Source organism: Bombina bombina, chromosome 3 (genome assembly GCF_027579735.1).
Source record: "Bombina bombina isolate aBomBom1 chromosome 3, aBomBom1.pri, whole genome shotgun sequence".
NCBI lineage: Eukaryota > Metazoa > Chordata > Amphibia > Anura > Bombinatoridae > Bombina > Bombina bombina.
This window is the reverse complement of record NC_069501.1, coordinates 173,796,287-173,940,465: the sequence shown is the minus strand read 5'-3', so window position 1 is coordinate 173,940,465 and position 144,179 is coordinate 173,796,287. Positions and strand designations below refer to the sequence as shown.

General features: G+C 37.5%; 1 protein-coding gene across 2 annotated transcripts; it reads left to right on the top strand.

Moving 5' to 3' along the window:
* Positions 1 to 43,798: 43,798 nt before the first annotated feature.
* On the top strand, positions 43,799 to 135,781 carry POU1F1 (POU class 1 homeobox 1). 2 transcript variants are annotated; one of them, XM_053704564.1, is made up of 7 exons: positions 43,799 to 43,940; positions 74,900 to 74,905; positions 89,329 to 89,394; positions 117,856 to 118,080; positions 133,024 to 133,188; positions 135,149 to 135,209; positions 135,568 to 135,781. In XM_053704564.1, the coding sequence occupies exons 1-7, from the start codon at positions 43,799 to 43,801 to the stop codon at positions 135,779 to 135,781; spliced, it is 879 nt and encodes a 292-aa protein (XP_053560539.1). The 2 variants fall into 2 exon arrangements, with proteins under 2 accessions (XP_053560539.1, XP_053560538.1); XM_053704563.1 differs by lacking the exon at positions 74,900 to 74,905 and having other exon boundaries at positions 89,257 to 89,394.
* The last annotated feature ends 8,398 nt before the right edge of the window (positions 135,782 to 144,179 follow it).

Below are 144,179 nucleotides of genomic sequence, written 5' to 3'. Positions count from 1 at the left end.
GGAGCCAGGACGGATCGGTGATACCTGGATGGTGAAGACAAGGTAGGAAGATCTTCAGGGGATTAGTGTTAGGTTTATTTAAGGGGGGTTTGGGTTAGATTAGGGGTATGTGGGTGGTGGGTTGTAATGTTGGGGGGGGGGGGTATTGTATGTTTTTTTTTACAGGCAAAAGAGCTGAAATTCTTGGGGCATGCCCCGCAAAGGGCCCTGTTCAGGGCTGGTAAGGTAAAAGAGCTTGTAACTTTTTTAATTTAGAATAGGGTAGGGAATTTTTTATTTTGGGGGGCTTTGTTATTTTATTAGGGGGCTTAGAGTAGGTGTAATTAGTTTAAAATTGTTGTAATATTTTTCTTATGTTTGTAAATATTTTTTTATTTTCTGTAACTTAGTTCTTTTTTATTTTTTGTACTTTAGCTAGTTTATTTAATTGTATTTATTTGTAGGAATTGTGTTTAATTAATTTATTGATAGTGTAGTGTTAGGTTAATTGTAGGTAATTGTAGGTAGTTTATTTAATTATTTTATTGATAGGGTAGTGTTAGGTTTAATTATAACTTAGGTTAGGATTTATTTTACAGGTAAATTTGTTATTATTTTAACTAGGTAACTATTAAATAGTTCTTAACTATTTAATAGCTATTGTACCTGGTTAAAATAATTACAAAGTTGCCTGTAAAATAAATATTAATCCTAAAATAGCTATAATATAATTATAATTTATATTGTAGCTATATTAGGATTTATTTTACAGGTAAGTATTTAGCTTTAAATAGGAATAAGTTATTTAATAAGAGTTAATTTATTTTGTTAGATAAATATTATATTTAACTTAGGGGGGTGTTAGTGTTAGGGTTAGACTTAGCTTTAGGGGTTAATCCATTTATTAGAATAGCGGTGAGCTCCGATCGGAAGATTAGGGGTTAATAATTGAAGTTAGGTGTCGGCGATGTTAGGGAGGGCAGATTAGGGGTTAATACTATTTATGATAGGGTTAGTGAGGCGGATTAGGGGTTAATAACTTTATTATAGTAGCGCTCAGGTCCGCTCGGCAGATTAGGGGTTAATAAGTGTAGGCAGGTGTCGGCGACGTTGTGGGGGGCAGGTTAGGGGTTAATAAATATAATATAGGGGTCGGCGGTGTTAGGGGTAGCAGATTAGGGGTACATAGGGATAACGTAGGTTGCGGCGGTTTACGGAGCGGCAGATTAGGGGTTAAAAAAAATATGCAGGGGTCAGCGATAGCGGGGGCGGCAGATTAGGGGTTAATAAGTGTAAGGTTAGGGGTGTTTAGACTCGGGGTACATGTTAGAGTGTTAGGTGCAGACGTAGGAAGTGTTTCCCCATAGGAAACAATGGGGCTGCGTTAGGAGCTGAACGCTGCTTTTTTGCAGGTGTTAGGTTTTTTTACAGCTCAAACAGCCCCATTGTTTCCGATGGGAGAATCGTGCACGAGCACGTTTTTGAGGCCGGCCGCGTCCGTAAGCAACTCTGGTATCGAGAGTTGCATTTGCGGTAAAAATGCTCTACGCTCCTTTTTTGGAGCCTAACGCAGCATTTGTTTGAACTCTCGATACCAGAGTTAATTTTATGGTGCGGCCAGAAAAAAGCCCGCGGAGCGTTAACAGACCTTTTACCGCCGAACTCCAAATCTAGGCCTTAGGATTTATTTTTATTTTACAGGTACCTTTCAATTTATTTTAACTAGGTACAATAGCTATTAAATAGTTATTAACTATTTAATAGCTTACCTAGCTAAAATAAAGAGAAATTTACCTGTAAAATAAATCCTAACCTAAGTTACAATTCCACCTAACACTACACTATACTTTAATAAATTATTCCTATTTAAAACTAAATACTTACCTGTAAAATAAACCCTAATATAGCTACAATATAAATAATAATTATATTGTAGCTATCTTAGGATTTATATTTATTTTACAGGTAACTTTGTATTTATTTTAGCTAGTTAGAATAGTTATTAAATAGTTATTAACTATTTAATAACTACCTAGCTAAAAGAAATACAAAATTACCTGTAACATAAATCCTAACCTAAGTTACAATTAAACCTAATACTACACTATCATTAAATTAATTAAATAAACTACCTACAAATAACTACAATTAAATACAATTACATAAACTAACTAAAGTACAAAAAATAAAAAAAGCTAAGTTACAGAAAATAAAAAAATAAGTTACAAACATTTTACAAATATTACAACAATTTTAAGCTACTTACACCTAATCTAAGCCCCCTAATAAAATAACAAACCCCCCCAAAATAAAAAAATGCCCTACCCTATTGTAAATTAAATAAAGTTCAACGCTCGTTTACCTTACCAGCCCTTAAAAGGGCTATTTGTGGGGGCATGCCCCCAAAAGTTCAGCTCTTTTGCCTGTAAATGAAAAATACAACCCCCCCCCAACATTAAAACCCACCACCCACATACCCCTAATCTAACCCAAACCCCCCTTACAAAAACCTAACACTAATCCCCTGAAGATCATCCTACCTTGAGTCGTCTTCACTCAGTCGAGCAGCGATGGAACCCAAGTGGACATCCGGACTGGCAGAAGTGATCATCCAAGGGGCGCTGAAGAAATCTTCCATCCGATGAAGTCATCATCCAGGCGGCGCTGAAGAAGTCTTCGATCCGGGCGATGTCATCTTCCAAGCCGGGTCTTGAATCTTCCTTCCGCCGCCGCAGAACATCCTTCTTCACCAACGGACTACGACGAATGAAGGCTCCTTTAAGGGACGTCATCCAAGATGGCGTCCCCTCAATTCCGATAAGGTAGGAAAAATCTGATTGGCTAATTCCATCAGCCAATCAGATTCAAGTTCAATCCGATTGGCTGATCCAATCAGCCAATCAGATTGAGCTCGCATTCTATTGGCTGATCGGATCAGCCAATAGAATGCGAGCTCTATCTGTTTGGCTGATTGGATCAGCCAATCGGATTGAACTTGAATCTGATTGGCTGATGGAATCAGCCAATCAGATTTTTCCTACCTTAATTCCGATTGGCTGATAGAATCCTATCAGCCAATCGGAATTGAGGGGACGCCATCTTGGATGACGTCCCTTAAAGGAGCCTTCATTCGTCGTAGTCCGTCGTTGAAGAAGGATGTTCCGCGGTGGCGGAAGGAAGATTCAAGAACCGGCTTGGAAGATGACATCGCCCGGATCGAAGACTTCTTCAGCGCCGCCTGGATGATGACTTCATCGGATGGAAGATTTCTTCAGCGCCCCTTGGATGATCACTTCTGCCGGTCCGGATGTCCACTTGGGTTCCATCGCTGCTCGGCTGAGTGAAGACGACTCAAGGTAGGATGATCTTCAGGGGATTAGTGTTAGGTTTTTGTAAGGGGGGTTTGGGTTAGATTAGGGGTATGTGGGTGGTGGGTTTTAATGTTGGGGGGGGTTGTATTTTTCATTTACAGGCAAAAGAGCTGAACTTTTGGGGGCATGCCCCCACAAATGGCCCTTTTAAGGGCTGGTAAGGTAAACGAGCGTTGAACTTTATTTAATTTACAATAGGGTAGGGCATTTTTTTATTTTGGGGGGGTTTGTTATTTTATTAGGGGGCTTAGATTAGGTGTAAGTAGCTTAAAATTGTTGTAATATTTGTAAAATGTTTGTAACTTATTTTTTTATTTTCTGTAACTTAGCTTTTTTTATTTTTTGTACTTTAGTTAGTTTATGTAATTGTATTTAATTGTAGTTATTTGTAGGTAGTTTATTTAATTAATTTAATGATAGTGTAGTATTAGGTTTAATTGTAACTTAGGTTAGGATTTATTTTACAGGTAATTTTGTATTTCTTTTAGCTAGGTAGTTATTAAATAGTTAATAACTATTTAATAACTATTCTAACTAGCTAAAATAAATACAAAGTTACCTATAAAATAAATATAAATCTTAAGATAGCTACAATGTAATTATTATTTATATTGTAGCTATATTAGGGTTTATTTTACAGGTAAGTATTTAGTTTTAAATAGGAATAATATATTAAAGTATAGTGTAGTGTTAGGTGTAATTGTAACTTAGGTTAGTTTTTATTTTACAGGTAAATTTCTCTTTATTTTAGCTAGGTAAGCTATTAAATAGTTAATAACTATTTAATAGCTATTGTACCTAGTTAAAATAAATACAAAGTTGCCTGTAAAATAAAAATAAATCCTAAGATAGCTACAATATAATTATTATTTATATTGTAGCTATATTAGGGTTTATTTTACAGGTAAGCATTTAGTTTTAAATAGGATTAATGTAGTTAATAATAGAAATATTATTTAGATTTATTTAATTAATATTTAAGTAAAGGGGGCATTAGGGTTAGTGTTAGACTTAGGTTTAGGGGTTAATAACGTTATTATAGAGGGCGGCGGTATAGGGGGGCAGGATAGGGGTTAATAGGTATAATGTAGGTGGCGGTGGGCTCCGGGAGCGGCGGTTTAGGGGTTAATACATTTATTATAGTTGCGGTGGGCTCCGGGAGCGGCAGTTTAGGGGTTAATACATTTATTATAGTTGCGGTGGGCTCCGGGAGCGGCGGTTTAGGGGGTAATAACTTTATTTAGATGCGGTGGTGTAGGGGGGACAGATTAGGGGTGTTTAGACTCGGGGTACATGTTAGGGTGTTAGGTGCAGACATCTCCCATAGGAATAAATGGGATGTCTGTCAGCAGCGAACTTGTACTTTCGCTATGGTCAGACTCCCATTGATTCCTATGGGATCCGCCGCCTCCAGGCTGGCGCTTTGAAAACCAGGTACGCTGTGCCGTAAAAGTGCCGAGCGTACCTGCTAGTTTTTTGATAACTAGCAAAAGTAGTGAGATTGTGCCGCACTTGTGTGCGGAACATCTGGAGTGACGTAAGAATCGATCTGTGTCGGACTGAGTCCGGCGGATCGAAGCTTACGTTAGACATGTGCGGTTCGTTTCGGATTAATTCGGAAATTCGGTAAATTCGGTAAATTCGGAGATTCGGATCGATTCGGATTTCCGAATTAAAATACTTCCGAATCTACCGAATGAATCCGAAATAGCTGCCGTATCTCCGAATAAATCCGAATTAGCTCGTTAAGATTCGGCATTTCCCCATAGGAAACAATGGGAGTTTCGGCTGAAAAAAAACTAACACCGCAGCCCCATTGTTTCCTAGGGGAAACACTAAGTCTGCACCTAACACCCTAACATGTACCCCGAGTCTCTAAACACCGCTAATCTAACACTTATTAACCCCTAATCTGCTGCCTCCGCTATCGCTGACACCTGCATTATTTTATTAACCCCTAATCTGCCGACCGAATATCGCCGACCCCTACATTATAGTTATTAACCCCTAATCTGCCTCCCCCCAACGTCGCCGCAATCTAACTACAAGTATTAACCCCTAATCTGCCGACCCGATATCGCCGCCGCCTACATTATAACTATTAACCCCTAATCTGCTGTCCCTAACACCGCCGACCCCTACATTATAGTTATTAACCCCTAATCTGCCTCCCCCCAACGTCGCCGCAATCTAACTACAAGTATTAACCCCTAATCTGCCGACCCGATATCGCCGCCGCCTACATTATAGCTATTAACCCCTAATCTGCTGTCCCTAACACCGCCGACCCCTACATTATAGTTATTAACCCCTAATCTGCCTCCCCCAACGTCGCCGCAATCTAACTACAAGTATTAACCCCTAATCTGCCGACCCGATATCGCTGCCGCCTACATTATAGCTATTAACCCCTAACCTGCTGTCCCTAACACCGCCGACCCCTACATTATAGTTATTAACCCCTAATCTGCCTCCCCCCAACGTCGCCACAATCTAACTACAAGTATTAACCCCTAATCTGCCGACCGCAAATCGCCGCCACTATAATAAATGTATTAACCCCTAAACCGCCGCACTCCCGCCTCGCAAACACTATAATACATTTTATTAACCCCTAATCTGCCCTCCCTAACATTGCCGCCACCTACCTACAATTATTAACCCCTAATCTCCCGCCCCCATCGTCGCCGCTACTATAATAAGGTTATTAACCCCTAAACCTAAATCTAACCCTAACACTAACACCCCCTAACTTAAATATAATTTAAATAAAACGAAATAAGTTTACTATAGTTAAATAAATGAATCCTATTTAAAACTAAAGACTTACCTGTAAAATAAACCCTAAGATAGCTGCAATATAACTAATAGTTACATTGTAGCTATTTTAGGATTCATTTTTATTTTACAGGCAACTTTGTATTTATTTTAACTAGGTACAATAGTTATTAAATAGTTAATAACTATTTAATAACTACCTAGCTAAAATAAATACAAATTTACCTGTAAAATAAATCCTAACCTAAGTTACACTAACACCTAACACTACACTATCATTAAATTAACTAAATAAATGAATCATATTTAAAACAAAATACTTACCTGTAAAATAAACCCTAATATAGCTGCAATATAACTAATAGTTACATTGTAGCTATTTTAGCATTTATATTTATTTTACAGACAACTTTGTATTTATTTTAACTAGGTACAATAGCTATTAAATAGTTATTGACTAATTAATAGCTACCTAGTTAAAATAATTACAAAATTACCTGTAAAATAAATCCTAACCTAAGTTACAATTAAACCTAACACTACACTGTCATTAAATAAATTAACTACAAGTACCTACAATTATCTACAATTAAATAAACTAAAGTACAAAACCCCCCCACTAAATTACAAAAAAAAACAAACACTAAATTACAAAAAATAAAAAAATATTACAAGAATTTTAAACTAATTACACCTAATCTAAGCCCCCTAATAAAATAACAATGCCCCCCAAAATAAAAAAAAATGCCCTACCCTATACTAAATTACAAAAGTTAACAGCTCTATTACCTTACCAGCCCTGAACAGGGCCCTTTGCGGGGCATGCCCCAAAGAAAACAGCTCTTTTGCCTGTAAAAAAAAAACACAATCCCCCCCCCCACATTACAACCCACCACCCACATACCCCTACTCTAACCCAAACCCCCCTTAAATAAACCTAACACTACCCCCCTGAAGATCTCCCTACCTTGAGTCGTGTTCACCCAGCCGGGCCGAATTCTTCATCCGATGGGGCAGAAGAGGACATCCAGACCGGCAGAAGTCTTCATCCAAGCGGGGCAAGAAGAGGTCTTCCATCCATCATACAAGTACCAAAATACAAACAAACACTAAATTACCAAAAATAATAAAATATTACAATAATTTTAAACTAATTACACCTAATCTAAGCCCCCTACTAGCTATTAATATAGCTTCAATATAACTAATAGTTACATTGTAGCTATTTTAGGATTTATATGTATTTTACAGACAACTTTGTATTTATTTTAACTAGGTACAATAGTTATTAAATAGTTAATAACTATTTAATAACTACCTAGCTAAAATAAATACAAATTTACCTGTAAAATAAATCATAACCTAAGTTACAATTACACCTAACACTACACTATCATTAAATTAACTAAATAAAAGAATCCTATATAAAACTAAAGACTTACCTGTAAAATAAACCCTAATATAGCTGCAATATAACTAATAGTTACATTGTAGCTATTTTAGCATTTATATTTATTGTACAGGCAACTTTGTATTCATTTTAACTAGGTTCAATAGCTATTAAATAGATATTGACTATTTAATAGCTACCTAGTTAAAATAATTACAAAATTACCTGTAAAATAAATCCTAACCTAAGTTACAATTAAACCTAACACTACACTATCATTAAATAAATTAACTACAAGTACCTACAATTAAATGCAATTAAAAAAACTAAACTAAAGTACAAACCCCCCCCCCACTAAATTACAAAAAATAAAAAAATATTACAAGAATTTTAAACTAATTACACCTAATCTAAGCCCCCTAATAAAATAACAAAGCCCCCCAAAATAAAAAAAATGCCCTAACCTATACTAAATTACAAAAGTTAACAGCTCTATTACCTTACCAGCCCTGAACAGGGCCCTTTGCGGGGCATGCCCCAAAGAAAACAGCTCTTTTGCCTGTAAAAAAAAAACACAATCCCTCCCCCCACATTACAACCCACCACCCACATACCCCTACTCTAACCCAAACCCCCCTTAAATAAACCTAACACTACCCCCCTGAAGATCTCCGTACCTTGAGTCGTGTTCACCCAGCCGGGCCGAAGTCTTCATCCGATGGGGCAGAAGAGGACATCCAGACCGGCAGAAGTCTTCATCCAAGCGGGGCAAGAAGAGGTCTTCCATCCATCAGAAAAGTACAAAAAAACAAACAAACACTAAATTAGCAAAAATAATAAAATATTACAATAATTTTAAACTAATTACACCTAATCTAAGCCCCCTACTAGCTATTAATATAGCTACAATATAACTAATAGTTACATTGTAGCTATTTTAGGATTTATATTTATTTTACAGGCAACTTTGTATTTATTTTAACTAGGTACAATAGCTATTAAATAGTTAATAACTACCTAGCTAAAATAAATACAAATTTACCTGTAAAATAAACCCTAACCTAAGTTACAATTACACCTAACACTACACTGTCATTAAATTAACTAAATAAATTAATCCTATATAAAACTAAATACTTACCTGTAAAATAAACCCTAATATAGCTACAATATAACTAATAGTTACATTGTAGCTATTTTAGCATTTATATTTATTTTACAGGCAACTTTGTATTTATTTTAACTAGGTACAATAGCTATTAAATAGTTATTGACTAATTAATAGCTACCTAGTTAAAATAATTACAAAATTACCTGTAAAATAAATCCTAACCTAAGTTACTATTAAACCTAACACTACACTATCATTAAATAAATTAACTACAAGTACCTACAATTAAATACAATGAAATAAACTAAACTAAAGTACAAAAAAAACAAACACTAAATTACAAAAAATAAAAAAAATTACAAGAATTTTAAACTAATTACACCTAATCTAAGCCCCCTAATAAAATAACAATGCCCCCCAAAATAAAAAAATGCCCTACCCTATACTAAATTACAAAAGTAATCAGCTCTATTACCTTACCAGCCCTGAACAGGGCCTTTTGCGGGGCATGCCCCAAAGAAAACAGCTCTTTTGCCTGTAAAAAAAAAACACAATACCCCCCCCCCCCCACATTACAACCCACCACCCACATACCCCTACTCTAACCCAAACCCCCCTTAAATAAACCTAACACTACCCCCCTGAAGATCTCTCTACCGTGTCTTCACCCAGCGGGCCGAAGTCTTCATCCGATCGGGCAGAAGAGGACATCCAGACCGGCAGAAGTCTTCATCCAAGCGGGGCAAGAAGAGGTCTTCCATCCATCAGAAGTCTTGATCCAGGCGGCATCTTCTCTGTTCATCCATCCGGAGCGGAGCGGCAGCATCCTGAAGACATCCCACGCAGAGCATCCTCTTCTTTCTTGATGGAATCAGCCAATCAGATTGACCTCGCATTCTATTGGCTGTTCCGATCAGCCAATAGAATGCGAGCTCAATCTGATTGGCTGATTGGATCAGCAAATCGGATTGAACTTGAATCTGATTGGCTGATTGAATCAGCCAATCAGATTTTTCCTACCTTAATTCCGATTGGCTGATAGAATCCTATCAGCCAATCGGAATTCAAGGGACGCCATCTTGGATTACGTCACTTAAAGGTACAGTCACCTAGTCGTCGGATCAAGAAAGAAGAGGATGCTCTGCGTGGGATGTCTTCAGGATGCTGCCGCTCCGCTCCGGATGGATGAACAGAGAAGATGCCGCCTGGATCAAGACTTCTGATGGATGGAAGACCTCTTCTTGCCCCGCTTGGATGAAGACTTCTGCCGGTCTGGATGTCCTCTTCTGCCCCATCGGATGAAGACTTCGGCCCGCTGGGTGAAGACACGGTAGAGAGATCTTCAGGGGGGTAGTGTTAGGTTTATTTAAGGGGGGTTTGGGTTAGAGTAGGGGTATGTGGGTGGTGGGTTGTAATGTGGGGGGGGGTATTGTGTTTTTTTTTACAGGCAAAAGAGCTGTTTTCTTTGGGGCATGCCCCGCAAAGGGCCCTGTTCAGGGCTGGTAAGGTAATAGAGCTGATTACTTTTGTAATTTAGTATAGGGTAGGGCATTTTTTTATTTTGGGGGGCTTTGTTATTTTATTAGGGGGCTTAGATTAGGTGTAATTAGTTTAAAATTCTTGTAATTTTTTTTTATTTTTTGTAATTTAGTGGGGGGTTTTTGTACTTTAGTTTAGTTTATTTCATTGTATTTAATTGTAGGTACTTGTAGTTAATTTATTTAATGATAGTGTAGTGTTAGGTTTAATAGTAACTTAGGTTAGGATTTATTTTACAGGTAATTTTGTAATTATTTTAACTAGGTAGCTATTAAACAGTAAATATCTATTTAATAGCTATTGTACCTAGTTAAAATAAATACAAAGTTGCCTGTAAAATAAATATAAATGCTAAAATAGCTACAATGTAACTATTAGTTATATTGTAGCTATATTAGGGTTTATTTTACAGGTAAGTATTTAGTTTTATATAGGATTAATTTATTTATTTAATTTAATGACAGTGTAGTGTTAGGTGTAATTGTAACTTAGGTTATGATTTATTTTACAGGTAAATTTGTATTTATTTTAGCTAGGTAGTTATTAAATAGTTATTAACTATTTAATAGCTATTGTACCTAGTTAAAATAAATACAAAGTTGCCTGTAAAATAAATATAAATCCTAAAATAGCTACAATGTAACTATTAGTTATATTGAAGCTATATTAATAGCTAGTAGGGGGCTTAGATTAGGTGTAATTAGTTTAAAATTATTGTAATATTTTATTATTTTTTGTAATTTAGTGTTTGTTTGTATTTTGGTACTTGTATGATGGATGGAAGACCTCTTCTTGCCCAGCTTGGATGAAGACTTCTGCCGGTCTGGATGTCCTCTTCTGCCCCATCGGATGAAGACTTCGGCCCGGCTGGGTGAACACGACTCAAGGTAGGGAGATCTTCAGGGGGGTAGTGTTAGGTTTATTTAAGGGGGGTTTGGGTTAGAGTAGGGGTATGTGGGTGGTGGGTTGTAATGTGGGGGTGGGGGGATTGTGTTTTTTTTTTTTACAGGCAAAAGAGCTGTTTTCTTTGGGGCATGCCCCGCAAAGGGCCCTGTTCAGGGCTGGTAAGGTAATAGAGCTGTTAACTTTTGTAATTTAGTATAGGGTAGGGCATTTTTTTTATTTTGGGGGGCTTTGTTATTTTATTAGGGGGCTTAGATTAGGTGTAATTAGTTTAAAATTCTTGTAATATTTTTTTATTTTTTGTAATTTAGTGTTTGTTTTTTTTTGTAATTTAGTGGGGGGGTTTTGTACTTTAGTTTATTTAATTGTAGATAATTGTAGGTACTTGTAGTTAATTTATTTAATGACAGTGTAGTGTTAGGTTTAATTGTAACTTAGGTTAGGATTTATTTTACAGGTAATTTTGTAATTATTTTAACTAGGTAGCTATTAATTAGTCAATAACTATTTAATAGCTTTTGTACCTAGTTAAAATAAATACAAAGTTGCCTGTAAAATAAATATAAATGCTAAAATAGCTACAATGTAACTATTAGTTATATTGCAGCTATTTTAGGGTTTATTTTACAGGTAAGTATTTTGTTTTAAATATGATTCATTTATTTAGTTAATTTAATGATAGTGTAGTGTTAGGTGTTAGTGTAACTTAGGTTAGGATTTATTTTACAGGTAAATTTGTATTTATTTTAGCTAGGTAGTTATTAAATAGTTAATAACTATTTAATAACTATTGTACCTAGTTAAAATAAATACAAAGTTGCCTGTAAAATAAAAATAAATCCTAAAATAGCTACAATGTAACTATTAGTTATATTGCAGCTATCTTAGGGTTTATTTTACAGGTAAGTCTTTAGTTTTAAATAGGATTCATTTATTTAACTATAGTAAACTTATTTCGTTTTATTTAAATTATATTTAAGTTAGGGGGTGTTAGTGTTAGGGTTAGATTTAGGTTTAGGGGTTAATAACCTTATTATAGTAGCGGCGACGATGGGGGCGGGAGATTAGGGGTTAATAATTGTAGGTAGGTGGCGGCAATGTTAGGGAGGGCAGATTAGGGGTTAATAAAATGTATTATAGTGTTTGCGAGGCGGGAGTGCGGCGGTTTAGGGGTTAATACATTTATTATAGTGGCGGCGATTTGCGGTCGGCAGATTAGGGGTTAATACTTGTAGTTAGATTGTGGCGACGTTGGGGGGAGGCAGATTAGGGGTTAATAACTATAATGTAGGGGTCGGCGGTGTTAGGGACAGCAGATTAGGGGTTAATAGCTATAATGTAGGTGGCGGCGATATCGGGTCGGCAGATTAGGGGTTAATACTTGTAGTTAGATTGCGGCGACGTTGGGGGGAGGCAGATTAGGGGTTAATAACTATAATGTAGGGGTCGGCGGTGTTAGGGACAGCAGATTAGGGGTTAATAGCTATAATGTAGGCGGCGGCGATATCGGGTCGGCAGATTAGGGGTTAATACTTGTAGTTAGATTGCGGCGACGTTGGGGGAGGCAGATTAGGGGTTAATAACTATAATGTAGGGGTCGGCGGTGTTAGGGACAGCAGATTAGGGGTTAATAGCTATAATGTAGGCGGCAGCGATATCCGATCGGCAGATTAGGGGTTAAATAATGTTATTATAGGGTTTGCGATGTGGGGGGGCCTCGGTTTAGTGGTTCATAGGTAGTTTATGGGTGTTAGTGACTTAGTGTACTAAATGGGTGTTAGTGTACTAAAAACATACCGAATTTCGGAACGGAATAGAACCGAATTCAGCCGAATCCGAATAAATCCGAAACGAATTTATTCGGATCCGAATAAATCCGAAACGAATTTATTCAAATTTTGCCGAATCAGATTCGATCCGAAACGAAATTCGAAAAGTCCGAATCGATCCGAACCGAAAACGAACCGAATTTTTTAGCGGTGCACATGTCTAGCTTACGTCACAAAATTCTACTTTTGCCGGTCTCGAGCCTTTGATAACTAAGGCGTATCAGCTTCGACACAAATACGCTGCGGAATTCCAGCGTATTTGAGGTTGACGGCTTGATAACTAGGCCCCCTAAAGTATTCCTAAAATCAGGATAACAATTTTTTTTTTTTAAATTTGTACCCATTTTTCAGTATTAAATTCCTATTCATTATTATTGTATATACCCATATAAGGTATCACTAGAAAGGCCTGTTTGTCTGTTAAAAAATGGTGTATAATATTTATGGATGCAATTAACAAGAGTGAACAATTAAGGTGAAACCGAGAGTGAGCAAAAATGCCAAGATTGCTTCTGTCTTTTAAGCATGGAAACTGGGACAAAACTTGATCCTTAAGGGGCTAAGAGACTGTATAGCAAGAAGAAAGGGGTTATGTATAGCATATACCCATTTGTTATGCACATTTTACTAATAATATGTTCCTACAGAAATTAACTAAGGTTTAAAAAAACATTTCTAAATGATCATTAGGATCACCATACAATTTTGTATACACTTTATTGTCACACAACTGTCTATCATTCACCTGAAACTTTTTAAATTTTTCTCGAACATGGCTGTGGTAAGTAGGAATAAAAATAACAGAGATATCTACCACTCTTAACTATGCAGCACATTTACTTTTATCCAAATTGTATATAGAAAAAAATAAAACACATTTTCTTCACAAGAGGGGAAAGACACCCGTTGGGTACTTCTTAGAATTGGTTTTGGTCCTAAAATAAAAAATAAACATTATCACAAGCTTCATAAACATAAATCACATTCAGCTAGCTTACGAGTTTTGCGTTATGAGTGAAAAAGCATTGTTATGCTTCATAACAATGCTTTTTCCCTAACGCCGCTATTACAAGTCTTGTCAGAATAGATGTACCGCACACCTTTTTGGCCGTCACGCAACGTCAGTACCGTACTTGTAAAAAGTCCTTTTTTAATGGGACTCCCATAGCGCCGGTATTACGAGTTTTGCGGTGAGGCCAAAAAGTGAGCAGTACGGCCAAAAATGACAAGATCCGTACCGCCATCTAAAGTCAGTAGTTATGAGTTTTATGTTACAAAGCTGTAACATAAAACTCATAACTAAACTGTCACAAAGTACACAAACACCCATAAACTACCTATTAACCCCTAAACTGAGGCCCTCCCACATCGCAAACACTAAAATAAAATTATTAACCCCTAATCTGCCGCTCCGGACATCGCCACCACTATTAAAATGCCGCTCCCCTGACATCGTCGCCACTATAACAAAGCTATTAACCCCTAAACCACCGCCCTCTTGCATCGCAAACACTATTCAAATATTATTAACCCCTTATCTGCCGTCCGCCCACACCGCCGCTATAATAAATCTATTAACCACTAAACCGCAAGCCCCCCACATCGAATTATACTAAATTAAACTATTAACCTCTAAACCTCTGGCCTCCCACATCACTACATAAATATATTAACCCATAAACCTAACCCTAACCCTAACGTAACCCTAACACCCCCTAACTTAAATATAATTAAAATAAATCTAAATAAACCTTACAATTATTACCTTAATAATTCCTATTTAAAACTAAATAAATACTTACCTATAAAAAAAAAATAAGCTAGCTACAATATAACTAATAGTTATATTGTAGCTATCTTAGGTTTTATTTTTATTTCACAGATAAGTTCTTTTCTGTGAAAGGCACATATTGAGCAAAAAGAGGCTGCTTCTAGGGTGGTAACTAGCCATAGAACAAGCTATTATGCTTTTGTTCGTTCCCAGGTTGAGCGCTTCTCTCTTTTTATTTATGCAAATTATGACACTTAGGGAAGTCTCCCTAAGTGTGATGCGGGAATCCAGACGTGGACCCGTTGCTCAGTGTGCCTAGAGGGATATGGCTGCACCTCACTGACGAGGCCCACAATAGGCCGAAACGTACGTCTGGGGTTTTGCTGTTTCTCTTGTTCAGAAAGGGATTGCCTGGTATTTCGGGGCTGGACTGTACTGTGAAGTCAGGATCAGACTGATATGCTACAGGAAAGTTCTTTTCTGTGAAAGGCACATATTGAGCAAAAAGAGGCTGCTTCTAGGGTAGTAACTAGCCATAGAACAAGCTATTATGCTTTTGTTCGTTCCCAGGTTGAGCGCTTCTCTCTTTTTATTTATGCAAGTTTGTATTTATGTTAACTAGGTTGGCTAGTTAGTAAATAGCTATTAACTATTTACTAATTACCTAGTTAAAATAAATACAAATTACCTGTAAAATAAAACCTAACCTGCCTAACACTAAAACCTAACATTACAATAAAATAAAATTCTATTCCAATCAGTAAATAGAATGCGAGCTCAATCCTATTGGCTGATTGGATCAGCCAATAGGATGAACGCTCAATCCAATTGGCTGATTGCAACAGCCGATAGGATTTTTCCCCTTTAATTCCTATTGGCTGATAGATTTCTATCAGCCAACCGCAATGTAAGGGACGTCATTTTGGATGACGTCACATAAAGGGAAACTTCATTCTACAGCGACCATCAGAGGAAGAGGATGCTCCGCGCCGGATGTCTTGAAGATGGACCCGCTCTGCGCCGTCTGGATGAAGACTTCTGCCCGCTTGGATGAAGACTTCTGCCGGCTTCGATGAGGACTTCTGCCCGCTTGAATGAAGACTTCTGCCGGCATCGATGAGGACTTCTGCCAGCTTCGATGAGGACTTCTGCCGGTCTTCGAAAACTGTAAGTGGATCATCAGGGGATAGTGTTATGTTTTTTAAGGGTTTATTGGGTGGGTTTTATTTTTAGCTTAGGGTTTGGGCAATGTAAAAGAGCTAAATGCCCTTTTAAGGGCAATGCCCATCCAAATGCCCTTTTCAGGGCAATGGTTATCTTAGGTTTATTTAAATAGGTTTTTATTTGGGGGGGTTGGGTGGGTGGTTGGTTTAACTGTTGGGGGGTTATTTGTATTTTTTTTTTACAGGTAAAAGGGCTGATTTCTTTGGGACAATGCCCCGCAAAAAGACCCTTCAAGGGCCATTGGCAGTTTAGTGTAGGCTAGGGTTTTTTTTTATTTTGGGGGGCTTTTTAATTTGATAGGGCTATTAGATTAGGAGTAATTTGTTTTTATTTTTGATAATTTCGTTTTTTATTTTGTGTAATTTAGTATTTATTTTTTTTGTAATTTACATAATTGTATTTCAATAATTACATTTTTTTTTTTATTGTAATGTTAGGTTTTAGTGTAAGGCAGGTTAGGTTTTATTTTACAGGTAACTTTGTATTTATTTTAATTAAGTAGCTAATAAATAGTTAATAACTATTTACTAACTAGTCTACCTAGTTTAAATAAATACAAACTTACATGTGAAATAAAAATAAAACCTAACCTAGCTAAAATATAACTATTTGTTATTTTGTAGCTAGCTTAGGTTTCATTTTATAGGTATTTAGTTTTAAATAGGAATTATTTAGGTAATAATTGTAAGTTTTATTTAGATTTATTTTAATTATATTTAAGTTAGGGTGTGTTAGGGTTAGACTTAGGGTTACGTTAGGGTTATGCTTAGGGTTAGGGTTACGTTAGGGTTAGGTTTAGGGGTTAATATATTTATTTTGTGTTAGTGATGTTGGAGGCCAGAGGTTTAGGGGTTAATAATTTTAGTATAGTGGCGGCGACATTGGGGGTTAATAACTGTAATGTAGGTGGTGGCGATGTTAAGGACGGCAGATTAAGGGTTAATAAGTGTATTTAGGTGGCGGTGATGTTAGGGGCAGCAGATTACGGGTTAATAACTTTATTTAGGCGGCAGCGATATCGGGAGTGGCAGATTAGGGGTTAATAGTTTTATTTAGGTGGTGGCGATGTTAAGGGGGGCAGATTAAGGGTCAATAACATTATGTAGGTTGCGACGATGTTGGGGGCAGCAGATTAGCGGTGTTAAGACGTGGTTTTTATGTTAGGGTGTTAGGTTTAAACGTAACTTTTTCTTTCCCCATATACATCAATGGGGCTGCACTTGTATTTTGGTACAGCATTGAGCTCAACGTCACCATATCGCCCGCGCAAGCCAGGTTTTTTCAAATCTGTATTAGCAGCGCTATGAAAGATGAGAGATGAAAATAACGTACATGAAATTAGCAAGCAGCCATAACGCCATTACTTGTAATCTAGCCAATTATGGGCTAGATTACAAGTGGCGCGACCAAGCTAAGTTGTGTGTGTTTTACAAGTTAAAAGTAAATGTGTACCTTCAAGCACAATTTAAAATTGTGCTCGGTGGATTAGTGTAACTGAAGACCTCCCATAAAAGGTTAGTGCTAAAAATAAATGTGCACCAAACACAACATAAATATTTTAAAATAAAGTACATCATATATACACTATATAATAAAAATTATTCCTATAAATATTAATATTTTTATAAGGGTTAACAAGGTATATAGTATACGACAAGGTGAATATATTCCATATATATATATATATATACATATATATATATATATATATAAAAAAATATGTCTAACTATGTGTATTTATATATGTATATGTGTATATACATATATAAATACATATATAAACACACACACACATATATATATATATATATGTATGTATGTATATATATGTATATATATATATATATATATATATATATATATATATATATATATATATATATATATATAATCAACAAAATACCTCGCACTCTGTACTTCAATCCAATATCACAACTTTATTGTGCCACCTCTGTTGTGTACATGTCCTAATGTTTTGGTTCTCTACCTGGGACCTTTGTCTAGGTTCTAGTCACAGAAGCATAAGTTCATTAACATCACACTCACCATTAATACCATTAATCCTAGAACAAGCCCGTCACAAACTTCACATCAGGACCGAAAATGACAGGCATCCACTTCCGGTGATGACATCATCATTATCGATCCAGAAAAAAATCCTTCAAAACATAAACTAATATTTAATGAAAAAACTAAATCCCAAAGCGCCACCCAAAAAAGTGTATAAATACCAATAATAAGAGAATATATAAATAATTAAAAATAAACTGTGAATAAAGCACAATAATATCACATATAAATGATTTCAGAGGAGTATGTAGCAAATAAACTGATCACACTGACCTCTTAAATATAAAATATCTTTCTTACCAAATGCTTTTTCACAGCCTAAGTAACAATGAATCACTGTAGTCCATATAGAAATAAACTGAACAGTCTTATTCCACACTTCCCTGCTGCTCCTTTAAAAATCCACTGGTGTGAATTCCGTGGTGATGCAAGATAAGACAAGTCCCTGTGAAAAAACAAGAGAACAGGAGCACAACTCCATGCACCAAACAGTACACAGATAATCTAAGTGTAGATTAAAAGCAATTTATTTGTACACAAAAAATAACAAACATCCAAACATCAAATGAAACACTCACATCGACGACCTCAAACATATGAGGTATGTGTATGCAATAAATATACGATTTGGTCGGAACTTCTCTCCACTGGTCTCCTCCTCCTTCTCTTTAGTACTGTTCGATAGCCAGCGGGTAAGTCCTTGCATAAATCTTTGGGACCCTCTCTGCTTCTTTCTGACAAGCACCGCCCACTTGATGATACGCTTGGACGTATACTGACGTGTTAGACAGCAGCCGCACTGGAGCCGGCTTTTTCACAGAGCGGTGCTTGTCAGAACGAAGCAGAGAGGGTCCCAAAGATTTATGCAAGGACTTACCCGCTGGCTATCAAACACTACTAAAGAGAAGGAGGAGGAGACCAGTGGAGAGAAGTTCCGACCATACACATACCTCATATGTTTGAGGTCGTCGATGTGAGTGTTTAATTTGATGTTTGGATGTTTGTTATTTTTTGTGTACAAATAAATTGCTTTTAATCTACACTTAGATTATCCGTGTACTGTTTGGTGCACGGAGTTGCACTCCTGTTCTCTTGTTTTTTCACAGGGACTTGTCTAATATTTAATGAAACATCAACTAAACATAACAAATTACTTGTGCATAAAATAGCGCTTCAAATATACCAATATATGGCACTGTATTGTCATAGTTTATTACCACATAATTGTCATGAAAAATTAAGCAATATGACTACGGAAGCCTAAATTGAACCTCCTTGTGACCATGGAAAAAAACAACAAGTCACACAAAAAAAGGTAAAAAATTATTTAAGCATCATTCAATCAAGAAGCGTATGCCTGTATTTCCAGCATGAATTCAATACAAATACAAGGCTATAACCCGCATAAATAAAAGGTACATTTATATCATATGACATTTTATAACATCCTAATGCATAAAGACTACACTTCTCCTATATAAAATTATCTTATAGTTCTATTACCCTCTATACTCACTGACTAAGGTGACCAAGAATAAAAGCAAAAACATATATAATCGTAATACAACCAGAAGCAGAAGTATTCATCTTTCATTTAGGAAACATGATAAACAATCTGTTTATTTAAACCCCATTGTGCCATAGTCTGTAGTTTATAAATCCACTCCATTTCATTCTCTAATAGAAGCTTGTTGGGATCACCCCTCCTAGGGGATTGTATCACCTTATCAATTGTCATACAACATAGATCAGCTACTGTATGTTTCTCAGTAGCAAAGTTCATGGCAACAGGATGCTCACTTGTGCCCTTTTTCAGTGCCTGGCGAATGGTTGATCTGTCCATCCTCTTCTTCAGAGGGTGTTCCATTTTTACCAGCAAAGGTGAGTCCACATGGGCATTTGATGAGATACACAACCATCTGTGAAGAACAAGTCAACCGTTATTTCAAAAATATAATTTTGCCAGTCCTTGGATGACCAAACCAATTTCCAATGATTAGGCTGTTGCAGGTGGTACAACCATCCAAATGATGTCAACCAGGGGTAACCTCCCAACTTCTCATATCATAGCATTCAGCAGGATCAGTCCGTACAAGGAGGTCTTTCAAACTTTTTCTCTCCTGAAGCCCATTTAACAACAACAATTGATAGCATGTCCCAATGTTTATATACTGAATGTTTCAGTTATTGAGTCACTAAATTATACCTAAGTGTAAATACACAAGAGGGTGGTTAATCAGAGCTTACAGCACTCTTGGTCACCTTACTCCTCTCCCTGGCCTTTTGCACACACTTCATAGAGTAGTCTCTATCTAGAAATGTATTCATAATCTCTTTTTCTCTATTCATTAATAACTCTTCCTCAGTGACTATTCTCCTAATTCTATAAAATTGGTTCACCGGTAAACTTTCAAATAGTGGTTTTGGATGAAAGCTTGAAGCTAATAATAAAGAATTCCTGTTCGTATCTGTCAGGGTATTTGTGAGTAACATTAAATAAACTACAGATGTATCATAGATATCTAATATTTCATTTTGTAGCTAAAAATCCAATGTGATATGAGATGGTCTTGGCTGGGTGAAACAACCCCCATTCTTCTTGCCCTGAAACATTTGGTCATTAGTTCAGGCAATTTACTTCAAAGAGATGGTCATCTATATGGCTGTGTATTGCAAACCTTAGATCAAACATAAGATACCTTTTTCCTGATTAACAGATCAGATCACAAGCCAGAAGGTCCCAGTTATCCATTTCAAAGGAGGCCTGGGTAAAGATTTTTTTTTCTTATCTAAAAAAAAACAGTTGCTCCATCTACAAGAATAAGGGAATATACAGGTTTGTTCAAAGGATACAGCTGTCCTCATCTAAATGCAAATTGGTACCTGTGGTGTTAGATAAACATTTGTACTGGCTAACAGAGAGACATGTTTAACCCTATGATTGCTGAAAGCATAGAATGCCTTAAGGACTTAAAATGTCTCAAAATTAATAACAAAATTATTTCTATCATTTCAGGCCTGCATCTGGTGTTTCATGCATTCAAAATTTATTAGAAATATGAAATATACTGCATTCCTATTGAGATACAATACAATGCCAGACATCTAAGGGACAAATTGGGATATATATGCTAATTTAATAAATAGCTATACAGTCAATTTAAAATGTCCAATTTTAATAACCTATTTCTTTATATTTTTCAGGCATCTAATAAGTACATATAGAATTGGTGCTTTAAAAAATATCATATGTTTTATACACTCAAAACGAAATATACAGATATGAAATATTAATCTATATGGGATAGTAATCCAATATAGATATAATTATATGAAAATGACATCTGATTGCTGACCTCAAGGTATGTATGTGATATTAAGATGATAACTGAGAAAGCAATTGAATCCATGATGAAGGTATTATAATCCTTTTAAATGTTTCATAGAAAATATGATTTTTAAACGCATTTTAATATATTATAAGTGGAATATTTTCACGTTTGGTCTTAAAATGATCAGAGAAAATGACACTGTGGGGACCATATACGAAACATATGATTTATTAATACAAGAGATTATAATATGTTGGATAAACATTTTAAAGGTTAAATAATTAGACTGTTTAGCAATATTTGATGGTGGGGCTGCATTCCTGGGTGTCTGCTGCCACCTTTAGATCAGAAGCGTGTTGCAGCCAAAAGGCATTTGGCTGCTCAGGGAGGCGTTTCCCAAAATAACCTATGAGATGTTCAGATCCAAGTGCGAATCAAAGGCAAGCTCCGCAAGGGCGAATCACAGACAAGCTCTGAGGGCCTATCATATCGTTTCACCGATTATTAGAATAATAAAGGGAGGGGATTATCACGTGATATAACCTCAATGCAAGAGGATAGTGGGTGGCTGACTGTTTGCTGAATTTGTGACTGATAACTTGCTGCGTTGGAACACAGTCACTATAAGCAAAATCGTGCTACCTTTTTATTATCCATATTGCAATACCCTTATTCATATGAGGTGAAACAAGAAGTTCTGGAAGCTGAAATATCGATTTGGTTATTTTTGGTGAAGTATACGCGATTGATGAATATATATATATATATTGCTAAATAATTTATTTGCTAAACAAAGGTCCTTTGTATTTCATATTTCTAAGTCAGGCCTATTAGTATTAAGAGTAAATTCTCTCTGTGGTGTATTAAGTTATTTGATATATATATATATATATATATATATATATATATACACATACAGTATATATATACTGTATATTTTAGAATTTGCCTTTTTTGCTGCTAAGTAATTTATTTTAGCTCAGATAAATTGGCATAGGAGTTGGTTGTTTGCACAAATAATATATATCATTTGTGATGTTTTAAATTAGAGTTTTATAGGATAAATTGTAGGCTAAGTAGTTTAGTTGCACTGGTCTGAAAGTTAGTGGCCCATACATTGGTATTTTATTGTGGTGATGTAATGCAATTCAATTGTGAATAAGGTTAATTCTAAAGGTACATTTGGTTTGCTTTGTAAAGAATATTGTAACAACATAAGTGTATATCATTTGATTCATATCTGGTTTTCTATATATATAATTCAATGTGTTTATAAATTTAACTAATATAAAGAATTTAGGAATTTATATTAATTTTAATTGTTTTGTATATGCATTTTATTGGGGGTTTAGTTTAAAGAATAATTATTAAATAAATTGTATTATAACCCGGCCATATACTGACATATCCTTAACATAAAGATCAGTAATCAATCCTCCTCCCTGATTCACTATTGTGACATCAAGGTAATTGATGTGTGAATAATTTGCATTCATTGTGAATCTTATATTGGACTGGATTTAAATAAAAAAATTTGATGAACACAGTCAATAATTCCATTGACCCATTCAATAAAAAGAACAAGTCGCCAATATAGCGGCAATAGCCATGGATATAACCACCAAAGTTGTTAACATCTAAAATATACTTCTGTTCATACTCGTACATGAAAATATTTGCAAATGATGGAGCCACATTTGACCCCATCGCTGTCCCAACACACTCTCTGTAAAAAGTCTACTCAAACTTAAAATAATTTCAACAATTCCATTAAATATTCAACATCTGGTCACTTATATTGACTGTTATTCTCAATAGTTCTAAATACACAATCCATACCTTCTTGTATGGGAATGTTAGTATAAAGGCTTGACAGATCTAGCATTACCCAAAATTGTGTTAGTCATAACAAGTGAAACTTGACTTAATCTTTGCAAAAAAATGAGCAGTATCTCTAATTACTGTATCTAATCCACATACACAAGGTTGTAGATATGTATCAACAAATTGGTTGCATAATAGATCCCCTGGCTGATACAATAGGATGGCCAGACGGAGCTATTGGATCCTTATGAACCTTAGGGATACAGTACAGGATAGATCTAATTGGATACTTCTTTTGTAAGAACTGACCAGTCTCTTCATTAATATACCCTGCTGAAACACTTGTCCCAATCAACAAATTAGCTTCCTTTTTATCTCAAGGAAGGGGTCACATGTTAATTTCTCACATACAACTTCATCTGAGAGTTGTCTCAATACTTCCATTTGCTATGCACTATATTTCTGAAGTACAATCCCCCCACCCTTTTCATCCCCCCTAATCACTATAGTGTTATTTTCCTCAGTGCATTAAGGGAATCCAATTCTGCTTTTGATAAATTTAATATATATATATATATATATATATATATATATAAACAACAAACATCAAAGTAGAGAGTCTGTGTTACTGTAACAAAGGCATAGTATTTAGTCCAAAGACATTTAAATTCTTTCTTTGTGTGCTTACACTACCGTTCTCTCTGAGCGGAGTAAGAAGTAGTAATGAGAGTCCGTCCACCCTTGTGCATTTGTCTGGGGGTCAGGTTATGCGTTTCAGACTGTGGCTATACAACAGATACAATGTGTGTATAAGTGCTGGGGACCGAGCCCCATACAGCCTGTGGCTGCTTGCAACTCACGATTATTGTCGTGGCCTCTCGGTCTGATACAGCAATCCTCCTGCCTCTCTCCTTCGGTCTCCCAACGTGCAGCTCCAGGGCTGTCTGAGACGTCTGTAGCGTAGGAAGTTCTCTGTAACCACGTGGTAAACTGACGTCCAATCCTTGCGCCGGATGTCTAGTACTGGCGCAGAAGTCGTTCCGTAGTGTAAGCACTGTTTCCTGTATCCTCCTAGAAAGAAAGTTGCCGAGCTTGGTGACCTCGGATCCTGGCCATAGATGCACAAAAAGTGAAGAAAATACTCGATCCACAGGTCAGAATGAATAAATTAAAAACGTCTTTATTTGATTTCCATTAAAAGTCCCTGGAGGGGTCCTGTACAGCAAAAGAACATAGAGCACTGTGTACTCAAGCTGACATGTTTCGGCTGAGTGCCGTAATCATAGCTTGATTGAGTGCATCAGTGCTAACCATTTAAAAGACAATGTTGTTTATGATTGGTTAAAACATAATTACACATTTTCAATGTTAGAACTAGAGTGCTGTGTTAACCCCTTCCCTACCTAATTTCTATGTGCTGCTGACCAACTACTATCTATTGTTGAAAGGAGACATTTTTATGTTAAATATAGATATATATATATAAGTTGGAGAAAATTGAGTGGAAGACCTGGACTTATTACACTATATGGCTGTCAGTATTGTAATGAGAAAATATTTGGGTATTTTGTTTTGCATTGTTTATAACCATTCTGTTTAGTACACTTTTATTTTATATTTTACTTCTATTCCTCAATTGTTACATTAACTGATTGAATGCCATACCTACAGTAAGTATATCTCTTCTGTAGCTTTTACCTAGCTACTTAAGTGACCTCTAATAAATTTCACTGGACTGGTGACTATTGTACATTGTGCTTTCTGCATAATATTATTGTATTAGTACATAACAGAGACACTTCTTTTTCTTCTCTAATATAAATTCTATTCACTGGTTGGGCATAGAGGAGTATATACATTTCACATTTATCTAAATGCTCTATCTGACAATCAATACTTGTTCCCAATAGTTTATTATGAAATTTTGAAATACTTAATGCTGGAGTAGAAACAGTATAGAGATATTATTCAAAGATACTATTTATTAATATATTATTATTGCCAATAGTTTATAAGATCATATTCGGAGTTCAAACCCCTTGGCACTCTTGTTTGGAGCCTGAAAATCCAATACATCTCTCTTTTTCCTAAGATGAGATTCCTATCCCCACCTCTTAAAGGGGTTTTGATTTTTTCAATAGCTTGCCATCTCAGGGTAGTGCTGCTTTTATTATGTGAATCTTTAAAATGTCTGATCAAGGGGGTAGTTGCCTCTCCCATTTTGATTGTGGACAGATGGTTGCGTATTCGGACATTTACCTCAGTTGAGGTGAGTCCTACATATTGCAACTTGCATTCCACACATGATAGAACATATATGACATAAGAGGATGTACAGTTTAGGCAGGAAGTTATTTTAAACACTTCACCTGTGACTTCTGAGCGAAATTCATTCGAGATAGTAACTTTGTCACATGGCTTACATCTGGCTCTACCGCACCTGTACATCCCCCTATGTCTTAACCAAGAGCTTTCTTCTGTACCTGTTACCCTAGGCAATTCAGAGGGTGCCAAATAGTTTCCTATGGTTTTGCTTCTCCGATAAGAGCACCTGAGGCCCCTGTCTACACTATCTACAAGCCTGTCATCGGCTTTCAGTAGGTGGAAGTGTTTGTTTATTATACCACAGATATTCTTATATTCTGTGCTATAATCTGTTACAAATGTAACTTTTCCTTCCTGAGTGGATGGATTGAAGGGCCTTGCTGATCCCTGTAAGAGTGCTTTCCTATCCAATCTGTCTACCTGTGACTTTGCTTGCTTGATAGTATATTTCGGGTAGCCCCTTTGCATAAGTCTCTTCTCAAGATCTCTGCTTTGTGCCTGATAAGTGCTCTCATCCGTACAATTCCTTTTTGTTCTGATGAGTTCACCTTTTGCCACTGCCAGTGGAACTTGCTTAGGGTGGCAACTCTTTGCATGAAGCAAAGTGTTTTTTGTCATCGGTTTCCGATAAGTGCTTGTTCTGACTTTACCATTTTCAGCAACTGTAAGGGTAAGGTCTAAAAAATGTATCTGACTGGTATTAGTCTCATGAGTAAACCTTAGGCCTATGCTGTTGTTGTTCAGTTTGGCCATAAAGTCGGACTTTATCTTAGGAAAAAGAGAGATGTATTGGATTTTCAGGCTCCAAACAAGAGTGCCAAGGGGTTTGAACTCTGAATATGATCTTATAAACTATTGGCAATAATAATATATTAATAAATAGTATCTTTGAATAATATCTCTATACTGTTTCTACTCCAGCATTAAGTATTTCAAAATTTCATAATAAACTATTGGGAACAAGTATTGATTGTCAGATAGAGCATTTAGATAAATGTGAAATGTATATACTCCTCTATGCCCAACCAGTGAATAGAATTTATATTAGAGAAGAAAAAGAAGTGTCTCTGTTATGTACTAATACAATAATATTATGCAGAAAGCACAATGTACAATAGTCACCAGTCCAGTGAAATTTATTAGAGGTCACTTAAGTAGCTAGGTAAAAGCTACAGAAGAGATATACTTACTGTAGGTATGGCATTCAATCAGTTAATGTAACAATTGAGGAATAGAAGTAAAATATAAACTAAAAGTGTACTAAACAGAATGGTTATAAACAATGCAAAACAAAATACCCAAATATTTTCTCATTACAATACTGACAGCCATATAGTGTAATAAGTCCAGGTATTCCACTCAATTTTCTCCAACTTATATATATATATCTATATTTAACATAAAAATGTCTCCTTTCAACAATAGATAGTGGTTGGTCAGCAGCACATAGAAATTAGGTAGGGAAGGGGTTAACACAGCACTCTAGTTCAAACATTGAAAATGTGTAATTATGTTTTAACCAATCATAAAAAACATTGTCTTTTAAATGGTTAGCACTGATGCACTCAATCAAGCTATGATTACGGCACTCAGCCGAAACATGTCAGCTTGAGTACACAGTGCTCTATGTTCTTTTGCTGTACAGGACCCCTCCAGGGACTTTTAATGGAAATCAAATAAAGACTGACCTGTGGATCGAGTTTTTTCTTCACTTTTTGTGTATATATATATATATATATATATATATATATATATATATATATATATATATATATATATATATATATATATATATCAGAAATAGAGAGTGAAAAAGCGCTATATGAGCCGCCCCTGCCATTCAGCACTCATTCTCTGCTTGCAAAACTGCAAAATAGCTTATCAGCTGCATGTGGTTCATCTTCTGCAGCAGCTGTTGATCAGACTCATGCTTTTAGCAAGTTTATATGAACATTTTTTGTTTTTATATATTTCTGATGTTTTTATGTGGTTTTATATTTTATGGTCGTTTGTGACTTCCTACTTTGTGAACTTTTAACTGACACTTGTATATAAATACATGTCTGAATAAACTCCTTTGTATATAGTAGTCCCTGGACCTGACCCTCTTTTAATAAAGATATAGGACTTTTGACTAGCTGTACAGGTGGAGGTGTACTCGCCTGCAGTCTGAGTGTGTCCCATGGAGGAGTCTGATCCAGGCAGGAGATTTCCCGGAGGAGGAACATCTGCTACTTTATTGCAAGTGTCTTTACCATACCTCATACGTTTGAGGTGGAATCAGGTGAGTGTGCTTTACATCTTTTTATTTTGAAGACCCCCAGTTTGTTGTTTATTGCACTAGGTGCACCCCCTGTGCGCTTGTCTTTTCTCTATTCCATATATATATATATATATATATATATATATATATATATATATATATATATATATATATATATATATATATATATATATAAATAAGGACCTTGACGTGGTGCCTGAGCTTTCCCATTTGGCCAGATGCGGTAACTAACCTTTCCAGTTGTGATTTTATCTTAGCTGTGAGCTAGCTGGTGAGTGCTGGGTGTTTCTATGTGTTGTATTACTTTTTGTTTGTAATCCCCCTTGTTTCTTGCACCCATTCGGGATTGGGGTTATCTGCCTGTGGCTCTGGTGACATCACAGCTTTTTTAGAGTGCTATTTAGCACCCAGGGCTGGATGTTGCTGAGTCACAGGATGTGTACTTGGTCCGGTCTTGGAGTGCAGTTCCCTTCCATTTTTTGTATTTTCTCTGGGTGATTACATCCACCTGTGCACCCCTTCTTTGTTCTCAGTCTGTTTGGCTTTGTGAGCTCGCATGATGGTGTGACTGTGTTAGGGACTCAGGCAGTGGAAAGGACCTTGACGTGGTGCCTGAGCTTTCCCATTTGGCCAGATGTGGTAACTAACCTTTCCAGTTGTGATTTTATCTTAGCTGTGAGCTAGCTGGTGAGTGCTGGGTGTTTCTATGTGTTGTATTACTTTTTGTTTGTAATCCCCTTTGTTTCTTGCACCCATTCCGGACTGGGGTTAACTGCCTGTGGCTCTGGTGACATCACAGCTTTTTTGGAGTGCTATTTAGCACCCAGGGTTGGATGTTGCTGAGTCACAGGATGTGTACCTGGTACGGTCTTGGAGTGCAGTTCCCTTCCATGTTTTGTATTTTCTCTGGGTGATTACATCCACCTGTGCACCCCTTCTTTGTTCTCAGTCTGTTTGGCTTTGTGAGCTCGCATGATGGTGTGGCTGTGTTAGGGACTCAGGCAGTGGAAAGGACCTTGACGTGGTGCCTGAGCTTTCCATTTGGCCAGATGCGGTAACTAACTTTTCCAGTTGTGATTTTATCTTAGCTGTGAGCTAGCTGGTGAGTGCTGGGTGTTTCTATGTGTTGTATTACTTTTTGTTTGTAATCCCCCTTGTTTCTTGCACCCATTCCGGACTGGGGTTAACTGCCTGTGGCTCTGGTGACATCACAGCTTTTTTGGAGTGCTATTTAGCACCCAGGGCTGGATGTTGCTGAGTCACAGGATGTGCACCTGGTCCGGTCTTGGAGTGCAGTTCCCTTCCATGTTTTATATATATATACATATATCTATACCTATAAATTCATATACATATATAGGTATATATACAGTATATATATATATATATATATATATATATATACTGTATATATATATATATATATATATATATATATATATATATTTATATATAATGTAATTATATATATATGTATATATATATATATATATATATACACACACACACATGAATATATATTTAGAAATAAAAAGACTATTTTCTTCTATGTGAAGAAAATTGGAATGTGAAATATGCATAACTACCTTTGGGTTTAGCACACTTGGTCTAATGCGGTGTTGGGTTTAAACACTTTTCAATTTTGAGTTCATTATAAACATTGGTTTTCTATGTATTTTTGAAGCCAAAATAATCATTATTGGCTCACCAAAAAAAAGACCATATAATTACATGATACAGTGCAGTTCTTGAGATCAGAATCCTTTTCATGGATACCTTTCAATAAATTTTGCCACCATATTTGTGAATATTTGAAGAACATTTTGAACTGAATTATTTTGCACATGTGCAATATACACTGAAATGCCAATGCCCGTGTAACTTTGTGATTTCATGGTTTACAGTGTGAAAATAATTAAAGTATTTCATTAACCTAAGAGATCCTTTATATTGAGTGTCTACCACAGAGAAACAATTGTGAGAGCATATAGGCAAGTGTGTCATTTTGACAAGGATGACAATCAGGCCCACTTTTTTTTAGATTTTTAATATAAAACAATTAACAATTGAATGCATTAGTTTTCAGTAGACTGACAAACAGAAACATTTGTTGGAAGATAACACCAAAAGCAAACAACTTGTCTATCACAGTGAACTGGAGCTTTGAGTACTAATTCAGTTACATAGTGATTCAGGAAAAAAACAAAAAAAAAACAGCTGAAATAAATGAAAAAATAAATTTCTTCAACAAAACATACATAGTTATAGAAACATGGAATATTAAAATAGTGTCACATTATAAATTCTATTTTATCCTTCTTTTAATGATATTTACACAAAATTTAAAATAAATGCATGAGCGTAAGCTAATATAGACATGAAAGTAAACGTAACAATTAATTAACAGAAACAAGGCACAAAAGGTGTTTAAATAAAAAACTAAGGGCCAAATTATGAGTGGTGCGTTAAAAGTTATGAGCGAGCGATAAGGTGTTTATCGGGGGTCTTTGTGCGCATTGAGTTTTCTGCTCGTATTACAAGTTGAAAGTAAACGCAATCGATTGAACATGATTTACGCTAGTATGATTACTGCGTCCTCAGAGCTCTGGTTATATATTTCGCAAATCCAAAAAAATTTAACAAAACACATGAAAAATACATTACAAAGTACAGTTACACTCATGATAACACTATCTAGTAAAAATATTAAAAAAATATTGCACACAAAAGTTATAAATTCTGAAAGATATGAGGTCTAAGGTGTTAAAAAAAACAGACAAAGGGCTTTAACATAGAGATACACACACACACATATACTCTATGTGTATATATATATATATATATATATATACACATATACTCTATGTGTATATATATATATATATATATATATATATATAAATATATATGTATATATATATATATATATATATATATATATATATATACACACATGCCTAAAGATGGATGTGTGTATATATATATATATATATATATGTGTGTGTGTGTGTGTGTGTGTCTGTATATATGTGTGTATATATATGTGTACAGATGTATTTATGTATTTATATGTGTAATATATAACATAATCACATACAGTATGTACATATATATATAGACATATGTAAAAGTGCATTGGAGCCCTTTGCAGTTAAGTAGATAAAAACATAATGCAATATTCATATTTAATAAAGTGTTATACTGTGCATTTGCATACAGAGTGAGAAGCGATCTACCAGGAACAAACAACAGCTCAGCAGCTTGTTCTATGGTGAGTTACCACCTAGGAACAGCCTTTTTTAGCCTTCTTTTTTTGTGCTTTTCACAGAGGAAGACTTTCCTGAACTATATCAGTCTGATCCTGCCGAGTAAGGTCAGTCCAGCTCCGAAATACCAGGAGAATATTCTCTGAAGAAGGAACATGACAACCCCAGACGATCGTTTTGGCCTTCTGTGGGCCTCGTCAGTGAGGTGCAGCCATATTCCTCTAAGCACACTAAGCAAGAAGTCCACACTGGTTTCTCCATCACCCTTACTTGGTCAGATCAAACTGATATACTTCACAAAAGTTTTCCTCTGTGAAAAGCACAATTGGGCTAAAATAGGCTGATCCTAGGTGGTAACTCACCATAGAACAAGCTACTAAGCTGCTGTTCCTTCCTGGTAGAATGCTTCTCTCTTTGTATGCATCTATACTGTGTATTTAACGTAAATATTTCACATTACAATGTTCTGAACATATCAGAATATGTTCTATGTATTTATAAATATATATTCCTATATATTTGTATATATATATATATATATATATATATAATCATGTATAAATATAACACATTCTTCTATGTGAAAAACATTGGAATGTGAAATATTCATATTTCCATGTTGCGTTAGTGCATTTGAGAATTTGCAATCGTGTTTGCTCGAGTAGGGGGGTTCCACTTTTTTTGCTCCATTGACTTCTATGGGGGAATAGGTTTCCGCGCGTGTGATATCTTAAGTTCGGCTTTTTTATGCATGTTGGGTAAGCATGCAAATGAAAACAGTTTACTTTCAATTTGTAATATGAGAGCAAAAAGCTTACTTATAGCACAGTTAACGCTAAAGCGGGAATGTTAAATAGCGTTTCACTTGTAATCTGGCCCTTAATATGTAAAAACAATCATTCTGTACACACCTAGGACTTACAAATTATTTGTTATTAATCATTATAGTCTATACATTTGTAATATTTGTGTTAATAGTAAGAAATAAAAGACCTCATCTCCTCATTCCTCATCTCTGCACTTCTTACTTAGCAGTGGAATACAGGCATTCTGTATCAAAGGGACAGTCTAGTCCAAAATAAACTTTCATGATTCAGATAGGGCATGTCATTTTAAACAATTTTCTAATTTACTTTTATCACCAATTTTGCTTTGTTCTCTTGGTATTCTTGGTTGAAAGCTAAACCTAGGAGGTTCATATGCTAATTTCTAAGCCCTCTTCTCTCAGGGCATTTTGACAGTTTTTCACCACTAGAGGGTGTTAGTTAATGTGTGTCATATAGATAACACTGTACTCATGCACGTGGAGTTCCTATGAGCCAGTACTAATTGGCTAAAATGCATGTCTGTAAAAAGAACTGAAATAAGGGGGCAGTTTCCAGAGGCTTAGATACAAGATAATCACAGAGGTAAAAAGTGTATTTATATAACTGTGTTGGTTATGCAAAACGTGGGAATGAGTAATAAAGGGATTATCTATCTTTTAAAACAATAAAAATTCTGGTGTAGACTGTCCCTTTAAATAAATAGCATTTAAACATTTTTTTATATTGGCTCTGTGAATATAATGGTTTTTTTTGCATTGACAAATACTCAGAGCTGAGAGTTGCATCTTCCATCTAAGCACTGTCGATGAGAACCGTGGGAATCGCCCAAACCAATACTACGTTTTGCCTACAACGTATATTTTTTCTGTAGAAGCAATTGAGAGCACAGACAGGTGGCTTGGTAGAACAAATTGTCTAATTTTTTTGTGCTTTACCTAATATCTCTTTTTCTCTAAATCTGGATTAGGCTATTGTCACCTATAATGCAATTATGTTTGCTTGCATTGAAAACGCAATGAAGCAGGTTTCAGCACTGAGACCTAATAAGCCATCTATATGTTGTTTAAAACCTACCACATTATGTTGCAGCATGGGAAAGTGTCTTCCTTTCAACCCCCTAATTTGCTCTGTATATCTGACCAGAACTTATACACACTTAGGTTATACTAGGGTACCAAAGTGTAAAGACTTGAAGGCCCCATAAATGCATCTACACAAATTAATTTGACAAATAATGTTATTATAATTGTATTGAGTCATTAATTATTCAATGTTTCACAATAATAATGTATCCATGTGCCCACCTTATATCAGTGACAATAACACAAATATTATTCCTAATATATAAAAAATGTATACTCTGGGAATGTATTTATATCAGTAGTGTTACATTTTTTTAACTTATTTATTATATATAAAGGTTAGAATAAAATATCCAAAACTGTCACCTGATAATTCTTTTACCTTATATGATCAATGGCCATAGAACATCTAGTTGATTTGCAATAATTATATTATTAGTTTATATTATTAATAGCCTTTACATATTTATACGTATTTCACTGCTAAAGCTTTCTGTGTTTTTCCATAGACGAACATATATAATTTAAAACAGTGTATTCAATTCTTTAAAAATATTCAAAAACTCATAACACTATCTAATGAAATTATTTTTAAAAATATTGCAATGAAAACTTATAAGGGCTCAAACATATGAGGTCTCAGGTATTAGGAAAAAAAGGATGCAAAGGGCTTTAACATAGCGATACATACATATACATGTCTAAATATGGATATGCATGTGTATATAAATAAATATATATGCTGTATATATATTATATATATATATATATATATATATATATATATATATATATATATATATATATATATATAGGTGTGTACATATGTATTTACAGACATATATACACATATAAATTCATATTTATACACATATATAAGATAATTTGGAGCCTTTTGCAGCCAAGTACCTGGAAATTTTAAAAGCATATTTATGCAATATTCATATTTAACCTCTTAAGGACATATGACGGAATTTTTCCGTCATAAAACAATTGAGCAAACTGAAAGCTGTGTCCTTAAAGGGTTAATAAAGTCTTTAACTATGTATTTACTGTAAATATTTCTCATTCCAATGTTCTTCACATAAGTTTATATATATATATATATATATATATATATCTCTATATCTATCTATATATAGAAATTAGAATACTGGACTTAGGAAATGTCTGGATGTTTTCGGTATATTATGGAGGTTATATCCTGTACATATTAGTACTGAGTTAGTAATGCAGTTTAGTATACAAAGTACTGTAGAATTTGCTGTGCTCGAGACATACTGTATATTATTGTATTTAGTTACCTTATTAGCGCTAATAGGTGTAATATTGCAGCAATTCAATTGTTTTTAAATAAGTTAGTTTTACACGTTCATTATTAGTTGTAGTGAAAGGTGTTCCCTTAAGGTTGTTTGTTGTTGGTTGCTAAGATACGGGCACTGTCTGATGATGCATGCTATGTGTTGCGCAACACCTGCACTAGGTGATTAAGGTGAAGGGGTATTTAAGGCTGTGTATAGCATTGATTCTTGCTGTCATTTTGAAAACGGAGGTAAAACTCTGAAACGTTACTTCATAAGGAATAAAACTTTATCCTTATTAAACCCGGCGAGTGCCTTCCTTTTTGCAATATGTTGGATCTGTGAATTATGCAGAATCTCTTTGATGTGCACCCCGGTGGTTCAAAGGTTACCGTGAGTACTAGGCCATGCTATAAAGACTATTGATTTATTTGCCTACAGTACCCAGCCATTTAGTACACAGTACTGTTTAGCACCTTTTCTGCCTTTTTTGTATTGCTGAAATATTGATAACAGTATGTCACAAGCAGAGCTAGCATTTGATGAAGAATCTAGCGATAAAAGACTAACAATGTTTAATTTTTCTGATGAGGACGCAGCTAATATATTGTTTGAGTCATTTGATACAGATTTACAAGATAAACCTGCTACTTATATTTTACTACACCTACTAAAGTTATTAAAGAAGGATAAATATCTAGAATTGCATGGGAAATATCTTTCTGAATAATACTGTAAACATTACATCCCAAAGGGCTTCAGAGTGAGAAATGTACCGACCATTGGCAAAAATAACCCTCTGTTTTGTGAGAAATGGTGTCATATATTGAATAAGTGCTCCTTAGATCTTATCTTATTGGTGATACAGGAAGTAAGGAGATTACTTACTATTAGCAAGAGTGAAATAAATCAATGTAAGGAGGAGAATGTACCAACACTAGTTGAGAAAGGTGCAAGTGATTGGGAAAACAAAATTAAGGCTCAGCTTGATCAATATCAGAAGGAATTAACTGACTTTAAAAGTAGGAAATTTGAAGCTGTATTAGAAGACTACCGGGAAAAACGTGTCTATAAATGGTTGTTGAAACCTGAGGAAAGACAGAGGTGGAGAGAGTATAGCCCTAGGCAGTATAGAGCTAGAAGACCCCAGAATTTAACTACTGTGGACTCCTCAGGATCGGGTACTGACTCTGATAACACTCATGGCATCCAAACTAACAGTGCTGCATATGAAGAGAGAGGGGTGATAACCCGTTCAAAAAACGGGGGAGGCGCCCGCACCCGCAGAGAAGTCAGTGTAAGAGGCAGACCACCACGCCAGAGGAGAAGATGAAAGGAAACAGCATAGTGATTAACATCAGTAGTAGGGTTTTGACACTGGATGAGGAAAAGCTGTTACAAAAAGGGTTTTCATATGTGCCAACAGATCTTACAGATGAATTTGACTTGGATATATTGCATTTCCAAAGGACACTCAAGCTGTATGAATACTTTGGACCCACTAGTGGGGATTCTTGTCAATTCAAAAGAAAGAGCACATTTGACCCAAATGGCCAGAGCAGCACCATTAAGACTTTCACTGATAAGCTTGAAAAAGACTTTAAGGATTCAATACATACCCAACAACCGGAAGTACGGTTTAATTTAACCAGAAGTGAGAGGGAGGCACTAAAGGGTTTAACTAAAGATGAATCGATTGTCATAAGAAGGGCTGACAAGGGTGGTGCTGTGGTCGTTCCGGACTATGAATATTATCGGAAAGAAATATTACAACAGCTCAATGAAAAAGATACCTATAGGGCACTACCCAGCAAACCTACTACTAAGTTCAAGGAATGGATTGATGACCTATTAAAAGAGGCATTTGCTATGGAGTGGATTGATAAACATACATTTGAATTCCTTACTAAGGATTATCCGAAGGTTCCCGTTTTTTACACACTTCTCAAGATCCATAAGAATCTAAGTGAACCACCGGGACGACCAATAGTTGCTGCAACAGACTCACTCCTTCAACCACTGGCAGTATACATGGATAGTATACTACAACCAATAGTGCAACACATGTCGAGTTACCTGAAGGACTCAAGCGATGTCATTAAATTGCTAAAAAATATAGGACCAGTGAGGGATGAGGATATACTTGTAACATTGGACGTTACAAGTCTTTATACGGTCCATTAAGAGACATCTTCTGAAATACCCCTATGTGGGACCCCCAATTGGGTTCATAATTGAGCTTCTGGAAAGCTGTCTTAAAATGCATTTCTTCCGCTTCGAGCGAACATATTATTTACCTTGTATCTAGGAACCTTCTTCCAGCCCCCTGATTACATGACTGTGACTGTTTATTATCTAGTGTCTTAAATTTAGCATTGTTTTGTGCTAAATCTTAAATAACCCCCTGTGCCTGAACACAGTGTTATCTATATGGCCCACGTGTACTTTCTGTCTCTTTGTGATTTAAAAAGCATGTGATAAGTAGTGATGTCACGAACCTAAAATTTTGGGACGCACACACTTAACAGTGATCTACATAGAACCAAAAATAAGAAAATACGAAGTGTTACAGATTTTGAGCGCTGGTGCCTATTCTTGATTCTAAATATATATATATATATATATATATATATATATATATATATATATATATATATATATATAATATATATACAGTATATATATATATATATATAAATATATATATATATATATTTGAGCTATAATTTTCTTAATTTTCCATTTTATAAAACCATCTTTAACCAAACTTGATGCCTTACAATAAAACTAATTGGGCTGGCTACATTATATTAATGTCAGATTTTAAGTAATTGATACTATCGATTTTGGAAAACTTTTCTCTTGCCATATGTGAAAACTACTAGTAAATGGCAAAAAATGGAAAATAAATATTTTTGTTCTCTTCAAAAAATCTTTTCATGGACTTAGATTGGTTAGTCCATTTAGACTTTAAACATTCTCACACCACATAACTTGTAAGATTTGCAATTATGGCAGTTCACCTGATATTTTATGACTGTGGCAGATCCCTGGGATTTTCACAAATTTCAGAATATCATCCTAGAAATTTTCGGTTTATCAAAAATTCTGAAAAAATCACACCTCTCTTTTCTTTCATTAGATAAAAACTTGAATGTAATAAAATATATTTTATCCAAGTTTCATGACAGAATAGTCATGATTTTTATTAAAGGGACAGTCTACTCCAGAATTGTTTATTGTTTAAATAGATAGATAATCCGTTTATTAACCATTCCCCAGTTTTGCATAAAAAACACGGTTATATTAATACACTTTTTACCTCTGTGATTACCTTGTATCTAAGTCTTTGCAGACTGCTCCCTTATTTCATTTATTTTGTCAGACATGTATTTAGCCAGTTCAGTGCCCTCTCACTTGTAAATCCAGGGTGTGGTCACAGTGTTATCTATATGAAACACATGAAAGTACGCCCTCTAGCTGTGAAAAACTGCCAAATGCATTGAAATAAGGGGTGGCCTTCAAGGTTTTAGAAATTAGCATATGAGCCTACCTAGGTTTAGCTTTCAAAAAAGAATATAAAGAAAAACAAAGCAAATTTGATAATAAAAGTGAATTGGAACGTTGTTTAAAATTGCATTACCTATCTTAATCATGAAAGTTTAATTTTGACTTGGATGTCCATTTAAGGAACCAAAGGCAAACATTTTGTAATATTTCTATTTGCATACCATTAGTGAGTTTACTTTATTCCATCTATTGATTACATACTGTTGGTCTTTCTGTAGGATTCTCTTACTGACCAGAAGTAGAGTACCGGTGGCATGGGTTTTCGATGTGGACTCAAACATTTTTTCTTCAGCACATTGTTTGGTTTTATTCTCTAATAATTGTGCCTAATAAATTATTTTTCATAAAAATCCATGCTATATATCAGCAAGTAACCTTAATTTTTGTACAAATATTATCCATTAAAAATAAATAATAATTTTAATGTTTCTTTAATGTTCCTTTTACTTAAAAAAAAAAAAGTACCATGGGCACAAACTCTCAAAAATGTTTACCACCCCTGTTCTATCATGCCTTTCTTTTAATATCACTCATCTGCCAAAAATCTTAAGTGTAATGGAAGACATTCCAAATCTTGAAATGTTTCAACTCTCTTTGCATCTCAAATTTACCAGTGATTTAATATTTTTTTTTAGAAACTATTGGGCTAGATACATAGATGGTCTATAGGCTACCAAGGGGCTTGGTTTATAAAATGAGAATATCAGCCCCTATTTATTAAGCTGCTGATGCAGCTTCGGGGACTTAGCATTTCAGGCTAATGGGAGCAGGCCTGGAATGCTAGTTAAGTAGCTACTTAGCCTCCGCCACCTCAAGAGTAGTGGAGTTAATTAATCTCAATCCAATCGGAATGTGTTATTGGCGGCGTCTGGGACAGGGGTGTGGTCCTTTCTTTTATATATATATATATATATATATATATATATATATATATATATATATATATATACTATATATATATTATATATAAATATAAATATAGTTATAATTAGTGACCCAATATATGATATTTTGCACTTACAGCTAGCACTGCTAGCATAGTGGGAAAGCAATAATTATAACCCAAAAACACTCCTTAATGAAAATTTTTGTAATTGTTAAATATTTGCTGTAATGTTGCTGGATAGAATGAAAATGGCTCAAAAACCTCAAAGAGAGAGGACTAGTGACTGGCAATGGGTGGGACAGGGTGTTCTTGAGGCTTGATCAATGTTTTTCACCTAAACTTTGCTAAAGCATACAGAATCCCTGTCAAAGGACTCCATGCCAATGTGAAGTACCTAGTCTTGTGGTCAAGTCTTACTATTTCAAAGCTGACATGATTGGCTACTTTTGAATTTCCTTTTATGTCTCTCAATTATGTCTCTCAATCTTTTTGTGCATGTAAGAGTTGAATGTTTTATAAAGGGTGTACTTTTTCTATTTTCAAAAGATTGTTTTTTAGGGTTTTTTTTTGGTTTTTAAAAGCTTTATTGAGTTCAAAGGTATATTAGACATTACAAATGATAATGACAAGAAGTATAGGAAATAATAAAGAAAAGAAAAATGTGCATTGTTTGTACAATAATTGCCTCATATTTATTTTGGGAATGCTATAATAGTAAGTCCACTTGAGCGTCCTGCGTGGTAAATTGTTGTAAACAATAGCTAATTAGTTAGGGGTGCGGTACATTCTACTTGATACTTGGAGATGTTTCTGGGGTCAGGGAACCTGTCATGCTCTTCGAGATCACATTGTATACTGGTCAACATATTTGTGGTGATCTGTATACCGTTATACCCTTAATGTGGGTGTGCTCTGGCTAACTTGTTCTGGTGTGGTGTGTAAGTTTTGGGGTGGTGTTTGTCAGAAGGTAGCTTCTGCACTATATTACCCTGTCCTGTCACATGATTTCTGTTACTGTAAGGTCTAGAGGTTCTCGTGTTTCCTACTTCTAAAGCCTTCTCCCCACACTGGTTAATAATAGTATTCACATGTTATCTATTTGGTTGTGTTTTATTGTTGTCCCAAGCAGCTAACATGAGTTCATGAGTATCAATGGTCCCTTGCTGCATGTGATGGTATCTTTCCAAGTGTATAAGTGCCAGTTCAAATTAATGTCTGGCATATTCTCTCAAATAGTGCCAAATGTTTTGAGTCTGTTCTCTTGAAAATAGGGTGGTGAGTATTCTGTCTCTAATATGCCTGTCTTGTCTGGTCTCTGTGAGGTCCCAAGGTAATGTTGGGTTATTGCAGAAGGGTATTAGTGGGGAAAACACAGTAGATATATTTGTTGAGGTGTTGAGAATCTTATCCCAATTATAGTAAAAGTCTAAAAACAGTGGATATAGAGTGACTGCTTTTGGTCTGTGTTTTGTAATGAGCCAAGCAACCAGTCCGGCATTATTATTATCTAGTATATAGCAGTCCAGCTGGACCCATTCTTTATTGGGATTGTTTTGGCACCAATCGAGAAGTCTGTGTAATGTGATTGCCTGCTTGTATACGGTGATGTTTGGCACTCCCAAACCGCCTCTGTCCCTTGGAAAGTATAATGACCATTTAGCTACTCTAGGCTTGGGGTCCCCCCAGATGTATTGCTCTATAGGTGCTTTTATTCTTTTTAGATGGTCAGTTGGTAGAGGTATGGGAGTAGTCTGGAGTAAGTATAACATCCTAGGCAGAATGTTAATTTTCACTACGTTAATTTGGCACAGCCAGGAAATTGATTTAATTCTCCAGCTAGATAAATCTGCAATAAGAGTCAGCTCTAGGGTTATGTAATTGGCCTGGAAAAATATCTTGGGGTCTGGGGAGAGGTATTATCCAAGATACTTCATTTGTGTTTGTTGCCTTTTCAGAGGGCAGTGCTGGAGCAGCTAGGGTAGTAAGTTATATTTAAGATTTCAGACTTAGTTAGGTTAAGGTGAAAATTTGAGACATTACCATATTCTCTCAAGGTTGTTAGTGCTTTGGGTAGGGAGGTGTCAATTTCTGTAAGTGTGAGCAAAATGTTGTCCACGTATAGGGCCAGTTTGTGTACATGGGTCTTGGTATGTATTCCTGTGATTAGAACTTCTTCCCGGATCTTTTGTGCAAGTGCCTCGATAGATATGGCAAAAAGGATATGGGAGAGTGGGCAGTCCTGCAGGGTTTCATTTTGGTTAAGAAGTTTGTCAGATAGAAGGCCATTCACTTTTACCCAAGCTGTGCGATAACCTTATAGTGAGAAGATGTGGGCTATAAAATTGCCAATGGACCCTATTGAAGGCCTTTTCCGCATCCATTGAAAACAGGACTTGTTTTTAAGGTTTTTAATGCATTTTTGTGATGCCGGTATTCTTGAAAATTGAACTTGTTCTTTGTAGCGAGGTATTAACGGTTGCTCATTAGAAGCAGCACCTTTGATTTCAGTAAAGCTTAATTTGTCACTTACTGATCTGAAAAGAAAAATACTACTGAATCTGAATTGAAGTAATTTTCTGGTTTTCCCGTAACCATTATTGTTTTTTTTTTTTTTTTTTTTTATTGTTTTTTTCTTATGTTGTTACTTTCAATATATTGTAGAATTTACTGATATTTGCTGTTTGTTTTATTATTATTATTATTTATTTAAAATAATATTCACGTTTGCTGCCTCAGAATTTGATAAAATAAAAATTCAGGGGGCATGTCCGGGCAGTGGCCATTATAGGTAAAAATATCTGAGGCTCTTGGTGTGACCTAGTTAATTTGCTGATTAGCATGGGACTCTTACAGTGTCTTTCTATAGACTCTTCAGTTTCAGCTACACTGCAAACTACTGACTTTATTGATACCAAAATTTCAGTGCTTATGATTCCAGAGCTGAGATTCTGAACCGTTGAGGGCTCAGACTTCCTTTATTTGAGGCTTTGGCCTGCTTTATTATCAAATAAATCCACTAACATTGCAAACTAAATCATATATAGAAGAAGTATTGCCATGATGAGTCCTTATTTTACCTGATGTATCTAAGCTCTTGATAGATGGAAGTCTTCTGCAGCCTGGAACAAAGATTGGGTGAGATTCTCGAATGGCTAACTTTGCTTTGCTTTAATGATCAAAAGCAATCTAGAGATCTGCCTAATGCATATATATATAAATAACCTGAGCATACTAAACTCAGTGATAGTGGTGGGGAGACATATAACCCATGTGATGTAAAGTGCCATAAGCTGTTATCTAAGTGTAACTATTTGCAGATCTGTAATGTTTTTCCTTATTGGCCTCTAGGATCTAATTCTGTATTGGGTCTAGTCTGTTGTTCGCAACTATTAGAAGCTCCCTATATTTAGGTTGTAGAGCCATAGAGTTGTGCTGATATAAAGTTTAACTCTTTCCTAACAGTTTGCTTATAGATCACAAATGCTTTATATTATGTTTTAAGGGTTACAGCTTGTTTTTCTCTATATTCACCTCTCCTCTTATGTGTATCACTATGCTTCTCTGTCAATGGCCGGGACTGTGAGATACAATTGTTTTACATCTTTACTTTTGGAGGTACCCTTTTTATATTCAAGTTGTTCTATTGCCCTTACTACATTCTTATATTATTTTTTAAATATAAAGCTATACATTAGATGATCCCCATAATAGCTTTTTTTACATTGCCTATTTTTACCCCAGCTTTATACTCCTAGGTCACAGCATAGTTGTTGTTATTATAATGGGGGCACATTGAAATTAGACTATTTTGCTTGGGAAAGTTACATTTTAGGGAATCTGCTCTATTATCTGATATCTACTAAAATTAATAGTGAGTATGCTCATCGGGTTCCAGGCTTAGCAATTGATAAAACATTTTGGTAAGCAATGTAGTCATCATTTTCTGAACCAATTGTTACCTGCTGGGGAGTTTGTTGGTTGCAATGCACCATACTTCTACTTGAGCCAAATGTCTGACTTTTCTATGAAGCCACATTTGTTTTATTATATCAGACTCACCCATCTATAAGCATACGTGTTCATATTTATAAACCAGTAGTGGGTTCTCTATTTTTATTGCATATTATTTCTTATAATTTGAAAGTTTTTCTTAGAAAGTCATTATTCTTATTCCAAGATCAATAAGTGAGTCTTTAACCTGTAACAAATTGTAACCAATTTATATAGGACTGTCCATAAGCAGCCTTCTTGCTAGTTATACCTGCTAGTTTGTGTTATGGATGTATCAGTGGCCTTGTTTTGTTTTAGTAGGCAACAATTAGGACTCTCTTCTTATCTTGATAAAGACAATTTCCGTTGAGATTGTTTTTTCACTACTCTGTCTAATTTCACAATGTTAAGTCATTGAAACATATTTACTCATTCTAAGATATTTGGTCTTGTATGATGTGATGATAACCCTCAATAAAAATATGATATAAAAATAAATCAAATATAGACTAGTCTGTCATGAAGCCCATTAAAGGGTCATGGAACCTCTTCTTCTTTTTTCTTTCTTTCATGATTTAGAAACAATTTTAAACAACTTTCTAATTTACTTCTATGTTTGGTAAGAACAAATGTACTATTCCTTATGTCAACGGTTTTCTCATTTAACACTGAAATACTCCAAAATCTGGTGGCTTAAATTTTAGTCATGCACTGAAATCTAATTCTTTTAACTAGGGTGGTGTGTATAACAAATTTAATTTAGTACTGTGAATGACTGATAACACAGAAAAAAAATGGTAAAATTGGACTAGTAGAAAACACTAAAATGAGAAGGTTTCAGGTTTCAGTTTTCGCAAACCAATTGGCTGGGTATTGTCCTAAGAGGTGGGAAGAGTGAGTCTTGTGTTTATGTAGCAGTCTCCTGGGAAAAAAAACATTAATATGAATAAGTGGATTTACCAACAGTATAAATACCTGCACACGACTTGTATTTGTCATGCTGCACTATTAATGTTTATTTCTAAGCAAAAGACAAGTATTACATAAAGGCTTGTAATTAATTTAAAAAAAAACAAAAAACTTTCTGACAAGAAAAGAACAAAGGAAGCAATATTCCCATTCTTTCTTTTCATTCTGTCAGGGGGAATGAGTTTCCAAGCATTTGTGACAGCTGATTCTTTTTTGCCTTTAAATTCTGATTCTTCAGCAACTTTTCCCCTCAGGATGCATCATAGTGCCGCTGAATACCTTCCAGTCTCCAACCATACAACTAATGTTGTTTCTACAGGTACTTTTTAAGTCTGATATTGTTTATTAAAGCTCTAATGTATTTTGATTTATGTGTTTCCAACAGAAATGTATGCAGCGTCTATGCTACCAAACTATAGCCAAACTATCTAATTCTGAGTGTGGCTAAGTACTTTTAAGGCCAGATTATGTTAGCAAATTGTCAAAATGTATATGCAAAAGGTCTACAGTGTTAATTTTAAATAAAGTTCTCAAAGTGCATATGCAACAGTTTCTAATTTTTTTTTTATTAATAATAATAATAATAATAATACTAATAATAATAATAATAATAATAATAATACTAATACTAATAATAATAATAATAATAATAATAATAATATGTAATTTCTGTACATAAATTAGGATTATGAATATTACATTGTAGATTTTTTTTTAAACGTATATTTTTCCTGCTGAGAGCTCTCTCCTGAGAGGTCCCAGGAAACGCTACAAATGTAACATTATTTACTTTTATGAAAATGGTTTATATTAAAAGATTGTTAAAAATGCACAAACAAACAAAACAACATATAATTCATTACAGTAGTAAGTTATCTAGTGCAAAATCTATTTATTTATTTAAGTCCAACAATGGTTTTACTTCAAATAACAGTAAATTGTGTGGTAGAGGTTACAGGTATATTTTAGATTATTTAAATCTGTTAGTGTTAGAAAATGTTTTTTGTGCAATATTAAAAATTACTTTATATGTTTAGAGAAGGAAAACATATACTGTAGCTAGTGTTTCAGAAATAGATTGTTTCCTTTGTTGGGGGTTCATACTTTTTTTCCAGTTTTCCAACCAGCATATTTAAATACTACTTATTTTTTTGGAAAATGTGTTTTTATATATTTGCTTCTGTTATCTATAGAAGAACGCTTTTTGAGTTGTGTTAACCTTAGCTTTACATGGTACACTATTCTCTTTCACATTCTGCAATGAGTTTTGGTTAGATAGGTGCATTATTTGCTTTTGTTATGTATTGAACATATTGTATTGATTGTATTGGTTATCATACAAAATGTATTTGAGAGCTAGATGTTCATAGACTGTATATGAATATACTACCGCAATACAACTTTTTTCATGGTTAGTATTTAGCATTACTAATATTTATACATATTTAAACATTTATGATATTGTTCAATTAGTTTCAGTATTTATTAACATTCTGGATTGGAATGACATTTTTTTCCAATTTCAATTTTATATTTGTTCATAGTTTACCATTAACTTTTCATTCTGTGTTTAATGTCACCAAAAATGATCTTAGTATTTTTGTTATACGACTGGCATTTTGACTGCTTTTTTGTAGTCTCTATGGAACAATTTCTTTGTGTGAACTTTCAAGTTTCATTTAGATGAATGCTGTGTGTTTATATCTCTATGCATATATAACTAGATAAATAAACACATTATATACCTGGATAAATGGTACGATAGATAGATAGATAGATAGATAGATAGATAGATAGATAGATAAATAGATGATAAATAGATAGATGATAAATAGAATGATAGCTAGATAGCTAGATGATATCTTATCTCATGGTATAAACCATGAGCTCTCAATAACTAATCATTAAAAATTGTTAGGTGCAGTTTTTCCCCATTATTTAATAGTCTAGTTCAAAACACCAAAGATACACACATTGATTTTAAACAGAATATTCACTTAATTGAAACTATATGTTAAACATAATTAAAAAGTTTTAACATAATCAGCAACAGTACTGAATAAGTTAAAGGGATAGTAACCTATATTTTGTATAGGTACTGCATATGTATAAGCAGTGCATAGATAGTGCATGTAAAAGGAGGTTTTCAAAAACTACCTATAAGTGTTTTTATTTTTCCTAATACCTTCCATGAACCGGATAGCCCCTCTTCATACATGATTTGTTCAATGACGCAGCTGCATTTCCCACACCAACATTTTTCATTCATGATTTAGATAGAGCATATAATTTTACACAAGTTAGCAATTTACTTCTATTATCTAATCGGCTTTGCTATCTTGGTATCCTGAAAAGCATACTTAGGTAGGCTCAGGATCAGCAATGCACTACTGAGCATTAGCTACTGACTGGTGGCTGTACATATGCCTCCTCTCATGTGTTAAGCTAACTATAAGTAGAGCATTGCTGCTCCTTCAACAAAGGATACCATGAGAATGGAGCAACTTAAATAAAATTAAATACAATAAACACATTGGAAAGTTGTTTAAAATTGTATACTCTTTCTGGATCCTGAAATAAAGAATTTGGGTTTCATGTAATTTAACTATGATATCTCTACCCAGCTACTGTCATGCAGAGGTGCAGGGGCTAGCTCACATTATAGTCAATATCAAGTACAGTCATGTTAGTGAAGAAAAAAATGCATTTGTTGAGGGATGATCGGCTACAAAGAAGGAGGTAATTATTAACAGCAGTGATAAAGAAAATATAAGTCTAAAGCAGAATTTAAGGACAGCATGATATTCTCCTTAGAAGTCCTTCTGATTATTACATTTTTATTATGAAACAAAAAGGCAAACTCAAGTGATAAAACGTCCTTAGAAACACAACTTTGTGGCAGTGGCTGTAAGTGAAATAATCTAAGCCAGTAATATTGGATTGTGTGTATTAGGAATATAAAACAACTTCAGATAACTAACATGTTGGATCCAGTAAGCTGGAGCACAGATTGTTAACAGGAACTACTGTATTCATAGAAGGAAGCAAAAACTGATAGGGCCAACTGTAACTTTAAGTTAATGAATAATAATAGTAACATTGCCTTCCATACTGGATTCTTAGTTAACAATGTTCCAGTAATAATGTAATTTGATTAGCAGATCCTTATAGTATGTACAGCTAATTCTTAATTTATCAAAAAGATTAAAAAAAAATTGTGCTTACCTGATAAATTTGTTTATTTCGGATATGAGTCCACGGCTTGAGTAATATCACTCCTGGCCAGCAGGAGGAGGCAAAGAGCACCACAGTTAAACTGTTAAGTATCACTCCCTTACCCACAACCCCACAAGGTGTAGAGGTGCCTGAGGTTATAGTCAAAAGAACAACTGTCTTAAAATAAGGGGTGGGGCCATGGACTCACCATATCCGGAAATAAATAAATTTATCAGGTAAGCATACATTTTCTTTTTTTTCCCTAAGATATGGTGAGTCCTTGGCTTGAGTAATTACTGTTGGGAACCAATACCCAAGTTAGAGGACATGGATAAATAGGGAGGGACAAGACAGGCAGTCCTAAACAGAAGGCACCACCGCTTGAAGAACCTTTCTCCCAAAAGAAGCCCCAGCCGAGGCAAAAGTATCAAATTTGGAAAATTTGGAAAAAGTATGAAGACCAAGTTGCAGCCTTGCAAATTTGTTCCGCAGAAGCTTCATTTCCAAGTCAAAGAAGAGGAAACAGCTCTTGTGGAATGAGCCGTGATTCTCTTAGGAGGCTGCTGTCCAGCAGTCTCATAAGCCAAACGAATTATACTTCATAACCAAAAAGAAAGAGTAGTAGCAGTGGCTTTCTAATCTTTACGTTTCCCAGAGAAACAGACAAAGAGGGCAGAGTACTGGACTGGAGAAAATCCTTAGTCATCTGTAAGTAGAATTTAAGAGCACGTACAACATCCAAATTGTGTAACAAACGTTCTATGGAAGAAGAAGGATTAGGACACAGAGAGGAAACAACAATTTCCTGATTTATATTTCTATTAGAAACAACCTTAGGAAGGAAACCTAACTTAGTACGAAGACCAAAATTATTGGCATGAAAAATAAGATAAGGGGAATCACACTGCAGAGCTGAGAGTTCCGAGACTCTTCAAGCAGAAGAGATAGCAACAAGAAACAAAACCTTCCAAGATCACAACTTAATGTCTATGGAATGCAATGGCTCAAATGGAGCCAGCTAAAAAACTTTAAGAACAAGGTTAAGACTCCAAAGAGGAGGAACAGACTTAAAGACAGGCCTGATTTTGACCAAGGCCTGACAAAAAGATTGCACATCTGGCACATCTGCCAAACGTTTATGTAGTAAAACTGATAAAGCAGAAATCTGACCCTTCAGGGTACTGACAATCCCATCTCCACGCCTTCCTGAAGAAAAGATAAAATTTGAGGAATTCTAATTCTACTCCAAGAGTAGCCCTTGAATTCACACCAATAAAGATATTTACGCCATATCTTATGGTAAATCTTTCTAGTAACAGGCTTAACAGGCTTGCAAGCCTGAATCATAGTTTTAATGAGCAACTCAGAAAAACCATGCTTAGACAGAATTAAGCGTTCAATCTCCAACCAGTCAGCTTCAGAGAAACGAGATTTGGATGAAGAAATGGACTCTGAATCAAAAGGTCCTTCCTCGGGGGGCGGAGCCTGCTTTGAGACTGAACGGTCGCATATTACCATAGTCCCGGCTATACAGCACAAATTAACGCAACTTTGACTGTTCAGCTTAACTTTTTCTGTGTGATTACTTCGTCTGAGGGTACATAGAATTGGAAATTGTAGCTCTGAGACTGAAAAGGACACTGCCAAGCAGTGTGGACTCACATACTCCTCAAGGAGCTTATGATCAGGACTTCTCCAGAGTGGCCATATTGGGGCCCACGTGGAGGATTACTGCTAGACTTGACTTTTCACAAGGGAAGACTCCTGGACACCCTTCTTGAGCGATTACTACAGGTAAGGGAGAGATTGATCCTAGAACTGACATCGTCCGATACTGAGACAAAACTATTATCTGGACGGCATGAAACTCAGCAGTGGGAGATGACCCCCAAGAGGATCGCAGCAATGGAGACCAACGAGACTCAAGCAACTATTGAGGATGTGAGCACAAACATCACATTTAATACGCACAAGGAGATTAAGTAATCTCTTGATACCTCAATCGCCCCACTCGATAACGGAGCAGGCAGACCGAGCAGGGCTTCTCATCTGAACAACCTGACAGCGGAAGCGCCCACCCAGTATGAGTGGTTTCTTGATCCTGATACGATCATGCAGTTTCGGAGTGGCCTGATTATGAGGGTAGCTAACTCACCTGAAGAAAAGGCTTCAGAGAGGGTATGGCCAGATTTAACGGTCCTACTCCTCCCGTCTACTGCCTGCAAAATGACTGAGCTCAGTGCCTACACCAGCTAGGTGTTGAGCAGCCACATTTTAATAGCCATGCAGGGGATGAAGGAAGAGACTACCACACCAGAGATCTTTTATCAGGAGTGTCAAGTGGGCTTGAGTACCGGTGTGGGATAGACCAATGGACCATAATTGGAAGCGGCTTGGGCACTTTATGATTATTTAGAACACTAGCACCTAAGGGCAATATTTATTTCTGTTTACAACTGGGGGGTTTTTCTCTTTGACTCCGGCTCACAAGACCAACCGGTGTGGGGTATGATATCTTGTTTTATTTAGGACAGTTCACTGGGGTACACGCATACAGCTGTATGATTGGAGATCCTAATAGCTCTGCCCTACTAGACATCTATAGGGCTTTTATGAAAGACAATTCAAATATCTTTTGCATAATGCTCAGTCTGTTCTCGCCTCCTTCCGCACTATACGCTAGCTCTGCAGTGCCCTGAACTACAACTCCTTTATTTTGAGTATATTCCTGCTAGTCAGATAGTTTTTCATCATAGCATAATTTGTTGATAATATCTCTCTGATTGCTTTAATCTGGTTGCCCTCTACTAGAATAATAGTTGACTCTTTATGATAATTGTTCTATGTGTGTCCATGAATATGTGAAGATTGCTCTAATTAAAGGGGCAAAAACGTTAGTATAAGACCTATTATTGTAGATGATCTATGCATTGTGGGATCTTACGAAGTTTATTATATAACTAAAGTTATCATATGCTTTTGTTTCGTGTTGCACTATACTTGTTTACAGGATGTCAACGGAAGGGTCCATATATGTTCATACTATATTTAAGGGCACAGATATATATCTGGAAATATCATTTGTAGATGCAAGGTACAGTTTCACAGTAGTTGGTGTTTATTTAACCTGTTGAGAATATATATAACACTATCCTGTACACTGTACTCTAAACATACCTACCAATATAGATAACCTAGGGAGACACCATAGTGGAATCTCATCCCTGTACGTATTGCTTGTTTCTCTTTAAAAAGACATGCGTGATATAATAATATGGTTGCGCTGTCGGCGGCCGAGATGGTGCAGCTTAGTCCTCCTATTACGTCTTACTGAGGAATGTTTTGGTAGTGCCAAATCCTCTTAGGTCTTCACAACTTCACTAGTATACACTAATCACTATTCATGATTCTTGGAGGGCCCCTAGAGTACGGGGATGCCCCCAATTTAAACATTGCCTACACAATTGACATGTGATTGTAAATATATATGGCCACACACTTAGCCAATAATATTAAATATAGAGTAACCAATGTATATCTCCCTGCCCATAGGTTCTCATTTTATGACCCACTGGAATACAGGAACTTCTATAAGATATCAGACCATCTACAGGAGCCAATGACCCTATATGTGTGGTGATCTCTCCTACTATTTAGGATTACTGTCTTCGCTAACCATAGTACCCATTCCCTAGCCCAATGGGATAAGCTAATACATATTTACCTGGGGTCATCATACATAGTTAGCAGCATACCATATTTTGATGGTACTACATGGATGGGGCATTCTCTATACCACAATCTGACAATAGTTTCTTTACCCTATTAATATTTACATACTTTGAACTAGAAGGGATTCTGGCAGAAACAATTTGAAAGATTGTGCTAGTTTCTGCAAGTGTTATAGTACTATTATAGTCCTACTAGCCTCAAATATATTCCTATTACTTAGCTAAGATAATGGTATGGTCTCCAGTGATTTTTTTATAGCGAATAAAAGAAAAGTAAGGTATCTCCCCTCACCCTTTCCCACTCTACGTGATAGAGTGGGTCATATCCAATAACCCTTTTCCGTCTCCGTCCAGTGGTGACAATTACCCCTGTGGGGAAATACCAACCACATTCCTTTACCGTATTGCTCTAATAGTGCCATGATCCCAGAGGGAAGGTACAGTCCACTGAACATCTTATTTGGTCAAAACTTGATGCATAGATCTTATATCTCCTCGCAGTGAGGTATATACTCTTTGCCAACCCAGTCTAAAATTTTATCTTTCTCTTTTTACCCCCTAACTCCTACCTCTTTGGTCTTTGTTGGCTCCCCCCCCCTTCCCTTTTTTTTCTTATACCATTGAGCTTACTTAAGCAAAGGAAATTCTTCTCCTGATCTGAGGGGTAAGTTTTCTCTAAGAGCATTTAAATTGAGCCATTTCACTAAATATTACCTGTAACTCCCTACCCCACTTCTTTACACCTTTGAGCTTACTTCGTAAGCCGCGGAAAATAAATCCTATAGAAATTCACCCTGGTTTTTCATGTATGTCTGTATGTTGTATTAGCCACTGTTATTACAATTTAATGATGTTCTTTTATATATGCTAATGTAATATGCAACTATGCCCAATACAAATAAGGTCAATAATAGGCATTCTACTAGATAGGGGGCACCCTTGAGTGGATATACAATATAAGTATACAAATAGTTAGAACAGTATAAGGTAATATTCGAGTAGAGTGTCTATATATTATCTGGCACAAATGAAAACCAAATTATGGCCAGATATAGTATATAAGATAATATTAGATTAACAGTATTAACAGTATTAGTACATTAATGATCTAAACAGACAATAGATTTCACACTGTAAATAAGGAAAAAAGAGAGTCTCTTGTGATGAAGTAGACGTAATCTAGGCAGCAATCTGTAAAGGACCCGGCCTGGATCCCAGGATAGCAATCTAAAAACAAGAAAAAAGACATATGCGCCACATGGCCCAATATTGTTTGTTCCACATGGTGTGTATAGTGTAGATGTGCAAGATTAAACTCACATGCATAAAAGCACTCCAAATAGTGCCGTGGGAGCAGTCTGGGGTCGGTCTGCTGGGTGACTGTTATAGATCCCAGACTGCTCCCACGGCACTATTTGGAGTGCTTTTATGCATGTGAGTTTAATCTTGCACATCTACACTATACACACCGTCTGGAACAAACAATATTGGGCCATGTGGCGCATCTGTCTTTTTTCTTGTTTTTAGATTACAATAATAGGCATACTCCTATTGGATATATTACTGAATCCCGTTGATAATGTGACATAACATTAGTGTTTGCTAAATGTTTGATGATTATTTGTCTACTTATGCAAAAAAATCTTTCAATAAAAGGTCCTTCCTCAGAGGTAGTCTCCAAGGTGGGAGAAATTACATATCCACTAGGTCTGCAAACCAGATCTTGCAAGGCCACGCAAGGGCTATTAGAATCACCGACACCCCCTCCTGTTTGATACGAGCAATGACAAATGGAAGGAGAGCAAATGGAGGAAACAGGTATGCCAACTTGAAAACCCAAGGAACTGCCAGAGCATCTATCAGAACAACCTGTGGATCTCTTGACCTTGAACCGTACCTTGGAAGCTTGGCATTCTGATGGGATGCCATCAGATCTAACTCTGGCACCCCCAATTTGAGGACTAAGCTGGAAAACACCTCTGGATGGAGTTTCCACTCCCCAGGATGAAAAATCTGTTTGCTCAGAAAACCCGCTTTCCAGTTGTCTACTCCTGGAATGTGGATGTCAGATAGACAGCAATTGTGTGTCTCTGCCCACTGAAGAATCAGAGTAACCTCCTTCATGGCTAAGGAACTCTGAGTTCCTCTCTGGTGATTGATGTAAGCCACAGAGGTTATGTTGCCTGACTGGAACCTGATAAACTGGGCTGAGGACACGTGAGGCCAAGCCAATAGAGCATTGTAAATCACCCTCAACTCCAAGATGTTGATGGGAAGAGCAGACTCCTCCTGAGACCAAAGACCCTGTGTTTTAATGAGTTCCAGACTGCTCCCCAGCCCAACAGGCTGGCGTCCGTGGTCACGATCACCCAGGAAGGTCTCCGAAAGCATGTGCCCTGAGACAGATGTTCCTGAGATATCCACCATGGCAGAGAATCCCTTAACGACTGATCTAACTCTATTCTCTGAGATAGATTTGCATGGTCGCCATTCCATTGTCTGAGCATGCACAACTGGAGAGCTCTCAAATGGAATCGAGTAAAAGGAATGATGTCCATGGAAGCCACCATCAGACCGATTACCTCCATACATTGAGCCACTGAAAGATGAGCAGTAGCAAGAGGAAATTATGTTGTTTTTGCTGACCTCTGTCAGAAAAATCTTCATCAATAGAAAATCTATTATTGTCCCTAAGTACACTACTCATAGCAGGGGAAAGGGAGCTTTTTTCCAGATTCACATGTGATCCGTGGAAATTAAGAAAAGACAACAATATCTCTGTGTGAGATTTTGCTAGTTTAAAAGATGACGCTCAAATCTCAGGAATCTGTGATGATCTCTGTGAATAGGAACAAGAAGATACGCATCCTTTAGATCTATGGTTGTCCTGAACTGACCCTCTTGTACTAAAGGAAGAATTGAGTGTATAGTCTCCATCTAGAAGGATGGAACTTTGAGAAACTTGTTTATACACTTCAAGTCTAGAATGGGAACCACAAATAGCTTGGAGTAGAACCCGAGACCCTGTTCCTGCACTGGAACAATCACTCCCAGGGAGGAAAGATGTTGTATACATTTCAAGAATGCCTCTCTATTTATCTGGTCTGCAGATAATCTTGAGAAAAGGAATCTGCCTCTGGGAGGAAAAGTCTTGAATTCCAATTTGTAACCCTGGGATACTATCGACGAGATTACGAGTTTTGCGGTAACATGGGTGCATTGCTAATGAGCCTTTTTTTCCCACCGCTCACTTAAGACAACGCTGGTATTACAGGTTTTTTTAAACCTGGCGTTAGCCGCAAAAAGGTGAGCGTAGAGCAAAATTTAGCTCCACATCTCACCTCAATACCAGCGCTGCTTAAGTCAGCGGTGAGCTGGCTAAACCTGCTCGTGCACGATTTCCCCGTAGGAAACAATGGGGCTGAGCTGGCTGAAAAAAAAACTAACACCTGCAAAAAAAGCAGTGTTCAGCTCCTAACACAGCCCCATTGTTTCCTATAGGGAAATAAAATTTATGTCTACACCTAACACCCTAACATGAACCCCGAGTCTAAACACCCCTAATCTTACACTTATTAACCCCTAATCTGCCCCCCAATGTCGCTGCAATTATATTAAATTTATTAACCCCTAATCTGCCGCCGCCAACATTATACATTTATTAACCCCTAAACCTAGGTCTAACCCTAACAACCCCCTAACTTAAATATAATTTAAATTAAACAAAATAAATTTTCCATAATTAAATAAATTAATCCTATTTAAAACTAAATACTTACCGATAAAATAAACCCTAAGCTAGCTACAATATAACTAATAGTTACATTGTAGCTAGCTTAGGATTTATATTTATTTTACAGGCAACTTTGTATTTATTTTAACTAGATAGAATAGTTATTAAATAGTTATTAACTATTTAATAACTACCTAGCTAAAATAAGTACAAAAGTACCTGTAAAATAAACCCTAACCTATGTTACAATTACACCTAACACTACACTATAATTAAACTAATTACCTAAACTACCTACAATTAATTACAATTAAATTAAATAAACTAAATTACGGAAAAACCCCCACTAAATTACAGGGAAAAAAAAGAATTACAAGAATTTTAAACTAATTACACCTAATCTAATCCCCTAATAAAATAAAAAAGCCCCCCAAAATAATAAAAATTCCTACCCTATACTAAATTACAAATAGCCCTTAAAAGGGCCTTTTGCGGAGCATTACCCCAAAGTAATCAGCTCTTTCACCTGTAAAAAAAATACAATACCCCCCAACATTAAAACCCACCACCCACACACCCAAACCTACTCTAAAACCCACCCAATCTCCCCTTAAAAAACCTAACACTACCCCCTTGAAGATTACCCTACCTTGAGTCGTCTTCACCCAGCCGGGCACAAGTGGTCCTCCAGAGGGTCCGAAGTCTTTATCCTATCCGGCCAGAAGAGGACATCCAGACCGGCAGAAGGCTTCATCCAGGCGGCATCTTCTATCTTCATTCTTCCGGAGTGGAGAGGGTCCTTCTTTAAGACATCCGATGTTGAGCATCCTCTTCATCCGACGGCCGACGACTGAATGACTGGTCCTTTAAGTGACCAGTCATTAATTGTAGGTAGTTTAGGTAATTAGTTTAATTATAGTGTAGTGTTAGGTGTAATTGTAACTTAGGTTAGGGTTTATTTTACAGGTACTTTTGTAGGTAGTTATTAAATAGTTAATAACTATTTAATAACTATTGTACCTAGTTAAAATAAATACAAAGTTGCCTGTAAAATAAATATAAATCCTAAGCTAGCTACAATGTAACTATTAGTTATATTGTAGCTAGCTTAGGGTTTATTTTATTGTTAAGTATTTAGTTTTAAATAGGATTAATTTATTTAATTATGGAAAATTTATTTTGTTTAATTTAAATTATATTTAAGTTAGGGGGGTGTTCGGGTTAGGTTTAAACTTAGGTTTAGGGGTTAATAAATTTAATATAGTAGCGGCGACATTGGGGTCGGAAGATTAGGGGTTAATAAATGTAGGTAGGTGTTGGCGATGTTAGGGACGGCAGATTAGGCGTTAATAACATTTAACTAGTGGCAGTTTAGGGGCTAATACATTTATTAAAGTGGCAGCGATGTCCGGTCGGCAGATTAGGGGTTAAACATTTTATTTAAGTGTTTCCGATGTGGGGGGGGGGCTCAGTTTAGGGGTTAATAGGTAGTTTATGGGTTTTAGTGTACTTTTTAGCACTTTAGTTAAGAGCTTTATGTTCCGGCGTTAGCCCATAAAACTCTTAACTACTGACTTTTAAAAGCGGTAGGAGTCTTGACAGGAGAGGGTCTACCGCTCACTTCTTCCAAGACTCGTAATACTGGCGTTATGCAAGTCCCTTTGAAAATATAGGATACGCAATTTACGTAAGGGGATTTGCGGTAAGCTCGAGTCGTGGAAGAAAAGTGAGTGGTACACCTGTACCTGCCTGACTCGTAATACCAGTGGCCGTTAAAAAGCAGCGTTGGGACCTCTCAACGCTGCTTTTTAAGGCTAACGCAAGACTCATAATCTAGCCGTATGTACACAGTCCAGGGATCTGGGACATCTCGTATCCAGGCTTGAGAGAACTGAGAAAGTTTGCCCCCCACCTGATCCGATCCCAGATCGAGGGCAAACCCTTCATGGTGATTTGGAAACAGCTGTGGTTTTCATTGAATGTTTCCCCTTGTTCCAATACTGATTGGTTTTCCGAGAAGACTTGGATTGTTTCTGCTTGGAAGAAGAAGGGGAAGGCTTTCCTCTGAAGTTACGAAAGGACAAAAATTACTCTGACATGCTTTAGGCCTATTCTTCTTATCTTGAGGTAGAAAATACCCTTTTCCACCCTTAATATCAGAGATAATTTCTGCCAAACCAGGTCCAAACAAGGTTTTGCCCTTGTAAAGAATCGCCAGAAGCTTGACCTTAGAGGAAATGTCCGCAGACCAGGATTTCAACCATAATGTCCTGCGGGCTATGACAGCGAAACTAGAAGTTTTAGCTCCTAGTCCAACAACCTGTAAAATGGTATCTGCAATAAAGGTATTGGCCAACTTAAGAGCTTTAATCCTATCTTGAATTTCATCCAAGAAAGTCTCTACTTGAATAGAATCAGACAAGGAGTTGAACCAATAAGTCACGGTGGCAATACACACCGTAGGTTGCCATTGGAGACCTTGATGAAAATTTTCTTAAAAATGGGAGACGTGGAAAAAGACACCCCTGCTTTCTCCCATTCCTGTGAGATAATCTCCCTAGCATGGTCCGGCACAGAAAAAACCTCAGAAGTGAAAGGTTCATCAAAGAAACTATTAAAGGGACAGTCAACACCAGAATTTTTGTTGTTTTAAAAGATAGATACTCCCTTTATTACCCATTTCCCAGTTTTGTATAACCAACACATTTATAATAATACACTTTTTTACCTCTGTGATTAACTTGTATCTAAGCATCTTCTGACAGCCCCCTGATCACATGACATTTTATTTATTATCTATTGACTTTTATTTTAGCCAATTAGTGCAGTGTCTGCCACAACTCACGGGCGTGCTCACAATGTTATCTATAGGGTTTACCTGAACTAGCTCTCCCCTGCTGTGAAAAGCAAATACAAAAGCATGTGATTAGAGGCGGCCTTCAAGGGCTTAGCAATTATCATATGAGCCTTCCTAGGTCTAGCTTTCAACTAAGAATACCAAAAGAACAAAGCAAAATTGGTGATAAAAGTAAATTGGAAAGTTGTTTAAAATGACATGCCCTATTTGAAACATGAAAGTTTTTTTTGGACTTGACTGTCCCTTTAAGTTTACTTTATTTCTTAGGAGTGACAACGACAGGGGTATTGGAGTCATCTAAAGTAGCTAAAACTTTAACAATACACAAAGGTTTTCAAGCTTAAATCTGAAGGATACCACCTCAGAATAAGGAATTTTACTGTCCAAATCTGAGATTTCACCCTCAGAAAGTCCCGATGTATCTTCCTCATCAGACTTATGAGAAAGGGCAACTTGGGAAACAAAACTGAGGACAGGCACCTTACCTTCTGAATTTCTAGATTTCCTCTTGCGTTTTCCCTGTAATCTGGGAATGGCAGCTAATGCCACAGATACCTGGGCAGCAATTATCTGCTTTTAAATAAACTCCACTAGGAGTTATAGAGGAACCGCAGGGCACTGCATGTGATGCCATTGAGGCTTTGGACATAGCAGGAGAAAGCTGAGGTATTATTTTAACAGCATCATCGTGAGAGACATTAGGCTCAAAAATGTTACCTTTATTTTGCAAGGTTTTCTTGACACATGAAGAACAAAATTGCATACGAGCTGCAATTTGTGCATCTAAACATAATAAGCATGAATTCATGAGAGCAGGCTCTTGCTCCATATCAGACATGTTGTGAAACAGTAAATAAACTTGCACAGATAAGTTTTAAAGATTTTAATATTCAATTAAAATAAGCCAAGGGAAAAATACACTTTAAATTTTATCACAAATTAGGATCGATCCCCAGCTAAAATAATGTGAGAAAAGTTAAGAAAAAATATTTAATAAACATCAAATAAACTTCTAAAATACCCCTCAGGCAACCCTACACCTCAATTATTGAGGTGCCTTACCAATACCAATTAATCACCCAGAAAATGAGAAAAAACTTTTTCTTCAGAAACGTTATAAAGTAAAGCCGGTCATGTGATGAGGCACTAAAAATAGCTTCCTGGTACACTGAGTGCCAGAAATAACCAGTTTTTCAAACCTGACAGTTTAAAATGTTGCATCGTTTTATTTTAAAGCAAAGGGGAAATGAATAATCTGCTGAAATAGAAATTTCAGCCTTACTTTCAGTTTAAACTTGTATTGTTTTATCAAGTAAATATGTGTCAGAAAATAAAGCCTAAGAAAAACATTTTACCCTTTCTTTTTAACTGAACACATGGGTGAGCCAATGGCAATAGGCATATATGTGCAGCCACCAATCAGCAGCTAGAACCTAGGTTCTTTGCTGCTCCTGATCTTACATAGATAAACTTTTCAGCAAAGGATAACAGGAGAAGGAAGCAAATTAAGTAATAGAAGTAAATTGGAAAGTTGTTTTCAGAGCTTGATATATTCACCTAATAATTCAATATTTAAGTGCAAATCAAAAATGAATATATCCAGCTCCAAAAACAGCTTAACGCTGCTACCCGTGGCGATAATCGGAATTGCAAAATGTGATCATGTCTAGTAGCTATATTGTTTCTGCTAATTAAACTGTTCTCACTTTGGCCCCAATGATCGAAAGTGATATATTAAAAAAGGATCCAATACGATGGTGAGAATGCTGGCGAAATATTCAAAAGTGCCGACATTACTCTAAAGGCAGCATTGCTGAGGGGACTTTTACTATACATGGTAATGAGTGACGATGCTGGTGAAATATTCCAAGCAGCATCGGCACCGACATTGGCAATGTAAAGGATCCCTTTTAAATATATAGCACCGAGCCTAATAACTATACCTATGTACCCCTAAACTGCCATTACTCACCACCACAAACTAACCATACCCTGCTTTAGCCCTAAACCACCTATAGCCCACTGCAATACAATTCCTAACCTATTAACGCCATATCACCAATAGCCCATCGCAATAAACTTTCTAACCTATTAACCCCTAAACCTCCAATAGCTCACCGCAATAAACATCCTAACCTATTAATTCCTATACCAATTATAACCCACTGCAAAGATCGCCTACACTACTTAAACCTTTATTGCCAATACCCCCTAACCTATTAACCCCTACACCACCACAATCCACGAACACAAACTATCCCTACACTATTTAACTACCTAACTCCTAAATCCCCTCCTCTCTAAGCTAACCCCCCCCCAAGTTACCAAAAACTAATATACACGAACAATAAAATCACCTAAACTGACACTAAACTAAACTATAGCCCTTAGAAAGGCTTTTTGTAGGGCATTGCCTTAAAGTGTCACAGCTCTTTTTCTTGAAAAAAAACACAAACCAACCTACAGTACAAGTAACCCCCCTCAAAAAAAGGCTATCTAACAAAACCTACTCCAAGCATTTCCCTGAAAAGGGTATTAGGCTGGACATGGCCCTTAGAAGGGCATTTAGCACATTTGCTGTCTAAAGGTTGACCTGAAAAGGGCATTTGGTTAAGTATTGCTCTAAGAAGGGCATTTAGATATTTTGCTACCCAAGGAAAAGAAAAAAAAACTCTATTCTTAAAAGTAAAAAACACCACCCAAACAAAGCCTAGCACTAAACCCCAAATAAGGTATTCACCAAACTTGAATAAGGCTCCAACATGGTCACCAACTGTGTTGCTCCTCTACTATCCCAGCAGTAATGGTCTATCTTCTTTCTTGACCCAGCAGCGGTGGTCAATCTTCTTTCTTAATCTCGGCAGTGGCAGTCCATCTTCTTTCTTGATCCCGGTTGTGGTGGTCCATCTTCATCCATCTTCTTCCTCTGCTCCACTGGGGAAGTCTTTATCCATCTTTCACCCGATGCATCTTCTTATCTTTTCATCGTCTGATCTTCTGTCCACAAAGTCCTCATCCTTCAGTCATCTGCTGCACACTGAATTTTGAATCTGAGGTACATAAGTGTATCCTTGAATAATTCCTGGTTGATTTTCTTAGCCAAATTCAAATCGGTCAATAGAATAAAAGCTTTTTCTATTGGCTGATTTGAATTTGGTTTAAAAATCAGTCAATAGCAATTCAAGGGTACCCCTATATAAGGTGGTACATCGCATTCAAAATTAAGTGTGCGGCAGGTGACCGCATTAAGAGGACGTCATGGATGGAAGATCAGAAGATGAGAAGAAAAGAAGATAAGAAGAGACATCAGGTGGAAGATGGATGAAGACTTCCCCAATGAAGTGGAGGAAGAAGATGCATGAAGATGAACCACCCTGGCCGGGTTCAAGAAAGAAGATGGCGAGACATTCCAATGTGAGGCAGTTATTTAGGTTTAGGGAAAGTAAGATCACACAGGCATTATTTTAAGTGTTCCAACACAGAAACCGTGTTTGGTTTCAGTGAGTGCACTTTTGGCACTGTGTAGGAACACTTCAATTATGGCCTCCCCGCCCGCTGAAAGTACCAAGAAGTGGCAATGTCAGTGATGTTTAGCTGACATAGACATTATATCCTAAGGGAGATACATTGCAACTTGCCGGCACTTTGTGGGTCTGTCCCCTTTTTTAGAAAATATAGACAATGCTTTGAATATCGGGGTCCTTAAGTGTGATTGTGGTTTTCTATCTGCCAGATATTTTCTCACACACAATTTTGAATATGATCTTCAAAAAAATGTAACAATCTTTGAAAGAAAATGGAAGGTATTAAATTTGGAATCTTAAAGGGACAATAAAGTCAAAATTAAACTCTTGTGATTTAGATACAGCATGACATTTTTTTAAAAATAGTTTTTTTATTAACAGCAATATTTCACATAAAACAAAAAAGAAAAAAATTACAAAGCTTGAAAACACATATATCCAATTCTACTCTTAAGTTAAATAACACAATTCTGTTTTCCAATGTCAGATTGCTGGATTTTCTTGTTGTACACACAGAGTCCAACAACAATCATAATTAATCTAACAAAGAAAAAAAAAAGAGGGGAGGGGAAAAAAGAAGGGGAAGGGGGAGGAGAGGAAGGGTTGTATCCTCTCTCCCCCATCTCTCTCTCCCTACCATGCGTCAAGCAGTACTAATTCTGAATTCCTAAATGGAAAGATCATCAACTCTATTTCAGTTGTTGAGTATCCTTTGATGAAAGCGAAACATTTCAAAAGAATTTTTTTGATATCTTCTTCATTATTAATGTTAGTATCTCTCTGCTCTATCATATATTGTTTCTTTAGATGATTTCTAACTTCTGAGATTGTAGGGAGCTTTTGTTTCTTCCAACCTTTAAATAACAAATATCTAGCTGCTAGAATTGTAAGAATAATTAGTTTTTCCTGAGGGTGCTGTTTTCCACTTTGTGTTATACAAACTATAATCTGTATCAGTGTAAGAGTTAGAGGGGTAGCCTCCAGGTTGCCATTGAGCCAAAATTCTAGTTTGTACCAAAATTGCCTAATTTTAGGGTAATTCCAGATCATATGTATTAAATTTGCCGCTTCAAGGGAGCATTTTGGACATTTACTATAATTCAAATTGTGTATTTTGTAACCTTTCTCTGGAGTAAAATATGCTCTGTGCAGAACCTTAACATGCGCTTCTCTGCAGGTGGCAGATATAGTGGCCTGATTCACTTTGCTAATGGATTTTTGAATAAATTTAGGGTCTAATAAATCAGAGGCAATCAGCCTGTTCCAATCTATCGCCATCTGTTCTAGCAAGGGAGTTCCTTTACTGGTGCTAAGGAGTGAATAACAGGGAGTTATTGACATATGGCCATTTTTAATCAATATCAACCAGTTTTCCAATTTTCCCAAGGTCCAGGACAAGCCTATTTCCCTGGCCAGGTCCGTGACATAGTGTCTAATTTGCAAATATGCATAAAACTCCTTATTGGGAAGCTGAAATTCATTTTTCAGTTCTTCAAATGTTTTAATACTATTTAATTCCATCTTAACAAGTTGCTGGACTCTTTTGAGTCCAAGCTGAGACCAGTTGTCAAAAATGACCAAATTCAAGCCTGGCTGAAATTTTGGGTTCCCCTCAATTGGTAAGTATTGAGAGACATTGCATTTGCTTTTAAGCAGAGCCCCAATTTTCCACCATGCTTTTATGGGGTTTAGCATGGTTTTAAGCTTTTTAATTTCCGAGGGTAGTGGTTTAGGTTCGCAATGAGCCAACCCTATTGGATGAAATGGATGACAGACATTTTCCACTAGCAGTATATTTGACACATCATTTTTAGAATGAAACCAGTCTGTCACTGTTCGGGCTAAAAAGACCAGATTATATTGTCTGATATCCGGGAGGGCTAATCCTCCAAATTCTTTCGCTAGGGACAGTTTATTTAAGGAGATCTTGGATCTCTTCCCTTGCCATATGAACCTTCTGACTGCTCTATTAAGTAGGCGAATATCTCTTTCATAGACAATTATTGGAGTATTTTGTAAAACATATAAAAGTTTTGGAAGAAGGATCATTTTATATAGTGCAATTCTACCAGATAATGATATTGGTAGATTTTGCCAAACTTTCATTTTTTCATACATATTTGTCAGAATTGGCGTTATATTAATTCTGTATAGATCATCAGATTTAATTGGTATTGTAATTCCTAGGTATTTGAAGGACTCAGAAACCACCTTAAACAGACTATTCTGTATTGAATGCATATTTTTTCTGAGCCAATATATCTCAGACTTGGACTCAATTATTCTATACCCAGAGAAAGAACTATATTGAGTAACTATACTTAAAAGTTTAGATATATTTATCTTTGTGTTTGCTATATAAAGAAGTATGTCGTCCACATATAGCGCGATTTTCAATTCGTGTTTACCTATTCTAATACCTTCAAGGCATTGTCTAATCTTTAACGCTAAAGATTCAATGGCTATATCAAAGAGAAGGGGGATAGAGAGCAGCCTTGTCACGTTCCCCTTTCAATTTCGATTTCAGAAGATAAAGAATTTTTGACTATTAATCTCGTTTGAGGACATTTATATAATTTTTTTATAAAATTGAGGAAGTTGTCTTTGAACCCAAATTTAGCTAAAGAAGTGAACCTGTGGCAAAAATAGACTGAGTCAAAGGCTTTCGCCACATCAATTGCGATTAATGCAAGATCCGTACTGCCCTCCATCCCCCCCTCTCGGATTTGAAAGTATTCTGTTGTTAGCAGAACTTCACGTATTTTAGAAGCGGAATTTCGATGTTAAATAAACCCTGCTTGATCGGTGTGGATGATATGTGGAAGGCCACTTTGAAGTCTACGTGCTAGAATTGAAGCAAGGATCTTGTACTCTGAATTCAGAAGAGCTATAGGTCGATAGGATCCCTTATGTATAGGGTCTTTACCTCCCTTAAGGAGTAAGGTTGTATATGAAGCAGAAAAACTAATTGGTATATTTTTACCATTTATATAGAAGTCATTATAAAGATTGCATAAGTGTGAAACTATTTCTTCAATTAGTATCTTGTATATCTCATTAGGGATCCCATCAGGGCCTGCTACTTTGTTCAGAGGTAACTCAGAAATCGTCTTTCTAATTTCCTCTTTTGAAATTGGGCTATTTAAACTAGTATTTATTTCTGTCGGGACTGTGGGGAAGTTTATACTGCTCCAGAATTCCGCAGACTGGTCTTCGTCACCATCTCTTGCAGAATATACATCCTTATAATATTTTGTAAATGCCTCTGAAATGTCTTCTAGGTTTACAAGTGTCTTTCCTTCATGTTCAATTTTATCAATCAGGGGGGACTTTCTTTCTCCTTTGACTAGTTTGGCTAATAGTTTACCACTTTTATTTCCAAACCGGTACATTCTAGCCTGGAACCTCAGTTCTCTCTGTGTTTCTAGAATTAGTGTCAAGGCATCTCTCTCACTTTTGGCTTTGATATATTTAGCCCAATTAAATGATGTTTTCTGCAAGAGATAGCGACTGTATGAGTTGACCACAACGTGAGTAGCCTCTTTCTCCCTTTTTTTTAAGTTTCTTTGATATTGTAGCCGCATATGCTATTATTTCTCCTCTCAAAACTGCTTTAGCTGCTCCCCAAAAAACTTCGGACCTAACCGCATATTCTGAGTTAAAGTGAATATATTCTTTAAATTTGTCAATTAAGTGTTTCTAAAATTTTAGGTCATTGACCAAATGGTATGGAAATGCAAACCAAGCAGAGGTATTTTTAAAGTGGTTTAATTGTATTTCCCAAAAAAATGGGTGAATGTTCAGACAAGACAATAGATGTTATTCCTGCATGAATTTTTGTTGTACCTAGTCGTTCATCAATTAAAAATAGGTCTATTCTAGATAGTGTTTTGTGTGCTTTGGATAAACGTGTGTAGTCCCGTATATCGGGATTCTGAATCCTCCAAATATCTTTTACCATTAAGTTTTGACATATTTTTAAACAGCTTTGTTTCTAAGTTATCCCTTTTATGTTTTATTTGTTTACTATTTTGCCGAAGTCTGTCCAGGGGTGATTGTGGGGCCATATTAAAATCTCCCCCTATTATCAGGTGTCCTTCTGAGTATGCAAGTATATTAGATTGTAATAAATTCCAGAATGCATAATCTAAGACATTGGGTGCATATATATTGCATAAGGTAAACAATTGATTTTGAATTTTGATTTTCAGCATTACAAATCTTCCTTCTGGAATGTATTATTTCAGATTCTATTCTCTTACCAACCAGGATGGCTACCCCTCTCTTCCTCCCCACACTAGGTGAGGCAATTACTTCTCTAATCCAAGAGCCCTTCATTTTTATTATTTCTTCCATATTTAGATGTGTTTCTTGTAAAAATATTAGGTCTGCTTGCATTTTCCTCACATGAGAGATAATAGCAGATAATAGCTTTCCTTTTAATGGGGGACGAAATGCCCCCAATGTTCCATGATACTACCTTGAATTTATCGAGTAGCTTTATCATCTATCTATAGCCAACAACTATGATAGAGTGAGAGGAAAAAAGAGGGGAGGGAGGGAGGAGAGAGAGGGGAAAAAAGGGGGAGGGGGAGGACTCCACAAGTAACAACCATTAACAAAAATAAACAATATTTCAATTTGAAAACTAGAGGAGGGATCACCTCCTCATCTCCTTCAACCCAGGAATAATCATCTTCCAGAGTCTGAATTATTTTATTGAAAAACATTTTTTGCCTATAGGAGGCCATAAAAAAAAAGAAAAAGAAATTAGATTCTGTTATATTCGTAATTCAAGTCCACCCATCAGCAACCTATTTGTACTACGGAGACTATTTCATTAAGGAATTTTTCAGCTTCTTGAGCATTGTCATATAGGTACACATTATCTCTGACAATTACCTTAAGTTTTGATGGGTATAATAATGTTGCCCTGTACCCTTTTTGTATCAATTTAGTACAAATTGGCGCTAGCTCTCTTCTTTTTGTAGAAGTCTCCATTGAAAAATCTTGAAATAGAAGGATTTTAGCTCCCTCAATGCTAATTGGTTGTTTTTTCTTAAATTGTTGAAGTATCTTAATTTTATCCAAGTAGTTTAAGAACCGTGCGATTACCGGTCTGGGTCTATTGTTAATTTTATTATTTATCGGAGGTGGACCTATTCTGTGAGCTCTCTCAATTATTATTTGAGTACTAGGCATCTCAAGGATATGAGCTAGAGTTTCTGTGATAAATAAAGTTAGGTTTTCGTATTTTTTACCCTCGGGTATGCCAATGATTCTAATATTGTTTCTACATGACCGGTTCTCGAGGTCTTCTAATCTTATCTGCATTTTTTTAATCTTTTTGTTTGCTTCCTCTATGCTAGAACTGCAGGAGTTAGTAAGGTCCTCAAGATCTGAGACTCTTTGTTCAACCTCCTGTATTCTGTTCGAAAATTGTCTAACTTCTTGAGTTAACACAGCAATATATTGTCTTAGTTCAGATTTTAAGATGTCAAATTTAGGGGTTAATGCCTCTGAAATATGAGTAACCAAATTTTGAATATTAAAGGCCTCATTTGCAGGGTCTAAGGTTCCTTTCATTTTTTTATCTTTGTGTCTGCCTGCCATATTAGGAGAGGTAGTCTTAAGGGAGGTGTTTAAGAATCTGTCCATATGACAGATATTTGGTGCAAAAGAGAAAAGAAAAAAAAAGAAAAAGGGAGTGAAGAAGTGAATATGTGAATTTGAAAGCAAGTGTAAGAAAAAAAAAAAAGGGAAAGGGAAGGTAAGTTTATGGAGATTCAAGTGAATTGAAAACTCAAGTGAGTTAAAACTTAGCCCACAGGGGGGTCTGTGAAACTAAAAGATTACTTAAGTGTGTGTGATAAGGTGAGTTTTATTAAGACTATTTAGTCCATCAATAGCAAAATGATAGCGACAGATCTACTAATTCCAATACTGTATTTAGAGTTCCCTTAGCAACCAGTTAAGATGGGTTTTAAGTCTCTTAGTGCTGAATGTGTCTTTTTGTGTTTTAAGTATAAAAAAGTACTTATAACAGCAATCCTGTGAGCTGAAACCAAGATATGCTGTCTGCAATGTTTATCTTCCTAAACCTAAGACTCTGTGTCCCTTAGCATATAAGAAACTAAAACATATAGGAAAAGAGAAAAATAATTAATGATTAATTAACAATAGCAAACAGAGCCTAATATTTCCTATTTTTTAAGAAGATTTTAGGTAGGTTAAATTATCTTTTGACAGAGTATATTCTATATGTTAGAAAAAACCTGCTCTAGTACCTGTATATCTATTCAAGCAAGACAATATCTTACATATACAGGGAGTGCAGAATTATTAGGCAAGTTGTATTTTTGAGGATTAATTTTATTATTGAACAACAACCATGTTCTCAATGAACCCAAAAAACTCATTAATATCAAAGCTGAATATATTTGGAAGTAGTTTTTAGTTTGTTTTTAGTTTTAGCTATTTTAGGGGGATATCTGTGTGTGCAGGTGACTATTACTGTGCATAATTATTAGGCAACTTAACAAAAAACAAATATATACCCATTTCAATTATTTATTTTTACCAGTGAAACCAATATAACATCTCAACATTCACAAATATACATTTCTGACATTCAAAAACAAAACAAAAACAAATCAGTGACCAATATAGCCACCTTTCTTTGCAAGGATTCTCAAAAGCCTGCCATCCATGGATTCTGTCAGTGTTTTGATCTGTTCACCATCAACATTGCGTGCAGCAGCAACCACAGCCTCCCAGACACTGTTCAGAGAGGTGTACTGTTTTCCCTCCTTGTAAATCTCACATTTGATGATGGACCACAGGTTCTCAATGGGGTTCAGATCAGGTGAACAAGGAGGCCATGTCATTAGATTTTCTTCTTTTATACCCTTTCTTGCCAGCCACGCTGTGGAGTACTTGGACGCGTGTGATGGAGCATTGTCCTGCATGAAAATCATGTTTTTCTTGAAGGATGCAGACTTCTTCCTGTACCACTGCTTGAAGAAGGTGTCTTTCAGAAACTGGCAGTAGGACTGGGAGTTGAGCTTGACTCCATCCTCAACCCGAAAAGGCCCCACAAGCTCAACTTTGATGATACCAGCCCAAACCAGTACTCCACCTCCACCTTGCTGGCGTCTGAGTCGGACTGGAGCTCTCTGCCCTTTACCAATCCAGCCACGGGCCCATCCATCTGGCCCATCAAGACTCACTCTCATTTCATCAGTCCATAAAACTTTAGAAAAATCAGTCTTGAGATATTTCTTGGCCCAGTCTTGACGTTTCAGCTTGTGTGTCTTGTTCAGTGGTGGTCGTCTTTCAGCCTTTCTTACCTTGGCCATCTCTCTGAGTATTCACACCTTGTGCTTTTGGGCACTCCAGTGATGTTGCAGCTCTGAAATATGGCCAAACTGGTGGCAAGTGGCATCTTGGCAGCTGCACGCTTGACTTTTCTCAGTTCATGGGCAGTTATTTTGCGCCTTGGTTTTTCCACACGCTTCTTGCGACCCTGTTGACTATTTTGAATGAAACGCTTAATTGTTCGATGATCACGCTTCAGAAGCTTTGCAATTTTAAGAGTGCTGCATCCCTCTGCAAGATATCTCACTATTTTTTACTTTTCTGAGCCTGTCAAGTCCTTCTTTTGACCCATTTTGCCAAAGGAAAGGAAGTTGCCTAATAATTATGCACACCTGATATAGGGTGTTGATGTCATTAGACCACACCCCTTCTCATTACAGAGATGCACATCACCTAATATGCTTAATTGGTAGTAGGCTTTCGAGCCTATACAGCTTGTAGTAAGACAACATGCGTAAAGAGGATGATGTGGTCAAAATACTCATTTGCCTAATAATTCTGCACTCCCTGTATAACAGCAACATGTTGGTTAGTTTGCCAATATGAATAAACAGAAATAATTGGTTAGAAAGCATGCAGGGAAATAAAAAGAGAAAGAAAAAAAAAAAAAAAAGATTTTTCCTTAATTACTAACGGCTAGATTTAGAGTTTTGTCGGTAACGACCCGCGTAGCTAACGCATGCTTTTTTTCCCCCGCACCTTTTAAATACCGCTGGTATTTAGAGTTCACAGAATGGCTGCATTAGGCTCCAAAAAGGGAGCGTAGAGCATAATTTACCGCCACTGCAACTCTCAATACCAGCGGTGCTTACGGACGCGGCCAGCTTCAAAAACGTGCTCGTGCACGATATCCCCATAGGAAACAATGGGGCAGTTTGAGCTGAAAAAAAACCTAACACCTGTAAAAAAGCAGCGTTCAGCTCCTAACGCAGCCCCATTGTTTCCTATGCGGAAACACTTCCAAAGTCTGCACCTAACACCCTAACATGTACCCCGAGTCTAAACACCCCTAACCTTACACTTATTAACCCCTAATCTGCCGCCCCCGCTATCGCTGACACCTGCATATTTTTTTAACCCATAATCTGCCGCTCCGTACACCGCTGCAACCTACATTATACCTATGTACCCCTAATCTGCTGCCCCTAACACCCTCAACCCCTATATTATATTTATTAACCCCTAATCTGCCCCCACAACGTCGCCTCCACCTACCTACAATTATTAACCCCTAATCTGCCGACCGGACCTCACCGCTACTATAATAAATGTATTAACCCCTAATCTGCCTCACTAACCCTATAATAAATAGTATTAACCCCTAATCTGCCCTCCCTAACATCGCCGACACCTAACTTCAAGTATTAACCCCTAATCTGCCGACCGGACCTCACCGCTACTCTAATAAATTTTTTAACCCCTAAAGCTAAGTCTAACCCTAACCCTAACACCCCCCTAAATTAAATATAATTTAAATCTAACTAAATAAATTAACTCTTATTAAATAAATTATTCCTATTTAAAGCTAAATACTTACCTGTAAAATAAACACTAATATATCTACAATATAAATTATAATTATATTGTAGCTATTTTAGGATTTATATTTATTTTACAGGCAACTTTGTATTTATTTTAACCAGGTACAATAGCTATTAAATAGTTAAGAACTATTTAATAGCTACCTAGTTAAAATAATTACAAAATTACCTGTAAAATAAATCCTAACCTAAGTTACAATTAAACCTAACACCTAACACTACACTATCAATAAATTAATTAAATAAAATACCTACAATTATCTACAATTAAACCTAACACTACACTATCAATAAATTAATTAAATAAAATACTTACAAATAAATACAATTAAATAAACTAACTAAAGTACAAAAAATAAAAAAAGCTAAGTTACTAAAAATAAAAAAATTAATTACAAACATAATAAAAATATTACAACATTTTTAATCTAATTACACCTACTCTAAGCCCCCTAATAAAATAACAAAGCCCCCCAAAATAAAAAAATGCCCTACCCTATTCTAAAATTAAAATAGAAAAGCTCTTTTACCTTACCAGCCCTTAAAAGGGCCTTTTGCGGGGCATACCCCAAAGAATTCAGCTCTTTTGCCTGTAAAAAAAAACATACAATACCCCCCCCAACATTACAACCCACCACCCACATACCCCTAATCTAACCCAAACCCCCCTTAAATAAACCTAACACTAAGCCCCTGAAGATCTTCCTACCTTGTCTTCACCATGCCAGGTATCACTGATCGCTCCAGTCTTCATCCAAGCCCAAGCGGGGGCTGGAGATCCATCATCCGGCTGAAGTCTTCTATCAAGCGGAGGCTGAAGAGGTCCAGAAGAGGCTCCAAAGTCTTCATCCTATCCGGGCAGAAGAGTAGATCCGGACCGACAACCATCTTCTTCCAAGCGATGACAAGCGGCTCCATCTTGAACACCTCCGAAGCGGATCCATCCTCTTCTTGTTCCGATCAGCCAATAGAATGCAAGCTCAATCTGATTGGCTGATCGGATCAGCCAATCGGATTGAACTTGATTCTGATTGGCTGATTCCATCAGCCAATAAGAATTTTCCTACCTTAATTCCGATTGGCTGATAGAATCCTATCAGCCAATCGGAATTCGAGGGACGCCATCTTGGATGACGTCCCTTAAAGGAACCTTCATTCGTCGTCTAGTCGTCGGAAGAAGAGGATGGATCTGCGCCGGAGGTCTTCAAGATGGAGCCGGTCGTCATCGGATGGAAGAACATAGAAGATGCGGCTTGGATGAAGATGTTTGCCGGTCCGGATCGACTCTTCTGCCCGGATAGGATGAAGACTTCTGCCCGAAGATGGAATTCTTTAGCCGCCGCTTGGATCCAGACTTCAGCCGGAGGATGGACATCACTCTTCAGCCCCCGCTTGAGCTTGGATGAAGATTTTGGAGGCTCTTCTGGACCGATCGGGACCCGGTGTGGTGAAGACAAGGTAGGGAGATCTTCAGGGGCTTAGTGTTAGGTTTATTTAAGGGGGGTTTGGGTTAGATTAGGGGTATGTGGGTGGTGGGTTGTAATGTTGGGGGGGGTATTGTATGGTTTTTTTTACAGGCAAAAGAGCTGAATTCTTTGGGGCATGCCCCGCAAATGGCCCTTTTAAGGGCTGGTAAGGTAAAAGACCTTTTCTATTTTAATTTTAGAATAGGGTAGGGCATTTTTTTATTTTGGGGGGCTTTGTTATTTTATTAGGGGGATTAGAGTAGGTATAATTAGTTTAAAATTCTTGTAATATTTTTCTAATGTTTGTAAATATTTTTTTATTTTTTGTAACTTAGTTCTTTTTTATTTTTTGTACTTTAGTTAGTTTATTTAATTGTATTTAATTGTAGGTATTGTATGTAATTAATTTATTGATAGTGTAGTGTTAGGTTTAATTGTAGATAATTGTAGGTATTTTATTTAAGTAATTTATTGATAGTGTAGTGTTAGGTTTAATTGTAACTTAGGTTAGGATTTATTTTACAGGTAATTTTGTAATTATTTTAACTAGGTAGCTATTAAATAGTTCTTAACTATTTAATAGCTATTGTACCTGGTTAAAATAATTACAAAGTTGCCTGTAAAATAAATATTAATCCTAAAATAGCTACAATATAATTATAATTTATATTGTTTCTATATTAGGGTTTATTTTACAGGTAAGTATTTAGCTTTAAATAGGAATAATTTATTTGATAAGAGTTAATTTATTTCGTTAGATTTAAATTATATTTAACTTAGGGGGGTGTTAGTGTTAGACTTAGCTTTAGGGGTTAATACATTTATTATAGTAGCGGCGTGGTCCGGTCGGCAGATTAGGGGTTAATAAGTGTAGGTAGGTGTCGGCGACGTTGAGGGGGCAGATTAGGGGTTAATAAATATAATATAGGGGTCTGCGGTGTTAGGGGCAGCAGATTAGGGGTACATAAGTATAACGTAAGTGGCGGCGATGTGCGGTCGGCAGATTAGGGGTTAAAAAATTTAATCGAGTGGCGGCGATGTGGGGGGGCCTCGGTTTAGGGGTACATAGGTAGTTTATGGGTGTTAGTGTACTTTAGAGCACAGTAGTTAAGAGCTTTATGAACCGGCGTTAGCCCAAAAAGCTCTTAACTCCTGGTTTTTTTCTGCGGCTGGAGTTTTGTCGTTAGAGTTCTAAAGCTCACTTCAGCCAAGACTCTAAATACCAGCGTTAGAAAGATACCATTGAAAAGATAGGATACGCAATTGTCGTAGGGGGATCTGCGGTATGGAAAAGTCGCGGCTGCAAAGTGAGCGTTAGACCCTTTAATGACTGACTCCAAATACCAGCGGGCAGTAAAAACCAGCGTTAGGAGCCTCTAAAGCTGGTTTTGACGGCTACTCTAAATCTAGGCGTAAGAAATTATCAAGCTTATACTCTATGTATTACTTCCCTTGGGGCCTGTTTTTTTCACCAGATGTCCATTAAAATCTGAAGAAAAAAAACGGACACTTTTTTTTTTATTAAGTATACATTGCAGTTCCAAAAGCTGCCGCTAGGTGTCACTCATAGCAGAAGAGATGCTAGTTAGGTGAATAAGCCGAGTTCTGATTGCACTTTACACTGCCAGCCACTTGCAATCAAACACAGATCAGGTTGTGTAGCAGAGAGGGGCTGTGTGAACAGCATGTAAGGTATGTACATGGAGCAGCAAATTATCACTTTGATTTTTGTTAATTTTTAATGGAAAAAAATAGAATCATATACAGGGAAACCATTCCAACATTACTGTAAAGGATGTTTAACAGTATGTCTAGCTGCATCTATGCTATTTGGTTCTAGTGACAGCTCTTAAGAATCACATTAAGGCCACGTTCGGGCAGCGCTCAGGAGGTAGTGGAGGCGCTTCACTCCCAGCGATGACGTGGCGCTAGGTGATGTCACAAGCAAGGGAGCTTCGAAAAAACGTTTGCATGCGCAATGTGATCTGCTGCACAATAATGGACTGTGCATGCGAACGTTTTTACTAAGCTCCCTTGTAGTGTAGCTGCCTGCCAAGAATGAATTCCCCAGTCTCTTCGCAAACATCGTAACTCTGACCCACCTCCATTCAGCTGCTCTCAGCTCAGCCCCTGTAGCTTATCCTGCACTAAGCACTTAATAAGGGTGGGTCAGAGTTGCGATGTTTGCCAAGAGACTGGGGAAATCATTCTTGGCTCCGGGGATCAAAATCGGCAATTCCCAGAACCCCGCCCACACATCTCTAACCTGCCCACACAACGATCGCCAGCCCACCCCGTGAGGGAAATACACAATGCTTGAACGTCAGGTCTTTGTGTTTATATACATATAATATGATTTTTTTGTGTGCTCTAGATAATGTAGCCCATTTCTTTTCACTTCATACGCTACGTATGAAGTGAAAAGAAATGGGCTACATTCTCTAGAGCACACGAAAAATCATATTATATGTATAAAAACATGGCAGCCTCCACAGCAACACGTGTGGAGGCTGCCATGTTTCCAAGCGTCTGAGCTTGCTCTGAAAAGTCCCAGCTTTTCCAGCACACTGGAAGCGCTGGGACTTACGTTACCAGAGCGCTCAAAAAACGCCAGCCATCTCACTTGCAAGTGTGAGAAAAACGCTCCAAGCGAGTTCCAGTTCGCGTGGAGCGCTGCCCGAACGCAGCCTAAGAAACTGCATCCCAGTACTAGTTTTAATTCTCAGTCCTTTCCTTTACAACTTTTAGAAGAATGCTGGGGAATTACATGAGTGTGAATAAAGTGTATTTAAAGAGACATACTTTCATTTTAGACTTTACAGTTCAAATTAATGGACTGTGAGGTAGCTGCAACTGACTGAACAGTGCAATATGATTTTTAATACTTGGGTTAATAAAGTATTGCAAGACCCTTTAGGAGTACACTGCTATCAATCCAATAAATAATAATCATCTTATATTCTCCAGCCTTCTATTCTCCATCAAACAATATATAAAGATATAAATTAAAGGGACAGTAAAGTAATAATTAGACTTATGATTTAGACAGAACATACAATTTTGCACATCTTTACACTTTACTTTTATTTAATTTTCTTCCTTCTATTGTTATACTTTGCTGAAAGGTTTATCTAGGTAAGCTCAGGCGTAGCAAACAACCTAGGTTCTAGGTGCTGATTGGTGGCTGCATATATATATATATATATATATATATATATATATAATGATTGTCATTGGCTCACCCATGTGTTCAGTCAGCAACCAGTAGTGCATTGCTGCTACTTCAACAAATGATACCAAGAGAATGAAGTAAATTAGATAATAGAAGCAAACTGGAAAGCTATTTAAAATTGTATGTTCTACCTAAATCATGAAAGAAAAATATTGTGTTTCATGTCCCTTTAAAAGCCATGTTCTAAAAAAAAAGTTAGAAGCTGCAAGTCACTGCTTTTTATCCCAGTGTTCTGTACACTTGATCACTCTATATAACAAATCCAAAGCCATAAAGGGAAATGCATGTTGTATTTTTTTTTAAAAAAGGATATTCAGTTAAATGGTTACTCTCCTTGAAATGTGTAAACCTTTGGAATGTTCTTTTTATTATTTAATTTGACAGCTTTCCATGTAATTGAACTATTTTGCTTTCTCAATGACCCAGAGAGGCTGAAGGGTATCCTTCGGAATCTAGAACTCTCACCCCACAACATTCTACACAGTGATTATAATCACTGTAGAAGCTCATTTATGTCTGTCAATAGCTGGTCACAGAAAAATATTTCGTTTAGAAGTGAGGGGCAATGGAGGGGGTCAAATAATTTCTGTTTGCATGTCAGTCACAGGTAAAATTATGTATTTGTTACTGGTAGCCAAGGTGTAGAATGACTGCTCACTTTTGAAGAGCTATAGATGGCGGGATTAATAATAATAAAAAAATTTTTGGGGGGGTGTGCCCAGTCATTGTCAGAGTGTCCTGTATTTTTGTGGAAGACAGCTGGCAACCCTAGCTCTATAAGCAAAAACAACATCCATATAAATCTTTTATAAGTCAATAGAGAAAACACACCATCAGCTATTACTGAAAAGAAGCAACCCTTTATTAATTTAATCGGTGTGAACAAAAACAAAAAGTATTTTCAGTTTCTTAGACTCTTTTGCGCAGAGAGGATAGAGAAAGGCAAAGCAAGCAATTACTTCTGGATCAATAGCACATGCATTTAGAAGCCAAAATATAGTGCTCTATTCCATTTATCATCCACAGAATGTGTAGGAAGTTTAGTGTGTGAGTCTCATCTTTTAAAATTAGCCTTCACTCAAAGCGGATTGCACAGGGTCAAGTTGTCCTCTTTTATCTCTTTTCCCTATTTTTACACATTGTTCCAGTTAAATCGCAACAGTTTAGCAGTTTCTTCTGTTACCAACTAAGGCTTATTCTTTCTTCTCCTCCCCACCCTCCTTCCTTTCACAAAGCAGCCTCCGTGGATTAAATTTATAACTTTGTTTAGATAGCGGTAAAACCTGAATTAGACCACCCGGTCAGGCTGCCATATGTTCCAATTCTCTCCCCTTCTCAATTACTTTTGTGACTTTTTAGAGCTTCCCCTTTTTACGACCATAATAGCTGAAAAACAGGCGTCCAGAGGCACCTCTTTATAACACTCACCTCCTTGGATATAGCGTTTTCCCCGCACTCTGTAGACCTGTAGCGCAGTCCTCAACGAGCCCGCCTCCACCCTTGCAGCAACGGTGGGGGAGGAGGACTACAGCTGTTGACTATCCACCCAAGGCTCTCCAGCAGCAACACCAGGGCCCATTGGCCTGTCCAGTCCTGGGATCAACTCCTCATCGAGCTCACCCCCTCCCTCGCAGCACCGGTGGGGTAGGAGGGAGCCAATCACATGGCCCCACTCAGAGCCACCAGGGAAGCAAGAGCAGGAGAGCAAATATCCGCTCCAATCGCAGTGGACAACGCTGCTCCCTGCAACGGCAGGGTAGGTGAGTGGAATATTTACTGAGATCCAGGGGGTAATCAGGAAAAGAGACGGGCTTTCTCCGTTTGGTGCAGCGCACCTTTGCATACCCTTGTTTCTTTGTTCCTTTTCGCGTAGAGTCACGGAGGAGGGAGGGAGAGATATTAAAAAAAAAAAATTTTTTATAGTTATATACCTGTCTTAAATTAGATGTTTATTTGTAGATGAAATGGAGATTTATTCAGGGTTGAAGGATCCCAGTACAGTGGGAGGGAGTTCCACTGTTCTATGTTCCGGTAGCGTTAAGTCTTGCTAGTCCAAGCAGCTACCCCAATTCCTCAGGGCCAGGCACGTGGATTCACCACCAAAGGCTGTGGGACTGGAGCACAACACTCAGCCACCTGTGCTAAGTTCCTCCTCCGGAACAGGCGTCTACAGCATGAAATTTTAAACAACTTTCCAATTTACTTATATTATCAATTTTGCTTTGTTCTTTTGGTATCCTTTGTTAAAGAGTAATTCAAGGTAATGTCTATGCCTGCTTTTTGTGATTTTTAAATTGTTGATTTTTTCAATGTAAATGTATAAATATACATACTAGATTTATTGAAATACGAGATGTGAGGTACAATGTAAAGAGAGGATTTCCTCACATCGTTTTTTTTATTCAAGGATAGACTGTATAATATGCTGATCTCATCATATGTAAATATTTAAGCCACGAATGGGTGTCACCTCTTAAGTGCATTAGAGCGCACATGTATATATAAAGTGTAGTACCAGATATATATTAAAGGGACACTGTACCCAAAAAAAAATTTGTGATTCAGATTGAGCATGCAATTTTAAGCAACTTTCTAATTTACTCCTATTATCAAATTTTCTTCATTCTCTTGCTATCATTATTTGAAAAAGAAGGCATCTAAGCTTTTTTTTGGTTTCAGTACTCTGGACAGCATTTTTTTATTGGTGGATGAATTTATCCACCAATCAGCAAGGACAATCCAGGTTGTTCACCAAAAATGGGCCGGCATCTAAACTTTCATTCTTGCATTTCAAATAAAGATACCAAGAGAATGAAGAAAATTTGATAATAGGAGAAAATTAGAAAGTTGCTTAAAATGTCATGCTCAATCTGAATCACGAAAGAAAATTTTTGGGTACAGTGTCTCTTTAATGAATGGTGCCATGTCCCTTTAAGACAAAGTGATAAGGGATGCATTACATTGTAACAGTAATGGTATTTAAAAACCACTGGATGTGGTAACATCATACATCTGACGAAGCCCTAAGTCCAACCCAGTAGGGGGAGGGGCAAAACGCGTAATGTGTGGATTGTAATTTGCAGCTTGGAAGGAGACGCCAACATAGTGAAACTGCTCTGATTGTACCTACACATAGGATTAATCTCTACCTATTTTATAACAAGTGAAGACCCACACCGGCATGACAGGATCACGGAGGTAATCTGTAGCCATCTAAGCACCTGCCCCAAGAATCATACAAGTGAAGGTAGATATCCTGACACTGCTGGGTAACAGATTGGTCAAGTCTCAAGTTTACTTCAGTCGCCTCAAGTTTACTTCAGTCCTGTTTGACATATATGGGACCGGACTTACCTGTTCTTACCAGAGTGTGTTTTTACACTTCAGGGCCCAGATCAAAAGAAAGTAAAGGGACGGTAATTGTGTCTTTTTCAACTGGAGCGTGTTTTCACACTGTGTGTCCGGAATAAACATGGACAGTGAGGTTGCCGGCTTAGTAGCATGCTAGCATGTGTGTAGGGGGGTGTATTTGAATCTGTATCATATATATGTGATGTACGATCATCTGGTTCACTTTTTATCTGGTACATTATATTAGCTATTTCGGTGAAGGCAGACTCTGTGTCTTTCCACCTCTTAATAAAACGTTTGGTTTAATGTGAAATCCAGTGCAGCCTTGTCCTTCTTTGGTTCTTATAATTGTTATAGAACTCTATCTTTTTAAGTGATATCTATTGTTTTGGGACTGTTAGCATGGAAGCATTACTTAAGTAATTACACACATCTGTGTGCACCCTTCCCTAGTAGTTCTTTTGAGTAATTCAAGGTAACCTCAGGAGCGTGCACGTATCTTCAGCCATCTAGCAGCAACGTTTGCAACAATGTTTATAGCAATGTTGTCCACATTTGCAAACACTGCTGCCATAGAGCGCTAAAGACACGTGCACGTTTCTAAGCTTCTAACATTGCTATAAAAATTGTTGAAAACACTTCTGCTAAATAGCTAAAGACACATGCATGCTCCTGAGCTCACCTACGATTACTCTTTAACAAAGGATACCAACAAAACTTAGCAAAATTGATAATAGAAGTACATTGGAAAGTTGTTTAAAATTACATGATCTATCCAATACATTTAAGTTTAATTTAGACTTCACGGTCCCTTTAAATTTATAATAATTAAATATTGGGAAAGGGAAAGATATGGGAAAAGAAGGGATTAATTAGCACTCTTTCCTAAAAAGTGTGTGTATGGTATGCTGCTAATTGCAGCTATATATACTGGGATAATTGGTAAATATGCTGTATCTATTCAGCTATATAGAAAATTAATTGTGTAAAAAGTCATCTTTATTATTAATGATTAAAAAGGTTTAGGTGAAATACTTGTGACCAATAGCTACCCCCAATAACAGCAAACTCCAGACTCCAAACAACTTAAAACTAGACTGCTGGAAGCTGCCCCCCTTTGTTCCTGGCCGATAGCTGGAATCGTCAGCTTCAGGTGACAGGGGCAGCTAAGAACAGCGGTCTAGATTAAAATTAAAGATCAACTTAAACAGAATTTATTCTCAAAATAGTGCTTGCACAAAAACGCGTTTCTGCCCTTGTGCCTGGGCCTTTTTCAATGTGAAAAATGCAGAGATTAGTTGACAAGCCGAATGCCTATACTCGCGTCTTTTTAAACCCTGCTATAACCATATTCAACCAATCGTTAGTGGTTTCTAGTAAACACCCTTCAATTAGCCAATCCTGGCTTTTGTTTACTTTTAACTCGGGGTGTTTAGTAGTTGGACCGCTTAGCAATCTTATGTAGCCACTCAGTGCTTTGTTTCATCTGACACACCTCCTTGTAGTATTTGTCATACTCGTCATAGTGTTTATTCTCATGCATGAGTGTGGTGTATGCTGCGTATGTTTAACCATAACAGAAGGGGAAAAGTCTTAGCGAGTACATGAATGAAAATATATAAAACAATGTGCACACCATGAGAAGTCTAATTATGCATTATTACATAGATTTATATAACGGTACTGTGTTTATTACATTCATGTCAAACACATATGGCTAGATTACGAGATTTGTCAGTAAAGCCGTGCGGTGCTAACGAGCCTTTTTTTTTTCCAGCGCTCACTTAAGACAACGCTGTTATTACAAGTTTTTTGAATGACTGCGTTAGCCTCAGAAAAGTGAGCGTTGAGCAAATTTAGCTCCACATCTCACTGGAATACCAGCGTTGCTTAAGTCAGCGGTGAGCTGGCTAAAACGTGCTTGTGCACAATTTCCCCATAGGAAACAATGGGGCTGAGCTGGCTGTAAAAAAACCTAACACCTCCAAAACAGCAGCGTTCAGCTTCTAATGCAGCCCCATTGTTTCCTATGGGGAAATGAAATTTATGTCTGCACCTAACACCCTAACATGAACCCCGAGTCTAAACACCCCTAATCTTACACTTATTAACCCCTAATCCGCCGCCCCCGACATCGTCGCCACCTACATTATATTATTAACCCCTAATCTGATTGGATCAGCCAATAGAATGCGAGGTCAATTCTATTGGCTGATCCAATCAGCCAATCTGATTTTTCCTGCCTTAATTCCGATTGGCTGAATCCGATAGGAATTCGAGGGACGCCATCTTGGATGATGTCATTTAAAGGACCAGCCATTCGTCGGGTAGCCGTCGGCCGAGAAGGATGTTCCGCTCCGGAGGTCTTCAAGATGGAGCCGGTCCTCGTTGGATGGATGAAGATAGAAGATGCCGCTTGGATGAAGATGTCTTCCAGTCCAGATGTCTTCTTCTGCCCCATCGGATGACCAGTGGTGCCCAGCTGGGTGAAGACGGTTCAAGGTAGGGTGATCTTCAATGTGGTAGTGTTAGGTTTATTTAAGGGGGGATCGGTTGGGTTTTAGAGTAGGGGTGTGTGGGTGGTGGGTTGTAATGTTGGGGGGGTATTGTATTCTTTTTTTTACAGGTAAAAGAGCTGATTACTTTGGGGCAATGCCCCGCAAAAAGCCCTTTTAAGGGCTGGTAAAAGAGCTGGTTACTTTGGGGCAATGCCCCGCAAAAGGCCCTTTTAAGGGCTATTTGTAATTTAGTGTAGGGTAGGGAATTTTATTATTTTGGGGGGCTTTTTTATTTTATTAGGGAGATTAGATTAGGTGTAATTAGTTTAAACTTCTTTTATTTTTGTATTTTCTGTAAAAAAAAAAATTCTCGTATTTTAGTGTTTGTTTATTTCGTAATTTAGTTTATTGTATTTAATTGTAATTAATTGTAGGTAGTTTAGGTAATTTATTTAATGATAGTGTAGTGTTAGGTGTAATTGTAACTTAGGTTAGGATTTATTTTACAGGTACTTGTGTATTTATTTTAGCTAGGTAGCTATTAAATAGTTAATAACTATTTAATAACTATTGTGCCTAGTTAAAATAAATACAAAGTTGCCTGTAAAATAAAAATAAATCCTAAAATAGCTACAATGTAACTATTAGTTATATTGTAGCTAGTTTAGGGTTTATTTTATAGGTAAGTATTTAGTTTTAAATAGGAATAATATTTTTAATTATAGTAATTTTATTTCGATTTCTTAAAAATAGATTTAAGTTAGGGGGGTGTTAGAGGTAGACTTAGGTTTCGGGGTTAATACATTTAATATAGTAGTGGCGACGTTGGGGATGGCAGATTAGGGGTTAATAATTGTAGGTAGGTGGCGGCGATGTTAGGGACGGCAGATTAGGGGTTAATAACACATTTTATAGTGTTTGCGAGGTGGGAGTGCGGCGGTTTAGGGGTCAATGTATTTATTATAGTGGCGGCGATGTCCGGTCGGCAGATTAGGGGTTAATAATTGTAGTTAGGTGGCGGTGACGTTGGGGGCGGCAGATTAAGGATTAATAAATATAATGTAGGTGTCGGCGATGTTCGGGGCAGCAGATTAGGGGTTCATAGGTATAATGTAGGTGGCGGCGATGTCCAGTCGGCAGATTAGGGGTTAATAATTTTTATTATAGTGTTTGCGATGTGGGGGGGCCTCGGTTTAGGGGTTAATAGATAGTTTATGGGTGTTAGTGTACTTTGTAGCACTTTAGTTAAGAGCTTTATGTTCCGGCGTTAGCCCATAAAACTCTTAAATACTTACTTTTATATGCGGTAGGAGTCTGGACAGGAGAGGGTCTACCGCTCACTTCTTCCAAGACTCGTAATACCGGCGTTAGGCAAATCCCATAGAAAAGATAGGATACGCAATTGACGTAAGGGGATTTGCGGTAGCCTCGAGTCGCGGAAGAAAAGTGAGCGATGAGCCTCTACCTGCCAAACTTGTAATACCAGCGTTAGAAAAAAAGCAGGATTGGGACCTCTCAACGCTGCGATTTAAGGCTAACACAAAACTCATAATCTGGCAGATAGTTATCAATCTCCCAGTGTGACAGGTCAACATAATGAATAAAAAGTGAAACAAATTATTGAAGTACGTTGGTTATATTGTGGGGTCCAATGCAATGCTTCCATTTTATAACCCTTTATTGATATAAAGTATATCCACTAAACATCGATCTTGAACTATACAGAAGGATCAGATGTATATATTAATTACTGGTAAGCGTATCATGATTATTATTTCACTAACTCAGGGTGCACATCTTAATACTGGGTTGAACTCATATATGATGTGTGGAACTACAGATCTTTAAATTTAGCAACAGAGCAAGTATTGCCACCCTTTTCCATTCTCAAAATAAGTTTCAATGAGAACATAACTTTTCAACAACATATCTTAAACTGGCAGTAAACACCTTTTAAATACAAAATCTTTCTGCAGTCTTTACAATAAATCAACATACCGTTTGACTTTGAAGATTTTTGAAATGTATTATCACCTTGTTTGCAGCAATTGTTTTTGAATAGTTAAACTCCACCCATGACTTGCCTTGTTTGGAAAAACCAGTCAGGGCTTGTGACTACAATAGACACAACTAGCCATTGTCATTATGTTGGCAAAATCTCTGTTGTTTTGTAGATCCTTATCTAATAACCTCTTCGGAAGCCAATTAGGGAAATATATGTGACAGTGTTAGGCTTTTGAAGTCTGCAGTGTGAGTTTCCAGTTTTCAGCAAATGCATATTTCAATTACAAAAAGGGTCAAAATAAATAATAAAAGTAAAGTATTAACATTGTTTTAATACACATTGCTAAACATTTTATATTGATGTCTCAGTGTTTACTGTCCCCTTTAAAACTAGGTTGATTCCTATGTACAAATTGATTTTTACCCTTTTTAATGGAGAGGGACAATGTTGCTTTGAAGCACTAAAATCATATAAGTGGCAATTCAAATGCTATAAGATATTGTTAGTTCAAAAGGTTATGGTTAGCCCCACACTGGTCATGGATAACAAATATTCATTAGTAGCACCACTCATAGACGGTCCATGCTCTGACTTGGGACCACAATGCTATCTGGATGAGAGGATCTAGTCTTGTATTTGTGCTGTTTAATAAATAAAATGGTTGCTAGACAAATGATTGGTTGGACAAAATAAAATCATGAAGGAAGGAATGAATGAGCTATTGATCACATTCCAACATAAACATAAGGTTCTTGAAAAAACAAAAAATAGTGGACCAAAAGTCAATCAGGTGGGTGCTGGGAGCTATAAACAGGGTCGTTACCTTTGCAACCAGCAGCTAGCAAATAGAGACCAAATTCAATCAGTTCCACACTCAAATACATAAAGCGATGCAGACAGACATCAAGCGGTATATAATGAACATAATTTATCAGGTTTGAGCAGTTCAACAATAGCTGGCAGTATGTAATAGGAGCTTAAATGTCTGCCCTGTCAAGACACTTTTTGGAGGTTCACAATGGCGAAGTAGGCTCCTTCAGGTGGCAGGCTATTGAATTGATCCAAAAAACCCCTAGTGGGGGTGATAAATTCCAGATTTTGGCATGCCAGGAAATCTACTGGATACACAAATTGGGTAGCCTGCTGCCTGTTGGATTCAACTCCGAGTTTGACATCATAAACTATTGGAATAGGTGAAATCATTGGTTCCAATGTCCAATGTATTATGTGGCTAGTTATAACACTATAATCTTTCAAAGTAATTCTAAGACTTGAACACCTGAATTATTTTCCCCTAGATTGCTTCCCTAAAGTAGTTCAATATTAAGTAGTTTATTACACTTTTTATCTTTGTCTGGTACTTAACCTTAGGTGAATATTTAATCAATGTTGGGATATAAATAGGTAGACAAGCTAATTGGTATAGTTTATTAACTTCCAATTTCAGGTATACTTTAATAGATATAAATAGCCATTTCTTTAATTAGTGTTGGGTTTAATATTTTTGGTACATTTCTTATAAAAGTACATTTATGTGTATACATGGTAATAATTATTTATATGCAAGATGAATGCTACAAAATAACAGACCATAGTTTGTATTAGGTCTGCACAAGAAATATGTGATGTGATGCATTGCTTTAATTTGATGTGTCTTTCAGATTGCACTGAGTAACAAATAGTTAAAGAAAATGGGTGGTTTGGATCCTCCAATAGGAGGATACCATTCCATTTAAATGTCCTGCACAGCAGGTAGCTTTTAAGTTTATGACTACGGTCCCAGAGACCGAAACCGGTCAAACTTTTATTCCCATTTTTTAACTTTTATAAGGAGCACTCGTCTATCTTATGGATTCACAATAAAGTTTTCTTTTTTACTCAGCTCTGGTGTCATTTTTAAGCTAAACACCAAGGAATATACTTTTTTCTTTTTTGATTATAAGGTTCTTGAATTTCAGATTACTTATTTTTCATGCAAAGGAATTCTGTAAAGTAAAATACAGGGACAGTCTACACCAGAATGTTAATGTTTTAAAAGATACAGTAGATAATCCCTTTATTACCCATTCCCCAGTTTGCATAACCAACACAGTTATATTAATGTACTTTTTACCTCTGTGATTACCTTGTATCTAAGCCTTATCTGACAACCCCCTGATCACATGACTTTTTATTTATTATCTATTGACTTGCATTTTAGCCAATTAGTGCTGTGTTGTGCTGACTCTTAAATAACTCAATGGACGTGAGCACAATGTTATCTATATGGCACACATGAACTAGCAGTCCCCTGCTATGAAAAGCAAATAAAAAAGCATGTGATAAGAGGCTCTCTGTAGTTACTTAGAAACAGGCAGAAATTTAGAGGTTTAAATGTTATAAAGTATATTAATATAACAATGTTGGTTGTGCAAAGCTGGCAAATGGGTAGTAAAGGCTTTGTCTATCTTTTTAAACAATAACAATTTTAGAGTTGACTGTCCCTTTAAAGGGACAGTCTACTTGAAATGTTTTATTGTTTAAAACGATAGATGATCCCTTTATTAACCATCCCCCAGTTTTGCATAACCAACACTGTTATATTAGTACACATTTTACCTCTGTGATTACCTTGAACCAAAGCCTCTGCAGACTGCCCCCTTATCTCAGTTCTTTTGACAGACTTGCATTTTAGCCCATAAGTGCTGACTCATAAATAACTCCACAGGAGTGAGCACAATGTTATCTGTATGGCACACATGAACTAGCAGTGTCTAACTGTGAAAAATGCAATGAGATAAGAGACAACCTTCAATGACTTAGAACCCAGTTTGAGCCTACCTAGGTTGATATTTCAATAAAGAATACCAAAAGAACAAAGCAAATTTGATGATAAAACTAAACTAGAAAGTTGTTTAAAATTGCATGTTCTATCTGAATCATGAAAGATTAATTGTGGCTTGACTGTCCCTTTATTTACGGTTCCTTATACACAACAAAGAGCAAATTAAATGTGTTGAAAACTAACAGGAAATGCATTGTTGTATTCATTGCTGAAGAAAGGACAATCCTTCATATGATTTCACATATGTGTTAAGCACAAGAATATCCCTAAGAAAATTGCAGTTTATGGAACAAAGAACAAATAAATAAATATATATTGCATGTATATTTCACATATGTTACAGATAGTTGTGGTAGGTGGCGCAAACCAAGTTGCTATTCCCAGTGGGTCTTACTGTAAATAAGTGTGAAATTAGTGGACTCTGTGTATTATAAATGTTTTAATAAGTCCTAGTTTTATATTCTCTTTTGGAAAAATGGATGTCGAAACTTGTTTAGGTAATAAATATGATCCTTTATTTAAATATGGTAAGTTTACCCAATATAGGTGATGCTAAAAGTACACATTAAACAGAGATTTATACAAATTCCTTTAAATTTTAAAATGACACCGGTGTCTATATGTATAAAATTGTACAAAATATGTAAAAAATATTAAAAATATGCAATTTACACAGTCTTTTGTTTCTCACAAGTTATGTTTTCTAACAAAATATTTGATACCTTGGTAAATACAATTTTATAACTGATAAAACAATAGTTGATGTATAGTTCATATAGGATACTTTGTTTCTAGTTCAGATTTGCAATTGAGATCTTATCTTAGGCATCAATATATTTCATATATAGAGGTATGGTTTGTGCGATTTTTATCACACTGTGATATACAGGGAGTGCAGAATTATTAGAAAATGAGTATTTTGACCACATCATCCTCTTTATGCATGTTGTCTTACTCCAAGCTGTATAGGCTCGAAAGCCTACTACCAATTAAGCATATTAGGTGATGTGCATCTCTGTAATGAGAAGGGGTGTGGTCTAATGACATCAACACCCTATATCAGGTGTGCATAATTATTAGGCAACTTCCTTTCCTTTGGCAAAATGGGTCAAAAGAAGGACTTGACAGGCTCAGAAAAGTCAAAAATAGTGAGATATCTTGCAGAGGGATGCAGCACTCTTAAAATTGCAAAGCTTCTGAAGCGTGATCATCGAGCAATCAAGCGTTTCATTCAAAATAGTCAACAGGGTCACAAGAAGCGTGTGGAAAAACCAAGGCGCAAAATAACTGCCCATGAACTGAGAAAAGTCAAGCGTGCAGCTGCCAAGATGCCACTTGCCACCAGTTTGGCCATATTTCAGAGCTGCAACATCACTAGAGTGCCCAAAAGCACAAGGTGTGCAATACTCAGAGACATGGCCAAGGTAAGAAAGGCTGAAAGACGACCACCACTGAACAAGACACACAAGCTGAAACGTCAAGACTGGTCCAAGAAATATCTCAAGACTGATTTTTCTAAGGTTTTATGAACTGATGAAATGAGAGTGAGTCTTGATGGGCCAGATGGATGGGCCCGTGGCTGGATTGGTAAAGGGCAGAGAGCTCCAGTCCGACTCAGACGCCAGCAAGGTGGAGGTGGAGTACTGGTTTGGGCTGGTATCATCAAAGATGAGCTTGTGGGGCCTTTTCGAGTTGAGGATGGAGTCAAGCTCAACTCCCAGTCCTACTGCCAGTTTCTGGAAGACACCACCTTCAAGCAGTGGTACAGGAAGAAGTTTGCATCCTTCAAGAAAAACATGATTTTCATGCAGGACAATGCTCCATCACACACGTCCAAGTACTCCACAGCGTGGCTGGCAAGAAAGGGTATAAAAGAAGAAAATTTAATATCATGGCCTCTTTGTTCACCTGATCTGAACCCCATTGAGAACCTGTGGTCCATCATCAAATGTGAGATTTACAAGTAGGGAAAACAGTACACCTCTCTGAACAGTGTCTGGGAGGCTGTGGTTGCTGCTGCACGCAATGTTGATGGTGAACAGATCAAAACACTGACAGAATCCATGGATGGCAGGCTTTTGAGTGTCCTTGCAAAGAAAGGTGGCTATATTGGTCACTGATTTGTTTTTGTTTTGTTTTTGAATGTCAGAAATGTATATTTGTGAATGTTGAGATGTTATATTGGTTTCACTGGTAAAAATAAATAATTGAAATGGGTATATATTTGTTTTTTGTTAAGTTGCCTAATAATTATGCACAGTAATAGTCACCTGCACACACAGATATCCCCCTAAAATAGCTATAACTAAAAACAAACTAAAAACTACTTCCAAAACTATTCAGCTTTGATATTAATGAGTTTTTTGGGTTCATTGAGAACATGGTTGTTGTTCAATAATAAAATTAATCCTCAAAAATACAACTTGCCTAATAATTCTGCACTCCCTGTATGTATACGAATTAGTACCTTGAAGTGTATCTGTTTGATACCACTTATATGAGAAAATTGCGGTTAAGTAAACGCCGCTATGCCAATGATTTTTCTTTCCTTGCTTGGGTTTCAAGAACAAGCAGGCGGTAATCTTATATGAACCGCTGGCGGTTAAATAAATGCCACTTTGGTTTCCTCTTTTTAGGTGAGCTTATCTGTTTGCTGTTAAGATATTCGGGTTTCGCTTGTATATAGGTGCGTGTGTGGTTCCCGTGGCCGCTCTGTTACCTTTTCCTTTGTCGGTCAGTGACCGATCGAGCTCCTTAAAGTTTCCTGGTATGATCTTTGGTGCGGTTGTGTGCTAACCGTTTGCTGGTGATTCTTAAGCTGCTCCGGTTTTTCTAATCGGTGTCTTGTAAGTCGGTCAGTGACGATCACGATGTTGTGGTTGTGGGATAACCGTCTGATGTTGAATTTTTGTGTGCCTCTCCGGTCTGCTGTTCCCAGGTTTTTGGATGTCGGTCAGTGACCGATCGGAATGCTGTAGTGTAGTTTTGAGGATAAGTAGAAAGTTACTTCTAGTTATCGATGTAGTTATTGATGATCAGTGCGGTTAAATATACGCCGCTGGGTAGGAACTTAAATTTTTCAAATGGGTATAGCTGGTAATCAGACGGTTATCCCACAACCACAACATCGTGATCGGTCACTGACCGACTTACAAGACACAGATTAGAAAAACCGGAGCAGCTTAAGAATCACCAGCAAACGGTTAGCACACAACCGCACCAAAGGTCATACCAGGAAACCCTAAGGAGCTCGATCGGTCACTGACCGACAAAGGAAAAGGCAACAGAGCGGCCACGGGAATCACACAAGCACCTATATACAAGCAAAACCCGAATATCTTCCCAGCAAACAGATAAGCTCACCTAAAAAGAGGAAACCAAAGTGGCATTTATTTAACCGCCAGCGGCTCATATAAGATTACCGCCTGCTTGTTCTTGAAACCCAAGCAAGGAAAGAAAAATCATTGGCATAGCGGCGTTTACTTAACCGCAATTTTCTCATATAAGTGGTATCAAACAGATACACTTCAAGGTACTAATTTGTATACATATATCACAGTGTGATAAAAATCGCACAAACCATACCTCTATATATGAAATATATTGATGCCTAAGATAAGATCTCAATTGCAAATCTGAACTAGAAACAAAGTATCCTATATGAACTATACATCAACTATTGTTTTATCAGTTATAAAATTGTATTTACCAAGGTATCAAATATTTTGTTAGAAAACATAACTTGTGAGAAACAAAAGACTGTGTAAATTGCATATTTTTAATATTTTTTACATATTTTGTACAATTTTATACATATAGACACCGGTGTCATTTTAAAATTTAAAGGAATTTGTATAAATCTCTGTTTAATGTGTACTTTTAGCATCACCTATATTGGGTAAACTTACCATATTTAAATAAAGGATCATATTTATTACCTAAACAAGTTTCGACATCCATTTTTCCAAAAGAGAATATAAAACTAGGACTTATTAAAACATTTATAATACACAGAGTCCACTAATTTTACACTTATTTACAGTAAGACCCACTGGGAATAGCAACTTGGTTTGCGCCACCTACCACAACTATCTGTAACTCTTTAAACTTTGGGATAAAGTTTACTTCAGGTGTGCCCGATTCCCTACCAGCTAGACAGTCTAACCCCACCAAATATTTCACATATGTTGATATGTTGTAGAGGAGCATTTATAGAAGTGTGAAGAAAAATGACATATTATTAAGAATGTATCTTGAATCCACGTACATTTTCTTACCAGTCCCGTCTGTTTTGTCTTTGGTCCAAATGCCTAAATTATTCTCTCTGCCTAATGGGAAATATGAACCTGAAGGGCTCCATTACCCAAACCCATCTTGTCACTATGGAAACCAGCAATCAGCCTATGGCGTAATGACAGGTAAGTCACATTATATAATAATTATTTTTGATTATTTAAATGGGTTTATATATATATATATATATATATATATATATATATATATATATATATATGTGTGTGTGTGTGTGTGTATGTGTGTACATATATGTATACACTGTACATGTGTATGTATGTGTTTATATATGTATTTAAGTATATACATACATTTATGCACATGTATATACATATATGTACATATATATGCTAATTTGGAGCCCTTTACACTCAAATACCTTAAAACTTGTAAAATCATTTTGAATAATTTTCAATATTTAATAATGTATTTTACTATGTATTTAAAGTGATGGTGAGCCTTACATGTTTTACAATCAGGTCCAGAATATGAAGAGGTGCTGTAACTTACTTTTTAATGTAGCCGTGCCATTCTATTACCCCGCGCTCTGGCTGCCCACTTCTAAACTATTAATTTCTTTTTGTGAAGTAACAGTTTGAACTGTCACCAATCACCACTCTAGTCGTACGACACTTTTTTTGTAGCTAGAATGCCGACTCTAGTTGTATGGCACTATTTTTGTAGCTAGAATGCCGATTGAAGAACAGTTGAAACTGTTAGCTCACAAAAACAATGAGTTTTGAAGTGGTTGGTCGGAGCGCTGGGTATTAGAATGGCATGAGTGTTCAATTAAAGTCCCTGTAAAATATTGCTTAGATTCTGAACTTGATTTCAAAACATGCAAAGTTTACCATCACTTTAATGTAAATATTTTACGTTATAATTTTCTTCAATTGTTCTATACATCTATCTATATCAAATAGATATATATTTTACAAAAAAAAAATAAACATTTTATATATATATATATATATACACATAGATATAATCCAAAGTAAAGAGCTCACTCCAAAGGACTTATTGTTATACCCACTTTAATGTGAACGTTTTCGAGTTGTAAAAACTCGTCCTCAGACAGGCAGAATATACACCATTGCACTTACCAGCACCGGACATTTATACACAATCGTGCAGGGACGTCGCGTTCTACACAGTATATATATATATATATATATATATATATATTTATATATACATACACACATTTATATTCATATAGAATATATGTACAGATTATATATATGTATATATTTTTTAAATATATAATTAAAAAGTAAAAGAACCATATCTTCTAAATCAAAAATATTGGTATTTGAAGTATTTTTAACACATCTTCAGCTTTAGCTCGGTTGGCCTAGCTCACCTTCAGTTTAGTGCTTGAGCAAAAGAAAGAAATGGCTTTTTTGCATGCCCCATAGAAGTCTATTGGGAAAGGAAGTTGCACAGCAACAACCTTCAGATGTTAGCGTGCCTAAGTCTTTCTCTAAAGCGATTACTTTTTACTTTCAATTTATAATACCAGTGCAAAAATAGGGGCGTTATTGATTTACATGGAGCTGTGTTAGCTTTCAACAGTGCTAAAATGTTTGTGCTCCATTTGTAATCTAGCACAATATTAGTTGTAATAAAATAATTTGTTAAATGAAACATTTCTATGAGATCTACAGTATGAATAATGTATTCAGATTGTAGTGATTTCATTTTATATTTTTTTATAAGAGTATGGAATATTGAGAAAAGAGATACCTGTTACTATTTATGCACACGACTTTATATTTGTGGTTTTAAAAGTTGTGGAATGTTAATATATGTTTTATGCATATTATTTTTTCCTAGGGATTAAACCAACAACCCCAGAAATGCTGACTGCAAGCATTTCACAAACAAGGATTTTACAGACATGTAGCATGCCTCTTTCCAACGTTGTAAATGGAGTAAGCACTTTACAAGGCAAGTTATTTTGTGAATTTATGTATATTTGAGCAGTGGGTAGAAATATTTTTGAGTGTTGACCTATTTAATACTTTTTTTTCAAGCATCAAGATTTGAAATGTACAAATATATTTATCCTCAGTTGTAAATATTTGTTTTTTTGAATAGTAGACAGTGGCGTAAAAATGATCTATTCCAAGTCTAAATTATTAGGGAACACACAAGGTATTTATAAAAGTCACCTACGGATTAGTATCACAGGCATAACATCTCATATCCTTGAAGATCCATAGTCTATGAGATCAATTTCTGTGATATACAGTTTCTTTATTTTGGTTATGAAAAATGTATTTTGAGTAACTATTCTCCTTTATTTTACGTTGGTTATTAAAGTCTGTATCCAAGTAATCCGCTTCTACAATGTTAATGACTTACTGTATATGTCTTGAAAATAACCTTCTTGCCGTCCTAAAATTGGAGCTAAATTAATTAGAACATATCAGTCATTTAAGCTTTTAGAATCAGAAACAAATGTGTATCATCCTTTGTTTGGAATAATTAACATTTTACAGCACAAATCATAATTTTGGGGGAATGGAAAAATAACCTGATTTAGAGGCAATTAAAAAAAAGGTTTCTTTGAGTTTCTCATTAGGAATTCTGAAAAAAAATAATGTTTATCTTGTAGTTGTTGCTTAAGATATCTCATGCCCAAGAATCCTAAATAAATGTTAGGCCTAAGCCTAAATTACGTTCCTGTTGAATGTATATATTGCCAGTTGAAGTTGAGTGTTTATTAGAACTTTTTCTTGAAATTTTGCTTCTTCAACTTCAAGAATTCTATTGATTTTCACTGGCTTTTGGTTATTATATATACACTATGGTTCTTTAGCTACATACAAATGATCCTATTTTTATTTATGTTAAAATTTCTACCTACATTTTTACCTTTCTGTATTCTATATAAAGCTGTCAAATGTCTGCATCAACAAATAGAAAATAGAGATACAAACAATGTTCAAACAATGTGTTCCTTAATGTAAAAGTTTTAGGGTGACAACAATATTCAGAATCTTTTCCATTCTCTAAAAAATAAATACTACTTTAAAAAGTAAACGTTTATCTCAAATTACATTATAATAATTTGCATTAGTATTGATATTATGATATATAAATGTCATATGATACATGGTGCTGCTCTTTTCAGCAGGGGCAGTTCTACACAGGCTCCTGCAGGGGCCGGTGCCCCTGTAAAAATGTCCCTGGCCCCCCCCTGAGCTGACTGAAAATATTAATATACATTAATAATATACATGGCCTCCCACTGCTGCCCAAATATGTAGCTTTAAAAATATATATATATTTTGACAGGCGGCTTACCGCCGAGCAGTCACGTGATCGGCTTTCCTGTCTGTTTTAGGGGTTAGGGCACATGGCTTGAGAGAGTCACGCACGTGATCTCCCAGCGCCAGGCGGTTAGGTGAGACCGTGAGAAGTTAAAGTAAGAGTGACAGCCGGGCTTGGAGACTCAATGATCGATGCGGTCTGACTGCGGTGGGGAGCCTAACTCAGGTAGGACTAACTGTCTGTGTCAAAGAAAGTATAGCAAGCCAAGCAGGAAAACAAAAACATAGATCGTTAAGTTATTAACACTTAACAGCTAGAACACAGAGGCAGGAGAGGGCAGACATCTACACTTTATTATTTGCAAAACACAGTGACTTCCAAAGTTCCCATTAGTGTGTAAGTTTCTGGTATCGGTTAAGTTTTACTCCCAGTGGGAGTAAAACTTAACCAACACGACACCAGAAAGTTAACTTACACTAATGTGAACTTTGGAAGTGTCACTGTGTTTTCTCCCACTGAGTCACTGTGTTTTCTCCCACTGACTGAGTCCCACATAACGTTTCCTGTGTCAGCAGAGCTGGCTTAACCATGGGACAAAGTGCGTCCAATGGACCCATGCGGCACTTGACACGGGGCGACACTTACCTGGCCAGACCACTCGCACACATGGCAGCTACTATAGTAAGTAGCTGCCATGATAGCAGCATGCCACTAACACATACTAGCTGTTCCCCTCATACCCCGGTTCAGTGTCCTCTTTTAAATAGTGAGCAGCGCAGCTTACATACTGAATGCAACTGCTTTAACTCAGTGCTGTACAGGGAAGAGACTATTCTTTATGTTATGTCCTGCAGGCTGCAGCAACAGCATACTGCCCCATCCCCCATAAAGAGCTGTTTTCTCCAGTGAGCTGTAGCTAAAGCAGAGCAGCTAAGATAAGGTTATTAAGGGGGTGTGTGTCTGAGATCAGAGTCATCATTCACTAAAACTGTGAAGGAAACGTCACTGTGAGGGAGTGGCTTGATGACTTGCTGGTGCGACAGTGATTCATTTACAGAGAGGTCAACCCATGCGGCATGTTTCTGTTGAGTTCTCTTCTACTCGGTGGAAAGTAAAATAATTTGTCAGGTCCTGAACCTTCTTGTCAGTTCCAACAACAGAGTGTAAGAATTAAACTCTGTTACTCCTGTCACTGTAATTGAGAGTCTGTGCAATTAGTTTTTGGGGAGAAGACAGAAGGGGGGAAAGGATTAGGAAGCTGTGACAAACTTTAATGCAAGATTATATGTCAAACTGTTGATATATATGATTACTAAATTGTAATGTAATATTTAGTAAAGTGTGTGTCTGAGTTTATGTGTCTGTATAGTATCTGTGTATGATTGTGTGTGTATGTATGTTGGTGTATGCCTGTGTGTGTATGTGTATAGTTTGTGTGTGTGTATGTATAGTTGGTGTATGCCTGTGTGTGTATGTGTATGCCAAATGACTTTAAACTAAGTGCAGCTCGCTCCTGCTCTGTCTGACAGCAGGAGCGAGCTTCACTTAATGCTATGGCGCGGTCGGGCCGGGCTGTGACTATACAGCTGGCCCGATGCGCTGTGTGATAAAAACAGACCCGCTCAGAAGAGAACAGAGAGCGGGTCTGAAAAACTGTCATATTTTAAAAAAATTCAAAGGGAATATAAGGTTTTATAACAATAACACTAATATAATGTCATATAATTCTGCACCATGTGCAGAATTATATAACATTATTTTTTAGGTTTACTGTCCCTTTAAGTTTTCTATTGTATCCATTGATCTGCCTACCAATAGAGGACCTATTCAACAGAGGTCCCTGCTGCAAAAAAATGTTGGGGCCCCCCAAAGTTAACAGTAGTAAGCAATATTAATAATATACATGCTGCTCTTTAGAATTATTTGGAGGATTGATAGATAGACCTGCAACCTGCACTAATAAAAGACTCCCCTGCCTTATGATTGTAATGGTTCAGCACACATCTATGTATAGACTGGCTGCTTAGGGGCTATCAGCACTTGGGCCCTCGTACCACTACACCTGCTGCACCAATGGTAGTTCTGCCCCTGCTGTCTACTCTTAGTAGTTTTTGTGTCCTTTATTCTAGTCTCCATACAACTAAATGGACAGTAAACACCTTGACATTTTTGATGTGTTGCTATAAAATCACAAATTAGCCAAGTCTTACATTTTTTAAACAAATTAACATTTGTTTTCCAATCACCTCAAAAATAGTTAATAAAAAAACATTTCACCAAGTGCTTGTTTCTTTCTAATGCCATGTTGGCATAGTAGCTAGACAGTTGGTTACTTGTTTAATCAACCCAGCCTGTCTGAGTGTCAAATCCTTGAGTGTGCCACTTACAATGTGATTTCTCAGTGCCTGTTTACAGTAAACCCTGGGGTTGTCAGCTCACTGCATGCCTTGGGAATATCACAGATAGGTTTCTATGTTAGTATGTGTTTGGAGGTCTGTGTTATTAGGCATGTTTATATATCCATGTTCTATTTTGCATTTATAATAATTTGATGTAGTGTTATGGTTGGAGTTAAACAGTTAGAAGTGTGTTTGGGAAGAGGGGGGTAATTTTGTTCTCGGACCCAGGCAGAACAATATAATTTGTTTCGTTTTTTTTTTGTGCCCCTCTGATTAAACACTGGCCCCACCTTGGCCCCCCCAGTAAAATTTGTCTAGAACCGCCACTGCTTTTCAGATTAGTACACTCTTACAAGCTTAATTTCTAGAATTTGACTTTGAAGCCTTATATCTCCTATTTTACTTAACTAAATTACTTAACAGCTAGGCTATAACTACCCATTTGGTAAAAAAAAAAAAAAAAAATCAGATTGCAAAATAGTATATGTTTCTAAAGCTACACAATAAAACAGCTTAAAGTGACATATGACCCCCCCCCCCCACAAATTAAATTTAATTCAATTACTAATATATGTACATTCATGTATTGTTTTGCTTATTATTGCTATGGAAATAAACCCTAAAACTGTGCTTGCTACAAGCTCCAGGGACAAACTAGAGCTCAAAGTCTGTAACCTAAGTATGCTTCAAAATGCTGCAGATTGTCTAACCTAGCTACATCCTACAAAGTACTTACTTAGAGCAGACAAGGAACATACGGCGAGATTACGAGTCTTGCGTTAGCCTTAAAAAGCACCTTAAAATAAATCCTAACCTAAATTACAATTACACCTAACACTACACTATCATTAAAATAATTACCTAAATCAAAATAAATTAACTACAATTAACTACAATAAAATAAAATAAACTAAAGTACGGGAAAAAAAACACACTAAATTACAGAAAAAAATAAAATAATTACAAGAATTTTAAACTAATTACACCTAATCTAATCCCCCTAATAAAATAAAAAAGCCCCCCAAAATAATAAAAATCCCTACCCTACACTAAATTACAAATAGCCCTTAAAAGGGCCTTTTGCGGGGCATTGCCCCAAAGTAATCAGCTCTATTACCTGTAAAAAAAATACAATACCCCCCAACATTAAAACCCACCACCCACACACCAAACTATACTCTAAAACCCATCCAATCCCCCCTTAATAAAACCTAACACTACCCCCTTGAAGATCACCCTACCGTGAGACAACTTCACCCAGCCGGGCACAAGTGGTCCTCCAGAGGGGCAGAAGTCTTCATCCGATCCGGGCAGAAGAGGTCCTCCAGACGGCCAGAAGTCTTCATCCAGGCGGCATCTTCTATCTTCATCCATCCGGAGCAGAGCTGGTCCATCTTGAAGCCAGCTAACGTGGAGCATCCATCCAGACCGACGACTACACGACGAATGACGGTTCATTTAAATGACGTCATCCAAGATGGCGTCCCTTACATTCTGATTGGCTGATAGGATTCTATCAGCCAATCGGCATTAAGGTAGGAAAAATCCTATTGGCTGATCCAATCAGCCAATAGGATTGAGCTCGCATTCTATTGGCTGATTGGAAGAGCCAATAGAATGCGAGCTCAATCCTATTGGCTGATTGGATCAGCCAATAGGATTGAACTTCAATCCTATTGGCTGATTGGATCAGCCAATAGGATTTTTCCTACCTTAATTCCGATTGGCTGATAGAATCCTATCAGCCAATTGGAATTCAAGGGACGCCATCTTGGATGACGTCATTTAAAGGAACCGTCATTCGTCGTGTAGTCGTCGGTCTGGATGGATTCTCCGCGTCGGCAGGTTTCAAGATGGACCCGCTCCGGATGGATGAAGATAGAAAATGCCGCCTGGATGAAGACTGCTGGCTGTCTGGAGGACCTCTTCTGCCCGGATTGGATGAAGACTTCTGCCCCTCTGGAGGAACACTTGTGCCCGGCTGGGTGAAGACATCTCACGGTAGGGTGATCTTCAAGGGGGAAGTGTTAGGTTTTATTAAGGGGGGATTGGGTGGGTTTCAGAGTAGGGTTGGGTGTGTGGTTGGTGGGTTTTAATGTTGGGGGGTATTGTATTTTCTTTTACAGGTAATAGAGCTGATTACTTTGGGGCAATGCCCCGCAAAAGGCCCTTTTAAGGGCTATTTGTAATTTAGTGTAGGGTAGGGATTTTTATTATTTTGGGGGGCTTTTTTATTTTATTAGGGGGATTAGATTAGGTGTAATTAGTTTAAAATTCTTGTAATTATTTTATTTTTTTCTGTAATTTAGTGTGTGTTTTTTTCCGTACTTTAGTTTATTTTATTTAATTGTAGTTAATTGTAGTTAATTTATTTTAAGTTAGGTAATTAATTTAATGATAGTGTAGTGTTAGGTGTAATTGTAACTTAGGTTAGGGTTTATTTTACAGGTAAATTTGTCTTTATTTTAACTAGGTAGTTATTAAATAGTTAATAACTATTTAATAACTATTCTAACTAGTTAAAATAAAAACAAAGTTGCCTGTAAAATAAATATAAATCCTAAAATAGATACAATGTAACTATTAGTTATATTGTAGCTATCTTAGGGTTTATTTTATAGGTAAGTATTTAGTTTTAAATAGGAATAATTTATTTAATTGTAGTTATTTTATTTGTTTTATTTAAAATATATTTAAGTTGGGGGGAGTTAGACTTAGGGTTAGACTTAGATTTAGGGGTTAATAACGTTATTATAGTGGCGGCGACGTTGGGGGCGGCAGATTAGGGGTTAATAAATTTAGTTAGTTTGCGGCGACATTGGGGGTGGCAGATTAGGGGTTAATAAATATAATGTAGGTGTTGGCGATGTTGGGGGCAGCAGATTAGGGGTTCATAAGTATAATGTAGGTGGTGGCGGGACGGAGCGGCAGATTAGGGGTTAATAATATAATGCAGGTGGCGGCGATGTAGGGGGCGGCAGATTAGGGGTTAATAAGTGTAAGATTAGGGGTATTTAGACTTGGGGTTCATGTTAGGGTGTTAGGTGTAGACATAACTTTTATTTCCCCATAGGAATCAATGGGGCTGCGTTAGAAGCTGAACGCTGCTTTTTTGCAGGTGTTATTTTTTTTTTTAGCCAAATCAGCCGCATTGATTCCTATGGGGAAATCGTGCAGGAGTACGTTTAGCCAGCTTACCACTACTGTAAGCAGTGCTGGTATTGAGGTGAGATGTGGAGATAAATTCTGCTCTACGCTCACCTTTTTGGGCCTAACGCCGGGGTTAAAAAACCTGTAATACCAGCGTTACGTTAGGTGAGCGGTGAGCTGAAACAAAGCGTTAGCAACACACCCCTGTGTAATCTCGGTGATAGTAAATTACTTACCAGAGTTTTCAAGTGATTTGTATGTAGCTAAATGGCTGATATATAGTATGCATAGAATACAAATACAAATGCTTAATTGTATTTCAGATTGTGTGTGTGTAATTTTTTTTTTTTTGTTTCTGTTCTGCAGAAACGTGTTTTAAATAATGGCTGTGGGTAAATTGCTAAAAATATTGAAAATTATGTTTGGAAATTGTGTTTCAGAACTTAAACCGTCAGCCCAAGGTCAGTTCAGGGAGGCAAAGGAGAAGCGTGCTTAAAAATAACACTGTGACTTAGAAGCAAAAGCAGTGATGCTAACAAGCTATATGAGTTTACAGGCCCAGAAATCAAATTCAAGTAAAGGTTTCCTCAAGAAATGTATTATAGGCCATTTTTGTTCTTTTGTTATTCTAGGTGTGCATTTTGTGAGAACATTTATTCCTAACAAAAACATAATTTTCTACCAAAAACAGCTTCAGAAGAAGAAAACACATCAAAATGGTAGAATTTAGTAAAAGTATGCAAAGAAGACCAAGTTGCTGCTTTGCAAATCTGATCAACCGAAGCTTCATTCCTAAACGCCCAGGAAGTAGATACTGACCTAGTAGAATGAGCTGTAATCCTTTGAGGTGGAGTTTTACCCGACTCGACATAAGCATGATGAATTAAAGATTTCAACCAAGATGCCATAAAAATGGCAGAGGCCTTCTGACCTTTCCTAGAACCGGAAAAGATAACAAATAGACTAGAAGTCTTTCGGAAATTCTTAGTAGCTTCAACATAATATTTCAAAGCTCTAACTACATCCAAAGAATGCAATGATCTCTCCTTAGAATACTTAGGATTAGGACACAATGAAGGAACCACAATTTCTCTACTAATGTTGTTAGAATTCACAACCTTAGGTAAAAATTGAAAAGAAGTTCGCAACACCACCTTATCCTGATGAAAAATCAGAAAAGGAGACTCACAAGAAAGAGCAGATAATTCAGAAACTCTTCTAGCAGAAGAGATGGCCAAAAGAAACAAAACTTTCCAAGAAAGTAATTTAATGTCCAATGAATGCATAGGTTCAAACGGAGGAGCTTGAAGAGCCCCCAGAACCAAATTCAAACTCCAAGGAGGAGAAATTGACTTAATGACAGGCTTTATACGAACCAAAGCTTGCACAAAACAATGAATATCAGGAAGATTAGCAATCTTTCTGTGAAAAAGAACAGAAAGAGCAGAGATTTGTCCTTTCAAGGAACTTGCAGACAAACCTTTATCCAAACCATCCTGAAGAATCTGTAGAATTCTCAGAATTCTAAAAGAATGCCAGGAAAAATGATGAGAAAGACACCAAGAAATGTAAGTGTTCCAAACTCGATAATATATCTTTCTAGATACAGATTTACGAGCCTGTAACATAGTACTAATCACAGAGTCAGAGAAACCTCTTTGACTAAGAATCAAGCGTTCAATCTCCATACCTTTAAATTTAAGGATTTGAGATCCTGATGGAAAAAAGGACCTTGTGACAGAAGGTCTGGTCTTAACGGAAGAGTCCATGGTTGGCAAGAGGCCATCCGGACAAGATCCGCATACCAAAACCTGTGAGGCCATGCTGGAGCCACCAGCAGAACAAACGAGCATTCCTTCAGAATCTTGGAGATTACTCTTGGAAGAAGAACTAGAGGCGGAAAGATATAGGCAGGATGATACTTCCAAGGAAGTGACAATGCATCCACTGCTTCCACCTGAGGATCCCTGGATCTGGACAGATACCTGGGAAGTTTCTTGTTTAGATGAGAAGCCATCAGATCTATTTCTGGAAGTCCCCACATTTGAACAATCTGAAGAAATACCTCTGGGTGAAGAGACCATTCGCCCGGATGTAACGTTTGGCGACTGAGATAATCCGCTTCCCAATTGTCTATACCTGGGATATGAACCGCAGAAATTAGACAGGAGCTGGATTCCACCCATACTAGTATTCGAGATACTTCTTTCATAGCCAGAGGACTGTGAGTCCCTCCTTGATGATTGATGTATGCCACAGTTGTGACATTGTCTGTCTGAAAACAAATGAACGATTCTCTCTTTAGAAGAGGCCATGACTGAAGAGCTCTGAAAATTGCACGGAGTTCCAAAATATTGATCGATAATCTCACCTCCTGAGATTCCTAAACCCCTTGTGCTGTCAGAGACCCCCAAACAGCTCCCCAACCTGTCAGACTTGCATCTGTTGAAATTACAGTCCAGGTCGGAAGAACAAAAGAAGCCCCCTGAACTAAACGATGGTGATCTGTCCACCACGTCAGAGAGTGTCGTACAATCGGTTTTAAAGATATTAATTGAGATATCTTTGTGTAATCCCTGCACCACTGGTTCAGCATACAGAGCTGAAGAGGTCGCATGTGAAAACGAGCAAAGGGGATCGTGTCCGATGCAGCAGTCAGAAGACCTAGAATTTCCATGCATAAGGCTACCGAAGGGAATGATTGTGACTGAAGGTTTCGACAAGCTGAGATCAATTTCAGACGTCTCTTGTCTGTCAGAGTCATGGACACTGAATCTATCTGGAAACCTAAAAAGGTTACCTTTGTCTGAGGAATCAATGAACTTTTTGGTAAATTGATCCTCCAACCATGATCTTGAAGAAACAACACAAGTCGATTCGTATGAGATTCTGCTAAATGTGAAGACTGAGCAAGTACCAAGATATCGTCCAAATAAGGAAATACCACAATACCCTGTTCTCTGATTACAGACAGAAGGGCACCGAGAACCTTTGTAAAAATTCTTGGAGCTGTTGCTAGGCCAAACGGTAGAGCCACAAACTGGTAATGCTTGTCTAGGAAAGAGAATCTCAGAAACTGATAGTGATCTGGATGAATCGGAATATGCAGATATGCATCCTGTAAATCTATTGTGGACATATAATGCCCTTGTTGAACAAAAGGCAGGATAGTCCTTACAGTTACCATTTTGAATGTTGGTATCCTTACATAACGATTCAATATTTTTAGATCCAGAACTGGTCTGAAGGAATTCTCCTTCTTTGGTACAATGAAGAGATTTGAATAAAACCCCAGCCCCTGTTCCAGAACTGGAACTGGCATAATTACTCCAGCCAACTCTAGATCTGAAACACATTTCAGAAATGCTCGAGCCTTCGCTGGGTTTACTGGGACACGGGAAAGAAAAAATCTCTTTGCAGGAGGCCTTATCTTGAAGCCAATTCTGTACCCTTCTGAAACAATGTTCTGAATCCAAAGATTGTGAATGGAATTGATCCAAATTTCTTTGAAAAAACGTAATCTGCCCCCTACCAGCTGAGCTGGAATAAGGGCCGCACCTTCATGTGGACTTAGGAGCTGGCTTTGATTTTCTAAAAGGCTTGGATTTATTCCAGACTGGAGATGGTTTCCAAACTGATACCGCTCCTGTGGATGAAGGATCAGGCTATTGTTCCTTATTGTGACGAAAGGAACGAAAACGATTATTAGACCTAAATTTACCTTTAGATTTTTTATCCTGTGGTAAAAAAGTTCCTTTCCCTCCAGTAACAGTTGAGATAATAGAATCCAACTGAGAACCAAATAATTTATTACCCTGGAAAGAAAGGGAAAGCAAAGTAGACTTAGAAGACATATCAGCATTCCAAGTTTTAAGCCATAAAGCTCTTCTAGCTAAAATAGCTAGAGACATATACCTGACATCAACTCTAATGATATCAAAGATGGCATCACAAATAAAATTATTAGCATGTTGAAGAAGATTAATAATGCTATGAGAATTATGATCTGTTACTTGTTGCGCTAAAGCTTCTAACCAAAAAGTTGAAGCTGCAGCAACATCCGCTAAAGATATAGCAGGTCTAAGAAGATTACCTGAACACAAGTAAGCTTTTCTTAGAAAGGATTCAATTTTCCTATCTAAAGGATCCTTAAAGGAAGTACTATCTGCCGTAGGAATAGTAGTACGCTTAGCAAGAGTAGAGACAGCCCCATCAACCTTAGGGATTTTGTCCCAAAACTCTAATCTGTCAGATGGCACAGGATATAATTGCTTAAAACGTTTAGAAGGAGTAAATGAATTACCCAAATTATTCCATTCCCTGGAAATTACTTCAGAAATAGCATCAGGGAAAGGAAAAACTTCTGGAATAACTACAGGAGATTTAAAAACCTTATTTAAACGTTTAGATTTAGTATCAAGAGGACCAGAATCCTCTATTTCTAATGCAATTAAGACTTCTTTAAGTAAAGAACGAATAAATTCCATTTTAAATAAATATGAAGATTTATCAGCATCAACCTCTGAGACAGAATCCTCTGAACCAGAAGAACCATTATCAGAATCAGAATGATGATGTTCATTTAAAAATTCATCTGAAAAATGAAAAGTTTTAAAAGACTTTTTACGTTTACTAGAAGGAGGAATAACAGACATAGCCTTCTTAATGGATTTAGAAACAAAATCTCTTATGTTATCAGGAACACTCTGAGTATTAGATGTTGACGGAACAGCAACAGGTAATGTAACATTACTAAAGGAAATATTATCTGCATTAACAAGTTTGTCATGACATTCAGTACAAACAACAGCTGGAGGAACAGATACCACAAGTTTACAGCAGATACACTTAACTTTGGTAGATCCAGCACCAGGCAGCGATTTTCCAGAAGTATCTTCTGACTCAGTGTCAATCTGGGACATCTTGCAATATGTAATAGAAAAAACAACATATAAAGCAAAATTGATCAAATTCCTTAAATGACAGTTTCAGGAATGGGAAAAAATGCCAGTGAACAAGCTTCTAGCAACCAGAAGCAATAAATAATGAGACTTAAATAATGTGGAGACAATAGTGACGCCCATATTTTTTAGCGCCAAAAAAGATGCCCACATTATTTGGCGCCAAAAATGACGCCACATCCGGAACGCCGACACTTTTGGCGCAAAAAACGTCAAAAATGATGCAACTTCCAGCGACACGTATGACGCCGAAAACAGAAAAAATTTTCAGCCCCCGCGAGCCTAACAGCCCACAGGGAAAAAGTCAAATTTTAAGGTAAGAAAAAATTGATTTATTCATATGCATTATCCCAAATATGAAACTGACTGTCTGAAATAAGGAACGTTGAACATCCTGAGTCAAGGCAAATAAATGTTTGAATACATATATTTAGAACTTTATATAAAAGTGCCCAACCATAGCTTAGAGTGTCACAGAAAATAAGACTTACTTACCCCAGGACACTCATCTACATGTAGTAGAAAGCCAAACCAGTACTGAAACGAGAATCAGTAGAGGTAATGGTATATATAAGAGTATATCGTCGATCTGAAAAGGGAGGTAAGAGATGAATCTCTACGACCGATAACAGAGAACCTATGAAATAGACCCCGTAGAAGGAGATCATTGAATTCAAATAGGCAATACTCTCCTCACATCCCTCTGACATTCACTGCACGCTGAGAGGAAAACCGGGCTCCAACCTGCTGCGGAGCGCATATTAACGTAGAATCTAGCACAAACTTACTTAACCACCTCCATAGGAGGCAAAGATTGTAAAACTAATTTGTGGGTGTGGTGAGGGGTGTATTTATAGGCATTTTGAGGTTTGGGAAACTTTGCCCCTCCTGGTAGGAATGTATATCCCCATACGTCACTAGCTCATGGACTCTTGCTAATTACATGAAAGAAACAAGAATAACATGCACAAGTACCTGAACGTCAGGAAATTTAGAATAAACACATTTTTAGCACTCTGAGCTTATTTGTTATCTGCCAAAGTATAATTAGCAAAAAAAAATTACAGGTAACAATGCAAAGTAAACACAGTTTTTTATTATTTTCTGTGTTCCAGAAAATTAGCAAATCAGTAGTAAATTAAAGTATCAGAGTAACTCCACCTATCACTTTCTTTATATACAGGGAGTGCAGAATTATTAGGCAAATGAGTATTTTGACCACATCATCCTCTTTATGCATGTTGTCTTACTCCAAGCTGTATAGGCTCGAAAGCCTACTACCAATTAAGCATATTAGGTGATGTGCATCTCTGTAATGAGAAGGGGTGTGGTCAAATGACATCAACACCCTATATCAGGTGTGCATAATTATTAGGCAACTTCCTTTCCTTTGGCAAAATGGGTCAAAAGAAGGACTTGACAGGCTCAGAAAAGTCAAAAATAGTGAGATATCTTGCAGAGGGATGCAGCACTCTTAAAATTGCAAAGCTTCTGAAGCGTGATCATCGAACAATCAAGCATTTCATTCAAAATAGTCAACAGGGTCGCAAGAAGCGTGTGGAAAAACCAAGGCGCAAAATAACTGCCCATGAACTGAGAAAAGTCAAGCGTGCAGCTGCCAAGATGCCACTTGCCACCAGTTTGGCCATATTTCAGAGCTGCAACATCACTGGAGTGCCCAAAAGCACAAGGTGTGCAATACTCAGAGACATGGCCAAGGTAAGAAAGGCTGAAAGACGACCACCACTGAACAAGACAAACAAGCTGAAACGTCAAGACTGGGCCAAGAAATATCTCAAGACTGATTTTTCTAAGGTTTTATGGACTGATGAAATGAGAGTGAGTCTTGATGGGCCAGATGGATGGGCCCGTGGCTGGATTGGTAAAGGGAAGAGAGCTCCAGTCCGACTCAGACGCCAGCAAGGTGGAGGTGGAGTACTGGTTTGGGCTGGTATCATCAAAGATGAGCTTGTGGGGGCTTTTCGGGTTGAGGATGGAGTCAAGCTTAACTCCCAGTCCTACTGCCAGTTTCTGGAAGACACCTTCTTCAAGCAGTGGTACAGGAAGAAGTCTGCATCCTTCAAGAAAAACATGATTTTCATGCAGGACAATGCTCCATCACACGGGTCCAAGTACTCCACAGCGTGGCTGGCAAGAAAGGGTATAAAAGAAGAAAATCTAATGACATGGCCTCCTTGTTCACCTGATCTGAACCCCATTGAGAACCTGTGGTCCATCATCAAATGTGAGATTTACAAGGAGGGAAAACAGTACACCTCTCTGAACAGTGTCTGGGAGGCTGTGGTTGCTGCTGCACGCAATGTTGATGGTGAACAGATCAAAACACTGACAGAATCCATGGATGGCAGGCTTTTGAGTGTCCTTGCAAAGAAAGGTGGCTATATTGGTTACTGATTTGTTTTTGTTTTGTTTTTGAATGTCAGAAATGTATATTTGTGAATGTTGAGATGTTATATTGGTTTCACTGGTAAAAATAAATAATTGAAATGGGTATATATTTGTTTTTTGTTAAGTTGCCTAATAATTATGCACAGTAATAGTCACCTGCACACACAGATATCCCCCTAAAATAGCTATAACTAAAAACAAACTAAAAACTACTTCCAAAACTATTCAGCTTTGATATTAATGAGTTTTTTGGGTTCATTGAGAACATGGTTGTTGTTCAATAATAAAATTAATCCTCAAAAATACAACTTGCCTAATAATTCTGCACTCCCTGTAGAGGAGCCAATCCGGACTTTATGTGGAGAAGACTGGACTTTGGCAGAAATTAAGATAACAAACTGCAAATTAGGGAGATGTATGTGACAAGGTTAGGCTTATGATGCCTGCCATGTGGGTTTTTTCCTTTTCAGTTTTTAGTACTGGAAAATCCAAATTTTTTAGACTTAAAGGGCCAGTAAACCTAAAAAATAATGTTATATAATTCTGCACATAGTGCAGAATTATATAACATTATATGAGTGATAGCTTTATAGAACATAATATATCCGGTGAACTTTTATAAAAAAAAAGAGGGTTTTCCAGACCCGCTCTCTGTACTCTACTGAGCGGGTCTGGTTTTCCCTCAGAGCACATCTGGCCAGCTGTCTAGTAACAGCCCGGCCCGACTGCGCCATTACACTCAATGCAGCTCGCTCCTGGACAGCTAGCACTCATATAAGGTTATATAATTCTGCACTATGTGCAGAATTACATAACATTATTTTTTAGGTTTACTGGCACTTTAAAGGGACACTTTAGTCAGAACACAAAGTACAATATTTGAAAAAAGAATGACTTAATTAACATTTTTGCAATATAAATGTACTCAAAATGTTAAAAAACATAATTTATGTAAGAACTTACCTGATAAATTCATTTCTTTCATATTGGCAAGAGTCCATGAGCTACCAGGAGGGGCAAAGTTTCCCAAACCTCAAAATGCCTATAAATACACCCCTCACCACACCCACAATTCAGTTTAACGAATAGCCAAGCAGTGGGGTGATAAAGAAAGGAGTAGAAAGCATCAACAAAGGAAATTTGGAAATAATTGTGCTTTATACAAAAAATCATAACCACCATAAAAAGGGTGGGCCTCATGGACTCTTGCCAATATGAAAGAAATTAATTTATCAGGTAAGTTCTTACATAAATTATGTTTTCTTTCATGTAATTGGAAAGAGTCCATGAGCTAGTGACATATGGGATATCAATACCCAAGATGTGGAGTCTTCCACTCAAGAGTCACTAGAGAGGGAGGGAATAAAAATAAAAACAGCCATAATCTGCTGAAAACATTAGTCCACAACCCAAAAAAATAAGTTTATTTCATATTTGAAAGAAAAAAACTTAAATCAAAAGCAGAAGAATCAAACTGAAACAGCTGCCGGAAGAACTTTTCTACCAAAAACTGCTTCTGAAGAAGCAAATACATCAAAATGGTAGAATTTAGTAAATGTTTGCAAAGAGGACCAAGTTGCTGCTTTGCAAATCTGATCAACTGAAGCTTCATTCTTAAAAGCCCACGAAGTGGAGACTGATCTAGTAGAATGAGCTGTAATTCTCTGAGGCGGGGTTTGACCCGACTCCAAATAAGCTTGATGAATCAAAAGTTTCAACCAAGAAGCCAAGGAAATAGCAGACGCTTTCTGACCTTTCCTAGGACCAGAAAATAAAACAAATAGACTGGAAGTCTTCCTAAAATTTTTAGTAGCTTCAACATAATATTTTAAAGCTCTTACCACATCCAAAGAATGTAAGGATCTCTCCAAAGAATTCTTAGGATTAGGACATAAAGAAGGAACAACAATTTATCTACTAATGTTGTTAGAATTCACAACCTTAGGTCTGCAAAACTGCCTTATCCTGATGAAAAATCAGAAAAGGAGACTCACAAGAAATAGCAGAGAGCTCAGAAACTCTTCTAGCAGAAGAGATAGCCAAAAGGAACAACCCTTTCCAGGAAAGTAGTTTAATGTCCAAAGAATGCATAGGCTCAAATGGAGGAGACTGTAAAGCCTTCAGAACCAAATTAAGACTCCAAGGAGGATAAATTGATTTAATGACAGGCTTAATACGAACTAAAGCCTGTACAAAACAGTGAATATCGGGAAGTATAGCAATCTTTCTGTGAAATAAGACAGAAAGAGCGGAGATTTGTCCTTTCAAGGAACTTGCAGACAAACCCTTATCCAAACCATCCTGAAGGAACTGTAAAATTCTAGGAATTCTAAAAGAATGCCAGGAGAATTTATGAGAAGAACACCATGAAATGTAAGTCTTCCAAACTCTATAATAAATCTTTCTAGAGACAGATTTACGAGCTTGTAACATAGTATTTATCACTAAGTCAGAGAAACCTCTATGACTTAGAACTAAACGTTCAATTTCCATAACTTCAAATTTAATGATTTGAGATCCTGATGGAAAAACGGACCTTGAGATAGTAGGTCCGGCCGTAACGGAAGTGGCCAAGGCGGGCAACTGGACATTTGCACCAGATCCGCATACCAAAACCTGAGTGGCCATGCTGGAGCCACCAACAACACAGAAGACTGTTCCATGATGATTTTGGAGATCACTCTTGGAAGGAGAACTAGAGGCGGGAAGATGTAAGCAGGATGATAACACCAAGGAAGTGTCAGTGCATCCACTGCTTCCGCCTGAACATCCTTGGACCTGGACAGGTATCTGGGAAGTTTCTTTTTTAGATGAGAGGTCATGAGATCTATCTCTGGAAGACCACACATCTGAACAATCTGAGAAAACACATCTGGATGGAGAGACCACTCCCCTGGATGTAAAGTCTGGCGGCTGAGATAATCCGCCTCCCAATTGTCTACACCTGGGATATGCACCACAGAGATTAGACAGGAGCTGGATTCCGCCCAAGCAAGTATCCGAGATACTTCTTTCATAGCTTGAGGACTGTGAGTCCCACCCTGATGATTGACATAAGCCACGGTTGTGATATTGTCTGTCTGAAAACAAATGAACAGTTCTCTCTTTAGCAGAGGCCAAGACTGAAGAGCCCTGAGAATTGCAAGGAGTTCTAAAATATTTATTGGTAATCTCATCTCTTGAGATTTCCAAACCCCTTGTGCTGTCAGAGCTCCCCAAACAGCTCCCCAACCTGAAAGACTCGCATCTGTTGAGATCACAGTCCAGGTTGGCCGAACAAAAGAGGCCCCTTGAACCAAACGATGGTGATCTATCCACCATGTCAGAGAGTGTCGTACATTGGGATTCAAGGATATTAATTGTGATATCTTTGTATAATCCCTGCACCATTGATTCAGCATGCAAAGCTGTAGAGGTCTCATATGAAAACAAGCAAAGGGGATCGCGTCCGATGCTGCAGTCATGAGACCTAAAACTTCCATGCACATAGCCACTGAAGGGAATGACTGAGACTGAAGGTGCTGGCATGCTGCGACCAATTTTAAACGTCTCTTGTCTGTTAGAGACTGAGTCATGGACACTGAATCTATCTGGAAGCCTAAAAAGGTGACCCTTGTCTGAGGAATCAAGAAACTTTTTGGTAAATTGATCCTCCAACCATGTTTCCGAAGAAATAGGAGAATAGAAGAATAGGTTTGAATAAAACCCCAAACCTTGTTCCTGAAGAGGAACTGGCATTATTACCCCTGAAGACTCCAGGTCTGAAACACACTCAAACACACTTCAGAAAAGCCTGAGCTTTTACTGGATTTACAGGGATGTGTGAGAGAAAAATCTTCTTACAGGAGGTCTTACTTTGAATCCTATTCGATACCCTTGAGAGACAATGCTCTGAATCCAATGATTTTGGACTGATTTTATCCAGAAATCCTTGAAAAACCTTAATCTGCCCCCTACCAGCTGAGCTGGAATGAGGGCCGCACCTTCATGCGGACTTAGGGGCAGACTTTGGTTTCCTAAATGGCTTGGATTTATTCCAATTTGAGGAAGGCTTCCAACTGGAAGCAGATTCCTTGGGAGGAGGATTGAGTTTTTGTTCCTTATTCTGACGAAAGGAAACGAAAACGGTTAGAAGCCTTAGATTTACCCTTAGTTTTTTTATCCTGAGGCAAACAAAATCCTTTTCCACCAGTGATAGTTGAAATAATAGAATCCAACTGAGAACCAAATAAATTATTACCTTGGAAAGAAAGAGATAGTAATCTAGATTTAGATGTCATATCAGCATTCCAAGATTTAAGCCATAAAGCTCTTCTAGCTAATACAGCTAAAGATATGGATCTAACATCAAATATTAAAAATGGCATCACAAATAAAATGATTAGCATGGGGGGGCGGAGCCTACAGCTGCAGCAGCAGGACGTGTCTTGTGGGAGCTCCTGGTCTATCACAGAGTTATAAGCAATATTTTATTGTTTTTTCATAGAGAAAATATTTCATTTTGTGACCAAAGACCAGCAGACTACTATAGGATTCAAGAAATTGATAATTCTGGGGGATACTCTTAGGATTCACGTCTCTGCTTGTGTTCTGCAGTTAGGCCCCGCGGCTGCTGCATTTATATGGTGTCAGGCAGTTCGTGGAGCCGGGGCCATCGCATATTCCCCCCCCTAGGTGACTGGGGTTACGGGCAGTACTAATTACTGCTAATACTGAAAACTGTTTCTGCAATTACATGGTAATATGGGTGCACCTAAAAACGCCATTACAGCACAGGACATGCAACGCATATTACAAGAACACTTTCTGAGCCTGACTAGGAGTATACATAGGGCCTGGAACGACACTCCTGTATGCCAGAACCCAGACACAGCTCCCTCAGACAGCGGAGCGGTGATCCTGGACACTGTAGAGAGCATAATAGTGACCGGAATGGAAAATGCTTTGATTGACGAAGTATCCACAGCACCTGAGAGCCCGTGGGAGTCTAGACGTAATATGGCACTGCCGGAGCAAACAGAATGCTCAACAACTCCCTCAAAGGTTGGAATAACGAGAGCGCCATTTAATTGTGCTGACCGAACTCACCGCAACCAGAGCTCTATGAAGAGCGGTGTTTCTCTTGTGCGCGATAACTGCAGCACTGGCCCAGAAATATCACACCTCAAAAATGCAAGTGAGAGGAGGGCGACAGTGGGGGATCTGATTAAACCTGGGATGAAACCTGTCTATCGTAAGAAGAGCGCTTCTGTGGAGTCTGGGGCCACAAAGATGGGGTTCATGGTCACACATAATTGTCCTCCGGTGGAAAAAGTAAGCTTGAGGGACCGACTACCAGCCCGGGGTGCTTTTTGTCAACCCATAATCAGTGTGGACATACCTCGCTACAGCCGGCCCTTTGACCCTGGGGGCTACCAGACAGCCTTCAGCAATCTCTTCTAAAGAGTCACTTTGACGAGCTAGAGCTGGAACTGTGCCAGATCCCGGAGCTGCCGATTCCCTCAAGGCCTCTAAATAGTTTAGGTTCACTAAGTGAGACAGACTCTGAAGGAGGACCGACAGCGGAACCTGTATTGAGTGTATTGCTCAAGCCGGCACTTACAACAGCCCTTCAACAAGAGGTTAGTGTCCCTACACACTTGTGAACTCCTGCGACTATACCTCTGCGGCTGAAACCGCCTGTTGTTCACACACAGCTCACAGTTGAGGAGCGCAGATCGCTGGCTGTTAGCCAATACTCGGCTGTGGCCAGAAATGAGAAGTCACCGTCGGTGTTGCCCCCGTGGACATTAGCGAGGGTACAAAGCCAATAACTCTTGAAATATCTGTCCCCCATTGCCGGGCTGGAGACACAGACTTCAGGGACAGGGTAGACATGCCATTAGACTAGCACCCACAGCAGCACCTAAATAGATGTTGAGGCCTATTCACTGCGATGTTCTTTTGCTCTTATCTATTCCCTGTTACACAGTTGGTATAAGTTATGGAGCGCTGATTCAATCGTTTATAACATCAGCCTGTTTGAATCTCCCAGGACATTTTCAGCCTATGTTACGGACATGATAGATATGATGTACATGGGACTTTCTTGCAAATTCATTGATTTCAATATTCTGTATGCGGCTCCCTGTACGCACAATGTAGATAGGGACAGATATAACCTGAAAACGGTGGTGACTGCCTTATATCAATTTATTTGTGCTTACCCTGCATAGTGTATTTCTATTTTTTGTTATGTTAGTGTAAACTCTGAGGTAGGCGTTAAGTATTTCAGATTCAGTCAGATAGATGGTTAGATATATCAGTCTGGTTCCTTGCCACCTTCATGAATACCTCTATGTACCATGGTTACTTTATGTTTTAGAATCTTACTTGTTTAAATAACAGACCTATGTGACATCTCCATAGAATTTTAACACCTATAGCTATGTCTGTTTACTGTCCTTGCATTGTTAAATTGCACAGAATATATACTCCTACCAAGATGATGCAATGAAATACTGATATGAGACTATGCATAAGTACCAGGCTTCCCCACTAGAGGGGAGCAAAGTTTTACTTATAAACTTAAAAGAGTTTAAGTACTTTCTCAGTAGAGCAGCACTCAGACTTCTGAAATAATCCCCCAGATAGACATGGTGCATCCTCAACAAATTTTCTATTTATTCCCCCTTGTTCCTTAGTGTTTACTTTATAGTAATAATTATTCATTCAGCTATGCACGTGCTCTATGCATCAAGTTATCATTGATCTTTATACAAATATGTTTTGCATTATTCCCCAAAACATCCTGGGCCCATGAGTGGCCTGATTAGTTATTTAAATTTTCCCCAAACGCCCCCACTATTTAATCAATCTAGTCTAGGAGGTCCACAAGAGGCCCCCCGTGTCTTTAGGGGTAATATTGGGATCCAAAAATGTCAGAACCGTTTGCTTATGGCCACCTTCCCCTTTCTAGGAGGGGTTATATGTTATATCAATGTTTAGTTTGTGGTTGTAGCCGGACCTGCGTGTCTGATCCCTTCGATGTTGATTATGTTATTTTGAGTAAGAGACCTGCATGTCTCTAATTGTTACTTTTAATCCTAAAAACCAAATAAAAAAAAAAAAAAAAAAAAATCAAGACTTGACATGGGTTTCTAATAATAACCCACAATAAAACAGCTAAAAAAATATAATAAAACTACAAATGGTTAATACTTTCAAACTTCCTATATAGTATGGTTCTCTTTATGCTAATTTACTTGTCTGTGTTTATTTTGCTTCTGTGATGGTCTGCAGAAACTTCTGCAATATCCATCCTTGAAAACTATGTTGTTGTTTTTTTTTATGTTTTATGTTTCCCCCCTAATTTTTACTAAATTTGTATGTAATAAAATTACATTTTCAGAAAAAAAAAAAAAAATGATTAGCATGTTGCAGTAAGCGAACAATGCTAGATATGTCAAAATCCAATTCACTTTTCCAACCAGAAAGTTGATGCAGCCGCAACATCACCCAAAGAAATAGCAGGTCTGAGAAGATGACCTGAATATAAATAGGCCTTCCTTAGATAAGATTCAAGCTTCCTATCTAAAGGATCCTTAAAGGAAGTGCTATCTTCCATAGGAATAGTGATACGTTTACCAAGAGTAGAAATAGCCCCATCAACTTTGGGGATCTTTTCCCAAAACTCTATAGATTTTGCTGGTAAAGGATACAATCTCTTAAACCTTGAAGAAGGAATAAAGGAAGTACCTGGCTTATTCCATTCCCTAGAAATCATATCAGAAATAGCCTCAGGAATGGGAAAAACACCTGGGGAAACCACAGGAGGTTTAAAAACAGCATTTAAACGTTTATTAGACTGAACGTCAATAGGACTGGTTACCTCAATATCCAAAGTAATTAACACTTCTTTTAATAAAGAACGCATATACTCTATTTTAAATAAATAAGTAGATTTGTCAGTGTCAATATCTGAGGAAGGATCTTCTGTTTCAGATAGATCCTCATCAGAAGAGGATGAATTATTATGTTGTTGGTCATTTGAAATTTCATCAGCTAAATGAGAAGTTTTAAAAGACCTTTTACGTTTATTAGAAGGTGGAAAAGCATACAAAGCCTTAATAATAGAATCAGAAACAAATTCTTTAAATTTACAGGTATATCATGCACATTAGAAGTTGAAGGAACTGCAAATGGCAATGTACTATTACTGATAGAAACACTATCTGCATGTAAAAGTTTATCATGACAACTATTACAAATGACATTCGGTGGAATAATTTCTACAATTTTACAACAAATGCACTTAGCTTTGGTAGAACCGATGTCATGCAGCAATGTTCCAGCAGAAACTTCAGAGACAGGATCAGATTGGGACATCTTGCTCAATGTAAGAGAAAAAACAACATATAAAGCAAAATTATCTATTTCCTTAAATGACAGTTTCAGGAATGGGAAAAAATGCAAAAGCATAGGCCTCTTGATAGAGAAGAAAGCAGGAAGCAAACATCAATGGGGTATTAAAATAATGAAAAAAATTTGATGCTAAGTATGACGCACAATGTAACATAAACTTTTTTGGCGCCAAAAATGACCGTAAATGACACACTTGCATCACTAATGACGCCGCCGTGTGAAAGGTAGTTGCGTCATAAACGTATCTTTTCACGCCAAAAAAAGTTTGCACCAAAAATGACGCAATAAAGTCTAGCATTTGACGCACCCGCGGGCCTAACACCCGCAATTGCAAAAAAGTAGTCAAATTGAAAAAAAGACTAAATCCCAGGTAAGAAATAAAATTCTTACAGTGTTTATATTCCCAAATATGAAACTGACAGTCTGCAGAAGGAAATACGTGAACCTGACTAATGGCAAATATAAGTAAAATACATATATTTAGAACTTTATATAATTGCATAAAGTGCCAAACCATAGCTGAGAGTGTCTTAAGTAATAAAAACATACTTACCAAAAGACACCCATCCACATATAGCAGATAGCCAAACCAGTACTAAAACCAGTGGCGTAGCGTGGGGGGGGCAACAGGGGCGGTTGCCCCGGGCGCATAATTCTGGGGGGCGCTTTCAGCCTCAACTTAGCAAAGGGAAGAAGGGAGGCTAAAAATTCTGACAGGCCCCCAGCTCTGTTCTGCGACCCGTCAGGAATGTGGTGATGCCGAGACTAAGGTAAGGTGTCAGGACCAGAATTACTTATAGCCCTGTTTTTGCCTGATACTAGCAACACGCAAAATGCAGCTTAATTACGGTTCTATTATTACCCAACAAGTAAGTTCCCTTCCAACAAAGGACCCAGAGCCATAATGCCATGCATTGCCTGGGGCACTTTTTAAGGATCTCTAAGCAGAGGTGGGGGGGAGGAATCCTTAAAAAGTGCAATAAATCTCTTTCAAACCCATGGCGCTGGTGGCAGCATGGCTGGGCTCTGCCTTTCTGTTAACCCCAGTTACCTAGTTAGTGGGATGGTGGGGTGATCAGAGACCATACTTTCATGTTTGATCGGATTCTGATTACAACTTATGCCATCTTGTCCTTGCACAAAAAAAAGTATATTTGTGACAGTTGACAAAAATGAGATCTTGTTTCCTGTATTTGATTTTTCCCCTCCATGATCTTCCTAGGGCAGAAGTAGATTTAGGGATTTGTGTGCTGTCTGGCACCAGGATTGTGCTGCTCACCAGGCATTTCACTGTGTTTGTCTCCTATCAAAGAAGTCCTATGAATTCACCATCTTGAATCTATTTCTTGCTGGACTCCTGAGGTGTGGACTTTTACAGATTTTTAGGGTTTGGGTGCTCATTGCCTTTTTCAATTACATTAAATCCACTCTTACTGCATTTAAAGTAAAAAAAATAACTATAATTTGTGTTAGTAAATAAATTTAACAGCACCCCCCTAAATACCATACACCCTCCCCCCATATATGTATGTAATGCTGGGTTGTCTATCCCATGCCCCTTTTATATTGATTACTTACAATTGTTATATTTATTAAGGTAGAATATATACCCCTCTTTTATATGTCATTGGCACCCAAAAGACAGTCTGCCCAGCAGGGACAACCTTATGTAACAGCTGCCAACCTGTGTGTCCCCTTTTCCTCTTTTTAACGACTTACCAAAAACCTATTGCACCACATATACAATATGGGTTGCTGCAATGTGGGGGTGGGTGCACCCTGTGGTCTGCAGTATTTGTACCATGAAGTTTTACAGATCAGGACATGTCACCACCATATAGGGGTTAAGGGGGGCTTTCCCCATATGTAAAACGAGAATAAATCTTAAAATTTAATATTGTATATATTTGCCCAGCTCTGGAGAGCTGCAGACAGGGTTTGATCACAGGGGGATAGCACATAATGCTTGCAGGCTTCACCCACTGCCTCTTGTATTGCCAATATATTATTTTCATGGCTTTATTTGTAAGGCGCTACTGATTAGCAGCTGCTTATGACAAGGGACATATTTTGGGGATATGGGTATCATCAGCAATAACTGTTAGTTATCCAGTAAAGATGGTTAAGGGAGCATTTTGTGGGAGAGGAGACAGTGTCTCTTGCTTTATGTGATCTACCAGGCTTGGGTCTTTGCTTGGTTTGTCCTAAATCTAAGAAGAAGCAGCAAAATGGGGTTGGGGGGGGCGCAATACTTGCCTTGCCCTGGGCCCTGACAACCCACGCTAACAGTTATTAGTAGAGGTAATGGTAAACTGAGAGTATATCGTCGATCTGAAAAGGGAGGTAGGAGATGAATCTCTACGACCGATAACAGAGAACCCATGAAATAGACCCCCGTTAGGGAAATCATCGTATTCAATAAGTGATACTCCCTTCCCGTCCCTCTGACATTCGCTGTACTCTGAGAGGAATCGGGCTTCAACAATGCTGAGAAGCGCATATCAACGTAGAAATCTTAGCACAAACTTACTTCCCCACCTCCATAGGAGGCAAAGTTTGTAAAACTGAATTGTGGGTGTGGTGAGATGTGTATTTATAGGCATTTTGAGGTTTGGGAAACTTTGCTCCTCCTGGTAGGATTGTATATCCCATATGTCACTAGCTCATGGACTCTTGCCAATTACATGAAAGAAATGCTAAAGTTGTTAAAATTGAGAGAGAGGACTGTGATGTAATTTTCTGTTAGGAGCTGTATGATACTATAGTATGTTTTCTTCCTCACTCAGCTCAATATTTTTCTTATGCTCCATAACCAGCTGTATTACATGTATAGTGCCATCAACTCAGCTGCCAGGCACCACTGGCTGTAATAGTACTAGCTGTGCAGAGTATACTGCACACAGCAATGAATGAAACACATTTCTGTTTACATTAGCAGAAATAAAGTGTAGGGAAACAAATGAATGAAGCAAAAATTGCTTCCCTGTCCTCTTAGAAATGCTCTGCAGTTGATTACAATTCCTGCACAACCTGGGTTACCTTGGCAACAAACTAGTCTCTGCAGTAAAGGCAGCTGAAACTTTCATTACTTACACTGCTCCCTGACAAGTTGTCTTAGCTGCCTAAACTTTCCCTGAAAAGTTGCTGTATTTCTACTAAAGTAAGGCAGAAAGCTGCTGCCTTCTATGGTGTACACAATAGTAGCTGAGTAGATGGCTCTATACATTTACTACAACTGGCTAGGCAGAGTAGAAAATAGTGAGCTGTGTGGAGAAGAAACAATATTATAGTATCATACAGTTCATCACAAAATGACAACACAAGCAAGTTCTCTCTCAATTTTTTTTATTGAAATGATTTATTGAAATTTTATAACAAAACAAATAGTCAGTTACAGATCATAATACAGTATACATTACAGACCATACAATTGTAACCAAACAAACTTAGATAGAGAAAGGAAAATTGCATTTACAATTCTTTGTGAGATATAACAAAAAGCATGAGTGTCACAATTATAGTTTGAGCAGACATTAATGCATGCATATCAGTGGGTACAGTTTGAAACCAGTTCATTCTCAATTTTTACAACTTTATCTGCAAATAATGTACATATTGCAAACATACTATTTATGTAATTCTTTTTTTCAAATATTGTACTTTGTTTTTTAACTACAGTGTCCCTTTAAATAAAAGAATAAGGGAGGAAATTAATAAATATGTATGCATTATTAAGCATTTTTTATTCCAGCCTCAACTTTAATTATAGTGAACAAATAATAATAGTTATATTAAATTAATGGATAACAGTCATATGCTATGTACAATAAGTCTATAGTTAATTACACAATTCTACTTTGCTTATTCGCAAACTTGGTTTCTAAAGAAATATAACACAACAGCTGACTCTGTCTAATGCAAATTGTGGCTATGTTGAACAAATCTTACTGTAATGCTCTCATATCATCTTTAGGTGTTCATACAGGTAGTCTGCCCCCTTGCCTTATGAGTGCCAGTTCTTGCACACTGGGACATAGCTTTACACCTGTACATCAATCACTACTTGGAGATGATGTTGTTACTACAGACTTCAAACAAGAGTTCAGGAGAAAGACAAAGCCAATTGAAGAACCAATCGATATGGATTCTCCTGAAATCAGAGAGCTGGAAAAGTTTGCTAATGAATTTAAAGTCAGAAGAATAAAACTGGGTATGAATTTTTAAGCCAACATTTTAAAAAGTTAAATTACAGATTGAATGTATTAAACATATAATTTATGCTTACCTTATAAATTAATTTCTTACACTCCTGGCCACTAGGAGGAGGCAAAGATTCCCAAAACACCAAGAGCCCTTTAAAATTCCTCCCACCTCACTGGTAAATTAGTCTGACATATAGCCAAGCAAGGAGAAGAAGAAACTACTGGGAATTCCACTCCTGGCCACTAGGAGGAAGCAAAGATTCCCAAAACTCTGAGTGCCCTTTAAAATTCCTCCCACCTCACTGGTAAATTAGTCTGACATATAGCCAAGCAAGGAGAAGAAGAAAGGTTGCAAGAAGAAAACAAGAAAAGGGGAAGGGAAAATGTGATGCACACTTAAACTGCCACCAGAAAACATTTAATTAAAATATAGCAAAAAAATGGGAAGGTCTTGTGGACTCTCACCACCATGAAATTAATAAAGTTATCAGGTAAGCATAAATTATATTTTCTTTCATAAAGTTGGTGAGAGTCCAAGAGCAATTATTCCTGGGAAACTAATACCCAAGCTGTGAAGTCCACGAGTAATGAGGGTGGGACAAAATTATTTTTAATTATATATATATCCTTTAAATCAAAAACCTATTTTTTTCTTCTTTTTTAATCTAATGTCCAGAAACTATTGCTTGAAGGAAGGACTTTCCTACCAAAATCCACTTCAGAAAAAACAAAAACATAAAAAAAGGAATAATTTGGAAAGATATGTAAAAAGAATCAGCACCCATAACTGTGCTCAAACATTTAGCGTTCAGCTTTTAAAGCAGACAAGCTACCTGCTAGGCTAGCATAGACCTGGTCCCAAGTAGCTGACTTGCACATGTAATCAATAGAATCCACATTCTAAGAAGCCCAGGAAAAAGCACCTGACCTAGCAGAACGGACAGTAAGATTTAGGAGGATAATCTACATCCAAAAAAAGCTTATGAATAAAAAAGCTGAATAGCCTCATCTACCTAAGGGATAGATCCCCATAGCTCCATGTTAGAAAAGGGAAGATTAAACACCCTTTAAAATATGAAAGCTGGATTAAAGGGGATACCAGGCTTAGATCCCTGTAGAACGTCATGCATTTACAGATATTAACAGAAAATGTGCAAACGGCTGAGGCGCGCTAACTAAATAACCTATGCACGTGAAACCGAAGAGAGCTAAAATGCTGCTCATGCACAGGCAATGAAACTAATCATGCAAGGAGTGCAAACAAAGCTGACGTGCTCTAAATAAATGGTAACCGTGAAAACTAAACACATGAAGAATGGCAAGAAGCCAACACATGCTAACAAAACTTGAACGTGCTCAAAATAACCAGCACAATTTAAAACAAAACAAAAAGTAAGACATAAGGTGTATGCAATAAAAATGTAGGTTCTTGCAGCCCAAATTCTCAAACTCAACATATTATGAAACATGCCTGTCACAATAATTCCCTAGCTATGTTGTTGTACAACTCTAAATGTACCTACTAATAGCATATTGGCTATGTGAGTGCCCACATAAATAAACTACATACTTACCTAATAAGCACCCACACTACTGGACTTCCCATCTGCAAGAAAAAACTGCTTCTAGTAGATAGCCAATCCAGTGCTATATGCGTGACAGCAGAGGATCTGGATGTGTGGAGTATAATGACAATCCAACAGAAGACTAGGGACTGGTCCCCGCCACACCTGTGGCAGACCTGTGATTAACTCCCCCTGGGTGTAATTGTGCCACTACCCAATACCCCATAAACTTCCCTCTGTCCAAACAGTAGCTCTCTGATGGGAAAATGGGCCTCATATTGGTCTGAGAACCTCTTTTACAGAGGAACACTTAGAGCACCTCCATTCTTCACCTTCCTCCTGTGAGGGCAAAGATAAGACTAGTTTACCAGTGAGGTGGGAGGGTTTTTAAGGGCTCTTGGAGTTGTGGAAATCTTTGCCTGCTCCAGGAGTGTAAATTCACAGGAGTAATGGTTCATGGACTCTCACCACCTTAATGAAAGAAAAGACAATATTACACCCTCTGAAATTCAGTGACATTTTGACCAAAGTATAATTTGATTAGAAAGCAAATGTAAAATTATACATTTGGGTGTACACATTCTTTAATATTCACCCAGTTTTATCACACTTGGGCCCCTATTTAACAAAGGTCTGTCGAACCTGATCCGACAGTGCGGATCAGGTCCAAAAGACCTCACTGAATGCGGAGAGCAATACTCTCTCTGTATTCAACATTGCACCAGCAGCTCTTGTGAGCTGCTGGTGCAACGCCGCCCCCTGCAGATTTGCGGCCAATCGGCCGCCAGCAGGGGAGTGTCAATCAACCCGATCGTACTCGATCGGGTTGAATTTGCGGCAAAGTCTGTCCGCCTGCTCAGAGCAGGCGGACAGGTTATGGAGCAGCGGTCTTTAGATCGCTGCTTCATAACTGGTGTTACATTTAGATACACATTTTTTAAATTTGAATTTCAGACTTTCTTTTGCATTTATTTCTTGAATTCTTTTGTATATAATTATAATTTCCCTTATTTATGTTTATAAATGACCTTATGAAATTTTGTGCTTAAAGGGACATAAAACACAAACATTTTCTTTCATTCAGATAGAGCATACAATTTTAAAGAACTTTCTAATTTTCTTTTTATTAACAATTTTGCCTCATTCTCATGATATCCTTTATTGAAGGAGCAGCAATGCACTACTGGGAGCTAACTGAATACATAAATAAGCTAATGACAAGAGACATATATGTGCAGCCACCAATCAGCAGCGTTCTCCCAGCTCCTGAGCCTAGCTAGGTATGCTTTTCAACAAATGATACAGAAAGAGCAAAGCAAATTACATTGGAATTTTTTTTTTAAATTGTATGTTCTCTGAATAATGAAAAAAAAAATGGGGTGTCATGTCCCTGTAAGTGAAGATCTGTATAGAGGTAAAGCTACATCTAATAAGTATATACAAAGACGTTGAAATAACTAAAACTGAATTCTTTCTCCTGCTATCACTATTTCTATTATTATTAACTCCATTACAACTATTAACAATTACGTTTGGCTTAAAGTTAGATGTTCTATTCTACAAAATTCACCATTAACCTCTTAAAGGGATACTAAACCCAAAAATTTTCTTTTGTGATTCAGATAGAGCATGCCATTTTAAGCAACTTTCTATATTACACCTATTATCAATTTTTCTTCGTTCTCTTGCTATCTTTATTTGAAAAAGAAGGCATCTACGCTAAGCAGCCAGACAATTTTTGGTTCAGACCCTGGACAGGACTTGTTTATTGGTGGGTGAATTTATCCACCAACCAGCAAGAACAACACAGATTGTTCACCAAAAATGGGCCGGCATCTAAACTTACATTCTTGCTTTTCAAATAAAGATACCAAGAAAATGAAGAAAATTTGATAAAATGAGTAAATTAGAAAGTTGCATAAAATTGCATGCTCTATCTGAATCACAAAAGAAAGAAAAAATGGGTTCAGTGTCCCTTTAAGGACAGTAAATTTCAGACAAATACTTACTCAAAAGACCAAAGCATTTTTAGCATTTTTTTTTTCATATATCATTTTTATTGAAATTGGGTCGAGCAGAACACACATCGTCAGACACCCGCTGTGCAGTTACAGAAAAAAAAGGAAAACATACAATACATAGCTGTGATGTTGATGATGCACAGATCATCTGTAGTCAGTACAGCAAATTGGAAAGAAAACAGGTTATAATACAGTGAGTGATGATCCACACCTAGCTGTGGACCTCTGCAATATGTTTTTATTAAGCATAATTTCTGACCTTTCCATGTGTTCACTCAGCCCTCTTTTCCTTATTTTCCAAAAAATTAAACCTTTCTATCTAAAACCTAACTGAGGTAAACTAAACAACAAAACCTAACATAAAACTTATGGACATGCTATGTGTTCATCTAAAGTGCGCCATCTTGTGGCCCGGCGGTGGCGGTGGAAGAAAAAAAAAAAAAAAAGAAAAAGGTGGGGGGGGGGGGGAAGGAGAAGGTGAGAGTAGAGGGTAACGCTGAGGGGGAGAGAAGGGAAGCAATCTCAACCCGTGGGTAATGTTTCTATGAATAAGTGTTCCCATTCACCCCGCAGTTCCCCCTCAACAAAAACAGTTGAGTCTTTAAATGGTATCAGGATCAATCTCTGGATTTCTAATTCAAAGGTTAGTATAAGCCTGCGCCATTTGCGTAAGAAGAGGCCTAGTCTATTTTGCACGTCCATCCTAACATCCATCTGTTCAATAAATATCTGTGATCTGAGTAGATTTCTGAAGCCTTGGAAAGAAGGACCCCTTCTCACCGTTTAACTTTTTAGAATGCATTTTCTGGCTATAAGTAGCACCAAGCTCAGTACTGCATCCTGTTGCTTATTCTGTCGTGCCCAGTGTAGGAAAATGACAGTTTCAGGCTGAAGTGTGAGTCTTATCTGTAAGATTTGATTAATCCAATATTGGATTTTACCCCAATACTGTCTAACTGTTGGACATTCCCACAGGTAATGTAAGAGGGTAGGGGCTTCCATGGAGCACTTTGAACACTCATTAGGGCGTGAGGGTATCCATTTGGCAAGATGCTTTGGAGTAAGGTAAGCTTTATGGAGAAAGCGCACCTGGGTTTCCCTGAACATGGCAGACAGAGTGGTTGACTTAGTTCTTTCCAGTCCTACCCGTATATCCTCCCATGTAATTCCACTAATTCCTTCCCTTATCCAACCCTCCCGCAGCCTCTCACGTATGCCCTCCGAGTACCGTTGTATGAGCGCCTGGTAAATTTCAGATAGGGAGAATCTCCCCATCTGATAGAGAGTCTGGGTAACCTTGAAGGGTGAGCTCTCCCAAAGCTCCGATGTGCTTCTTATTAAGGTAGTGACATAATGTCTCACCTGCAAGAAGGCGAAGAAATGAGTCCTGGGGAGGTCAAACTCTCTTTGTAAGGCCCCAAAGGTCTTTATTTCCCTTGAAAGCGGGTCCCGTAGCTGTTTGAGTGATCTCAACCCTCTCTTTTCCCAAATCAGGAAGGGTTGTGAATCTGAACCCGCTGGAAAGTCCGGGTTTTTGACCATTGGTAAGTAACTGGAGGCACCACATGATTTCTTCAGGAATTTGTGAGCCTGGTGCCAGGCCCTTAAGGGGTCAGTAAATAATGTGCTGAGACCTAGTGTTTTTACTGTCCTCATGTTTGTGATGTGTGGCAGATATGCCAGAGAGATATTCCCCAGAACAGCCTGCTCCAGAGGATACTGACAGAAGTGGTGTGTTCCTACCTGCCAGTCCAGCACCAGGCGAATTAGGGCGGCCCAATTATACAACCTGAAGTCTGGCAAAGCCAGGCCCCCGTTGAGAAAGTTCATACTCAATTTTTCTCTTGAGATACGTGGTTTGCCCCCCCGCCATATGAAGCGGGTTGCTGCTGAGTTTAGCATTTTAATGTCTGCCTTGTACAAAAGCAAAGGCAACATCAAGAGCGGGTAAAGGAGGCGGGTAAGACCACCATTTTTAGCAGGTTGATCCTGCCCGATAACGAGAGAGGTAGAGATCTCCAGCTATTCATCTGAGTTTGTAGTTTCGTGCAGATGGGCGTCAGATTGTTAGCGTATAGTTAGGATTGGCAGAGATCTTAACCCCTAGATATGTGATGTCCCGTCTAGCCACCGTGAACGGAAAGTCTCCGTCCCCCGAGAACTCTCGATGCAACCATAAGATCTCCGATTTCTGTGTGTTCACCTTGTACCTGGAAAACCGGCCAAAATTAGTAAGTAACTCCAGAACCATCGGAATATGTGTTTGAGGATCTTGAACAAACAACAGCATGTCGTCCGCGTACAACACCAGGTGTTGCGGCTGACCCAAGACATCAATGCCAGGAAAAGCTTGCCGAAGCGTGATCGCCAGGGGTTCGAGGGCTATATTGAAGAGTAGAGGCGACAGGGGACAACCCTGTCGCGTTCCCCTGTGGAGCTGAATCTTGGATGAGAAGGTATTATTAACAATTATGTTGGCATAAGGAGAGTGATATAGGTTCTTGATAAATTCAAGGAACGGGCCTGAGAAGTTGGCCCTGGTCAAGGTATCAAAAAGGTGGTCCCATTCAACGCGATCGAAGGCCTTCTCTGCGTCCAGGGACAGCAGGAAGGCCTCCTTACCCTTTTTAACTGAGTCATTATGTTTGTTGGTCCAATAGTGTTGTATGATTTGTAGGACACGACGAACATTTACCACCGATGACCGTGGGTGCATGAATCCCGTTTGATCACCGTGTATAATATCTGGTAAGATATATTTGAGTCTCTCGGCCAATAGTTTTGTCAGTATCTTGTAGTCCGAGTTTAATAGCGAAATCGGACGGTACGATTCTGGTAATAAGCTATCCTTACCCGTCTTCGGGATCAAGGTGATGTATACTGCGGAAAACTCAGGTATCGGTGCTCTCTCCCCCCCAAAATACGAAGAGTAAAGAGCTGCCAAGACTGGGGAAACTTGTTCCTTAAGAAGCCGATAGAACTCCACTGGTAGTCCATCAGGGCCCGGGGCCTTGCCCAGTGACATTGCCATTATTGTCCTCTGAATCTCTTCCTCTCCTATGTGGGCATTCAATTTCTCCAACTGAGACTCTGAGATCTGTGGGATGTTAACACCCTCCCAGAATTTATCCCTCAGCTCCACTTCATTTGAGCGTTCGCTGGAATATAAAGTAGAGTAATATGTTGCGAACACTTTCGCAATGGACTCTGCATCCCTTACAATTTTGCCCTGGGCTCTCAATGCCGCTATGTGTTTGGAGGATGTGGAGATATTTATCAGGGTTGCCATAAGCTTCCCGGACTTATCCCCGAATCTATAATATTTGCCTCTGGATCGTAATAGATCCTGTGAGGCCCGACTAGCCAGCAAAGCATCATATTCCTTTTTCAAAGTAATATAATTGTCATGATTTGGGACAGAGGGTGTTGCACAGTAGGTGCGGTAAGCCTCAGCCAGAGCCTCTCTCAGTCTCTCAAGCCTCTCCGTACACTGTCGCTTCCTGCGGGCCAGAAAGGCGATGATGTTACCTGCCAGGACCGCTTTAGCTGCGGACCAGAACAGTTCAGGGGAATCCATGTGTTGAGCATTATTTGCCCGGTAGTCATCCCAAGAGTGCACCAGATAACTTTGAAATTCCTGTGAGTGAATGAGATGCTTCAGGAATTTGAGAGTACGTCTGCTAGAAACCGGGGGGCTCCCATCCAAAAAGAGCGCTATTGGAGCATGGTCTGAGACCATCACTTCCCCAATCTTGGTGTCAATAATGTGTGGAAGCATAGAGTTCGAGACCAAGAAGAGGTCTATCCGAGACAGGGTGGGTGAGGCACGCGACGCGCATGTGTAGTCTCTTCCGTCAGGATTAAGCTGTCTCCAAATGTCTACCACATCCAGGGAGTCGCCCAGAAGCGCAAAAATATCTTTTTCAAATTTTTCTGAGGGTCTGATAATCTTACCATGTGGCCTTTTTTGCGGGTCCCTTAGCCTATCACAATGAGGGTTGGGAGTGAGGTTAAAATCCCCTCCCAGAATAACATGAGTGCCCAAATAGGGAGTGATAGCTGCCACAAGGGCGTTCCAAAAGCTTCTATCCCTCTGATTGGGGGCATAAATGTTGCATATTGTATAGGATTTTCCTGCAATGTTTATCTGTACTAGTATGTATCTACCCTCTGGATCCTTGAGTACTTCTGTTATTTCGTATTCAAGTCTCTTCCCCAACAATATTGCTACTCTTCGACTAGCCGAGCTATATGATGCATACTCAACCCTCCCCACCCAGTCCGATTTCAATTTCTCATGTTCGGTATCTAAAAGATGCGTTTCCTGTAGAAACGCTATGTCTGCTTTATTTTTTCTGAGCTGAGTGAGGATCGTTTTTTCTCTTTATTGGGGAGTGTATGCCTCCAATGTTCCAGGAATAGAGATTAAATTCTAGTTATTCGGTCAGATCCCATGAGCTTGCGCAATTGAGTATATATGTGTAAGGTGTGAATATAACCAAGATAGTAACCAAGGAATTGGGGGAAGGGGCAGAGAAAGAGGAGGAGAGGGGGAGAGAAGAAGAAAGAAAGGAAAGGGGAAAAAAAAAAAAACACAACACACCACCACCAACCTCATCGCATTGTACAGGCTCCCGGTTCAGCCTCCCTCTGCGACGAGCCACCGCCGGGCCCCAGCATAGGTCCAATTTCATGGGCTGTTCTATGATGGAAAAAAGAATGTATATTATCACCTTTAACATAGCAACCTGATATTGCAAGTGGAACAGTTTTCTTACAATAGAACACTTCAAATAATGTGCAAGACACTTTATAACCATTCGAGCATAGACATTTAACCCATGAACCTCAACCGAATCTTTCGGTTGAGTTGTGTGGTATTGATTTTTCCCCACTAGCACAAGCAGCCCCGCATGGACAACAAACCTTAAAACATAACTTGTGCAGAATAGCTTAAATTTCCGCTCTTTACACAACTTCTGAGCCATCAGGTAACATTTACTTAGTTTCATGACTAAAGTGTCGTGCTATAGACACACATCCAGTTATTCTCTTCAGCCTATGTCCCCCCCATCCTGTTCCCTGACTGGGCTATGCGCAGGGGAGTCCCCCTTCTCTACAAATTCTTGGGCTTCCATGGGGGTGTTGAAAAATTTTGGTCCCCTAGGGGTAATGATTTTCAGCCTAGCAGGGTATAAAAGAAAGTCCTGCCTGCCCTCTTTATGCAACCTAGAGCAGATAGGTGAAAACTCTCTGTGCCTGCGCGTGAGGTCTGCGGAGAAGTCTTGAAATAGCAGCAAGCGTGCATTTTCAAAAGTCAAATGATCCAGCTTTCTGTATGCTCTCATGATGGCTGTTTTTGTTTGAAAATGTAAAAATTTGATCATGATAGGGCGGGGCCGCAATCTGTCTATGCCTGGCTGCTCTGCACCTACCCTATGTGCTCTCTCAACTCCTCCATCTAGATCTCTAAGTGGGATGTTTAGTAAAGTGGGTAGTGTTCTTTCAACAAACTGGAGTATGTCACCCGGTTTAACCTTTTCAGAGAGGCCCAGTAGACGCACATTATTGCGTCGCGATCTGTTTTCCAGATCGTCTACTTTTAATTGTAAAGTAAGAGCCTGTCTTTCCAGATTCCTAATTTTATTGGTGGTGACTACGTTGCTATCTTCTAGGTCAGAAATTCTGCCCTCTGCCTCAGCCGCCCTGGTAGAGAATTGCTTGACATCGTCAGTGAGAGTGTCAACCCCTCTTTGTAAATTGTCAATTTTAGGCATAAATAGCATCGAAATCTGCTTTACTATAGGGTGTGTATCTATCTGACTGGCTTCCTGAAATGGGTCTACATTAGAACTTTGGGAGGCTTGTTCTGTGGCCGCTCTACTTTTTCTCTCACTATTTTTGTTGCGGCTTGACATTGCGTGGTTAGTTAAAAATCTCTCCATGTACCCATAAAGTAATAAAAAAAAAAGGAAAAAAAAACAGGACAAAAAGAAAACAACAGGGTAGAAGTTACAAGGTTAATTATAGAGTAATACAGAGAAACTAAATGCAGTGTCACTAGTACAAGCCACACCACACTATGCAATGAATATGTTGCAAGGGAGTGTGTTTCCTGAAAACTTGAAAACTTGAAAAAGACCCTAGTGAGCAAGTGCTGCAATACCTGTCAGTATTTATCACATATAGGATCAGTTATCCCTTAAAAGAAAAGTACAGAGCACAAATCACAGTTTTCAACTATTACGTAGTTTCTGATAGTTTGTGTTCAAGTTAGCATATACATTCACTCCATACAAATAAAATCAATCCTTCCTGCTTCATTCATACATTTTCCACACACACAGTTAATGATCCATTAACCAGTTCTGGGTTCCGTTCCAATAAGGACACACAGGATACAGGGTAGAACAGAGCTACAAGAGAGGGCAATGTGGCAAGAGTCGCCCAGCCCTGTGTTTAAGTGGGTCTGCGCCTATTAAATCTGTCCCAGGCACTGTCTTGCAAAAGTCAATCACTTCTGATAAGATCCAGTGTCTCTGTGTGTCGAGTCCCACACCTTGCAGCCTGCCCTTCACAGGGGCCAGAAAGATATAAACAGTGTCAGCCTAGGTGTGTAAACCGCCACGAGGCGTGATGTGTCTTAATATATGGCTATTTAGTCCCAAAGGTCCCACCAGGGGGACAGAGATATTTTTAGTGATTGTACCAAGATCTTGCAGTGTTCTGTGTTGCAGGGTTTAGCCCTGGGGCAAGAGGGATTAGAGCGGCCAAGGCCTAAACCTCAGGCAGTGTTCCACTATCCCTACTGTTATGGAGGGGCATAAGAGGAAGAGGGAGGATATCTGTAAAAAGGCCCTTTGGTTCAAGATCAGCGTGTGAGGGCCAGCTTCTGAAATGTCCCGTTCCCTCCGCCAGCCTGTGCTTAGTGCTGTTTAATTTGGACAGCGTTTCTCATCCCCTTTCTCTCTCCCCTATCTAGGAAGGAGCAAAACAGCAAGATGCCTCTTTGTAGTGTTTCTATGCGGCCTGTTGCCCCTCCACACGACTATGGCTGTTTACAATTAGTGGCAGTCAGAGACACAATGAGGCTGCAAACTTTAAGGGCCTAATGTTGGGAATATGTCTCTGTGCAGCTAGGGCCACTGTGGGCTAGAGAGCACAAATACCTGTACAGCCGTTACAGGCTCCTGGGTGACCGTTGGCCGCAAATCATGACTGTCTCTCTCCTGTGGGCAGTAGTTGCCTTAAGGTGTGTTAGGCCGGTCAGTACCTCCGCCACACGGCCCGCTGATCTCCGCTGCTGAAATGCGGTCTGCCGCACAGCTCCGATGGGTCCGATGTCACTCTGGCTGTCACTCGCCTGATGCCCTTTCAGTTCATCTTTGTCCTGGCGCGCAGTCACAGCGCCACGTGGTTCCACTTCACCCGGCACTTCAGTCTGAGCCAAGCTAGCGGTTCTGAGGAGCTTTTGTGCAATGGGGATGGAGATGCGCGCTGTAGTGCTCAGACCTATTCGGGACTAGAAGTCACCAGGCAGTTGAAGCCGGGGATCGCTGCCTTTCACTCCGTTCCTTTCCCCTTCTTTTTCGCGCCAAGATGGCTGCCGCAGTCTCTGTGCTGCTTCTCTTCCCCAGTCTGACACTTGAGCCGGGGGCTTCGGTGGGGGAGGATGGTGCTCTCCAGTCTCTTCAGTGCCCAAATACGAAATCCATCAAGGGCAAACAACTTCGGGCTCTGTATTTATAAAAAAAAAAAGCTTGTACAGCAGTCAGTTGTAGCGGAGCTCCACACCGAGCTGCTACCTGTAAGCCCGCCCACCGGAACCTCCATTTTTAGCATTTTTGATATTACTCAATTTAAATTGAAAAAGAGCTTTGATTTTTTTTATTTACCTATCAAAACTATATATTTATTTTAGTAAACAACCCAATGTATTGATCTAGGCCCATTTTGGTATATTTCATGCCACCATTTTGCTGCCAAATGCAATCAAATTAAAAAAATTGCAGTCATAACATAAATGGTTGTAAAAGCTTCTCTGGGATCCCCTTTGTTAAAAATATCATGCATGAATGGTTTTGCCATTGCCTTTTGGTAATTAGAATGCTGCTAATTGCAGCTGCGTACCCCACTTCTGAAGTTCCTGGCAGTGAAGAGGTTAATCAGGTAGCTTGTAAGGTTAAGTTTACCTATAGTGTAGAGATTAACCTCCCACCTGATACCTCCCACCCCCTGATCCCTCCTAAACAGCTCTCTTCCCTTCCCCTGTCCCCCACTGGTCAACACTATCTTAGGTACTAGTAGACAGTCTGCCAATTTGAAGTTTTAGGGCATTTATTTATTATTATTTTTTGCAGTGTTGTATTCCCCCTTACCCCCCCACCTCCCTGATCCCCAAAAACAGCTCTCTAACCCTCCTCCCTCTAACTACTATCCACTACTATACTGAGAGACATATTCATGTTCACCTTTTTTTTCTGTAGTGTAGTAACTCCCCTCACCCTTCCCACCTACCCCTCCAAACGATGTTCTGAAGGTCCCCCTTCTCCCAACACATTTTCTGTATTTAGTAGATCCCTCCCTCCCTCTTTCTCTCCCTCCCTCTCGCTGTGGAAATCTTTTTCTTCAGTGTAGCGGTCCTGCCCGCTCCCTCCCTCCCACCCCGCTCCAGCGATGGGTCGCCCACCCACCTCCAAACTGACCCTCCCACACCACTGCAAACTGAAGCAGTGCCTTCTCATAAATAACTCCACGGGCATGAGCACAATGATATCTATATGGCACACATGAACTAACACCCTCTAGCTGTGAAAACCTATCAAATGCATTCAGATAAGAGGAGGCCTTCAAAGGCTTAGCAATTTGCATATGAGTCTACCCAGGTTTAGCTTTCACCTAAGAATATGAAGCGAACAAAGCAAATTTATTGATAAAGGTATTTTTCAACACCCAACCTTAGTCAACTCAGCAGTTGGAAACATTAAAAGTCAGCAGACTGAAATTTCGCACAATACATGCTGATACCCAGCTGATGAGTCTTTTCTCCTAATAATATTATTAGCCAGAAAAGTCTATCCCTTTGTGCCACTCACCTCATGGGTCCGTTGCTCCTACCTGGTCAAATTGAAAAGCTAAACCTTCCGATGTAAACAAATAAGTTAAAAAGTGAAATCACGGGATCGTTCATGCGGTCGCGTGATTTCAATGATGGGATTGTGTTTGGGGGAAAATGCCTATGATGCTAGGCACACCCTCCAGCTCACAATCCCATTCTGGAAGAAGCTTTGGCTTAAGTACAGCCAAAAGGCTAGGACGTTCTATGCCGTCCTAAGGGCGTTAAAGCCCAGTGCAGTTAGAACAGCATATAACTTTTCTAATGGTGGGTAGGGGTTAAAAAAATGATGGATAACATAAAAATTAAAGTTTTATGATTCAGATAAAACATACAATTTAAAAAAAAATCAATTTACTTGTATTACTGTTTATTTATTTCTTTTGGTATCCTTTGTTAAAACGTTGATTCTTTTCATGAGAGAATACGTAAGTAGGGTCAAGTATGTGTCTTAAGCGCTATATGTACAAACATTGTTGCACTGTAGTCCTATCATTATTTGATGACGGTATAAGAAAAACATAATGGGACAGCAAAGTCAGAATAAAACTTTCATGTTCAGAAAAAAGTTCACTATTTGTCGGCAAACAGCTTTAGCCAAATACACCTCTTGTAAATAAATTAAATGCTTACCCCCTTCAGACTCTTTCAGTAATGCAGGACATACCTCATTCTATATAACTCCATGACCGAACCACTACGCGGTGGCTGCTATTCTTTTGCTCCATTATTCTTTTGCTCCATTCCCGGTACAGACCATAAATTGTCCTCACATTCGCTGTGCTGTCTCCACCCTCCTGGCACAGCATTACATGACCGCATGACCTAGTTACCTAAAATCCTGTGGAGGGAGTCCTGGGGTCAATCCAGAGTAATCCCAAGAGGGGAGGCTTCAGAGCTTGTTTGGTTACCGCTATTCTGGTGTATAAGTAGTATCAAAGCATTTGCTTTGATACTAATAAAACGTTCATGCCTCAGATAGAGCATGCAGTCTTAAACAACTTTTTAATTTACTTCCATTATCAAATGTGCTTTATGTTCTTGGTATCCTTTGTTAAAGAGCTTATCTATGTAGGCTCAAGAGCAGCAATGTACTACTGGGAGGTAGGGATGGGCGAATGTTTCGCAATATTCAAAAAATGAAACAAAATTTAACACATTCATTCGTTTATTTCAAATTTTGAATGTTTGTACAACATTCTTACATTCGTAATGTAATAGTATTTCTAACGCTTTCTTTAAATGTAATATTCAATTCGAATTATGGAATATTCAAATTCGAAAAATTTAAAATTTATATATTTGTTATAGTATTTCTAATGCTTTATTTAAATGTAATATTCAAATTATTCAATAACGAAATTGAAACATTCAAATGTATATAATTGTATTTATTATGTATCAATTAACTAAATTCCCTACCACATGAACTATTGAACTTCTAAATAGTATTTGTTAAATCGAATGCAACATTCGAAATGTCGAATGTGGACATTCAATCTAATTATGAACATTCGAAAGTGACATTTGAAAACTATAAATAGAATTTGATTATAGAATTTTTGAGACTATTTATTTTTATCAACATTCGATTATGTAAATTAAATTTCTAACATTCAAATTCGATTATATAAACATATTCGCCCATCCCTACTGGGAGGTAACTGGTGATTGGTGACGGCATATATATGCCTCTTGTCAGTGGCTCATCTGATGTGTTCTGCTAGCTCCTGGTAGTGCATTGCTGCTCCTGAATCTACCTGTGTTTAATCTCCAACAAAGGATGCCAAGAGAACAAAGTGAATTTGATAGTAGAAAGACATTGGAAAGTTGTTACTATTACATAATCTATCTGAATTATGAAAGTTTAATTTTAAAATGTACTGTCCCTTCCAAACAGATCTAGCTTTATCATAGACCTAAATGTATTTTATTTTTAATCAAAGACACAATATGTTACTGTACCTAAACATATCAGTAGTATTTGCTACAACATCCTTTACATTTAGTGTTTAAGACACGTGCACGCTCATGTGTCTACCTCTGTATGCTCTAATGGAATGGAGCTAAGCTTTAACCAGAGAAACAAGAGGTAAATGTGTAAATATGGAAACTTTTTAAATTGTACGTTTTATCTGAATCATGAAAGTCTAGGTTCTGAATTCCGTGTACCTTTAATGCCTTAGTCACAAACCTTTATTGATAAAACATTAATTTGCTCTGCCATTCTGCTTATGTTATTCTAATCAGGTTATACACAGACAAATGTTGGAGAAGCCCTTGCTGCAGTGCATGGCTCAGAATTTAGCCAAACAACCATTTGTCGTTTTGAAAATTTACAGCTTAGCTTTAAAAATGCGTGCAAGCTAAAATCAATATTATCAAAATGGTTGGATGAAGCTGAACAAGTTGGAGGTATGATTTTATCATTTTTATCATTAACAATTGTTTATATTGTGTGTATAAAATAACACACATGCATATATATATATATATATATAAATAAAAACACTTATACTTCTTAACCCCTTAAGGATCAGCGACGTACCCTGTATGTCACTGGCCTTTTTTTGGGACTTGATTGTTTTATAGCGCGGTCTTGCCACCAGCGTTGAGACTGCTCTATTTCACAAAGTCTGCTGGAGGGAGTGCATTATAAGTGTGTTCTTGCTAGACTTGGGCTATTATGTCCTGAAAAAACCCTTAACGACCAGTGACATACAGGGTACATTGTGGTCATTAAGGGGTTAAACTTTAGTATAAAAAAGTGCATTTTATAATGTATTAAATATAAAATATTTCATGGCAAACGGGCTATTGACACTGAAATTGTGTAATTCAACTCTGATATAAATATATATGTATATATACTGTATTTGTATAACGAGAGAGAAAGATCAAAATTCTAAGGTGACTTATTGTGCTTTATATGCTGGATGCAGCCATTCAAATTTTGTTAATTTTTTAAAACCTTTTTTTAATAACCTTAATATTTAATAAAAAACAAAAATATTTTCTTATGTAAAATGAAAAGTAATAATTAAGGACTTACTGCACCGTTGTAAAGATAATATCAATTTAACTTAAAAAAAAGTTATGGAAATAGTACAGCAAATGTAGTGACAAGAGGTGTAAATTCTTCCTATATTGCAATATTGAGCAAATGGGGAATTTTTATTTGTAAGTTTAAAAAATTGTCCTTTTTATTGTTGTTATGTTGTGAACAAATATAACTTTAAGAGAATATTGCCAGAACAGAAAATGCAGATTTTCTAAACAAAGTGATTTTAATAAAATGTATTAGTATATGTGCTTTATTTTTTTGTTAAGTGGGAATTAATTATTTAAATTAAAAAAAATGTATACAATTAATTTTTATTTGGAAACCATAAAATATAAGTTATTCATTGTTAGATTAAAAAAAATATTCAATTGAATCCCAAAAATAACAGCCTTACCCTAGCTATGTATGTATTTAATAGCTACATGCTTTTGTTTTTTAATGAAACATACTATTTTTTGCATTAATCAGAAATACTATAAACAAGAGATCCCTTTTATGAATCAATAAAAGAACCAATGCATGTGACAACAATTGTGTTGTTTTGTTCATGTTCAGGTTAAAACTGTTAATCTAAATGTTTGAAAAAAGTTTCTGTAGGGAAAAGGCTTTACATTTACACTATTTAACAATGATCTAACAATGTCCTTGTCAAGCCAATTAGTATGTAATCTTCACTTTTGGTTTTTTTTGGTTTTTTAAATGATCTTTTTGTGCTGCTTGTAGATGTAGCACTAGCTACAACATTGGCTTTGTATAAGTTTAAGATGCTGTCCAGCTGCCCCTCTGCTGTTCTGAAAATGTTCCCCATAGGAAATAGCAGATACATATATTTTCAAATTTTTAATTAACAACTGAACTCCAAAGTGAAGTGAAACCTTCGCTTAGAAGCCATAAGCATTGCAAACGCTGACAAAAATACTGCTGGGAATTGGTGGGTCATGTGATTCCCACTCCTGATTAGCAGCTCCTATTTCGGATTTTACCAATGTATTTAGCCCCTTTGCAGGACTGTAATGGAAAAATTACAAGCTCTAATTAATTAGAGTTTGTAATTTATACATTAAAATGTCCCTTTGGTGACTTTTAAGTCTGTGAGCAACAATATATCACACTGATGGTATTACCTTGTGAATGTTTTAGATTTTTAAGAGAGCAAAAGACTTGCAAAATAATTTATTAATTTAAATAAAGTGGTTCAATAAATATAGAAAATCCAGTTTTTTTATTTAATAAAAAAAAAATTCTTATAGTATTATATGATATATTGTTATACATCCAAATTAGTAACACAAATGACTTTTACATAAACAGCTTTATACAATGAGAAGGTTGGAGTAAATGAAAGAAAAAGAAAGCGGAGAACAACCATAAGGTAGTGTTCATTTACTATTTTCTGTTTTTTACACATGGATGCAACATTCCAATTTTTTAATTAAAAGGGTTAAGTTAACACTGTAAAATATGATTTTGGAAGTAACAGAAACTGTATGTTTGTGCACAACTGATGCCTAGGGTCAGGACTGGGATATAATTTTACATACACACACATGCGCACATGCACCCACACAGATATAAATACATACACAAAAGAATATATTTTATATGTTTCCTTGAATTCTATGCGTTTTACAAAAATAGACGAAATGCGGAGCAATGATTATATCAAAATAACTGTCTCCTAGGCTCTTTTTACAATTTTTAAATAACATAACATTATATCAATTTTATAGTATAGCGGCAAAAGAAGCGTTGGAATCCCATTTTGGAGAACAAAGTAAACCTTCTTCTCAAGAAATTATGAGAATGGCAGAGGGTTTAAACCTTGAAAAAGAAGTTGTCCGAGTCTGGTTCTGCAACCGAAGACAGCGCGAAAAACGAGTAAAGACTAGTTTGCATCAGAATGCTTTTTCATCATTCGCAAAGGAACATCATGAATGCAGATGAAACAAGCAGCCATCACACAGAAACAATAATACAACATATCAACAAGAAAAGTATGTACAGAAGATTTTACAAAAAGGTGCCTAACTGTCCACTTAAAACTATCGTCATCTAGAGACAAATTTATAAAAAGTCTAAAAACAGACTCAATCTTAAAGGGGATTAAAGCTCAAAATGCAAAAACCCCAAAATGGTTTAATTATGCAAAGTTAAAAAAAATGCAATGCACTTTTATTATTTATTGTGTCTACTTTTACTGTAATTGAATTACCAAAGAGAGGCTGAAGCACATACCATGGAATTCAGAACCCAGGCCCCCCTTTATGCTGTGCAGTGATTGATTCATATGTCTAGCAGTTTATTTATACACAGTCATTGATTGGTTACATACAAGGAGATAAGGCAAACAAATCTAAAGAGGCTTTTCATGCAAACCAGTGTACATTTTGCTAACAAACTAAGATATAAAGGGACAGTCTTCTTGATTTTTTTTTTAATGTTTAAAAAGATAGATAACGCCTTTACCATCCATTCCCCAGCTTTGCATAACCAACATTGTTATATTAATATTCTTTATAACCTCTAAAAATCTAAATCTCTGACTATTTCTAAGCCCCTGCAGACAGGGTTGCTATCTTGGCCACTTTTTCCTGGACACTTATGACTTACGCATGCTGCAGGGTAAGTAGGGCAGACCATGTATTGTGCCTCGGGACATCACATGAATTGTGCTGATGAACAGCGCAATACATGTTCCTCCCTGCTTATCCTGCAGCATGTGTAACTCATAAGTGTTCAGGAAAACATGGCAGAGGTGGCAACCCTACCTGCAGCCTGCCTCTTATCTCAGTGCATTTTATTAGCTTTTCACAGCCAGACAGTGCTTGTCCATGTGTGATGGATAAATAGCACTGTGCTCACTCCCATGGAGTTATGCAGGAACCAGCACTAATTGGCTAAAATACAAGTTTGTAAAAAGCACTGAGATAAGGGGTCAGTACAAAGTATATTAATATAACAGTGTTGGTTATGCAAAACTGGGGATTGAGTAAGTGGATTATTTAACTTTTTAAACAATAAAAAATGTTTAAGTAGGCTGTCCCTTTAAAGGCATATTTAATTTTTATATTTCTGTGGTGTTTGTGTTTAGCTGTAAATTTCCTCTTACTCATTTACTGTACCTACACATATTATATACCATTTTTCTCTGCATTAAATGGACTTTCTAATGATACCATTATTTTTATCATATCTTATGATTTACTATAAAAAAAATATAAAATATGATGAAAAAATTGAAAACAAATTTTTTTTTTCTAACTTTGACCCCAAAATCTGTTACACATCTACAACCACCAAAAAACACCCATGCTAAATAGTTTTTAAATTGTGTCCTGAGTTTAGAAATACCCAATGTTTACATGTTCTTTCCTTTTTTTGCAAGTTATAGGGCAATAAGTACAAGTAGCACTTTGCTTTTTCCAAACCTTAGCAATAGTTACATTGTAACACTGATATCTGTCAGGAATCCCTGAATATCCCTTGACATGTATTTTAACATTTGTATTTTATTTTAGTAGCCAACCCAAAGTATTGATCTAGGCCCATTTTGGTATAGTTCATGCCGCCATATTACCGCCAATTGCAATCAAATAAAACAAATTGTGAACTTTTTCACTAACTTTAGGTTTCTCACTGAAATTATTTACAAACAGCTTGTGCAATTCTGGCTGCGCACCACACTTGTATTATGCCCAGCAGTGAAAGGGTTAATTAGGTAGCTTGTAGCGTTAATTTCAGCTTTAGTGTAGAGATCAGCCTCCCACCTGATACATCCCACCCCCTGATCCCTCCCTGATCCCTCTAAAACAGCTCTCTTCCCTCCCCCACCTCACAATTGTCCCGCCATCTTAAGTGCTGGCAGAAAAGTCTGCCAGTAGAAAAATAAAGTTTTTTTTTAAAATATATTTTATATGAAGTGTAGGATCCCCCATTACCCATCAACCTCCCTGATCCCCCAAACAGCTCTATAAGCCTCCCCCCTCGACCTATTGGCCACCATCTTAGGTTCTGGCAGCTGTCTGCCAGAACCCAGTTTACTAACAAATTTGCCCTTTTTTTAAAAATATATATATAAACCCCCTAATTTCTGTAGTGTAGCTCCCCCCCCCTCAATACCCTCCCCCCCTCCACCTCTCGGATCCCTTTCCAAAAATGTTTTTCCTCTCCCTTTCCCCTCTTCCTCCTTCGGCTGAACATTGAATTTGATTACTGTGCATGCATTCCCAAGCCCCGCCCCCTGCCTACTTGCACGCTCATATAAAAGATCGGAAACTCGCACCGTTGATGGGCCGCCCACCCACCTCCCTGCTATGGCTCCCACCCACCAATGATCGGCACCACAGCTGGATTTCTCACTAATACTATTTACACACGACTACTGCAGTCATAAGACAAATGATTGTAAAAGCTTCTCTGGGATCATCTTTGTTCATAAATAGCAGACATGCATGGCTTTGCCATTAGTTTTTGGCAATTAAAAGGCCGTTAATTGCAGTTGCGGACCACACTCCTGAAATTTCAGGCAGTAAAGGGGTTAATCAGTTTAAAAGGTTAATATTTGCTCTAGTTAGGGATTACCCTCCCACCTAACACCGCCCACCCCCTGACCCCTACGTTTTCCCTCCTAAACTCCTCTCCCCCCCCCCTCTAGTCACACTCACCACTCATCTTAGGTACTGGTATACAGTTTGACAGTATTCAGTTAATGGGTTGTATTTATTTATTTATCTTAAAAACTTTTAATTTTATCTCTGTAGTGTAGATCCTTCCTCACCCTCCCTGACCTCCCTAAAACAGCTCTCTAACTTCCCTCCCACTCCTCTCCGCTGCCCCCATCCATCCCTCCCTCTCCCCTGCCTAATGATTTTTTTCCATAGAAAACCCCACTCCTCCCTATCCCATCCTCACTCGACCAACCACCTACCCACCTCTCTCCTTCCCTCCCACCCATCCTACTCAGCACCAATGAACACACAGACAGTGTCACTCTGTGAAAAATCCGGCGATCTGGCTTCATATGGTAAAGGAAGACTGATCAGTGCTTCCTTACCATATTGAAGGCAGATGCCTTCTGCCCTCATCTGCAGTCTCCACTGTGTACACTGACAGCAGGGACCTCAGCATGCGCAAAAGTGTTGGACGTATCTCCTATGTCAACACAGTACATTGGGCAAAATACTGTGTGACGTAGTACCTATGTCCAATTGGTGAAAGAGGTTAAAGAACCATTTAATACAGTAGAATTGCATAATCAACACATGCATAATAAAAACACAATTATCAGTACATTTTTTATTCTGATATTTGTCAAAAGTTTCTTTTATTTACCTGCCCCTTTATCATGTGAATACACCGTGGACTCTTGCACATACTTAAGAAACATTATTATTATTATTTTTTTTAATACATTTTTATTTGTTTGTGAATGAAAACTCTGAATAACCCCCCCAAAAAAAGTTATTTATCTAAAAACTCATCTGAGACTTCTTTGCCATTATAGGGAATCAACTGGATATTTTTACCTAAGTATAGATTAGATTTTTTAAAGGGATATGAAACCCAATTTTTTTTCATGATTTAGATAGACTAGAGCATGCAATTTTTAAATAACTTTCTAATTTACTTTTATTATCAATTTTTTCCATTCTCTTGGTATTTTTTGTTGAAAAGCAGGGACATATGCTTAGGAGCTGGCACATTTCTCGCAGCAGTTTTGCAAGAATGTTATTCATTTGCAAGAGCACTAGATGGCAGCATGGCAGCACTATTTCCTGACATGTAGTGCTCCAGATGCCTACCTAGGTATCTCTTGAACAAATAATCTCATGGGAATATCATGGGAATGAAGCAAATTTGATAAAATGGTATGCTCTGTTTAAAACACAAAATAAAATTTTCCCTTTAACATATAAATAAAAAACACTCCTTAAAGGACCATTTAATACTGTATAATTGCATCAACAAATGCATATTAACAAGACAGTGCAAAAGCACATTGTTTGAATTACAAATGTGTTGTAAAAAAAATTCTGACAAATTTAAAAGTTAGTTCCATTTTCCTTCCCTCTACATCACATGACAGCAATCAGCCAATCACAAAAATGCAAATACGTATATACTGGAAATGCTTGCACATGCTCAGTAGGAGCTGGTGCCTCACAAATTGTGCATTTGAAAAGATTGTGCACATTTTGATCATTGGAAAGTTGTTTAAATTGTGTGCTCTATCTAAATCATGAAAGTTAAATTTTTACTGTAGTGTTCCTTTAAACCTTAAAATGAATATAGATAAATCCTAATGAATTTTAACCTCTTAAGCCAATTGTACGTAGGTACACCGTACTATGTCACAAAGTACTTTGCCCAGTGTACTGTGTTGACGTTGTATCTGCTTCCAACACTTTGGCACGTGCTGCGGTCCCCGCTATCAGCTTTGACAGCAGAGACTGCAGCAAGGAGCAGAAAGCATCTGCCTTCATACGGTATGGAAGAACTGATCATTCTCCCTTTACCATATGAAGGCAGATCGACAATGCAGACAGTGGCACTCTGTGTCACTGTCTATATCGTCTTGTGGTGATGCCATGGGTGGCGTGTGAGGTAAGGAGGGAGAAGGGTGGGCGGCGAATCATGGCAGGGGGGAGGGAAGGGTTCCCTACGCTACAGCAAAATTATTTGGTGAGGGAGGGTTCCCTAAGCTATAGAAAAGGGTAATGATAGGGGAAGGGTGTCCATAGGAATGATCACTTTAAAGAGGGAGAGTGAGGGGGGTTCTCTTCACTACAAAAAAAAAATAATAATTAAGAAATGTATTTAAAAAAACAATAAAATTACTATAAACTGGATACTGCCAGCGCCTAATATGGCTGCTACTAGTAAGAGGTGGGAAGGTTAGAGACCTGTTTGGGAGGTATCAGGGATGTTTGAGCATTGAGGAGGGATCCATACAGTGCAAACAAATTAAAATAATAATAATTAAAAATAATATATATATATTTTTTTAAAAGGCCCTAAAATGTTAACAATTTTTTTTAACATGATCGCATTTGGCGGTGAAACAATGGCATGAAATTTACCAAAATGGGTCTAGAGCAATACCTTGGGTTGTCTACTAAAAATAAATCAAGGCTCTATTTCTGTTAAAATGAAGTGATAGCAAAAATGCTAATATTTCTCTGATATTTTGGGCAAGATTTTTACTCAAATTCCCGGTAGCAAAAGGGTTAATACTGTACAAGATGAAGTATTCATTATATTTATATATGTAGGAAGCCACTGTGCAATTATTAAGTCTAGTTTATATAAAGCTGTGAAATAACTTTGGAATAATATGCTTTTTATTAGAGAGACATTCAAAATAAAAAAAAATGCTATAGTTTGACAGTGTATCTTTTTTTGCATGAGGATCCCTTGGTAAAAAAATGTGTTTAAGACCCAACCAAGGGGTTATAAACATAGCTAAAATTCCACTCTCACACTGCAGCACTAGAGCAGGACATGGTTTGTGATTGGTGTATAGGTGGGTATGCCCCTTCCAATAGGCTCACTGGTTGATTTTTTATTCAGAAGCATAAGTTACCAAAGAACACGAATGAAAGAAAATGACATGATTTAACACATTAAAGTGTTTACATTTTGCATTAGGATTTCTGTTTAAATTAAATCTGTGTACATTTACAGTTTGTCAATGTTTATCTCCTTAATCTGTGAGCCAAATATTATTGAGATCTTCATAATTACTCATAGAATGTTATTATGACCAGACTATGATCAACACAAGTTAATTATCTTTACAGTGTATTTCAAATCTTTAAATATAATTATACTTGAATGACTGGATTAAAAAAAACACAGGAAAATATTTGTTTTAAAGTTGTTCATACTGCTCAATTAAACAATATCTCGCAATCAGTCTAGTACAGCTGCAATACATGAACACAGTACTTACTGGCTTAGAATGCCTAACTTTATTAAAGGGATATAATGTTACCTAAATAAATTATTAAAAAGCACTTTCAGATTGTGTGCACTGTTTAAATAACGTTGGTTAAAAAAAAACAAAAAAAACAACTTACCTGTAGAGCTGTACTAGCAGTGCTAAATCCTTGCTGGTAGAAGAGCTTACCTCAGCACTCCTGAACACATTCCTGACATCTTAAAAGTACATAAAAGTCAAAATTAAACTTTAATAATTTAAAAAAGAGCCTTTAAATTTACGTGATTACATTTACTTTGTTTTCTTGGTAACCTTTGTTGACACCTAGCTTCTTTCTGTGAGAACTCAATGAGGTGTGCAGGTATCTTGAGAAATATATGACAGCAGTGTCTACAACAATATATGTAGCAATAGTATACATAATTTCAAACAACACTGCCATATCATGATATAAGACACATGCATGTGCATTGGTCTACCTCAGTATGCTCTCATGGCAAATAATTATATTTAATTTAATCAAAGGAACAAAGTTATTTTGATACATGCTCTGTCTGAACGATGAAAAACATAATTTATGTAAGAACTTACCTGATAAATTAATTTCTTTCATATTGGCAAGAGTCCATGAGCTAGTGCCGTATGGGATATACAATCCTACCAGGAGGGGCATAGTTTCCAAAACCTCAAAATGCCTATAAATACACCCCTCACCACGCCCACAATTCAGTTTAACAAATAGCCAAGTAGTGGGGTGATAAGAAAGGAGTAAAAAGCATCAACAAAGGAATTTGGAATAATTGTGCTTTATACAAAAAAATCATAACCACCATAAAAAGGGTGGGCCTCATGGACTCTTGTCAATATGAAAGAAATGAATTTATCAGGTAAGTTCTTACATAAATTATGTTTTCTTTCATGTAATTGGCAAGAGTCCATGAGCTAGTGACGTATAGGATAGCAATACCCAAGAAGTGTAACTCCACGCAAGAGTCACTAGAGAGGGAGGGATAAAAATAAAAACATAAAAACAGGGATAAAAATTAATCCACAACCCAAATCATAAATTTAGTCTCATAATTTAAAAGAAAAAAATTAAATTAGAAGCAGAAGAATCAAACTGAAACAGCTGCCTGAAGAACTTTTCTACCAAAAACTGCTTCCGAAGAAGTAAATACATCAAAATGATAGAATTTAGTAAATGTATGCAAAGAAGACCAAGTTGCAGCTTTGCAAATCTGATCAACTGAAGCTTCATTCTTAAAAGCCCAGGAAGTGGAGACTGATCTAGTAGAATGAGCTGTAATTCTCTGAGGCGGGGCTTGACCCACCTCCAAATAAGCTTGATGAATCAAAAGCTTTAACCATGAAGCCAAGGAAACGGCAGAAACCTTCTGACCTTTCCTAGAACCAGAAAAGCTAACAAATAGACTGGAAGTCTTCCTGAAAACTTTAGTAGCTTCAACATAATATTTCCGAGCTCTCACCACATCCAAAGAATGTAAAGATCTCTCCAAATAATTCTTAGGATTAGGACACAAAGAAGGGACAACAATTTCTCTATTAATGTTGTTAGAATTCACAACCTTAGGTAAGAATTTAAATGATGTCCGCAAAACTGCCTTATCCTGATGAAAAATCAGAAAAGGAGACTCACAAGAGAGAACAGATAATTCAGAAACTCTTCTAGCAGAAGAGATGACCAAAAGGAACAACACTTTCCAAGAAAGTAGTTTAATGTCCAAAGAATGCATAGGCTCAAATGGAGGAGCCTGTAAAGCCTTCAAAACCAAATTAAGACTCCAAGGAGGAGAGATTGATTTAATGACAGGCTTGATACGAACCAAAGCCTGTACAAAACAATGAATATAAGGAAGCTTAGCAATTTGTCTGTGAAATAAAACAGAAAGAGCCGAGATTTGTCCTTTCAAGGAACTTGCAGACAAACCTTTATCCAAACCATCCTGAAGAAATTGTAAAATTCTAGGAATTCTAAAAGAATGCCAAGAAAATTTATGAGAAGAACACCGTGAAATGTAAGTCTTCCAAACTCGATAATAAATCTTTCTAGAAACAGATGTACGTGCTTGTAACATAGTATTAATTACGGAGTCAGAAAAACCTCTATGACTAAGGCCAAGGTTGGAAACTGGACATCCGGACAAGATCCGCATGCCAAAACCTGTGAGTCCATGCGGGAGCCACCAGCAGCACAAATGATTGCTCCATGATGATTTTGGAGATCACTCTTGGCAGAAGAACTAGAGGCGGGAAAATATAAGCAGGATGATAACACCAAGGAAGTGTCAACACATCCACTGCTTCCGCCTGAGGATCCCTGGACCTGGACAGGTACCTGGGAAGTTTCTTGTTTAGATGAGATGCCATCAGATCTATTTCTGG

Excerpts from the sequence above, each read along its gene's own strand:
- POU1F1 (XM_053704563.1), top strand. The coding sequence starts at position 43,799 with ATGAGTTTCCAAGCATTTGTGACAGCTGATTCTTTTTTGCCTTTAAAT. Across the intron at positions 89,395-117,855 it reads AGCCTATGGCGTAATGACAG|GTAGTCTGCCCCCTTGCCTT; the intron begins GTAAGTCACATT and ends GTGTTCATACAG. Across the intron at positions 118,081-133,023 it reads AGTCAGAAGAATAAAACTGG|GTTATACACAGACAAATGTT; the intron begins GTATGAATTTTT and ends TATTCTAATCAG.